Source organism: Bufo gargarizans, chromosome 6 (genome assembly GCF_014858855.1).
Source record: "Bufo gargarizans isolate SCDJY-AF-19 chromosome 6, ASM1485885v1, whole genome shotgun sequence".
Lineage (NCBI taxonomy): Eukaryota > Metazoa > Chordata > Amphibia > Anura > Bufonidae > Bufo > Bufo gargarizans.
The window spans coordinates 196,469,653-196,613,831 of NC_058085.1; the positions used below are offsets into that span (position 1 = coordinate 196,469,653).

Sequence of the window (144,179 nt, forward strand, 5' to 3'; positions counted from 1 at the left end):
GGATTGCCGTTGTCTGCGGACCGCAGGAGGAGGAATTGCTCCCCCGGTTATAGACACGCTACAGTGTCTGGGTTTGGAGCATTTTCACCCGTTTAGGCTTTTTTTAGTGAGTTTTTTTTACAGTTACTGTTCCCCTTCCCTCCTGTGTTCAGTGTGGCGTTTCCCCACAGACTGATTGTGACATTATCTACTGCCATATAAACCGTCATTTAGTTGAAGTCAGTGCAGCTATGGATCCTATGTCTGTACTGGTCAAACATCTGCAGGGACTGTCTTTGGAGGTAGCTGATCTCCGCGTGACAGTCTTATGGATTCAGAGACCACAGGCGGCTGGTTCCGATGGTGGGTACCAGGCCTGCCCTGAACCAAAGCTTGCCCTCCGGGAAAGATTTTCTGGGGGTAGTGACAATTTCATTCGGTTCAGGGAATCGTGTAAGTTGCACTTTAAGCTACGCACTTTAACCACTTCAGCCCCGCTAGGTGAAACCCCCTTCATGACCAGGCCACTTTTTACACTTCGGCACTACACTCCTTTCACCGTTTATCGCTCGGTCATGCAACTTACCACCCAAATGAATTTTACCTCCTTTTCTTCTCACTAATGGAGCTTTCATTTGGTGGTATTTTATTGCTGCTGACATTTTTACTTTTTTTGTTATTAATCAAAATGTAACGATTTTTTTGCAAAAAAATGACATTTTTCACTTTCAGCTGTGAAATTTTGCAAAAAAAACGACATCCATATATAAATTTTTCGCTAAATTTATAGTTCTACATGTCTTTGATAAAAAAAAAATGTTTGGGCAAAAAAAAAATGGTTTGGGTAAAAGTTATAGCATTTACAAACTATGGTACAAAAATGTGAATTTCCGCTTTTTGAAACGGCTCTGATTTTCTGAGCACCTGTCATGTTTCCTGAGGTTCTACAATGCCCAAACAGTAGAAAAACCCCACAAATGACCCCATTTCGGAAAGTAGACACCCTAAGGTATTCGCTGATGGGCATAGTGAGTTCATAGAACTTTTTATTTTTTGTCACAAGTTAGCGGAAAATGATGATGATTTTTATTTTTTTATTTTTTTCTTACAAAGTCTCATATTCCACTAACTTGCGACAAAAAATAAAAAATTCTAGGAACTCACCATGCCCCTCACAGAATACCTTGGGGTGTCTTCTTTCCAAAATGGGGTCACTTGTGGGGTAGTTATACTGCCCTGGCAATTTAGGGGCCCAAATGTGTGAGAAGAACTTTGCAATCAAAATGTGTAAGAAATGACCGGTGAAATCCGAAAGGTTCACTTTGGAATATGTGCCCCTTTGCCCACCTTGGCAGCAAAAAAGTGTCACACATGTGGTATCGCCGTACTCAGGAGAAGTTGGGGAATGTGTTTTGGGGTGTCATTTTACATATAACCATGCTGGGTGAGAGAAATATCTTGGCAAAAGACAACTTTTCCCATTTTTTTATACAAAGTTGGCATTTGACCAAGATATTTTTCTCACCCAGCATGGGTATATGTAAAATGACACCCCAAAACACATTCCCCAACTTCTCCTGAGTACGGCGATACCAGATGTGTCACACTTTTTTGCTGCCAAGGTGGGCAAAGGGGCACATATTCCAAAGTGCACCTTTCGGATTTTGCAGGGCATTTTTTACACATTTTGATTGCAAGGTACTTCTCACACATTTGGGCCCCTAAATTGCCAGGGCAGTATAACTACGCCACAAGTGACCCCATTTTGGAAAGAAGACACCCTAAGGTATTCCGTGAGGGGCACTGCGAGTTCCTAGAATTTTTTATTTTTTGTCACAAGTTAGCGGAAAATGATGATTTTTTTTTTTTTTCTCTTTTTTCCTTACAAAGTCTCATATTCCACTAACTTGCGACAAAAAAAAAAAATTCTAGGAACTCGCCATGCCCCTCACGGAATACCTTGGGGTGTCTTCTTTCCAAAATGGGGTCACTTGTGGCGTAGTTATACTGCCCTGGCAATTTAGGGGCCCATATGTGTGAGAAGTACTTTGCAATCAAAATCTGTAAAAAATGACCGGTGAAATCCGAAAGGTGCACTTTGGAATATGTGCCCCTTTGCCCACCTTGGCATCAAAAAAGTGTCACACATGTGGTATCGCCGTACTCAGGAGAAGTTGGGGAATGTGTTTTGGGGTGTCATTTTACATATAACCATGCTGGGTGAGAGAAATATCTTGGCAAAAGACAACTTTTCCCATTTTTTTATACAAAGTTGGCATTTGACCAAGATATTTTTCTCACCCAGCATGGGTATATGTAAAATGACACCCCAAAACACATTGCCCAACTTCTCCTGAGTACGGCGATACCAGATGTGTCACACTTTTTTGCTGCCAAGGTGGGCAAAGGGGCACATATTCCAAAGTGCACCTTTCGGATTTTGCAGGGCATTTTTTACACATTTTGATTGCAAAGTTCTTCTCACACATTTGGGCCCCTAAATTGCCAGGGCAGTATAACTACCCCACAAGTGACCCCATTTTGGAAAGAAGACACCCCAAGGTATTCCGTGAGGGGCATGGCGAGTTCCTAGAATTTTTTATTTTTTGTCGCAAGTTAGTGGAATATGAGACTTTGTAAGGAAAAAAGAAAAAAAAAGAAAAATCATCATTTTCCGCTAAATTGTGACAAAAAATAAAAAATTCTAGGAACTCGCCGTGCCCCCCACGGAATACCTTGGGGTGTCTTCTTTCCAAAATGGGGTCACTTGTGGCGTAGTTATACTGCCCTGGCAATTTAGGGGCCCAAATGTGTAAGAAGTACCTTGAAATCAAAATGTGTAAAAAATGGCCTGCGAAATCCGAAAGGTGCCCCTTTGCCCACCTTGGCTGCAAAAAAGTGTGACACATCTGGTATCGCCGTACTCAGGAGAAGTTGGGCAATGTGTTTTGGGGGGTCATTTTACATATACCCATGCTGGGTGAGAGAAATATCTTGGCAAAAGACAACTTTTCCCATTTTTTTATACAAAGTTGGCATTTGACCAAGATATTTTTCTCACCCAGCATGGGTATATGTAAAATGACACCCCAAAACACATTCCCCAACTTCTCCTGAGTACGGCGATACCAGATGTGTGACACTTTTTTGCAGCCTAGATGCGCAAAGGGGCCCAAATTCCTTTTAGGAGGGCATTTTTAGACATTTGGATCCCAGACTTCTTCTCACACTTTCGGGCCCCTAAAAAGCCAGGGCAGTATAAATACCCCACATGTGACCCCACTTTGGAAAGAAGACACCCCAAGGTATTCAATGAGGGGCATGGCGAGTTCCTAGAATTTTTTTTTTTTTTGCATTAGTTAGCGGATATTGATTTTTTTTTGTTTTTTTTCTCACAAAGTCTCACTTTCCGCTAACTTAGGACAAAAATTTCAATCTTTCATGGACTCAATATGCCCCTCACGGAATACCTTGGGGTGTCTTCTTTCCGAAATGGGGTCACATGTGGGGTATTTATACTGCCCTGGCTTTTTAGGGGCCCTAAAGCGTGAGAAGAAGTCTGGAATATAAATGTCTAAAAATGTTTACGCATTTGGATTCCGTGAGGGGTATGGCGAGTTCATGTGAGATTTTATTTTTTGGCACAAGTTAGTGGAATATGAGACTTAGTAAGAAAAAACAAAAACAAACAAAAAATGTCCGCTAACTTGTGCCCAAAAAAATGGCTGAATGGAGCCTTACCAGGGGGGGAGTGATCAATGACAGGGGGGTGATCAATGACAGGGGGGTGATCACCCATATAGACTCCCTGATCACCCCCCTGTCATTGATCACCCCCCCTGTAAGGCTCCATTCAGACATCCGCATGATTTTTTACGGATCCATGGATACATGGATCGGATCCACAGAACGCATGCGGACGTCTGAATGGAGCCTTACAGGGGGGGTGATCAGTGACAGGGGGGTGATCACCCTGATCACCCCCTGTCATTGATAACCCCCCTGTAAGGCTCCATTCAGACGTCCGCATGCGTTCTGTGGATCCGATCCATGTATCCATGGATCCGTAAAAAATCATGCGGATGTCTGAATGGAGCCTTACAGGGGGGAGTGATCAATGACAGGGGGGTGATCAATGACAGGGGGGTGATCACCCATATAGACTCCCTGATCACCCCCCTGTCATTGATCACCCCCCCTGTAAGGCTCCATTCAGACATCCGCATGATTTTTTACGGATCCATGGATCGGATCCACAGAACGCATGCGGACGTCTGAATGGAGCCTTACAGGGGGGTTATCAATGACAGGGGGTGATCAGGGTAATCAGGGTGATCACCCCCCTGTCACTGATCACCCCCCCTGTAAGGCTCCATTCAGACATCCGCATGATTTTTTACGGATCCATGGATCGGATCCACAGAACGCATGCGGACGTCTGAATGGAGCCTTACAGGGGGGTTATCAATGACAGGGGGTGATCAGGGTAATCAGGGTGATCACCCCCCTGTCACTGATCACCCCCCCTGTAAGGCTCCATTCAGACATCCGCATGATTTTTTACGGATCCATGGATACATGGATCGGATCCACAGAACGCATGCGGACGTCTGAATGGAGCCTTACAGGGGGGTTATCAATGACAGGGGGTGATCAGGGTAATCAGGGTGATCACCCCCCTGTCACTGATCACCCCCCCTGTAAGGCTCCATTCAGACATCCGCATGATTTTTTACGGATCCATGGATACATGGATCGGATCCACAGAACGCATGCGGACGTCTGAATGGAGCCTTACAGGGGGGTTATCAATGACAGGGGGTGATCAGGGTAATCAGGGTGATCACCCCCCTGTCACTGATCACCCCCCCTGTAAGGCTCCATTCAGACGTCCGCATGATTTTTACGGATCCATGGATCGGATCCGTAAAAATCATGCGGACGTCTGAATGGAGCCTGACAGGGGGGTGATCAATGACAGGGGGTGATCAGGGAGTGTATATGGGTGATCACCCGCCTGTCATTGATCACCCCCCTGTAAGGCTCCATTCAGACGTCCGCATGATTTTTACGGATCCATGGATACATGGATCGGATCCGTAAAAATCATGCGGACGTCTGAACGGAGCCTGACAGGGGGGTGATCAATGACAGGGCGGTGATCAATGACAGGGGGGTGATCAGGGAGTTTATATGGGGTGATCAGGGGTTTATAAGGGGTTAATAAGTGACGGGGGAGGGGGGGGGGTGTAGTGTAGTGTGGTGTTTGGTGGGACTGTACTGACCTACCCTGAGTCCTCTGGTGGTCGATCCTAACAAAAGGGACCACCAGAGGACCAGGTAGGAGGTATATTAGACGCTGTTATGAAAACAGCGTCTAATATACCTGTTAGGGGTTAAAAAATTCGGATCTCCAGCCTGCCAGCGAGCGATCGCCGCTGGCAGGCTGGAGATCCACTCGCTTACCTTCCGTTCCTGTGAGCGCGCGCGCCTGTGTGCGCGCGTTCACAGGAAATCTCGCGTCTCGCGAGATGACGCGCCGATGCGTCCAGGAGGAGAAAAGCAACCACCTTCCGGACGCATCGGCGCGTTAGGCGGTCCGGAGGTGGTTAAGCTACGTCCATACTCTTCTGGTTATGTGTCAACGTGTGGATATGATCATTTCTTTGCTTAAGCGTAGCTCACTACGTCACGCGCCTGCTCCGCCCACTTTATGAATGAAGCAGGCACCATTACAGAAACAGATGCCGGCCCCCATTCACTACACAGGGACACTGTTATGGGGGGGGGGGGGGGGGAATCTGTGGATGACACATAAGATAAAATGCTATATATGTGTCATCCATAGATGCCCCCACAATGATCCCCCATAACAGTGCCACCCACAGATGCCCCCATAACAGTGCCACCCACCAAAAGCACACCTTTTGGTTGAAAATATTTTTTTTATTATTTTTCTCCTCAAAAACCTATAGGAGCGAAAAATACGCCAATTAATTATAACTTTTTGTGAATTAGGACATTTAAACTTGCTTTTTTAAAAAATTTTATTCCAATTTAAATCTAGTAGGAGTCGGAGTCAGTTCATTTTTTGCCAACTCCGACTCCAGGTACCCAAAATTGCCTCCGACTCCACAGCCCTGCCTATGGGTCTATGAAAAATCACTGACAGTATAGATGGCGTCCATGTTTGGTCTATTTTTCACTGACCATTGGTAGGAGACGCTCTGGAAATTAATTTTCACCTGAGCAGTGTCTGTGGCAAAAAAACAGACACAAGGACCTAACACGGATTCTTCACAGATGAAACACTGATGTCAAAAAGACACAGAAATGTGAACGAGGCCTGAGGGAAGTTGCACATTTTTGTGTGGCAAATCGGTATTCTGTAGTGTAAAACAGTACGAGCCAAGTAGATGCAATTTTCAAATTATCTACAGTGTGAAATCTTTTGCAAATTAAATTGAAATTCACAGCAATTGATTTCACCCTATGTAATGCATGAAACAGGTGGATTTTAAACATGACTCTGTAATGGAAACAAAGCAAAATCCGCATAAAATACAGGTATGCCAAGGACTAGCTCAGGTCACTGTAATGTTGGTGCATTTTAGCATCTGTATTATAGCCAAGAATACCTGGCCCGACCACGATAAGTCTATTATCATAGAAGTGTATGGAGAGCACATCGCGCATGCATGCATCTCATTCGCTTTGAGGCCCTGCTCTGGAGATGAGAACGGGTCCCAGAAGTGCGGCCTGCACCTGTCTGATATTAGTGACATATACTACAACCCCTTTAAATGATGACCTTTAAAATGAGAGGTCAATAAGTATGAATCATATACCAGCATGTCTTTATTCTATGGATTCCATAGCAGAAAAGAGAAACATGAATACAGTGGAACAAGAGAAAGTTCTCCCTCATGGTACAAGTAGATCTCAACGGCTTTTTAAGATAATGACTGTCCATATTCCAACTATAATGGATCAATAAATGGACAATGTCAAGAGTCATTTAAGGTCCAAGTTTCTAATTTTGCTATGTACAAATCTGTTCCTAAATATCTTTAAACCATCTTTGGTTTAAAGAATACCTGTATTAAAAAACAAAAGTTAAATAAACTTGGCTTCAGGATGATACCAAGCATTAAAGACTTCAGAAAGAAGTCTAAAATAAAGTCTGCCATATTTACATAGATCTGTACACCTTGAGAGATCAAGGTTTTCAATTTGGCTCTGGGCCTTTGAGACTTGACTTTTGTTTCTTTTTATCTTTTTGGCCTATTGTACGGAAGAGCTTTTTCCTGGCCTCTTTCTGTTTCTTCAGCTTTTCTTCCTCCTCCTTACTCTTCTGATTCAGAAACCCCTTCCTCTGTTGCTTGTGCTTTGTCTTGGCCTTTTGTTTCTTATAATTATTCACTGTGCCCAGTGCAGTTAAAAGGGCCATTATCTAGGGGACACAACAATTTAAGTTTGTCAATCGATAACCAAATAAAGTATATTTCTCAATTAACAGACAAATGCAAAAAAAAATAATATTAAAATTAGGCCAGCACCTCCGAACAATATATAAAAGTGCACGTTCACACTACCATGGCTGATATGCAAGAACAAACAAACAGGATATGTAGCAGCATCCTTCTCCATGAGCAACTAAACATGTAATCACTGGAAACTAGAATCAGAATAAATTGCATTACTGCTATACTTACTGTATATGAAAATTAAGCTTTTTGTGCACACAAAAATTAATCAAAATTGTGTCGATCTACCAATGACAGGGTGGCTTCTACAGATGGGAACCCATCACAATCAGTATTTGCCTCTTCTGTGCTTTAAAAAAAAACTGTCACTTCAAAATGAAATGTAATCTGAACACAACATGTTATAGAGCAGGAAAAGCTGAGCGGATTGATATATTTTTATGGGAAAAGATTCAGTAAAACCTGTGTTTTATATATTTATATCTTTACTTTTCACACATCCTGTGAACAGCTATTGGTACAGGAAGGAGGTGTTATCAGTGATTAATGGTATTGTGTGTATAAGTGTGCATAAGAGATAGCTGTCACTGGAAACACCTCCTTCTGGCCATTAGAAAAAGCAAAAGATCTAAATGTACCATTTGCAAGTTTTACTAAATTGTTTTCCACAAAAATATATTTCAATCTGCTCAGCTTCTCCTGCACTAACATGCCTCCTGCAAATTACACTGCATTTTGTGGTGACAGGACCTCTTTAAGCCTAAAACATTCAGGACAGTGTAAGAACTAGCTATAGTATAATTTATTTAAAAGCCTTGGGCAGATGAGCGGAAATGCACAGTCCAGACTGAAGCAGCCTTTTCTCCAATTATACAACGCATAAATATGAGATAAAGAGGAGCGGATTTCCTGAATGAATCAGTTGGCAGATTAGATTTGGTTATGATTAAATGCAACTCAAATAGAAAATGCTCAGATTACCCTTGAAGCTGTGTATGACACTCTGGGGTCTCCTAGTAGAGTACCCAAACCCCTTTCAAGCTCTTTAAGGCAGAATTAATGGGGGCAGATGCCTGCCCATGTTTCTAAACATAATAGTATCGGAAAAACCAATGACTTGTTCTGAACAAGCAGTCTAAAAATTATCCCATTTACAGGAGCAGCAGCAGAGTATGCAACCTGACGTACAAGGCAGCTGTGTATGGGTAGTAAATGAAGCAGATTTAGTATGATATGGAACCTGACCGATAGGAGATGTGTAGCTGTGTACAGTAAGGAACGTGATAAACAAGCAGAAAGCAGCAGTGGCATCATTGTGCCAATGATAAGTAGCCAGATCTATTCACTGGCCAGAGATGTGTGAAAATCCTTATGGATCCATACACGATTCATTTTCTCAAATGTAATGTTATCCACTTCAGTGCAATGACATCATCTGCTGTACTGAATACCCTCTCTGACAGTACACTGGAGGCAACACATGCTCCCAAGTAATAATTTTGTAGAAAATAATTGGTCAACTGGCCAAAGTCCACTACAGTGACAGGAAAATAGGTCAGACGGGACACTAGTCAGCGCTAAATGGAATTCTTGTTATAAAAAGTTCAAAGATTTTCTAAAACAAAACTCGCAATTAGAGTTCACTACAATTTAACTGTAAATAACACACAATACAGAAGGTCAGATAAACTAGTCTGTGATAGACAGAATTACATTTTGTAACACTTAAAAAAATGCACAACTGGACAATCTGCAGCAAAAATATATGCTGACCACGACCCTGCAAAATTATGTCCAATCAGGTCTGGTAGACTTGACAGTGCAACTATGATGCTTAAAAAAAAATAAAAAATCAGCCAGTATATAGGATTGTTTTACATGTAAATTGGTCTGCTAGTTGGCTCCTGCACGTTAGAAAAAAAAGGAGTATATTAGCTTTAAATATAGATACACAATGCAAGTACAAGTATAGCCTCAATGGATGTGCATGGCTGGCTGCAGCAAAGTAACACTCAGTACGACATTACCAAAATGGACCCCTTTGCTTTGTCCGGGGCAGAGACATCCTGCCACATCAATGTACAAGCTGAGAACCGCTGCGTGGGACCATAGTGCCTATTGCATGTCTATATCATCCCTCCTCATTGGCTGAGGCTGACTACAAGGCACTATAAAGCAAGCACACTAGTCCCCTGCAGGGTCACGTGATCCTCCATTTTAATTTTTTGCCCTGCTTACTACTGTACTGATACATAAAATTGCACACGCCATTTTGAGCCACACTCACCAAATTTTTTTTTAACAAATTTGATTTGTTTTTAATCGATTCACTCATCTCTAGAAATAGAAATGACCACAATGTATGTCGGTTTGTAGGATTTTTTGCACCCCCCCATAAGGTCATGTAGAGAACACACCTGTTAGAGATTAACGGCTGGGTTCAGCAAAAACGCTTCCGTTACTGATAATACAACCATCTGCATCCTTTATGAACCGATGCGGTGGTATTATCTTTAACATTCCAAAGACTAATCCATCATGAACGCCACTGAAAGTCAATAGAGGACGGATCCGTTTTCTATTTTGGCAGATTGTGCCAGAGAAAACGGATCCTTCCCCATTGACTTGTATTGGGGGCCATGCTGGATCAGTCTTGCTCTGCATCCCAGGACGGAAAGCAAACTACAACATGTTGCGGTTTGCTCTCCGGTATGAGAACGCAACTAAACAAAACGGAAGGCATTTTAGAGCATTACATTCTGTTCAGTTCAGTTTTGTCCCCATTGACAATGAATGGGGACAAAACAGAAGCGTTTTTTTCCGGTATTGAGCCCCTATGACGGATCTCAATACTGGAAAACTAAAATGCTAGTGTTAAAGTAGCCTTATACAGGTGAATATAAGAAACTTTGTAATGTATCTCAACAAAGAAAGATTATTTTATTTTCTCTTATAAGACACTTGCCCACTTCTCCTCCTCTTCGATAACTCTCAATTAACAGGTCATATAGATCTTCATTGAAGACCTTGTCTGTTCACTGAAGGATCAGATTACATAGAAGTCTATGGATAGGGGAGGAGGAGAGAGGGGCTGCTGTAGACAGGCAGAGAGACTGACAAAGAGGCTGCTGCTGGTTTGTAAGTGATGTGCCACAGAGAGTTAGGAAGCAGGATCCTGTTTCATTGTGTTATGTATGGACAGACATGATTCCACAATTTAACCTACACCTACACCAAAATATGAGTTACAGACAGATTACAAAAGGAGAAAAGTGTACCAGATACAAGTTATATAATGATCAGTGTGTCTACATGAGCAATAACACTGCAGCTTGCTCTGAAAAAGTTCCTGAAACCACATTTTATTCTCTTCTGTATTCCTTCCATTTTCAGCTAGGAAATGGTTAAAAGTGGGGCATACCAAAGGGACAAGGTTTAACATTCTTGTCTTCTATACTAGACAGAGGAGCGGAGAAATGATTTCCAGGGACACATATAGAAGAATCTAGTTTTCATATTTGCTGTTTTTATTGCAGAGTGAGACAGCATAGGTTCAAAGCAGATTTCAGCTGCTGTAAATTAATTTAAAAAAAATTGCATTTCATGTTCTGTTCCTAGTTTGCTAGAAAAGTAGATTTAAAAGGAAAATAAATTATTAGGCACAAGGTATCTTAGATCATGTGCACTCACCTTTCTTTCATGGGGTTCCCGGATAACAGCAGGCCGCACCTTGTCCCTGGTCACCCCACTCTTCTTTTCCATCATCTTGGGCTTACTCTTAAATGGCAGTGCTTTCTGCAGAGCTTTAGGCACATGGAGTGGATTGAAGTGCCTTTCTTGCCTCACAATGGGCTATAAAGAATGAACATACAAGTTTACACAAAAATCAAATGAGATCAGTCACTAATTAGGACCATAACTCACTCTCGACCATAAACTCTAAACATCCAAGCGGTCCACATTTATCTTTTCAAGGATGATTCTGAAAGTTTTTGAAGAGATGGCAGCTTTGGGAGCAGGGAGTCGGCTGTCCGTGACATCTAGGCTCCCCATAGAGAAGGCAGAGACGGTGAGTTACCATTTCTGCTTTCTCCATCGCTCTGTATATAGATCAGGAAGCAGTCAATATGTCAGACCCAGTTACAGAAGAAATTAGCAAGGTCTTGTGTGACCTTTTTGGGGGGCACAAGGCGTAAAAAAAAATATATATATATATAATTTTTTAAAATTGTAACTTTTTCCCACTTACTGACTTGATAAAGGGGGCTATACCGCAAAATGCATTGTCTGCAAGATTGTAAACTAAGGACTATTGGTATATCTCAACCCCGTCAATTTTGGACTACATCATTCCTACTCAGAAGCAGACAGTGCTGCCCAAGATGTAATTCTTTTGGTGATTTTGTTGATTATGATCATAACATATATTCCCCTATATAAGAACAACCATAACAGACTTTTATTACATTTTCCTGTAATTAAAAAACGAAAAATATTAAAATAAAAATGACAAAAAAATTAAAGCTCTAAATAATCACTGAAAAAAACACTAATAATTTAAACAATAAAAAAAATTAAGCTTTTGAATCCATATGCAGTAAAAAATAAATAAATGTGTCTGGTCAGGAAGGGGGTACCTGGCCCGGTTTTGAACTGATAGTAGTACCTTGTAGAGGGAATCTTTACGTTGTTTCAGTTTGATTCCAAGGTCGTGCCGCAATTGCCCCACAGTTTTCATTCCAGTCCAGGACTCCTTCTGGCCCACAGGCTTTAACAGTGAGGTCACAGGATTATAGAAAGTGGGAACAGTAACCGGGTACCAGGTGCGCAGAAACACAATATCTAAAAAGGACAGTGAGGAGCGGTTCATTAATTATGACAGCAACTTCCTACTACAGTCATCTGCTATATTGATTTATAGGGGTTACCAATTTTATGTAAATAAAGCTGGTTATACAAGTTGTTTTTTTTTAATATACTTTGTGCTTGAATTCCTCACCATATGAAAGAGTCACAGTACTTCACAATAGGGATCGACCGATATTGATTTTTTAGGGCCGATAGCCGATAATTGATACCAATATTCAGTGAAATTTCATAAAAAAATAAAAAAAAAATCCTACACAAATCTGCTGAAAATGAATATTTTTATTGTTAATGTGTTTTTTTTTTTTTTTTTTGTAAGTCTTTCTTTTTCATTTATGGAGCTTACCATGGCAGCCAAAGCTTCAGTAGCGTTCTGGCTGCCATGGTAACCGATTAAAAACATTAATACTGGGGTGGGGGGTGCACTGCGCCACCAATCTTAATACTGGGGGACTTGGGGGGGCAGTGCGCCACCAATGATTAATACTGGGGGGCGCACTGTGCCACCAATGATTAATACTGGGGGGCTTGGGGGCACACTGCACCACCAATGAACATAAATCTCTCATTAATTATTATACAGGAGGCGGGAGCTGCAGAATCACATAGCCGGCTCCCGACCTCTATGAGCGGTAGCTGCGATCCGCGGCACCTGAGGGGTTAAACTACCGCAGATCGCAGCTACCGCCCATAGAGGTCGGGAGCCGGCTATGTGATTCTGTAGCCAGCTCCCGCCTCCTGTTCAATTTGAATGAATTAGTAAGTTAACATCATTGGTGGCGCAGTGGTCAAAGCCCCTCCCCTCCTCTTCTCATCTGTCGCCTCATTGGCGGCAGCAGCATCACAGGCGGGAGGGAGACACTGCTTTCTTTTCCCCCCTGTGCTGCTAAGGGAACACGGAGAGCGCTGTCAGCTGCGCTATCTGTGTTCCCCATACGTTATTGGAATATCGGCAAAATAGATGCAGATACCGATAATGGTCAAAATCCTGAATATCGGCCGATAATATCGGTAAAACCGATAATCGGTCGATCCCTACTTCACAAGATTTAATTTAATAGAGAATAGTGTACCTAGCAAATTTCTGAATCTCGCAGACCACTGCCTATTGTCAGACAACATCAGTCGCTAGTAACAGAGACACAGAAGGCTCCTAGGAGATGGGGCGTGTCAGAGCTAGCTGAGATCCTGAGCCTAATAAAAGAACTTCTTCTACACACTTTTGAAGATTAAATGAGCCTCCTGTGTGTTCGTAAGTGTAATTTCCCCCTCCTTACCTGTTCTGTGAAAAAAAAAAAAAAAAACTGTGGGAAGTAAGGGAAAGGATGTCACAGCAGGACAGTGCTGGCAGATTTCACATAAGGGACATGCACTTTGCTTTCAAGTTAAATGCATCTAGCTGTGCAGCTGAAACAGAATAATATGGCTGAACAAGACTAAGGAAGCCATTATGCAAACGTTCCCAGACATGCAACTGCCATTATGCAAACGTTGTTGAAAACTCAGGTACACCAAGTTTCTCTGCTTACAGGTTATAAAAGAAAACACGTTTACACTCATTTCTAGTCAAAGGCTGAAAGCACATCCTGATCCTGTGCAACAGGTGCACAGCTTTTTCATGAGAGTGCTCTGATATACGCAACAAAACATGCTGCATGAATAGGTCAAACTGGTTTCCAGTGTACACAAGAATGTATTCTGCTGACAGCACAAAAAGGACAGGGGCATGGATTTTCTCCACACTGCACGTGGTGGTGCAAACTTTCAATTAAAATTTCATTCAAGAAGAGGGAGAACACCTCCATAATACTGCGCTCAATGGAACATGAACATTTCCCTCTGCACACTTTAGAAGTAATCAGAAGCTAACCCAAATCAGGGAAAGTCACCTGCCATACTATCTCCCATAGTAATCTGACAGAGCACTCCTACATTGCTCTGCCTGATCATAGAGAATGGTGCAGCCACATAGTTACAGCCGCACAGCCCTCTCTATGCCCTCATGCTTATGGTTAGTGGAGGGAGGAAACCATCAGTGTCCAGCTTTCTATTATAGCCAGGGCGAGCCTGGAGTGGTAAGCACTGAACGCAAAGTATGCAGAATTAACCCTTACACCGACTTCTACCAGAAGTCTTAGAATACACGATCAGATTGCCCTAGATCACAAGGGATCCTTATATTAATATGAAACTGTAAGCTTAATCCAGTATAGTTAAAGCCTATGTACACCTTGGGGGGAAATTATTTTTAATTATTGAATTGTACTAAAAATAATTTTTTTTAATTGGTCTTTGTTAAAAATATGGAGCCCTTTTTTTTCTCTACAGGATTGAGATACAATAGTAGCAGGATATGAATTTTCTCTCTGCTCCGTCAGCCAGATCACTGGGATGACCTTATAAAAACTCATAGCTCAGTTCTTATCTTAGGCTACTTTCACACTAGCGGCAGACTTCTTCGGCAGGTGAACAGCCTGTCAGATCGGTGCTGCCGAAGGTCCATTCCGGCCCCATTCCGGAGTTCCCACGGCAGCATGGCAAACATGCCGAGAGGTGGCCGGAATAAAAACTACGACATGGCCGGCACTATAATAGAAATGCCTTTTCTTGTCCGTGGCTGCGGACAAGAATAGGACATGTTCTATTTTTTTGCGGGGCTGCGAAACGTAAGTGCGGATGCCGACAGCACACAGTGTGCTGTCCTCATCTTTTGCGGCCCCATTGAAAATAAATAGGATGTGGACTCATTATGCGGACATGTGAATGGACCCTTATTAGATGACTGGCACAAAGTAAAAGTAAATTCACACAGCTAGACAGTTAACTCTTTGTGACAGAACAGCTCAAAATTTTTAATAAAGACCAATTGAAAAAATAATAAAAATTTGGACCCAAAATGAGTAAAATGCAATAATGAAAAAAGACCTCCAAAAGGCGTCATAGCCTTTAATGAGTAATCCAAACTTTATTCCAAAATGAATAGCATTAAAATCTACTCCACATAGCTGCAAGACAGAAATGCTTACATCTTTTAGACACTTTCTGTATCCAAAATTTTGACGATTAACATGTAAGCATTCTGGCTTTGCAGCTAAGTGGGGGGGGGTTCCATAGCTGCAAAGCCAAAATGCTTACATGTTAATCGTCAAAATTTTGCGGCGGTTCCATCGGGTCCCTATGCAGCTGTGGGGGGGACCCGATGGCATGGAAAGCAGCGCGATGTCTAAGTGAAGAGCCTGTGAGATCCAGCCCCCTGGATCTCACACATCTCAGATGAACACTGTAAAAAATAAAAACTGTGCTAAATAAACCATTTGTCGCCACCTTACATCACAAAAAGTGTAATAGCAAGCGATCAAAAAGTCATATGCACCCCAAAATAGTGCCAAACTGTCATCTCATCCCGCAAAAAAATTAGACCCTACCTAAGATAATCGCCCAAAAACTGAAAAAACTATGGCTCTCAGACTATGGAAACACTAAAACATGATTTATTTATTTTTTGCTTCAAAAATGAAATCATTGTGTAAAACTTACATAAATAAAAATATATACATATTAGGCATCGCCGCATCCGTGACAACCTGGTCTATAAAAATATCACATGATCTAACCTGTCAGATTAATGTTGTAAATAACAAAAACATTTAAAAAAAGTGCCAAAACAGCTATTTCTTGTTATCTTGCCTCACAAAAAGTGTAATATAGAACAACCAAAAATCATATGTACCCTAAACTAGTACCAACAATACTGCCACCCTATCCCGTAGTTTCTAAAATGGGGCCACTTTTATGGAGTTTCTACTCTAGGGGTGCATCAGGGGGGCTTCAAATGGGACATGGTGTTAAAAAACAAAACAAAAAAACAGTCCAGCAAAACCTGCCTTCCAAAAACCATATGGCATTCCTTTCCTTCTGCGCCCGTACAGCGGTTTACGACCACATATGCAGTGTTTCTGTAAACTACAGAATCATGGTAAATCATAAATATTGAGTCTGGTTTGGCTGTTAACCCTTGCTTTGTAACTGGAAAAAAAGTGAAATTTTGAAATTGTATCTCTATTTTCCATTAATTTTGTGGAACTCCTAAAGGGTTGACAAAGTTTATAAAATCAGTTTTGAATACCTTGAGTAGTTTATAGAATGGGGTCATTTTTGGGTGGTCTCTATTATGTAAGCCTCGCAAAGTGACTTCAGACCTGAACTGGTCCCTAAAAATTTTGGTTTTTGAAAATTTCTGAAAAATTTCAAGATTTGCTTCTAAACTTCTAAGCCTTGTAACATCCCACAGTCTGACTAATCAGTGCTACAATTTTCAAACTGTGCAGGTACACCCCCCCCCCCCCCAACTTGTTACCACCCCATTGTACCCTTACTGCAGACTGCTAGCAATTCATTCATAACTTGCAGTTGAAATAATAAAGAGCCATAAGAATAGATGGTCCTGAAATGTTATTACCTGGAAAACGGGCATGTCAGGAGTGGTGAAAGGTCCTCTTTAACCTCAAAACTATCACATACAGGCATCAACCCCTTCACTGCCCTAGAGCACCAAGATTACACACAATAACCTATACTGTTATAGCCCTGGATGCTATGTGGCCTTGTACCTGTGGCTGCTTTAAGTTCATCATTAGGACGCTGTACATTTGAGTTTTGTATAGCCTGACTAAAAGGAAGCAGTGTCTGCACTACTCACTATCTACAAAGGCTTACAGCAGGGATGGCCAACCTGTTGTAAAACTACAACTCCCACCATCCCTGCTGTAGGCTGATAGCTGTAGGCAGTCAGGGCATGGTGGGATTAATAGTTTTGCAACAGCTGGAGAGTCGCAGGTTGGCCTTCCCTGGCTTAGAGGGGACACTAAAAATGCCAAATCATTTTACAGCGTGGTCTCACAGAACGGTGTGGGTACTCCATTATGTCTCAACAGAACTTGGCCATATGCATTGGTTTTTAATTCACTTGTGCGTTTCAGAGCTACAGATGCACTAAGAAGATTTACAAAACGAACCGCTCATTAAGAGTTTGTCCTCAAATGTTGCTCGAAATCCTCCTTCTGGCGTCCGTAACGCTTTCTTGATCTGCCCGCGGACACCACTAACTGTTCGTAATGATGCTCCTTCAAATTTTGCTACTTCCAAAGTAGAAGAAAACATTCCCTGCAAACAAAGATCAAGCGAAAAATTAAAATCAACAGGCATACCTACATAAAAAGGAAATCTGAAGATCACATTTATAAATTATTACAATTATACAAATCCAATAGGTTGTAAAGACATTGAGCCTGATTTATTAATATTTCTCGCCAGTTTTCTGGCACGAAAACCCCCCCAAAAAAACGCAATCCGTGTTTTTGTATTTAAAAAATATATATTTTTTCCACCATTCACTCAAAAAGAGGGGTATGGCGGGGAAAGGGAGGAGGCAGTAGTTAGCTGGCATAGAAGACAACGGAAATCTACTTCAGCCAGAGGCTCGAGTATATTTCAGTTCAGACGACGTGTATGCCTCATCAAAAAATAGGTGCAGCCTCTGGCAGCGCACAGAGTTATCGCCAGTCATTAATAAATTAGGCACATAGTTTAGAAGAAAATAAAGGGGGTAAACAATGCACACTAATAGCGTAAAAATGTGCACCTTAATAAAGGCAGTATTCTTGTAGATTTTGCAGGGGTAGCCGATCAGTTTTAGTTTTTTCACTACTGTGATAGATTTGTCCAGATCCAGAACCACACCTGTAGCAGCAATCCGAAAGTCTGCCTACAAGAGAACAGTAAGAATAGCTTGGTGAGTATATGTATATATAATATCCAAGATTCAAACAGACCTTTTAGAGTTACTAGCCCGCAGTGGAGATTACACTTACTTGGTTCCCACCACTGGATTCAGTGTCCGTCACTCCCAGGCCAGCTCTTCCTCTCCTTGCCTCGCTGAGATCAAAATCTGCTGACTGGGGTACACGTGACTACTGCAGCCAATCACAGGCTACAGATGTACCCTGCAACCCTTCTGTCTCAACAACTGGTCACGTGATGCAAGGGTTGTGGCGGCCACATGCCCGACCCTCACCCACACCTATGAATAAACGGATTTTGATCTCAGCGCGGCAAGGAGAGGAATAGCCGAGCCGAAAGCGTTTAGACACCAAACCCAGTGGCGATGACCAGGTAAGTATTATCTCCACTGTGGGTCGGCCACTCAGAGGTCTCTGACTCTTGGAGCCTTCATTCCTACATAAATAATATCACAGGTCTTAATAGTAACTGTCAGAAGGTACGGTAACAATAGTCGTGTCGGCTTAATAGGAATCACAGTACCACCACCATATAAGACGTACCTTTATTACATATATCAAATAAAATCAAATTCCACCATAGTTATTGTACATATGAAACAAGGACTGAAGTGCAGGCTTCATGATGACAAAAGGAAAAATCTGTCCCTAAATCTAATCCTAACACATTATGGCCCTGCCTAAAAAAAAACAGAGCAGTGCCCCAATGGGAGCGATCCAGTGTTAGGAACTTCCTAGGTGATCCTGGAGTTACCCCGACAAAGGGTAGATCATCAATATATGTGTAGGATTGATCCAGTCTCAGTCCATTTGTAGAGTAGGTCCCAAATACATAGATAAAACCAAAAGCAACCAACAACAACTGCTCCTAATTACCTATAAAACATCCTGAGTGATATCCAAATAAACGCGGGTACAAAAGCCACCTCACAAAATACATAGATACAAAGAATACAAAAAAACGAGATTTTTGTATTACTTACCAGTAAAATCTCTTTCTCGCTCTTTCCTTGGGGGACACAGAAGACCTTGGGTATAGCTCATCTCCATAGGAGGCGTGACACTAAGTGAAAACTGTTAAGCCCCTCCTCCACAGCTATACCCTCAGCCTGGAGAGAGAGACTGCCAGTTGCGTGTCCAAGCAGTGAGAAAAGGCAAAGTCCAAAAGTGGAACCAACAAGCCAACTACCCAACGGGTAAAACAAACTCTGAAACCGTGCAAAGAAAAAACAAGAATGGGTGGGTGCTGTGTCCCCCAAGGAAAGAGCGAGAAAGAGATTTTACTGGTAAGTAATACAAAAATCTCGTTTTCTCGCCCAGTTTCCTTGGGGGACACAGAAGACCTTGGGACGTTCAATAGCAGTCCAAGAGGGGAGGGACCACAGCACCAAGGCGAAGCACCCGAAGGCATCAAGAAAACACCGCCTGCAGACCAGGCGGCCCAAGGCAGCATACGCCGAAGCCCGAGTATGCCCCCAGTAGAACTCGGTAAGGTGTGCAAGGAAGAAGTGACCGCCCTGCACAAATGAATGGCCGAAACCTAACACCCCCGCCCCAGGAGGCACCGACTGCTCTGATGAAATGAACGGCGACACCGAAAGCAGAACCCTGCCATTGGTGCGATAACCACAGCAAAAAGCCACACTGAGAAAGCGGAGGAGGCCACCCTGGAGGCCATCAACCTTTGCACTGACCTCCTGGAAACACAAGAGACCGAACGCCGACCGGAGTCGGAGATCTCCAAGTAAACAACCGCAAGGTCCAACAACCTCCCAACGGCAAAGCGTCCGTACCCGGGGATGGGTGGAAAAGGACGAAAGCCTCGTTGATAAGAAGGCAGATAACACCTTCAGAAGGAAGGAAGGAAGAAAGGAACAGGACGGAGAACAGCCCTGTCCTGGAAAAGGACAGAAGGCACAGAACACGAAGGGCCATCAATCAGGCACCCGTCAGACATGATGGCAACAGAAACACAACCGTACAAGACAGAAGGAGTAGGAAGAACTCCTGCAACGGCTCCAAGGGAAAGACCGGAGCGCAGAGAGCTCAGTATGTAGTTCCCAGGGCGGAACCAGGAAACGATAAAGAGGAACCACAGAGCCACTCTGTGGCAGAAGGACATGACAAGGCCCAAGAGGGCCAGGAAACGCTGGAAGGGGAAGGACAGCGCAGACACTTGACACTTCAAGTAACAGAAGTCCCAGGGTCAGGCCGGACTAGCGAAAGACAGAACCAAGGGCGAGAAGGCAGAGTGGGGGAATGCCCCGCTTCCCACAAAACCCCAGGTAAGAACCCTAAGCCCGACAACCAAACCTGTACTAAACAGTCGGGAGCGAACACTAGCGTGCTCGCAGGAATCACCCAGTAAGCGGAAGAAAACCCAATGGGATCAGGCGCAGACCAGTAACACGGCCGAAGGATCGGAAACCACGGTCCTGTCGGCCCCCGAACAACATAGCCCCGTATCCGACCGGAGTGGGGGAGCAGAAGGACAGACGGAAGAAACCCGAAGGGTCTGCCCAGCATCCGACAGATGCCCAAACCAGACAGGCCAAGTCCAAGTCGATGTAGCCACCAAAGAAAGGAGTTCCACAGCCCTGTGTGGGAGATCCAAGGACAATCCTGACCGAAGGGCAGTCCTCCCAAGGCACTGAGAAAGTAAGTCCCACAGGACCATACACCCAGAACGGAAAGGCAACCTGCACCCAGTGGGAGGACAAAACGCGGTAGGCCCGGCAAACCGCTAGCACCGCCAGCGAGAACGAGGGAGATGGTACGAGACCGCAAGTAACACCGGAACCATCCAAGCGAACAACCATGCTCACCCCAGAGGAGGGGGGGGGGGGGCAACGACGGAACAGCCACTGAGGCCTGGCCGGGGCAGCAGCCACATTGGAACGACAAACCCAGAGCAGAAGCCAAAAAAACCGAGCCGGCGAGGAAAGGAAGAGCCGAATCCCCTCTACTCTGTGAGACTACCTGCACACCGTCGCAGCAGGCGAATACCCTGAAGAAACCAAGGTGGAGGTCCCCAGGACCTGGACAATCAAGCACCCAAGAAGAGTTGGGCGACCTACCCGAGAGGAGCAGTCTGAACCTGGCAGCAACAGACTGGAGCGCAAAGGGCGCCAATAGGAAGGACCCACACCACACTGCATCCGAGAAGAGGAAATGGTAGTAGGCGAGGGAACCGTAGTCCCGCCAGAGCCAACGTAGAGGTCGAGCGGCACTGTAGACAACACTCTCGACCCCGACCGGTTGCGTAGGGAAACAATGCCACTAAATGACGAATGGGTACGCATCAAGGAACCCCGAACACTCCCCAGGTGGAAAGGCCAACGAACATGGTGGGTGCCGACAACAACGGGACCCCACCGGAGAATGGGTACCACTCAGCTCAGTGCAGTAGCGAGCCAGCAGAGCCCGTCTACGTACATACAAGATATACAGCTGTGAATACATTGAGCATCCATTGTCGCGTGTCGGACAACAACACCTTAGGCTCACAAGTGGACAGAACGATCTCCTCAGAGAAAGTGCAAGCTTGCGACAAGCAAACACACCCCAGAGAGAAAAAAAAAGTATGTCGCAGGAAGAAGGGAGGCATACGTACTAGCAACCCTGCAGGTAGCGAGAAGGCCAACCCACCCAAGGGAGGAGAAGGCATACACGGCCCAAAACAACGCACAGAGCGCACAGCCACAGCGTCCCACAGTATCCACGGAAGTGTAAAGTGCAGCCCGAAAGGGAGTTATGCACAAGACCAGTACCGGCATGCGAAGGAACGCAAGTAGTCCGCCCGGAAAAAAAGGGGGGGAAGGTACCTGGCAACTCTGCCGATGGCAAGAGTGGAAAGGCCCTGAAAAGGGGGGGGCATGCACCGGAAATCCTAGCAATAAAAGATTGTGCAATAATCTACCCAACACCGAATTTCGCGAGAGTGCAACTACTCCGCCCATGAAAGGGGAACGTCCAGTACAGCATACACACGGACAGCCGTGAATCTCGTGAGCGTACAAATTTCCGCCCATGGAATGAAGCACAAGGCCAGCACCATTCCCAAAGGGGGTGCAAGCAGCGCACCCCTGCTAGAGCCATGCTCACGGCCCGCAACGCATTTGGTGAAAATGCAGTGACCCAAACAAAAAGGGGGGAGGGGGGGGTGCACAAGGCTACCATCGCATCCCAGGAGAGCGCGAGCATCCGCCATGGATGGGGGTCATGCACCTGGCCGGCAACGTGCTGGCACAATGACACCCAGTCAGTAAAAAAGGTGCATGAATGTCGCCTGAGGAGAAGAGGCATGGCCACGCCGGCAGCAATCCAGCGCGAGTGCGGAACACCGCCCACGGAAGGGGGCCATGCATATAGCCGGCAGCGGATCTGGTGAGAGTGCAAGCACTCAGGCACGTGGCCAGCAACCTACCGCGAGAAATGCAAACCAATAAGAGTGCAGCCGTCCGCTTACGAAAGGAAGTCATGCACATGGCCGGCAGTAAATCCAGTAAGAGAGCAGTGTTCCGCTTATGGAAGGGGGACGTGCACATGGCCAGCACCGCATCTGGCGAGAATTCGGAATTCCTCCTATAGAAGGGTTTCATACACATGGCCGACAGCGAACACAGCGGGAGTGCAGCGTTCCGCCGAAGGGGGTTACATACATGGCCGGCAGGGAATCCAGTGAGAGTGCCGCGTTCCCCTAAGGAGGGGGGGGGGGGGGTCGTACCCATGGCCAACACTGAATCCGGTGAGTGCAATTATTCCGCCCCAGAAGGGGGACATGCACCTGTCCAGCATTACAACCAGTGAGTGCAGCGTTCCCCTAAGGAAGGGGGGTGTCGTGCCATGGTCAGCACCGATCCGGTGAATGTAGTATTCCACCTATAGAAGGGGGTTATGCACATGGCTAGCCTGCGGCCAGAGAGCGCAGAATTCCACTCAGGAAGGGGTTCATGCCCATGGCCAGCACCATAACTGGAAAGGTGATGTCCTGCCATCCCAGGAGAGCGCGAGCATCCGCCATGGATGGGGGTCATGCACCTGGCCGGCAACGTGCTGGCACAATGACACCCAGTCAGTAAAAAAGGTGCATGAATGTCGCCTGAGGAGAAGAGGCATGGCCACGCCGGCAGCAATCCAGCGCGAGTGCGGAACACCGCCCACGGAAGGGGGCCATGCATATAGCCGGCAGCGGATCTGGTGAGAGTGCAAGCACTCAGGCACGTGGCCAGCAACCTACCGCGAGAAATGCAAACCAATAAGAGTGCAGCCGTCCGCTTACGAAAGGAAGTCATGCACATGGCCGGCAGTAAATCCAGTAAGAGAGCAGTGTTCAGCTTATGGAAGGGGGACGTGCACATGGCCAGCACCGCATCTGGCGAGAATTCGGAATTCCTCCTATAGAAGGGTTTCATACACATGGCCGACAGCGAACACAGCGGGAGTGCAGCGTTCCGCCGAAGGGGGTTACATACATGGCCGGCAGGGAATCCAGTGAGAGTGCCGCGTTCCCCTAAGGAGGGGGGGGGGGGGGGGGGTCGTACCCATGGCCAACACTGAATCCGGTGAGTGCAATTATTCCGCCCCAGAAGGGGGACATGCACCTGTCCAGCATTACAACCAGTGAGTGCAGCGTTCCCCTAAGGAAGGGGGGTGTCGTGCCATGGTCAGCACCGATCCGGTGAATGTAGTATTCCACCTATAGAAGGGGGTTATGCACATGGCTAGCCTGCGGCCAGAGAGCGCAGAATTCCACTCAGGAAGGGGTTCATGCCCATGGCCAGCACCATAACTGGAAAGGTGATGTCCTGCCATAGAACGGGCGGAAGAGGGGGCGCCTACACTTGGCTAGCGCCGTATCCCGGTAGATGGCAAGGGTCCGCCTAAAGAGGAGACTTGCAGCCGGTCAGCACCGCAGCCGGGGAGCGCGACATGCCGCCTACGGAAGGGAAGCATAGCATGCAGCCAGCACCACTGTATCATGCTGCAGCGTCCTGCGCAGCCATTCCGTTATTTAATAACTCCGCCATGGAAGCCCTTTTTTTTTTTTTTTTTTTTTTTTTAAAACATAGCCACTCTGAGGCAAGAAAGGGCCACCATACAGTCCTCCCAAGGCACTGAGAGACATAGCCTCGTATAGGCTTATTAGGAAGCCCACCAGGACATAGAGGGGGTCCTCCAGAAGAGAGCCGGCCCTTGGAGATAGCCGGCACCCAACAGGTTAACAAAGATCCGGCCTGGGGGGCGGCGCTGCGATCCTCTGGGGGGGCGGAGGACGTGCGGGCGGGAAGAATTCGCGCCGCGAGACGTTCCCGCCCCCTCCAACAGAGGCCGGGATGTTGCGGCCTAGTAGGACCCGAAGCCGGGGCCTAGATTTTTGCGGCGCCCGGCCGGCCAAGAGGCAACGACGGTGAGCCGGGACCTGGAGGGAGCCGGCTGTCGCATGTACCAAACGGCCGCGGGTGCCCAACCCGCGGGCCGGCAGAGACAGAGGTCCGGAGCAGCAGGCCAAAGCCTGGGTCAAAGTCTGCGGCACCCGGCCGATCGGAAGCATCAGCAGTCGGCCGGGGCCTGTTGGAGCATCGTGCAGGCCGCGAGGCCCTGCGTCTGGCAGCGCCTGGAGCGGCCCTTTGGCTCTAGCACACCGGTAAGGAGGGAGACCCCGGAAGCCAGCACTGCACCCCCTGCCCTAATGGACATCTGTAGTTCCCCTAAGGAGGGAGAGAGAGACAGGGGCAGCTAGCGTGGGCCCCCTACTGAACTGCGACCGGCAAGGGGGATGGACGGCATAACCCCTGTGTTAGGGGCAGCTAGGAGCAGGTCTCTGGCCCTATATTCCTCCACAGCAATGCCATGCTCACCCCTGTGCAATCCCCTATGGAGGGGCATTGTATTGTCGCCCTGCGGCCACCAGTATGGTGGTGGTGTGGGGCTATATAATTATTGGGCAACAGCTAGCCCAGGAGCCAGCGTAGGTCTGCCGGGACCAGCATGGGAGTCCAGCACGCAGGATGGCCAGGGAGGGGGACGTAGGGCTGGAGAAGCCTCTCTCTTACCACAGCCGTCTTCACCCTCGGTCCGTTCCAGCAGGGTCGCCCCTTCAGCTACTGGCACCGTAGTGGCAGGACGCTGGCGAGGGACTTGGCGTGCGGGCGACCCTTGCGCTGGCGGGATGCAGGGGAGCTGGGCTGCCCTGGTCCACCTTGCCTTCTGTGGGGGAGGCAGCAGTGCGGGAGCCCGGCACTGGCGCAGCTCAACCCCGGGAGAACAGAGAGGTCTAGTGCGACTCTGTTGTCCCTGATGATCTGGAACAAAAAGAAATAAAGTAAAAATCAAAAAATTAAACAAAGGAGAAAACAGCCCTGCAGTAGCAGGGAGTGTCTTGCCTCCTTGGACACTAAGCAAAAACTGGCAGTCTCTCTCTCCAGGCTGAGGGTATAGCTGTGGAGGAGGGGCTTAACAGTTTTCACTTAGTGTCACGCCTCCTATGGAGATGAGCTATACCCAAGGTCTTCTGTGTCCCCCCAAGGAAACTGGGCGAGAAATGTCCCAACGTATTTCCCTGTACGAATTGTCGTACAGTTCATCAGGGGACAAACATAATGAGCAGTATAATACAGTATCCAAGTAAATAATTGCAAGTGGTTACCAATAAAGGGGTTGTCCGGGTTCAGAGCTGAACCCGGACATACCCTTATTTTCACCCAGGCAGCCCCCTTGAGGCTAGCATCGGAGCATCTCATGCTCCAATGCGCTCCCTTGCCCTGCACTAGATTGCGCATGGCAAGGTCTCTTGTTTTCAATAACACACCCGGCAGTGTGTTCGGTGACGTCACTGGCTGATGGGTGGGCTTTAGCGCTGCCCTAGCCGTTTTACTGGCTAGGGCAGTGCTTAAGCCCGCCCATCAGTGCTGGTGACGTCACCAGGCTTCCTGGCAGCCCCATGGAGAGCCCGGTACGTCACTTGATCTACAAAAAATGCCTTTGCCCTGAGATCGAGCATGACCTGCTCTGGTGCTAAAGTCAGGGGAGCTGCCTGGGTGAAAATGGAGGGATGTCTGGGTTCAGCTCTGAACCTGGACAACCCCTTTAATAGCGCCAGCACAATATGGTAACCACACCGCTATTGTCCATATAATGTAGACTGAGGAATGCAAGACACAGGTGATAGCTGTACCAGTGTGACAATGTGACGGTGTGTTCCAGACCGATGGATAGGTTGAGATGTCAGGTGTTAAGAGCGCTGATATAGACGAGTATGGAGGGAGCAAGAGCCAGTGAGCGTCACATTACATTTGCTTCTTTTTCACACGTGTAACACCATTTCAGATGTGCACATACATTCTTTTTTTCGTGTGTAAACACAAAAAAAAACATGCGTCATTTTGAGGTGAAAAAAAAGTGCTTCGATTCAGTGCAGATTTTTTATTTATTTTTTCCACCCCACCCTTCAGCCTTTAATTCATATGTAATATAACCATTGTAGAATTTGATTTTATTTGATATAGCTAATAAAGATTACATCCTAGATAAAATACCATGGCCCAGATTAAATGTATCTAATGAATTTCCGTATAGAATCTGCCTAAAAAGTGCTGCAAATTGGTACAATTTTGGCAAAACTATGGTTTCTAAACGTGTTCTGACTTGCTTGAAAAGAAGATGGGGCTTGGACGCAGAGGCGGAGCTTCACTGGAAAGGGGTATGACCCAAATGCGCCACAAATCTGGCATAAAATTCTGTAAGCCAACCAGTAGTTAATACGGAGTTAGAGAAAAGTGTGTAGCAGGTTTATCATGCGGCTGTCATATCTAATGCAGGTCTGCACAGCCTACATTTAGGTCATCTACAGCAGTGGTAATTCTCAGCCACTGTGCTTTAATCTTTGCTTTCAGTTACAGCGCTCTTTTTTTACAATGGAGACGGATTTAGGTGTAATTGTTGTAAAACAAGCCTTCGGCACAAAAAGCCAAGATAGTGGTCTGTACTGGGAAAGGCATGGCATCTAGAGAAGTATGTTGTACCCTTGAAAAGGCTCTGGTATGATCGCATCTTCAGTATGCAAACCAGTTTTGGGCACCAGTCCAAAATAAAAAAAAAACACTGCAGAGAGCTGGAGAGTTCTCATAGAGGGGCAACCAAATTAAATATTTTGGTCCCCCACTTTTTGTATATAAGCAGCCAGCATGTGACCACTCCAGCCAGTCAGTAGCCTCAGCAGTCACATGCTGTACTACTGGCATCAAATCTCCCATCAGTAAGCAGTAATGCCAGCAGTATGGCACATAACCGCTGTGACCACCAACTGCCAGAAGCGGTCACATGCCTGCTGCTTGTTAAGATATCGTAATGTTAATTTTACATTTGTTGTTTTTCCTTTTTTTTTTCCATGACAGCTCTACTGTACTGCTGGAAGCCTTGATAAGGTACTGCGGCAACACTATATGCATCAGATAAGTCCTTGGATGTCTCTCCCTTGATTTCTGGGGTAGTGATCCTATATCACTTCCTGGAGACTGTGATAAACTTGTAAAGGGGTTTGAGATAAAATAATTCTCAATTTTACATGTATTTAACTACACAGTAACACCATAGACCATCAATAGTAGACACATTCACTTACTGTGGTGCTGCTAACAGACTGGACCGCTAGGAAGCCAGTACCCTGAGGAGTGATAGGTCCTATATAAGGGGAAAAAGAAAAGTGACACTTTTCATAAGCATTTGGTATAAAGACTGCAAATGTGAACTCCAGTAGCTATGCAAAAATTGGATTTTTTGTACTCACCGTAAAATCCTTTTCTCGTAGTAGGCATTGGGGGACACAGCACCATGGGGACACAGCACCATGGGTATATGTCCAACTACCACTAGGAGGCACTAGACACAAAAAGTGTTGGCTCCTCCCAGGTGGGCTATACCCTCTCCACAGGCACGAGGCTATTCAGTTTGTACCAAAAGCAGTAGGAGAGAGAAGAAAAGCAAGGAACCAACAACTCCCGTACCGGGAAAGATCAAAAGACCAGCCCGGAGAAGCGGAAGAAAAAACATAGGGTGGGATCTGTGTCCCCCAATGCCTACTACGAGAAAAGGATTTTACGGTGAGTACAAAAAATCCAATTTTCTCGTGCATGGCATTGGGGGAGACAGCACCATGGGACGTCCCAAAGCAGTCCCTGAGGGAGGGAAAAGAAGAGACGCGCCACCGGTTGGGCATACAGGTGCAGGAGAACCATGTGACCCAACGGGAAAAAACACGAGATGGGCAAGAGGTTCCATAACAAGGAAGAAACCTCAGAAGAAGCAGGCAAGACTGCCAGCACCCCAGGACAAATGACTGGAAGAAAATCCCAAATGCAAGAAGGTGGCAAAAGGAAACAGAGCGCAGCCAAGGGCTGGAGAAAAAATTAGGACAGCACCGCGTGGTGAAACTACCCAACGCTCTACATTGTCTCAGACCCAAAAAACCTGTGGCCATCCCCTGAAAGGCCAGGGGAGAAAAGAAACAGGGAAGCACTGAAAACCAAACGAGTGGGGGAAGCCATAGCAAGGCTCACATGTGAAGGGAGGGGACTCCCCTCACCGCAAGGCCAGGAAAGAAGCTAAGCGCCCCATGTAAAGGTGAACCCAAGGCTGCTAGAGGAAACCGCCAACCCTGGAGAAGGAGGGGGTTGTAGGTAAAAAACCAGGAAAAGAACGACAGCTCCTGCGTCCCCAAAAACAGGAGACGAGGCACAAGCCTCCGAAACAAGATATCACCGTGAAGCGTAAGACCAGAGGAAACTCTGGGCATGTGAAGTATCATGGAAAAAAGAAGCCAGATACAGGCCAGGCAACCTCGGCAGGACACACTGGACTGAGAGACATGGGAGTAGAAGGAGAGCACTCCAAAAAACCTAAAGAGGAAAGGTCCTACAACAGGAGGAGGTCCCTCCCGAAGGAGACCATACGGTGGAACTGCAAACCGCAGCACTAAACCACTCAATACCAGGTACTTGACGTGGGAGGATGGAAAAAAAGAGACACAAATCCAAAGAGGACCTCAAATGAACAGGGACTCCCGAAAGGAGTACCCAGTATGGGCTCACAAGGAACCAGGAGCTGAACCACCAGAAGACAACGCAAGCCAGAATATCCAGGAAAGGCGAAAAGAAACCACCATAGGGGAAGGGGCATTGGCCATGGACAACTAGCCGTACCAAGAATATTGACCAGCAAACCTTAAACATTGTCCCAGAGAGGGCAAGAACAGCAGCTCGGGATGTACCACAAAACGACAGACATCCATATGCATAAGGAATGCAGAAGTCGCCATGAAAAAACCGGGGTAGCCTACATAGAAATGTAGAAACCAGCTGCGACCGGCATACAGAAAACTTCCAGGGGGGAGAAAGTACCAGACAGGTGCAGACGACGGCAAGGTCCAAGAGGACTGCCCCTTCGCCATGTAGCACAACTAAGCAGAAAATACAAGGGAATACCGAAAACACCTGGACCCAGAAGGAACTACGGGGCCCTGTCCGATACCAGAGCAATCAGCTGAAAATTCAGACAGGTGTGTGTGGCGCTCAGAGGTCCTGTCCTTGACCCGTCAGGGAGGACGTCCAGCAATGATAAAAGCCGTGGACCCAGAAGGATTCCGTGTGGCGGACATCCAGCGATGACAGAAAACCGCAACCGCGGCCGATGCCACCAGCTACGTGTCCAAACAAGGTAGAAGATCCAGTGGAGATCCTTGTACTTCACCAGGAATGGGCCGCTCAGCAATTAGGAAACAACGCGAGTACTCCCCTATAACATGGGGTAACGCGGAGCACAGCATACCGTAGTACCGTAAAGAGAAGGCAAGAGCAACTACAGCACAAAGGCCAACAACCACCTGGCCACGGAGTAGGGAGCGTGGTTGAATGAGGACCACCCGCCGGATCAGACAGATCGGTCATATACTGGAGCTACCAGAAGTAGCAGTAGACCGACAAGGTGGGGGTTGGGCTGGCCCACACCTGCCAGACATGGTAACCATGCACATGCTGAACGAAGGGGGCCTGGTGCAGACAGTGCCTTGAGAGGTACAAGGAGACCAATGAGCGCGACAGTAAAGGAGTGGCAGATGTATGGAAGAACCAAATGGATGGAACCAACAACCGCAGCACAGATTAGAACTCGTGGGCAGAAAACACCCAGTAATACAGAAACTGTCTGAGCTACAGACCGCACCACAGGGCCCAGCGCTTGGGGTACTACAACCACACGCCTAAAATATGGGTAAAGTGGCTGCATGTTGCCAACTAAGGAGAGTGGAAACATAGCCACAGCATCTGGGAATGAGACAGCATTCGGAGGGTACAGGTACACAACCTGTAAAGTAGAAATATGGCTGTGTTAGAGGGACTACATTTAAGATCGAAGCAATGTGGCCGCATGGTGCACCCTAGACCCAGAGAGGTGCAACAGCAACCGCGTTAAGAATGGAACCCAGTAGGGCCGCACGGTACCACAAAGAACAAGACAGGTGCACACCACAATCAGGTAGGTGCAATGGCAACAGAAACAGGGCCGCATAGTACACCCTAGAAGCCAGACAGGTTGAACGGCTGCAGCATCGGAGACGGTTCAGGGACTCTACCCATGAAGGGAGTAAGATGGCCGTTTGGTGCACACTATGATGAGGTAGGTGCAATGGCCACGGCAATTGGAGGAGGCCTCAATATCTCGTCCTGTAAGGAAAGAAAATGCCACATGGAACACCATAAAGCCGGACAGGAGGAACGGCTACCGCATCCGGAGATGGCTCAGGTACTCCACCTGTTAAGGGATCAAGGCGGCAGGGAACAGACAGGTAACTGAACCGGACAGGGGCAATTCTAAAGCAATTGAAAGTGGCCTCTACATTCCGCCCGTAGGGAGAAATGTTGCCGCATGGAACACAACAGAGCCCGCCAGGGGTATCGGCTACAGCACCGGAGATGGCGTAGGTACTCTACCTGTGAAGGGAGCAAATTGGCTGGGAACAGACAGGCGCAATTGCAGCGGCAATTAAAGGCAGCCTGTATCTCTCGCCAGGAAGGGAGAAATAGTGTCGCATGGAACACCATAGCGCCAGCCAGGGGAATCGGCTACAGCATCAGGAGATGGTGTAGGTACTCCACCTATGACAGGAGCAAAGTGGCTGGGAACAGACAGGTGCAATTGCAACGGCAATTGAAGCGGCCTGTATATCTCACCCGGAAGGGAGAAATAGTGCTGTATGGAACACCATAGAGCCAGCCAGGAGTAATGGCTTCTGTAGGTACACTACCTAAGCAAAGGGGCAAGGCGGCTGTACAATTGCTCTGAACTCACCAACCTACAGGAGGCGATAGCCGAGCTAACCGCTTGCCCAGAACAGGAACTCCCTGTAATGAGGTAGAGTGGCGAACACCAACACCAGGATGGGGACCCCACGGAAACACTCTCAAATGTGTAGAGGATAACCCCTGGTATAGGGGAACCAGGAAGGCTTGTCAGGGACAGCCTATGGCAGTGGTGCAGGAACCACCCTGTTAAGGAGAAGGCGTACGTATCAGACACCGGGTAGGTGACTCAGTATGCTAAACACGAGGACGGCTGCCTTACCTGTGCGGTTGAATACCTGTGCGGTCAGGGGAGCACCATCCGAAAATCCACTAGAGGTGATACCAACCCTGTTTAGGTAGGAGAGGTTCCTCTGTGCACGTAGTCTTGACCTCCCAGAGGGCTTCTATATGGAGGAAGACCGCCTGATGCTCTGTTCCGAGGGAATCGGTGCAGAGGTGTCCCCAGAGGCAACGGATGGGGTGACAGGAAGGATTCGTCACCAGCCTCAGGCCTGTCCTGGGGGGGATCCGAGGATGCCGAGGAGGGGTGGGACCCCGTTGAGACCACCCGAGGGTGTACTGTGAGCTACCCCTCGCCGAACCCGGGTGCAGGTACCCCTAACTGAGCATGCCCCATCTGCAGGGAGGACCCTGGAGGGCAGAGGTGGCCGCAATATGGGTTGGTAGCGTGCCAGCGACACTGCTAGGGAGAGTCGGCCAAGGTTCCTATGGCATTGACACGGAGGGACCCATTCATGGGGAACCTACACAAAAAGATTGTTCAGGGAAAACAATGGGATCTGGGAAGAGGTACTGCACACCAGCAGGGACAGGCTGACCACATGGCAGCCATTGTAGACAGCGAACGCACGTGAAAACACGTGGCGACCGAGGAGCTGTTGGGAGAAGAGATGCTCAAAAAGCAGCCAGCAGAGGCTGTCTATCCTGACCCGGACGCAGTGTTCCCCCAAAGAGGTGCAGCAGCAGCTTGTTCCCTAAAAAGAGGTGGTCAGTAGGGCTGCAGGGGACATGAAGCAATCGAGGGGTTAACCACCCCCTCCAACAGAAAAAACACGTTAGCCCAGGAAAGGGAGAGGAGATAGCTCCTCCCGAGGGCCGGGCGGGGCTCAGAAAAGCCCGGGAAGCAAGGGGGAAGGGCCAGGAAGATTGCGGCCTAGCAGGCCCAAAAGCAGGGGCCTCGATTTATGAGGCGGCCGGGAATGGAGCAAGGGGGGCGGGGTGAACCGCGGCCGACAGAGGGCCCACCGGACCATAAAAATAGGTGAGTAGGGTAGGGGGGTTGAAGCGACACCTGGGGATAGGCAGATCAGGGCAAACGGAGCACCTGGGAGCCGGGGACAGGCCATAGAAGATGAGGCCTAGTCCCGGCAGAAGCCGGGGACTAAAGTAGCGGGGAAGCCAGGGAGAGACTGTGTGGCCAGGGAGGAGAGAAAAGACCAACCGAGGGGGAAAAGAAGGGAGGAAAAACCATGAATATAAACCCCCCCAGGAGGGGGAGAGGGGGGGGTTGGCTAGGAGGAAAGAAGAGGCTCCCCAGGACCCCCAGCTAAGGTGGAACCCATCCCCCTGGCCACAGAAGGGAACCTAACCCTGGGGCAGGGACACAGGGACAGGGGAGTATACTCACCATCCGATATACTCACCATCCGATGTCTTCGGGCGCAGCACGGTCACCCCTTCGGCAGACTCAACACGGGAACCGTGGGAATGCCGGCAAGCCACTGCGGATGCAGTCCGTGGGGACTGGGTGACCGGCGATGGTACCGAAGTACGCGCCCGCAGGGGGGGCAACTAAAGTGGAACACGATGGAGCCCCAGCCTGCAGCAGGTATAACGGTGGAAAAAAACCGACCTGCGGAAGAGAGAAAAAAAGAAAAAGAATAAAAATAAACAGCAGAACCTGCAAAAAAGCAGGACAGGTCTGCCTCCTACGGACACTAGACTAAAACTGAATAGCCTCGTGCCTGTGGAGAGGGTATAGCCCACCTGGGAGGAGCCAACACTTTTTGTGTCTAGTGCCTCCTAGTGGTAGTTGGACATATACCCATGGTGCTGTGTCCCCATGGTGCTGTGTCCCCCAATGCCATGCACGAGAAATAGCATTACATTTTTGCCGTTTTTACTGCATATAGTTCAGGAACTATTAACATTGCATTAATATTATCAAATCCAGTTTTTTCTACAAAAGTGATCAGCAACCTCCAGCACTCCAGCTGTTCTGAAACTACAACTCCCAGAATCCTTCTCTTACTGCTATGGGAGTTACATTAACAACCAAGCGTGCATGCTGGGAGTTGTAGTTTCACAACAGCTGAAGTGCTGAAGGTTGCTGATCCCTGTTCTACAATGTAGATAATAGTTCAGACACTCACCCCAAATAGTGGCACCGCAATGCATGTGTTCAGGGGTATACTTAAGAAGCCGGTGACGTCCATTATGATCCTCAATATAATACAAAGGAATAGTCTGGAATCGTCTCCAGCCCAGGGAAAAAATTAAGGGGTCTCTTGTCTTCAATATCCTCTTATGCCAACGGTGCTTCTTAAGCCGCATCTAGAGATATACACAAAACATGTTGATGTCTTCCAGGGCTTATTTAGAAGTTGAATTCATCATATGCTAGACTTATAGGCATGAGCTCGTCATACTCTTAACGACGATATTAAGATGACTGTTTTACGGATACCTGGATGTAACCAACATTTCCCTCGCTGTTGCCAAGTCCACCAAGGATCAGTGGGTAGTGAGGGTCAAAATTGAGAACAAACTCGCAGGGCACATTTTCAATCTCCATCCGGAGATACATGCCAGGCCGGAAGCCTTCGTACTGCACACGGATCTCATCATCTTGATCCTCAAATTCAGCACGATTCAGCTAAGAGAAGGAATTTGGTACATAAGTGAACTTTGTGGGCAGTACAAAACCAGCTTCATGCAAAGCTAACAAAATGAACACAACGCAAGAAAATACAAGCGGAGCTTATTTAGTGCTCAAGAAAAGTGCGTGCAAAATAAATGTATTTCTATCATAATGAGTCACTTTAAATCAGCACTAACTTCTGCTTGCTTCTGCATCTCTCCTTTTAAGTCATCAAAATATGTGGCATCAGCGTCTCCATCGTCATATTCCATGTCAAAGCGTTCCTTGAGATGCTTCTTCTTCTGCAGACGCTGCTTTGTATCTTCTTCCTCTGCTGGAGCAGCTTCATCTGCTACTTTTTCTTCATCTCCCTCCTCATCTTCCCCGTCAGACTGCAATACAAGATTTCAGGGTAAGACAAGTTAGACCAAGTGTGGCCAAATCTTACCATGGGCCCACTTCAAATGTTAGAGGCCAGCAACTACCACCACAACCCTTCTCAGAAGGACTCCCACCTATAACCTCCCCCCTAACATATTTATTCCCCACAAACTTCATTGGTGTGCTTTCCGTATGCAAGCAGCAAATTGCAGAAGCACACAGCAACTAAATGCACAATGGACCAGGATAAAAACTAGGTCACTAGGACCAATTTATTAGTGGTTAGAAAGACTGAGTTTGGTCCAGCATGGGTTAAATTAGTTAAACAAAGGCAAACACTCAATTACAGCAATACAACCTGTTATATATATATTACCTCCTTATCCTGGGACTTGGGTTTGCCCTTGTGCACTTCCCCTGTTTCCAGATCTTCAAAGTCACCATACAGCTCCTCTGAGAATAAATTAAGGCCCAACAGGCTCATATCTCAAGTCACACAAAAACTATAAACTCAGCACATAGCACAAATTAAGCTGTTAACAGGTAGAAACAGCGATTAAAAGGTTATCCCATCTTGATTTTATATAATATTGAAAGGCTATGCTACAAATGTCTGATAGGTGCAGGTCTCAAGAACGGAGCAACGTCTAGTAGCCACACATCCAGCATTCTCTCCTATGGCAAGCCACCTCTCCATTCACAGCAGCTATAAGATGAAATGGGTGCAGGTCCCAGTGGTGGGACCCACATCTATTGGAAATAAATGGCGTATCCCTTGGATAGCACATAAATGTTGAAATGGGAATACCACTTTCCAATGCATAAAACAGTTTTACCTTCTTCTTGTAGCAGCTTCTCGGCGTCTTTATCGGCTTCCCACTTTCCAGTGACAAAGCAATCACGAATGCAGTCCATAACCTGAATAAGAAAGTTGTTGAAAACAAGCTAGGAAAACTGTAATAAAGATACTAGACATCAAACATGGCTAGAACCAGATCAGATTAGTCATACCTTGCAGCAGTGATCTCATTTTGACGTGACCGCTGCAGCCAATCACTGGCCTCACCGATGCACTAAAGAGGCCATTGATTGGCTGTAGGGCTGAAACGATTATTCGAATAACTCGATTAAATCGAGTCAAAAAATTCATCGATGCAGTTTCCCTGCATCGAGGAATCGTTTAGATCACGTGATCACGGAGCGGGAGTGAAATTAAGCGTCTCACTCACCGCTTCCGTGTCCTCCGGAGGCCAGAGAGGCAGGACTGAGCCGGCCGGCACAGCGGAGGGAGGAGGAGGGAGTCTCTCCCTCCCCACTGTGCGCGGCTGCCGCTGAACACCAATGAGGACAGAGTAGGAGGAGGAGGGGAGGGACTGTGGCCACTGCGCTACCAATGACTGTGCCGGCCATATCCCACAGGGTCCCCCTCCTCCCCCCCATCATTGGTGGCAGTGTCAGTTCCGATCAGAGGCCCAGCAGTGTAATGCTGGGGCTCCGATCGGTTACCATGGCAGCCAGGACGCTACTGAAGTCCTGGCTGCCATGGTATGTTAGTGAGCAGAGAGCAGCGCATTATACTCACGTGCGCTGTGGCCGGCGGTCGCTCCTTCTCATAGGTCTGTGCGGCGCATTGCTAATGCTGTAAGCATTAGCAATCCGCCGCACAGACAGAAGAAGGAGCGACCGGCGGCCACAGCGCACGTGAGTATAATGCGCTGCTCTCTGCTCACTAACATACCATGGCAGCCAGGGCTTCAGTAGCGTGACTCCTGGCTGCCATGGTAACCGATCGGAGCCCCAGCATTACACTGCTGGGGCTCCGATCGGAACTGACACTGCCACCAATGATGGGGGGGAGGAGGGGGACCCTGTGGCCACTGCCACCAATGATTAATACTGGGGGGGTTGCGTTACCAGAGGGGGCAGGCAGATCAGAGGCTGGGGGGAGGGGGCAGGCAGATCAGAGGCTGGGGGGAGGGGGCAGGCAGATCAGAGGCTGGGGGGAGGCAGATCAGAGGCTGGGCTGGGGGGGGGGGGGGCAGATCAGAGGCTGGGCTGGGGGGGGGGGGGCAGATCAGAGGCTGGGCTGGGGGGGGAGGCAGATCAGAGGCTGGGCTGGGGGGGGGGGGCAGATCAGAGGCTGGGCTGGGGGGGGGAGGCAGATCAGAGGCTGGGCTGGGGGGGGGAGGCAGATCAGAGGCTGGGCTGGGGGGGGGAGGCAGATCAGAGGCTGGGCTGGGGGGGGAGGCAGATCAGAGGCTGGGCTGGGGGGGAGGCAGATCAGAGGCTGGGCTGGGGGGGAGGCAGATCAGAGGCTGGGCTGGGGGGGGAGGCAGATCAGAGGCTGGGCTGGGGGGGGAGGCAGATCAGAGGCTGGGGAGGGGGAGGCAGATCAGAGGGGCTGGGGGGAGGCAGATCAGAGGCTGGGCTGGGGGGAGGCAGATCAGAGGCTGGGCTGGGGGGGAGGCAGATCAGAGGCTGGGGGGGGGAGGCAGATCAGAGGCTGGCTGGGGGGAGGCAGATCAGAGGCTGGGGGGGGGGAGGCAGATCAGAGGCTGGGGGGGGAGGCAGATCAGAGGCTGGGGGGGGGGAGGCAGATCAGAGGCTGGGGGGGGGAGGCAGATCAGAGGCTGGGGGGGGGAGGCAGATCAGAGGCTGGGGGGGGAGGCAGATCAGAGGCTGGGGGGGGGAGGCAGATCAGAGGCTGGGGGGGGGAGGCAGATCAGAGGCTGGGGGGGGAGGCAGATCAGAGGCTGGGGGGGGGAGGCAGATCAGAGGCTGGGGGGGAGGCAGATCAGAGCTGGGGGGGGGGAGGCAGATCAGAGGCTGGGGGGGGAGGCAGATCAGAGGCTGGGGGGGGGAGGCAGATCAGAGGCTGGGGGGGGGAGGCAGATCAGAGGCTGGGGGGGGGGCAGATCAGAGGCTGGGGGGGGGGGGAGGCAGATCAGAGGCTGGGGGGGAGGCAGATCAGAGGCTGGGGGGGGAGGCAGATCAGAGGCTGGGGGGGAGGCAGATCAGAGGCTGGGGGGGGAGGCAGATCAGAGGCTGGGGGGGGAGGCAGATCAGAGGCTGGGGGGAGGCAGATGGAGAGAGAGTGGTTAATGGAGGCTGCAAGCACCACCTTGGCATGTATAAAGTTATTGGTTTAGAGAGGGGTTAATGAAGGCACCTCCAAGGTGCTTTCATTAACCTCTTCAAACCAATAACTTTATACATGCCTAATGCCAAGGTGCTTCCATTAACCCCTCCAAACCCAATGGGCATGTATAAAGTTATTGGTTTGGAGGGGTTAATGGAAGCACCTTGGCATTAGGCATGTATAAAGTTATTAACCCCTTCAAACCAATAACTTTATACATACCTAATTACGTACGTTATTTTAAGTAGCTTTTTCTTATTAGATTACTCGATGAATCGAAAAATATAATCGATAGAATACTCGATTACAAAAATATTCGTTTACTGCAGCCCTAATTGGCTGCAACGGTTACATGTTGTTAATTTGACATCATTGCTTGAGCCGGGTAAGTAGAGGGTGGGCAGAAGAACCTGTAAAGTGGTGAGAGATCTGCCGGGTAAGTACTTCCTGAAACCAGACAACCCCTTAAATTAGGTTTATTGTATTATGTTTCTTCTGCCACCAGGTGCCACCTTAATTCCTTTTATCTCAAGAGAACCTGCCACCACGGAATAAAATGCAATCTGCAGGCAGCATGTTATAGACCAGGAGGAGCGGAGCAGATTAATATACAGTTTTATGGGAAAAGATTCAGTAAAACGTGTGATTTATACATTCATATCTCTGCTATTTCTTCCCAGTATACAATGAGTCAGAAAAAGCAGATATAAATGTATAAATTACAAGTTTAAAGGGGTATTCCCATCACATACAATGGGGGCATACACTAGGATATGCCCCCATTGTCTGGGACCCGCACCTACAACGAAAACAGAGCGGGGTGAGCGGTGGCTGGAAGACCCCGGATTTCCCTGGGTCCGTCCACCACCAAGCGCTGCTCCCCGCCGCTCCCATAGAAGTGAATGGGAGCGCACGCGCACGTGCGTCCCTTGCTCCCATTCATTTCTATGAGGCAGACGGAAATAGCCGAGCCAGCGCTCAGCTATTTTCGGCGGCCCCATAGAAATAAATGGAGGGCGGCTGCGCATGCGCAGCGCATGCACAGCGCGCCCTACGTTCATTTCCCCGCTCCATTCTCATTGTAGATGCGGGTCCCAGAGGTGGGACCCGCACACATCAGACAATGGGGGAATATCCTAGCGATATGCCCCCATTGTGTGTGTGTGTGTTGGTAAAACCCCTTTAACTTCACCCACACCTATGCATCAATCTGCCCAGCTCCTCCTGCTCAGTCACAAGCTGTCTGCAGATTGCACTGTATTTTGTACTGACAGGTCCTCAAAGTATTGTGTGATTTTTTTTTATTTTTATTAATCTCACAATTTTTGTATTAATCTCACAATTTTTGTATAACAATTATTCAGTTTAAATTATTAATTAATAACATTATATATTAAAGTGGTATCTTTTTATATAATACTCTCTTCCTGCATAATTATGTGGTCTTTAGTTCTGTATTGCAGGTTGACCCTGGCGGTTGTCCGGTTTCTCCCTGAAACCTGACAATCCTTTTAAGGCTCAGTGGACAAAAATATATGCATAATACCATCCATGGGAAAAATATAATGTGACATCACAGAGCAAGAAAAAAGAATGTAAAGGCTCAAATGTCTCAAATAAAGTTAAGATAAATAGCTGGGTGCCTGCACCAAAAGGTGACCGATCACACCCAACAAAATTCCAGCAAATGATTCCTGTGAAGAAGTTGGTTACTAGCGGAATGATCATACACATTTTAGTCCATACTGACTGCTGCACTTGTTCAGACTGGTCATACATGTTCAATGACACGGAGTGAAGGGCAAACAATCTTTTTAAACAAAGTTCTTTTTAAGATGGTGGTGGTGTCCAGATGCCAGGTACAACCAATGACTGATTATTTTACTTTACATGGTCCATTTTGATCAACTTAAAAAGGTATTCCCATCTGAGACAACGGGGGCATATATTTCGCTAGTAGTGTGGAGCGGGGAATGTGGTTGCCGGAGGGCCACCACCAAGTGCTTTCCCCATAGTAGAGAAGGGGAGTGATGGAAATAGCCGAGCCAGCCCTCTGCTATTTTTGGTGGCCCCATAGGAATGAATGGAGGGCGGCTGCACATGCACCCTAGATAACTATAATGAGCAGTCATTAGATTGCTGTTGCATTACACTGCAATGGATTGCAATTTATTGTAGATTTGCTATGTTCTTATGTGAAACCCAGCAGCAAAGACGACCGATACGAGCGGGCACCATTTTCAAACCCCACACTTCTAACAAAGAATGGTGGCGGTGCTGAGGGGGTTAATAAATATCATCCACATGCCGCAATAAATAAATTGGCAGAGTAAATCGACTTGCGGTGAAAATGTAAAATCTACAGCATGCCAATTTATTCCATTGTGGATTTCAACATTTCCAATGCAGAGTGAAATAGGAAACAAATCCACAGTATTTCTGCTGTGGAAAATCCATGGTTCTGAATAGGAATTTATAGTGACTGTTTAACCACAAGAGGGTCCAGTATAATCAATGGAAGTCATTTAAATCATGTGCATGACCCCGCCTGATATGTCTTAAAGGGGTTGTGCCAGTACATTCTCAAGATATCCCATCAATATCTGACTGGTGGGTGTCCGATTCTGCAGTGTAATCCTGAAGGGGAAACAGTGCTCATATGGGCGCCACCTCCTCTTCAAACACTTACCGGTACTCAGGCCCCCACCATTCAGATATTGAGTAGGTGTACTTGCTACACAACCCCTTTAATACATCAGCACTAGGGTTGTCACGATACAAAATTTTTTATTCAATTTCAATACCACGCGGGGGAAAAAAAAAAATATACCAAAAAAGCTGCACGCATTTCCCTTTTTTGGAACGTTCGGTCCATAATAGAACAGTTCTATCTTATTTTTATATTTTTTGGGGGGGGGGGGGGCTGGGAAAGACAAGGTGAACAAAAAATATTGCAAATCGCGCCGTTTTAAAAAAAAAATGTATTTTCTGTTCTAGCGTTCATCGCATATTTTTATAAAATTTTATTAGTTTGGACTTTTCGGACATGGTGATATGTAATGTTTATTGTTTATATGTTTTATATGTAAAATTGGGAAAGGGGGTGATTTATACTTAATATTTTGGTGTGTTTTTTTTTTTTTTTTTTTTTTTACTTTTTATTTAACCATTTCCCCCCTTAGGGACTATAACCTGGGATCTTTTATTCCCTTGTCCTATTCACCCTAATAGATCTCTATTAGGGCGAATGGGACTTTAAACTCTCCCTGCTACCCTGTGCATAGCGCACACAGCAGCAGGGAGCTTACCATGGCAGCCAGGGCTTCAGTAGCATCCTGGCTGCCATGGTAACCGATCGGAGCCCCAGGATTACACTGCTGGGGATACGATCACAAGCTGCCACTGTACCATCAATGAGGAGGGGGGGATTCTGTGGCAACTGCCACCAATTATTTAATACTGAGGGAGTTGGGGGGGGTGCGCACTGCGCCCCCAATGTTTTTAAGCCATTAATACAAATACAGGAGCGGCACCTGAGGGGGTTAACTGCCGCTGATCGCAGCTTCCCATCATAGAGGTCGGGTGCCGGCTATGTGTTTCTGCTGCCGGCACCCGCCTCCTGTACCTGTATTAATAGGTTACATATGTTCATTGGTGGCGCAGTGGCCACAGTCCCTCCCCTCCTCATTGGTGGCGGCAGCACAGGGGGGAGGGACAGAGAGACTAATTCTCCCCTGTGCTGCTGAGGAACATGGCGCGCGCCGAGAGCCGCACACTCCATGTTCTCTGATACTAGGCTGCGCAGTAGCGCAGCCTAGTATCGGTAAATGGCAAATCCCGGAATCGAATCAAAACCGGTACAAAAGTATCGATTGGGTGGGGAACCTTCTGTATCAATCATCCATTATAAACAGAATATTATAAATGCATTGATATCAATGGTTGATTCTCACTGTGAGAACTGCAAGACTTCAGAAATTGATGGATTTACTAGCCTTCCTAAGTACCTCATCATCATGCCAATCTTGAGGACTTTCGACTGTAAACTTCGAGCAGTCTAGTGCATTTGATGCTCTCTTAGATTCCTTATCTGGACGACTGACATGGAACAGACCACCAAGTTCTCCTTCATGATCCTCTTCCTCTTCCTCATTCTCAACCACTGTCAGAATATAAACCAAATTACAATATTTTCTAAATAAAAATAATTTTAAATAAAATTGATTTTTGAAAAACAATACATGGATACAAGCAATTAGACAAGTTTTATAAATATTTCTGGGATAATCCCACCCTAGCATTTATTGTCATATTCACAGGGTATGTGACAAACGGAGGTCTCACTCTTAGGACCCATCCATATCTCCACAATAGTCATAAATATCTAAAATGGGAATACCCCTTTAAATAGCTATTTAGAAGTTGCTTGCAATCGCAGACAATTTTGGAGGGACGATTACAGAAAGGTATTTAATGCAGTTTCTGAAGCTAATACTAGGAGTGGAGTGAAAAATAAGAAGTAGAACCTTATATATCTCCCCTCCCTTTGTGATCCACCTCTGACATTGGAGTCAAAAACCACATTAAAGGGCACCCCAAGTGTGACAAACAGGTTCCCTGAGAGTACAATATTGACAAACTACCTTAAGGAGGGGCTATAAATATCATATAGGTGGGGGATATACTGCTAAGCCATGTGACCGATGAATATGAAGTCACTGGCCTAAATAAAAAGGCTGCAGTTCTCACAGAAGCGCCACTTCATCTTCAATAGCTGATCAGCAGGTCCCAGGTGTCCGACCAAAATCGTTCCGATACCGATGACCTATCCTAGGGATATTTGACTTCCTATCGCCTCTGCATATGTGGAGAGATTATTAGTGATTTCCTTCACATTGGTAGGATACGTGATATTTTTCTTACATAACTTTCTTCTATAAAAGGCTGAATTGGGTGGCTGGATGTCTTTTTTCAGCATTATAAACTATGTATGTTAGACATTCGGCCTCTATACTGATTTATAATTAGGTTGTGCTTATAAACAGCAGTCAATAAGAACAATCACGATCATAGGGCAATGCATGGAGAGACAGAAGTCTGATTTCTGATGACACTAAATGATGACACTATGAGGCTAGTCCTCTGTACCACTTTTGTGAAATGGTGCAAATTGATTGAAAGCAACAAGAAGCAAAATAAACTAATATATGAAATAACTAAATTAAATATATGAAACTCCTCCATGCTCGTTTCCATTAGCCTAGAGTAGAAGACCATAAAGTGTACGTCACCTGTTCCATAGACAAGTTTTCGGAGGTTAGGAACAGACTGCTGCTGTCGAAGGAAAACTTCAGCTGCTTTCTTCTTCAGGTCTTCTTTCCACTTCAAAGCTCCTTAGGTAAAAAAAACAAGGTATAAAGAATCCAATATTAATACACAAGATTGAACATATACATCAAATATAGGACTTCTGGAAGCTGGACTTACATAGAAGAATTTTAACCAATTAAAAGATGGCATGAAAATAGACAAACAATTGATGCTTGAAATGATACAACCAAAGTGTCAGTTTTCTGTTGAAATGACCCACCGGTATGTGGGTATACGATTTCATCATATGTTATGGTTTTTGACACTGACAAGTAAAAGTTACAACTGCATTTTATCAATGGAAAGGATTTCTTCTCTAAATGGTCAGTTACAGAGGATATTTTAGGGACACTGGGTAACTCACCAGCTGTGTCTTCAGAGACATCACTGTCTTCCATGAAGTCTTCATCTTCTCTTAATAAGTCTTCTTCATCACCACTGTCCTCTTCAGACGTGCTTTCAGATTCATTTACACCTTTAGGTGGCTCTTCATCAGTAGCCATGTCTTCTACTTCTTCAGAATCAGATGATTTGCCATCCTCGCCAGTGCAGTTCCCACTATCCAATGCGGCTGTTGATTTTCTACCTCCATCGCCCGTACACGTCCGTTTCGTCGAAGTCCTCTTTTTCTTTACCACAACATCATTCTCATCACTGTCCTCTTCTTCCTCAGCCGTTTCATCCTCACTGTGCTCCAGGTCATCATCGCTGTCTGCAAAAGCTGGCATCTCTGAACTATTTGGTTTAAGATGTTCCTCTGCTTTAACTTTATTTGCAACTCGTCGACTTGGATGTTGATCATCATCTTCACAATCATCTTCTTCCCCAGACAAATCAGCTTCATCATCATCCTCACCAATTTCATCATCATCATCCTTCTCTTCATTTTCAGATTCCTCATCGGCATCTTCCTCATCAAATTCCTCATTTTGGTCTCCTTTGAATACAGCTTTACGACGCACCCGACCAGTTTCAGCATCTATTACTTTTTCCTCTGTTGGCATTTCAAACCTAATAAATGACATTAATACCAGGCACCATGAAGACATTTTCTCGAGACTTACAAAACATACATTAGGCAATATTTCCTGCCAAATTTAATTCTAGGCTTCTGCAGTTAGTGAGCATGTCACTGGGGGTCTACGTCAGTGAGATCTTAATGTCTGCATTTCTGGTGGTCTAGGGCAGGTGGTTTTTAAAACGTATGTCAGAAAAGCTGCTGCTTAAGGTAGGGTTTGGACATAACGGCTTTTACACTGCAAATCTTCAGCAATTTACAGCACAATACAAGTAAATAGAATTGTCTAGACCCCATCCACACATACTGGACAATTCCGCACAACAGAGCATGCTCTTTGTCATGAATTTGCTGCACAATCTTCTGCACCCAGCCTACAGTAAACATTGCTTCTGGTCCACTCAGATTAGCAGCAGACCAGATACTGCAATAGCGCCATAGGGGCAAATCAACTAATCGACATGCTACAGCAAAGCAAAACATTGCAACCCATGGACACGGGTGATCAAATCAAAAAGAGTCTGTTAGACATATGTAGGGGCCGGCGACAAGAGGTAATTCATTCTTACCTGTTATTCACATACTTAAAAAATGAGCTTTGAATCCAGCAGGAACAGTTCCTGCAAGTGCACCGGAAGTGTATCGAGGGGCAAACCGCAGGTTCCAGTGCTTCAGGCTGAGAGTAGGAGCAGCTCCACAGCCCCTCCACTCTGCTGTGATTGACAGCTGTGGCCGTATCCTGGGTGGACACCACAGCTGTCACGCACAGTGGGTCTTGTCTCTGGGGCACTTTCAGAAGCTGTGTCCGCAGCTTAAAAAGTTCAATTTCTCAGCACTACCGTAATTAAAAGAGACAGAGGTATGCAACTTCCTGTAACCTCTGCCACTACCTATGTCTGTCAGTAGTTTGTCTGGCATTAGTGGCCTGACATGACTTCCCCTATGATAACCATTGATCACTGAAGGATTGGCTTCTCTAAAAATCTGATCAACAGGCCAGCTTTTTAATATTTGCCAAATCAAAATTACTAATTAAACTAAGCAGATAAACCAATTAACAGAACTTACTCTTTGCTCTCAACATCCTCCATTCCCAGAGGTTTTGAGTCAGTGAATAAAGACACTTTGCTGGTGGACATCTTGGAATCGATGGTGACATTGGTTGAAATGAGACTCTTGACCAGTTCATGTGAGGGTTTTGCAGCTCTCTGAAGGAAAATAAAATGAAATCATTCAGATCCATCAATGTAGTCACAATGCAATGAAGCATTACAGATCTCTTGTGGAAAAGTGCAGTCAATCATTTACACAAATTATATTAATCACACCGCATTCACATCCATTGATGACTTTAAAACAAGCTCACCAACTCTAAGTAACAGCTGAACCCCTTTGGTTCTTGCAATAGATTTTCAGAACAGAAAATCTACTGGCAACTTGTAAAATGTTTTTCAGGTAATTTACTCAACCCATTTAGAGAGCCTTATGTCCCCACAAGATAAACAGGCACCCGCTTGGATCTCATACCTGCTGTTCTTGTTGAGCATAGTTTGGTCCAAGGTCGATATAAACAGCATCTTTATCATAGACAACACCTCCAACACCCGAGAGCGGGGCGTAAATTGTCTTCTCCTTCTCATTCAGAGAACGCTTTTTCAGCTGGTCTGGCAGGGGGCACGGGTCAGGAAGGAAGCTTACCTCAGAGAAGGCAAAATCTCCAACACCTACAAAGAGAGAGCTCAATAAAACCTACAGATCTTATAATTTATCAAAGAACTAATAGATTAAAAGGCGACAAAAGAAAGAGGAAGCTAAATTACTTTCAATGCAAAGGTAAGCTTGACACATATAAGGTAAGGAATGGAGAAATAACCTGGTATGTGAACTTGGGTCTTATTTTTCAAATAGGCCCCCCGAAGGTAGCCATACAATGAGACTTTCCGGTCTATCTTTGGATTTAGCCTGACATCCTCTGGGTTAGTCAGATCTTCCATCCTAAGAGAAAACAGCAAACATTATTTTCCTTATGAAATATTGGCTTTAAAGCGTCACTGTTTTAGCTGCTTAAATTTTAGCAAAAATAACTGCACATTTGGAGCAGTCTAATCAAATGGACAATTTATAAGTAGAGATCAAGACCCTGAGGTTCCCATAATGGTATTTTCTCATGCTCGAGGCAATTACACCAAAAAAAATCCACAAAAAGTGTGTAACCAGTCCACTCAGCAGCTCAAAGACATTTAGTAACATATTTTCCCACCTCACACATTTGTGGCATACCCAGAAAATAAACCATGATTGTCTGAAGTGTGGGGTCTGTGTGAACATGTCTGGCAACCTATATGTTCAATCTGGTCTGGTTGTCTGAAACAATGAAGTCATGTCATAAGGGGACTGGTCATAATTTCTCAGTAGTGCATCCTCTGGCCTTGGACTTGTAATCTCTTGTAAGTTACATTAACACTGAAGCTATTTCAATAACACTACATAATAGGTGTAGTACGACACTGTTACAGGACAGCCTTCATTATTCCCTCATGACAGTTTGTAAACCCCAGGCTTGTCTGACAAATGAAGGAGGATCTGTCACTGCTTCTGACATGTCTGTTTTAGTACATGCCATTTAATAGAATAATTCTAAAATCTATTCTCAAAAAAATCCTGCAACATGCAATACGTCCTGCAAACGCAGGTTACCATTCCCCAGGTCAATAGAGTGCATCCCTCTACACTAACTGGATGGCCTGCGCGTGTGTATCCACTGCTCAGCTGTCAATTTATTCATACTTTTCCAGGATGAATAATGGAGGAACACCACGGTTTCAAGAAAAGATGCTCCAAAATGAATACTTTCAGGAAACCAACAGGTACTTTTTAAAAGCATTATCTTAACTGAACATTCAAACAACCTGAAGAGGCAATCATATGAAGTAGGTAAAGCATAAAACATAACTTTTAATACATATTATTAATATGAGATATCCCTGAAAATAAATAAAAATAATATATCACAGTACACTAAAAATGTAGTAGGAAAATGCAGGTGCACGGCGGCATCTAATATCTATAACCAAATGTCCTACCACAACCCGGGAGGTTCCAATGATCAACGATCTCAGGAAGGAAGCCAAAACTGAGGTAGAAGCTATCCCTGGGCTAGATGACGTAGTGACTATATATGACAGAGTGGGGAGAAAAATCCCTAATTGAGCCCTAAATGGGGGGTGCTGTTCTTGCCCTGATAGCTAAACAAAGGTAGATGACTAGCTAGATGGGCTAGATGACGTAGTGGTCACCATCGCACCACCGCGTCATCAAGGAGAGAGCGAAGCCTCGTTTCGAGATGGCACTCTGTTTAAAAGACCGGCGGCCTTCACATGTAAGTTAGGCTTTTCATCGCCTGCAAACACTAGGCCCCTAGTCAGGGAGGATTGAGGCCATTATCACATGCCATCAATATCGCTCCCTATTTTGCCTTTGAGCTGACTCCACATCCGGACTCAGCTCCAACGTTATATTGGAACCGACGGTCCGGGGACAATGCATTACGGCCCGTACCGCGGCTCCTTGACTCCAACCACATTTGTGCTCAGCTCCGCATGCTGAGTCTTCTTCTGAAGGCGAAACATGCATGTAGGGATAGATAGGAGAAGGGCTTACTAGGGATACTTATTTTAGGGCAAGGTTCCTGACAGGGTTGCCCTCATCAGGTCGGGTGCTCTGCTGTTAGCTAAACAAAGGTAGCACCCTATCAGGGCCAGAACAGCACCCCCATTTAGGGCTCAATTAGGGATTTTTGGTTATAGATATTAGGCACCTGCCTTTTCCTACCACATTTTTGTGTATTTTTTTTTTTTAGGGATATCTCATATTAATAATATGTATTACAAGTTATGTTTTATGCTTTACATACTTCATATGATTGCCTCTTCAGGTTGTTTGCATGATTAATAGGTGATCACACATGATTTTCATCAATATTCCTTGTTTATTTTCTAATACTTAACTGAACATTCCCTTTTCCAAAAAGAGCCACTCCTGGGGCATATGGACCGGTTGGCCCTGGTTGACCCAACCTTGTCATTCTTTATGAAAACCTACTAATAAACCCTGCAGTAGTCTGATACACAAGTATGAAGCAATCGCAATGACGCACTCTTTTACACAATAAACCTGTCAAAGAAGGCGTTATCCTCAGCATGCAATTTTCTTCCTATAAGCTGGATCAAGCTCACCTGTCTGCAAGTACATAAGGATGTGATGTCTGCCAAACCAGAGGGCGAAACTTCATCACAGAGATGAACCTCCCCAGATTACGTATTTCTTGCTTTTGATATTCTGAATAAACCATTCCAGACAGATAGAAAAGCTTTGCACCCTGAAAAGCAAATATAATCTTTTGTCATGCCAACAAAGCACATAATGTTACACCCTGCAAGTGTACCAGGGAGTGTGACTGAGAGTGAGAGCGAGCGAGAAAGAGAGAGCGCACCTGATAGACTTCTGTCCAAAACCTGTGCTTCAGCCTCTTCTTGACCTTGCGCAGCTGTTTGTTATTCTTGAAGGAGTCTAGGTGGGTCAAGACACCCATTATTTTGGGAAAGCCATGGACCTGGCAAATATTTAAGAACTCAAAGGTCTCCATTTCAAAACCAAAGCTAGCATCTATGAGCATGAGAACCTGAGTGAGAAGAAAACTGGTTAGTGTTGACACTTAGCAAGAGAGCAACTAACCACTGACACTGAGTAGAGACTGGACACTGTTGTATTAGGCTACTTTCACACTAGCGTTTTTGGCGGATCCGTCATGGATCTGCAAAAACGCTTCAGTTACAATAATACAATCGCATGCATCCGTCATGAACGGAGAGAAAACAGATCCGTCCTGGCACACAATGTAACTCAATGGGGATGGATAAGTTTCCTCTGACATAATCTGGCACAATAGAAAATGGATCCGTCCCCCATTGACTTTCAATGGATTTCAAGACGGATCCATCATGGATATAGAAAATATAATACAACCAGATCCGTTCATGACCGATGCACGCGGTTGTATTATTTTAACTGAAGCGTTTTTGCAGATCCATGACCGATCCGCAAAAAACGCTAGTGTGAAAGTAGCCTAATACAACAGGATCCGTTGTACAACGGATCTGGTTGTATTATGTTTTCTATATCTATGACGGATGCGTCTTGAAATCCATTGAAAGTCAATGGGGGACGGATCCATTTTCTATTGTGCCAGATTATGTCAGGCTCTGCTTCGAATTGGAAATAGCACAATCCTGGGGATGTAGAACTTTGGAGCGCTCCAATTTAATTAATTCAGTCTATCCAAAGATGTTACTCGATATTTCCAATAAGTAAAGATGCAGGGGTAAATCACGCCAAAATCATGGCGTAATTTACCCCTGCATCTTTACTTACTGGAAATATTGAGTAACATCTTTGGATAGACTGAATGAATTTAATTGGAGTGCTCCAAAGTTCTACATCTCCAGGATTGTGCTATTTCCAATTCGAAGACGGGAACTGAAAGTCTCTTCTCACGAGCCTTGGCCGAAACCACGTGACAGCTAGTGGTAAGCGAGGACGCCGGCGGGGTATCGTAGATACATACATTGTGGCGAGTAGCAGTTGGGGTACGGAATTAACAGTCACCGGCTTCGAGACGTCACTGCTAAGACATTTAGTACCACCTAAACTACCATCTCTACTTAACCACTAGTCATATTACTGACTAACACAGTCCTGATGATATAGCCTGTATTATGTTTGATGGATTAAGGCTAATCCCTGCACCAACACAACTTTACTGTGTGTTTCCATAGAGCCATTACCTTCCTTAGGTGAATACCTGGACATATCTCTAGGAACACATTGCTGTTTTTAACAATATATCCTCAGAAAATAGAGGACTTCTTTTTTACATTCTTCGGATTTCCCTTTGTACAGCGAATTTAGGGACTGTATATGCGACTCTAGAGAGATATGTCGTGATTCACATGTCCTCATTTTGTCCCCTTACAGATGTCTGTTTTTTAATATTTCTAGTATTAAGTCAGTATTCTTTATCACCATAGGCACAAACTGTGTAGCCTATGTATGACCTAATTGGATCCATTCAGAGTCACGCTGTGCCATACATAATTTTTTATTGTACATTTTATTGTATTTTTACTGTGTTTATTCTCAGGAGTATATACTGAATAAATTGAAATTTTCATGTGGTACACGTGGTTGGAGTGCCAGTCTTAAATACAATATGACTTAAATTTTTTGGAAACAAATATGTGCTCATTTAAAAACCCAGCTACGAACCGCTGGTTTTAAGCCTTAAAAGCATAAGGCTGGGTTCACACTTGAGCGTTGCGCAAACGCGCGTTTTTGACGCGCATTTTTATGCGCGTTTTTGTAATAGTAAACGAGCGTTTGACGCGCGTTTGTGTGATTCACTACAGTGTCCTATGGCCACAAACGCCCCAAAAGTCGCTCATGTACTTTTTGGAGCGTCGGGCGTTTTACAGCGCGATCGTACGCGCTGTAAAACGCCCAAGTGTGAACCATTCCCATAGGGAATCATTGGTTTCTCCTTGTTGAGCGTTTTACAGCGCGTAGGAACGCGCTGTAAAACGCTCAGGTGTGAACCCAGCCTTAGGGGAAACCTAGGCAACAATGGATGTGCACCTCCATGATTGCCCCCCTTGCACCTATTGGGATATTACAATATTAATAGCTGGCAGGGAATGTTTAGGAGATGTCATATTGCTTACCAGATCAGCAACTTTTGCCAAATCAATCATTGAGTTGATGTCACAGCCACATTCGATAATGGTAAGACGTCTTTTCTTTCCTAAAAAGAAAAATATTAGACAGAGTTCAAATAAGTGATTATAATGACATCCACGGAATCGGTAAGCCAAAGTCCTGAATCCGATTCCTGCATTTTATCACAATCTGACTTCTTCATGAATGGCTGATATTCCAGTAGTAACACATTTCCTGTAGTAAAATGGTAAAAGGGCTTTTTCTTACTATCATGTAAGTAATCAGGCTACTTAGAGGTCTATGAATTTGTCCTCAGAAAAAGTTAGAAAAGCCGTATGTGTAAGTCCTGGAAATGCAGAGAATCGTGTGGATGTCTAAATAGAAATAAAAGAAACCTGTAAAAAGTGGTGCTGCTATATCCAGTGCTGTCGCGAAAGGGTTGCCTGGGAATAAATAACTTTTCACAGAAGCCCACAGCCTGTCTCCACTATGGAAAGATTCATACTTACCTGGTATCTGCAGCTCCGGTCCTGAGTACTGGCTCTTGTGTGTCCATCTTCCAGTCCACGGTTTCTTTACTTCCTCCCTGGAATCACATGCTCTGCTGCAGCCAATGAGAGGCTTTAGAGTGACTTGTCCACAAAACACACATCACCACTGAAGCCAGTCATTGGCTGCAGTGGAACAGATGATCATGCCGAAGATGAATTAAACAAGCCCTGGACCGGAAGATGGACACATGAGAGCCGACATGCAGGACCACAGCAGTGGGGAGTAGGCAAGTATGAATCTTTCCATGGCAGAAGCAGGCTGCGGACTCCTGTGAAAAGACAACCCCTTTAATGCTGTCTGCCTGGTCTAGCAGTTCTGAGATGACTGCAGACATGTCCAGTAGTGAACTTCCTCCTCTGGTCTTCACTACTGAGCTTGTGCAGCACAGTTTCAGACATTGTAACTAAGGTCCTTGGAGCAGCATGAAGATACCAAGTATAAGGGAGAGGGGAGAACACAGGAGAGGTGAGAACTGATTTTCTAGCATTACTTAGAACACCTGCTTATCACTGATTTTGGTAACTATACAGTTCAGGTGGTATCCCATCTGTTTTTCTCAGGTTTTTTTACCCACTGACTTAAATGGGTAATAGCATAGAAGATACAAGGACTTACCCCTAAAAGCTTAGCTGTGCTCGAATAATGCATCAGATTAATATACAGTCCCTGGTTAGACTGACTGATAAACACATCCATCATTTGCAGTGGCCTATTACACCGGCTGATAAAAAGTGAATTGGGGAGGAACTACTGTGACCGCAGTTGTCCCTCACTCATTTAATTCTACGGATTATCGGCAGTACATCCCTGATCACACAGAAAGATGTGCAGATAACTGCATATTTCGAACAGATGAAAAATGCTAATCAGCCAACAAACGTGCATTTACTCATTTACCAGCTAAACAGCAGCATGATTCTATGAGCAAATCATTGGGAATGAGGGTTCCTATGAATGCTGGTTCCAAATAATTGGCCTGAAAATGGTTTGGTCTAATAAGGCCATAAGTCATACAAGATACACTCTGTAGACTTTAAAGCTGCGGGATATGCTGGGAGATTTCTACGTGAGCCCTTCAGAGTGATGAATGTGGCTCTGTACTGTAATGCAGGCTGTAAATCAGGATAGGTGCAAATTAAAGGGGGTGTCTCACAATCAACATTTATCACATATCCACAGGAGAGGTGGTGTGTCCCATCGCCCACTGGAACCATCAACAGTCACTACAACAAGGGGTCTGCATCCTCCACACATACGCAGTGTGGAGGAGCATTAGTGTATATGTGGTGTCACTTCATTCAAATGCTATGGAACAGATGGAAATGGGCAAGTACCGTTTATAAAGAAAAAAGTCTGTAAGTAATATTAGAAAGTCCTTTTAAAAGTATGTGCTGGGCTTCAGAAAGATTTGAAATAGAACACTGCCACCTAGTGGCCAAGATCAAAACACACTAAACTGAACCCCCTAAACCAGGGATGCTCAACCAGCGATGCTCCAGCTGTTGTAAAACTACAACGCCCATCATTCATCCTACAGAAGGGCATTGTGGGAGTTGTAGTTTTACAACAGCTGGAGGGCCGCAGGTTGAGCATCCCTGCCCTAAACAAACTGTCAATAGCGGTTTAGATATCAGAAATTTCTCATCACATCCTTCACTAAAAGATTCATTCTTACCAGAGACGATTGTAACAGGTCCGCGGATCTCAGAGAGTTTTTGCTTGGTAAAGTTTTTAATCAAGCAACGAATCAGTGTACTCTTTCCAACTTTTGGGGGCCCAACAACTACCACGACGACAGGAGGTGGCTCCAAGGGACTACGGTCCACTACTGGTATGTGGTGCTTCTTCATCTTAATATCTTGTGTCCTGTGAAGAGAAACTAATGTGAATCTTCAAAGCTACATAACGGAGGTGCCAAGAAATCGGAACCACAGGACAACATGGCTGCTAGAGGACCAGGGAACCCCACCTCTGCCCTTCATAAGCAAGTGCCCACACCCAATAGGGTCTCAGCTGTCGACTCGCCATCTGAAAATGACTGAATGGCATTCTGCTCAGCCTATTCATTTCTTTGGGCGTCAGCGCCGATTCTGACCCAACATAGCACACGCTGCTGCTTTTTTTCATGTGTAAAAAAATGGCAAGTGCTGTTTCCCATTGTAATGAACAGGAGGCTGTTTTGAGGTGTTTTTAGAGCTGATTTTGAAGTGGAAACTCTCCAAAAATCAGCGCCAAAACACTCCATGTGAACAGGCCCTTAAGGCGACACCCGAATCTGACAAATATTTAATATGGAATGCTTAGTCAAGTTACCACAAATCTGCCAACATCCTGGACCCTTCTTCCCTCCAAAATGGCCACAGCACATCCCACCATCAGTAGACACTATCCCCTGTTCTCATGTGAGCAGCGTCTCCGACTACCCAAGCACGGGTGTGCAATCATTTAGTCATGGTATCTGCGGACTCATCTATGCAGCATGGTGCTAGTAAGTGAGGGATTTCTCTTCACCAGTACCCACACAAGCCAGCCATTGGTGCTGTGGGAGCAGAATGGAGAGAGGGTGGATCCTGATCCTTCTCACAGCATCAATTCCTTTACCTGTGGAAGTTTCGGGCCATGCGCACAGCAGACTGCACGCCAAAGGCTTTGGGGTTTCTCTTCCTGGCATCTTCCTCAGTTTCACCCTCTGCTTGATGCCGCTTCCGCTTCTTGTTGGCTTTGGCCCCGCTGTTTTTCTTGCGATGTTTCTTTTGCTCCTTTTCCTCCATCTTTCAATCTTGATCTGTGAAATATAAAGCAGCTTAAAAATCTTTATGTCCAATATTCAGGAAGGGATTAAAGGGGCTCTCTGGCTTTAACATGCCTACCAATGGGAAAACAACATTTCTAATAAGCTTACCTTAAGAAAAGGACGTGTTCTATATTTTGGTGGATGCCACGGAATGGACATATGGACGCGGAGAGCACGCGGTGCTGTCCACATCTTTTGTGGCCTAATTGAAGTGAATGGATCCCCCAAAAATTTTTGTACACATTTCAGATGTGTACAAAAAATACATTTGTGTGCATGAGCCCTTAACCACTTCACATCCAGGCCATTTCCTCCTTCCTGACCAGGCCTAATTTTGCTAATCTGACATATCTCACTTTATGTGGTGTAACACTTACTTATCCAAGCTATTCACAGATTGTTTTCTCGTGACACATTTTCATGACAGTCATTAATTTGAGTCAATATATTTCACCTTTATTTATGAAAAAATAAAATTTACCAAAAATGTCTCTGCTTTTAAAACAGAAAGTGATACCTCATAAAATATTTATTACTTAACAATACCCATATGTCTACTTTATGTTGGCATCATTTTGGAAATGTCATTTTAGTTTTTTAGGACATTAGAAGGCTTAGAATTTTAAAAGTTTGTAAATAATAATAAAATTATTAAGTATAAATGAAAAAAAAAGATTTACAAAATTTTTATTAAAAAAAAACACATTAAAGGGAGTCTGTCACCAGATTGTGACCTTATAGACCGCTTACATAGCGCTCTAGCATAGCAGTCTATGATTCTAATGGTACCTTTGATGTGTGCTTCTGAAGTTCCCCCAAGGCAAAAACGGACTTTTATTCAAGGTATCGCAAGTGCCCAGGGCGGGGTTCACCTTGTTGGAGCCCAGGCTGTTCTGCCTCTTTTCGCCATATCCCCGCCCAGCCTCTTCCTCTGCCCGCCCCGCTCTTCCTTTGCGTCCTCCTTCTCTGCAGCCGAATCCCGCGCCTGCGCTATCCATTGCTTGGCCGGGGCATGCGCACTGCGATGCCCATTGTGGGTGTATCTGGTCCGCCTCCTCGCCGCTGTTGCTCGCCTTTGGCCGGCGCATGCGTAGTAGCTACTGCGATGCCGTGCCCACAATGGGCATCGCAGTGCGCATGCCCCGGCCAAGCAATGGATAGCGCAGGCGCGGGATCCGGCTGCAGAGAAAGAGGATGCAAAGGAAAAGCGGGGCGGGCAGAGGAAGAGGCTGGGGCGGGGATATGGCGAAAAGAGGCAGAACAGCCTGGGCTCCAACAAGGTGAACCCCGCCCTGGGCACTTGCGATCCCTTGAATAAAAGTCTGTTTTTGCCTTGGGGGAACTTCAGAAGCACACATCAAAGGTACCATTAGAATCATAGACTGCTATGCTAGAGCGCTATGTAAGCGGTCTATAAGGTCACAATCTGGTGACAGACTCCCTTTAACAATAAACATTCATTTTTAGCAGATTTGTGTAGGAATTTTTTTAGTTATTATTTTCAAAAATGAAAATTCACACAAAATCGGTATAAATTATCAGCTATCGGCCTGAAAGTTCACAGATTATCGGTATCTGCTTTAAAAAAAAAATCAATATCGGTCGATCCCTACTAATATGTATACTTTTTCTTATTTACTTACGTTTTACACAATAATAGCACTTTTGAATCAAAAAATTGGATTTTTTGTACTCACCGTAAAATCCTTTTCTCGTAGTAGGCATTGGGGGACACAGCACCATGGGTATATGTCCAACTACCACTAGGAGGCACTAGACACAAAAAGTGTTGGCTCCTCCCAGGTGGGCTATACCCTCTCCACAGGCACGAGGCTATTCAGTTTGTACCAAAAGCAGTAGGAGAGAGAAGAAAAGCAAGGAACCAACAACTCCCGTACCGGGAAAGATCAAGAGACCAGCCCGGAGAAGCGGAAGAAAAAACATAGGGAGGGATCTGTGTCCCCCAATGCCTACTACAAGAAAAGGATTTTACGGTGAGTACAAAAAATCCAATTTTCTCGTGCATGGCATTGGGGGACACAGCACCATGGGACGTCCCAAAGCAGTCCCTGAGGGAGGGAAAAGAAGAGACGCGCCACCGGTTGGGCATACAGGTGCAGGAGAACCATGTGACCCAACGGGAAAAAACACGAGATGGGCAAGAGGTTCCATAACAAGGAAGAAACCTCAGAAGAAGCAGGGAAGACTGCCAGCACCCCAGGACAAATGACTGGAAGAAAATCCCAAATGCAAGAAGGTGGCAAAAGGAAACAGAGCGCAGCCAAGGGCTGGAGAAAAAATTAGGACAGCACCGCGTGGTGAAACTACCCAACGCTCTACATTGTTCCAGACCCAAAAAAACCTGTGGCCATCCCCTGAAAGGCCAGGGGAGAAAAGAAACAGGGAAGCACTGAAAACCAAACGAGTGGGGGAGCCATAGCAAGGCTCACATGTGAAGGGAGGGGACTCCCCTCACCGCAAGGCCAGGAAAGAAGCTAAGCGCCCCATGTAAAGGTGAAAACCCAAGGCTGCTAGAGGAAACCGCCAACCCTGGAGAAGGAGGGGGTTGTAGGTAAAAAACCAGGAAAAGAACGATAGCTCCTGCGTCCCCAAAAACAGGAGACGAGGCGCAAGCCTCCGAAAACAAGATATCACCGTGAAGCGCAAGACCAGAGGAAACACTGGGCATGTGAAGTAGCATGGAAAAAAGAAGCCAGATACAGGCCAGGCAACCTCGGCAGGACACACTGGACTGAGAGACATGGGAGTAGAAGGAGAGCACTCCAAAAAACCTAAAGAGGAAAGGTCCTACAACAGGAGGAGGTCCCTCCCGAAGGAGACCATACGGTGGAACTGCAAACCGCAGCACTAAACCACTCAATACCAGGTACTTGACGTGGGAGGCTGGAAAAAGAGACACAAATCCCAAGAGGACCTCAAATGAACAGGGACAGGGACTCCAGAAAGGAGTACCCAGTATGGGCTCACAAGGAACCAGAAGCTGAACCACCAGAAGACAACGCAAGCCAGAATATCCAGGAAAGGCGAAAAGAAACCACCATAGGGGAAGGGGCATAGGCCATGGACAACTAGCCGTACCAAGAATATTGACCAGCAAACCTTAAACATTGTCCCAGAGAGGGCAAGTACAGCAGCTCGGGATGTACCACAAAACGACAGACATCCATATGCATAAGGAATGCAGAAGTCGCCATGAAAAAACCGGGGTAGCCTACATAGAAATGTAGAAACCAGCTGCGACCGGCATACAGAAAACTTCCAGGGGGGAGAAAGCACCAGACAGGTGCAGACGACGGCAAGGTCCAAGAGGACTGCCCCTCCGCCATGTAGCACAACTAAGCAGAAAATACAAGGGAATACCGAAAACACCTGGACCCAAAAGGAACTACGGGGCCCTGTCCGATACCAGAGCAAGCAGCTGAAAATTCAGACAGGTGTGTGTGGCGCTCAGAGGTCCTGTCCTTGACCCATCAGGGAGGACGTCCAGCAATGATAAAAGCCGTGGACCCAGAAGGATTCCGTGTGGCGGACATCCAGCGATGACAGAAAACCGCAGCCGCGGCCGATGCCACCAGCTACGTGTCCAAACAAGGTAGAAGATCCAGTGGAGATCCTTGTACTTCACCAGGAATGGGCCGCTCAGCAATTAGGAAACAACGCGAGTACTCCCCTATAACATGGGGTAACGCGGAGCACAGCATACCGTAGTACCGTAAAGAGAAGGCAAGAGCAACTACAGCACGAAGGCCAACAACCACCTGGCCACGGAGTAGGGAGCGTGGTTGAATGAGGACCACCCGCCGGATCAGACAGATCAGTCATATACTGGAGCTACCAGAAGTAGCAGTAGACCGACAAGGTGGGGGTTGGGCTGGCCCACACCTGCCAGACATGGAAACCATGCACACGCTGAACGAAGGGGGCCTGGTGCAGACAGTGCCTTGAGAGGTAGAAGGAGACCAATGAGCGCGACAGTAAAGGAGTGGCAGATGTATGGAAGAACCAAATGGATGGAACCAACATCCGCAGCACAGATTAGAACCCGTGGGCAGAAAACACCCAGTGATACAGAAACTGTCTGAGCTACAGACCGCACCACAGGGCCCAGCGCTTGGGGTACTACAAACACACGCCTAAAATATGGGGAAAGTGGCTGCATGTTGCCAACTAAGGAGAGTGGAAACATAGCCACAGCATCTGGGAATGAGACAGCATACGGAGGGTACAGGTACACAACCTGTAAAGTAGAAATATGGCTGTGTTAGAGGAACTACATTTAAGATCGAAGCAATGTGGCCGCATGGTGCACCCTAGACCCAGAGAGGTGCAACAGCAACCGCGTTAACAATGGAACCCAGTAGGGCCGCACGGTACCACAAAGAACAAGACAGGTGCACACCACAATCAGGTAGGTGCAATGGCAACAGAAACAGGGCCGCATAGCACACCCTAGAAGCCAGACAGGTTGAACGGCTGCAGCATCGGAGACGGTTCAGGGACTCTACCCATGAAGGGAGTAAGATGGCCGTTTGGTGCACACTATGATGAGGTAGGTGCAATGGCCACGGCAATAGGAGGAGGCCTCAATATCTCGTCCTGTAAGGAGAGAAAATGCCACATGGAACACCATAAAGCCGGACAGGAGGAACGGCTACCGCATCCGGAGATGGCTCAGGTACTCCACCTGTTAAGGGATCAAGGCGGCAGGGAACAGACAGGTAACTGAACCGGACAGGGGCAATTCTACGGCAATTGAAAGTGGCCTCTATATTCCGCCCGTAGGGAGAAATGTTGCCGCATGGAACACAACAGAGCCCGCCAGAGGTATCGGCTACAGCACCGGTGATGGCGTAGGTACTCTACCTGTGAAGGAAGCAAATTGGCTGGGAACAGACAGGCGCAATTGCAGCGGCAATTAAAGGCAGCCTGTATATCTCGCCAGGAAGGGAGAAATAGTGTCGCATGGAACACCATAGCGCCAAGCCAGGGGAATTGGCTACAGCATCAGGAGATGGTGTAGGTACTCCACCTATGACAGGAGCAAAGTGGCTGGGAACAGACAGGTGCAATTGCAACGGCAATTGAAGCGACCTGTATATCTCACCCGGAAGGGAGAAATAGTGCTGTATGGAACACCATAGAGCCAGCCAGGAGTAATGGCTCCTGTAGGTACACTACCTAAGAAAAGGGGCAAGGCGGCTGTACAATTGCTCTGAACTCACCAACCTACAGGAGGCGATAGCCGAGCTAACCGCTTGCCCAGAACAGGAACTCCCTGTAATGAGGTAGAGTGGCGAACACCAACACCAGGATGGGAACCCCACGGAAACACTCTCAAATGTGTAGAGGATAGCCCCTGGTATAGGGGAACCAGGAAGGCTTGTCAGGGACAGCCTATGGCAGTGGTGCAGGAACCCCCCTGTTAAGGAGAAGGCGTACGTATCAGACACCGGGTAGGTGACTCAGTATGCTAAACACGGGGACGGCTGCCTTACCTGTGCGGTTGAATACCTGTGCGGTCAGGGGAGCACCATCCGAAAATCCACTAGAGGGGATACCAACCCTGTTTAGGTAGGAGAGGTTCCTCCGTGCACGTAGTCTTGACCTCCCAGAGGGCTTCTATATGGAGGAAGACCGCCTGATGCTCTGTTCCGAGGGAATCGGTGCAGAGGTGTCCCCAGAGGCAACGGATGGGGTGACAGGAAGGATTCGTCACCAGCCTCAGGCCTGTCCTGGGGGGGATCCGAGGATGCCGAGGAGGGGTGGGACCCCGTTGAGACCACCCGAGGGTGTACTGTGAGCTACCCCTCGCCGAACCCGGGTGCAGGTACCCCTAACTGAGCATGCCCCATCTGCAGGGAGGACCCTGGGAGGGCAGAGGTGGCCGCAATTTGGGTTGGTAGCGTTCCAGCGACACTGCCAAGGAGAGTCGGCCAAGGTTCCCATGGCATTGACACGGAGGGACCCATTCATGGGGAACCTACACAAAAAGATTGTTCAGGGAAAACAATGGGATCTGGGAAGAGGTACTGCACACCAGCAGGGACAGGATGACCACATGGCAGCCATTGTAGACAGCGGACGCACGTGAAAACACGTGGCGACCGAGGAGCTGTTGGGAGAAGAGATGCTCAAAAAGCAGCCAGCAGAGGCTGTCTATCCTGACCCGGACGCAGTGTTCCCCCAAAGAGGTGCAGCAGCAGCTGTTCCCCAAAAAAGAGGTGGTCAGTAGGGCTGCAGGGGACATGAAGCAATCGAGGGGTTAACCACCCCCTCCAACAGAAAAAACATGTTAGCCCAGGAAAGGGTGAGGAGATAGCTCCTCCCGAGGGCCGGGCGGGGCTCAGAAAAGCCCGGGAAGCAAGGGGGAGGGGCCGGGAAGATTGCGGCCTAGCAGGCCCAAAAGCCGGGGCCTCGATTTATGAGGTGGCCGGGAATGGAGCAAGGGGGGCGGGGCGAACCGCGGCCGACAGAGGGCCCACCGAACCATAAAAATAGGTGAGTAGGGTAGGGGGGGAGAAGCGACACCTGGGGATAGGCAGATCAGGGCAAACAGAGCACCTGGGAGCCGGGGACAGGCCATAGAAGATGAGGCCTAGTCCCGGCAGAAGCCGGGGACTAAAGTAGCGGGGAAGCCAGGGAGAGACTGTGGCCAGGGAGGAGAGAAAAGACCAACCGAGGGGGAAAAGAAGGGAGGAAAAAAATGAATATAACCCCCCCAGGAGGGGGAGGGGGTTGGCTAGGAGGAACGAAGAGGCTCCCCAGGACCCCCAGCTAAGGTGGATCCCATCCCCCTGGCCACAGAAGGGAACCTAACCCTGGGGCAGGGACACAGGGACAGGGGAGTATACTCACCATCCGATATACTCACCATCCGATGTCTTCGGGCGCAGCACGGTCACCCCTTCGGCAGACTCAACACGGGAACCGTGGGAATGCCGGCAAGCCACTGCGGATGCAGTCCGTGGGGACTGGGTGACCGGCGATGGTACCGAAGTACGCGCCCGCAGGGGGGGCAACTAAAGTGGAACACGATGGAGCCCCAGCCTGCAGCAGGTATAACGGTGGAAAAAAACCGACCTGCGGAAGAGAGAAAAAAAGAATAAAAATAAACAGCAGAACCTGCAAAAAAGCAGGACAGGTCTGCCTCCTACGGACACTAGACTAAAACTGAATAGCCTCGTGCCTGTGGAGAGGGTATAGCCCACCTGGGAGGAGCCAACACTTTGTGTCTAGTGCCTCCTAGTGGTAGTTGGACATATACCCATGGTGCTGTGTCCCCCAATGCCATGCACGAGAAAAATATGTTTTAATGTGTCCATGTTCTGAGAGCTATAGTTTTTTTATTTTTTGAGCGATTTTCTTATGTAGGGGCTCATTTTTTGCAGAATGAGGTGACGGTTGTATTGGTACCATTTTGTGGGACATACACCTTTTTGATCACTTGGTGTTGCACTTTTTGTGATGTAAGGTGACAAAAATGGCTTTGTTTGACACTTTTTTTATGGTGTTTATCGGACTGGGTGGATCATGTGATATATTTATAGAGCCGACTGTCATGGACGAGGCAATACCAAATATGTCTATTTTATTTTTATTTTTTTCTATTTTTAACATTTTTTTATTCCTTACTTGGGGAATTTTTTATTTTTATTTTTTTTTACACTTTTCGTCCCCCATAAGGCCATACAAGACATCTGGGGGACATTTAACACCACTTTTTTTTTCCCTCACTATTGGTTTCTCTTGTAACTGGGGCTGACATAGTAGCCCCAGTTACAGGAGAAATACACCCCCCAGAGAGGCTGTACAGCCTCAGTGCAGGGGTGATCGAGATCTGTAGAAGACCTGACAGCTCCTGCACTCTCCTGGCCCCGGCGGTCACATGACCGCTGGGCCGGAACAGGAAGCGCATAGTGCTTCCTGCTCTGTATACATAGTGCTCGGTGAGCGCTGTGTATACAGCAATCTAGAAGGCAGGGACACCTGGGAACTGTCCCTGCCTTCCCTGTGGGTTGCCCTGCTGTCACTGACAGCAGGCCCCCCACTTGGCAGCTGCACGATTAGCGTGCAGCTGCAGTCTCTGAATGGAGATTCAGGAACGTCCATTCAGAGATAGAGAACCACCTCCCGGATGTTTTTATTTTATGGGCGGACGGGAGGTGGTTAAAGGGATTTGTCCACACTCTAGATCATGGATGTCAAACTCATGGCCCTCCAGATGTTGCAAAACTACAACTCCCATCATTCCCTGATAGCTGTAGTATGCCCAGGCATGATGGGAGTTGTAGTTTTGCAACAGCTGGAGGGCCGCGAGTTTGACATCCCTGCTCTAGATAGTGATGACCTATCCTCCTAAACGTCTGCTTCCAGCTACATCCACTGGCTAGTTTCTAGAACCCAGTGGTGCACCACCAATGAAGCCAGGTGAGGCAGCACCAGGCAGAGGCAAGATGGGGCAGCAGAAGGGCCATGGGCAATGAGCGCTTTCATTGTGGCAAAGGGGTTAGGTTAAGAAATTAGCATTGGGGGGGTAGCTGCGGTTTTAAATTTTGCCTCAGGCAGCAGAAAGGCTAGGTGCACCCCTGCTGGAACCCGCTGAACATAACTGTTCAGAGGGGGGTGTCGGGTGTTATACTGAAGCTGTAATGGCTGACAAAATTCTCAAAATGGATGACATAAAACACTAAACCGAATATTTCTCTAGGAAACTGCTTCATTGTTTCCCTCTGGTGAATAAAAACCTGTCCCCTCATGTGATGAGGTGCAAAGCTTCTTACAGTACAGAAAGCAAGGGTTCAAGACTTCCCTATTAACGATCAGTAGGTGTCAGCTATATGCTGATAAATGGCAGTTGAGGGAAACCCCCTCTGAAGGATTGCCCCTTTACAACTTATCCCCTATACACAGGAAAGGGGCTAGGTGTGTAACCGGCAGGGGTAAAACCCTGAGACGCCCCAACACCCCATGTAACTTTATATGTGGCTGCCAGAGAAAGCAGAGCGTCTGTAGTTGGCTACCCCTAGTAGTCCCATAGAACTGAAATATAGTGTCAGCACACACGTACTACCTGCCATTCCATCACGGAAACATGGAGCCTGCTCTAGTGATTAGACACTTAATGGGCAACCCCTTTAACACTCTGTGGGTACAGCTCACAACCATACATGTACAGTGCAACGGGCAGGCACTTAAAGGGGTTGTCTCACTTCAGTAAGTGGCAATTATAGTGTAGAGGAAGGGTAATACACGGCCCTTACTAATGTATTGCGATTGTCCATATTGTATTCTTTGCTGGCTGGCTTCATTTTTTCATCACATTACTCATTTCCAGGGGTTATAAACACCCTGTAATCCAGCAGTGGTGGTCGTGCTTGTACAGTGTAGGAAAAAGCCCCAGCCTCTCCGTTGATCCAGACCGCGGGAGCACATATACAGCTCAGCACTTATTCCTATAATGTGCAAGCCCGGACTACAGGGTGGTCATAACACCTGGCAATGTGCAGTGTAAGCAGGTCTATACGGACTCCAACAGTCCCAGCCACCAGAGAGGCTTGTGATTTTGTCTATAGTGTGCAACCACAACCACCACTGCTGGATTACAGGGTGGTCACAACACCTGGCAATGAGCAGTGTATGCAGGTCTATACGCACTCCAACAGTCCCAGCCACCAGAGAGGCCTGTGATTTTGTCTATAGTGTGCAACCACGACCACCACTGCTGGATTACAGGGTGGTCACAACACCTGGCAATGAGCAGTGTATGCAGGTCTATACGCACTCCAACAGTCCCAGCCACCAGAGAGGCCTGTGATTTTGTCTATAGTGTGCAACCACGACCACCACTGCTGGATTACAGGGTGGTCATAACACCTGGCAATGTGCAGTGTAAGCAGGTCTATACGGACTCCAACAGTCCCAGCCACCAGAGAGGCTTGTGATTTTGTCTATAGTGTGCAACCACGACCACCACTGCTGGATTACAGGGTGGTCATAACACCTGGCAATGTGCAGTGTAAGCAGGTCTATACGGACTCCAACAGTCCCAGCCACCAGAGAGGCCTGTGATTTTTCCTATAGTGTGCAACCACGACCACCACTGTCGGATTGCAGGGTGGTCATAACCCCTGGGTACCAGCAGTGTATAATGTTGATACCCTGGAAAGAGACAATATGGAGAATCACAATACATTAGTAAGTGACTTCCTCTCTACAGGATAAATGGCACTTGCTGAGGCGAGACAACCCTAACACTCAGCGCCGCAGCTGTACAGCGCAAGCTATGGACCATTACACATACTGCTCCATTAGAAAGCCACGCTGTGACTTGTAGTACACCAGTCTGATGTTTATATCTTACTTATATCACCCGTGCAGACTCCCGGCTGTGCTCCACACTTTCCTGCGCTCACACAGTCCACGTGGGCGCTACTTCCGCCGGAAGTGTTCATCGATCTTCTCACACGTCAGGTTACGTGTCCCCCGACGGAACCAAAGTGCAGAAGGGAGAAGGTGCAGTGTGAGGAGGTTCCGGGTGCTGCACTCTTACCACGATATGGGCCCCTGCTGTCCCCCTGGAATTCCATCAGTATTGTCCATAGTATGACAGAGCTGGGTGACAACTGGTGGAAGTCATGTAATGCTGGCGCATGGTTGTCATCCAGCTTTTCGCAAACAGATACAATGAGGGTGTAGACTGCACCAATGCCTGTCTTCACGGCCGAGGGCTTCCTAGTATTTGGATTTTTACACCAGACACGGCTAGTAATCCCCCGTGGTCCACCGGACAGACCCCTTGTGTAAAAAGCTTTCGGAGCAAGGGTGCTCCGATACGTTTTGTAGGGGTATGTTCACATGCGGCCTTTTTCCAATAGGAAATCCATGCTGTAGTTTATACCACACCGATATTTCCGCGCATAGTTTATTAAACAGTGCTGGACATGAAGATGGATCTCTGGACAGTAGTAATCAAACGTTTTAAATGCATGGACGCTGAACGCCTGAAGCTCGCTTCGCTCGCGATTACCGTAGTAGAGCGAACCTCTGTTTTCAAGTTCGGCGCACAAGGGTCAGGTTATCTGAGAATTACATTATGGATTCCGCTACCACGGAGCATACGTTATAGTCCGTGGTAGTGGAATCCATAACGGAATTTGTACGCCGAGGTTCGCTCATCTCTGTTCATGATAACTTTATTCTCTGGGTCAGTACTATTACAGCAATGCCAAATACATGCAGTTTTATTATGTTTTACCACGTTCACGCAATAAAAACTTTTTTTAAAAGAAGAAAAATTTATTTGCATCGCCGCATCTCAAGGCCCATAACTATTTTCTTTTTCTTTCCACGGAGCTGTGTGAGGGCTATATTTTTGCGGACACCTTGTGTTTTTCATTTATACATAGCACTTAGGCCTCTTGCACACAACCGTATGGCTTTTTCAGTATTTTGTGGTCCACAAAAAATGGATCCGAAAAAAATTACGGATCACTACTGTGTGCATTCAGTTTTTTTTGCGGAACGGAACAACTGGCCTCTGATAGAACAGTACTATCCTTGTCCGTTATACGGACAATAATAGGACATGTTCTACCTTGGAACGGAATTGGAAGGCACACGGAGTACCTTCCTTTTTTTTTTGCGGATCCATTGAAATGAATGGTTCCGTATACGGAATGGAAACGGGGTAAAAAAAATTGTGTGCAAGAGGCCTTAGGCTGGGTTCACATGACGTTTTATGCCTCCATTTGATGCATACATTACCAAAAAAAAGGATACAAAAACGCAGAACACCACGTTCTTCTATACTGCACAGTATACTTTTTTTTTACAATGGAACTCTATGGTGAGAATGCCACTATATGGCATCAGTCTGAGGCATCCTTTTAAAGTGCATTTTTTTTGTATATATTAAACGGATGGGAAAAACGTGATGTGAACCCACCTTTGATAGCTTTTTATTCAGGTTTTTTTTGTGGTGGTGATTAACCGCCTCCGGACCACCTAACGCAGGATCGCGGTCCGAGACGCGAGATTTCCTGTGAACACAGGCAGCTCAGTAATAAGTAGCACCAAACACCACTACACTACACCCCTTCCCCTGTCACTTATTAACCCCTGATCACCCCATATAGACTCCCTGATCACCCCCCTGTCATTGATCACCTTCTGTCATGCTCCATTCAGACGTCCGTATGTGTTTTACGGATCCGTGGATCGGATCCGCAAAACACATACGGACATCTGAATGGAGCCTTACAGGGGGGTGATCACCCCATATACACTCTCTGATCACCCCCCTGTCATTGATCACCCCCCTGTGAGGCTCCATTCAGACGTCCGTATGTGTTTTGTGGATCCGCAAAACACGAACACCGCGGATCCGCAAAACACATACGGACGTCTGAATGGAGCCTTACAGGGGGGTGATCAATGACAGGGTGGTGATCACCCCATATAGACTCCCTGATCACCCCCCTGTAAGGCTCCATTTAGACATTTTTTTGGCACAAGTTAGCGGAAATTGATATTTTTATTTTTTTTCTTACAAAGTCTCATATTCCACTAACTTGTGTCAAAAAATAAAATCTCACATGAACTCACCATACCCCTCACAGAATCCAAATGCGTAAAAATTTTTAGACATTTATATTCCAGACTTCTCACGCTTTAGGGCCCCTAAAATGCCAGAGCAGTATAAATACCCCACATGTGACCCCATTTCGGAAAGAAGACACCCCAAGGTATTCTGTGAAGGGCATATTGAGTCCATGAAAGATTGAAAGATTTTTGTCCCAAGTTAGCGGAAAGGGAGACTTTGTGAGAGAAAAAACAAAACAAAAAAATCAAATTTCCGCTAACTTGTGCCCCAAAAAATTAATTTCTATGAACTCGCCATGCCCCTCATTGAATACCTTGGGGGTGTCTTCTTTCCAAAATGGGGTCACATGTGGGGTATTTATACTGCCCTGGCATTTTAGGGGCCCTAAAGCGTGAGAAGAAGTCAGGGATCCAAATGTCTAAAAATGCCCTCCTAAAAGGAATTTGGGCCCCTTTGCGCATCTAGGCTGCAAAAAAGTGTCACACATGTGGTGTCGCCGTACTCAGGAGACGTCGGGCAATGTGTTTTGGTTTTCGGGTGTCTTTTTACATATACCCATGCTGGGTGAGATAAATATCTTGGTCAAATGCCAACTTTGTATAAAAAAAGAAAATGGGAAAAGTTGTCTTTTGCCGAGATATTTCTCTCACCCAGCATGGGTATATGTAAAATGACACCCCAAAACACATTGCCCAACTTCTCCCGAGTACGGCGATACCACATGTGTGACACTTTTTTGCAGCCTAGGTGGGCAAAGGGGCCCACATTCCAAAGAGCACCTTTAGGATTTCACAGGGCATTTTTTACACATTTTGATTTCAAACTACTTCTCACGCATTAGGGCCCCTAAAATGCCAGGGCAGTATAACTACCCCACAAGTGACCCCATTTTGGAAAGAAGACACCCCAAGGTATTCCGTGAGGGGTATGGCGAGTTCCTAGAATTTGTTTATCACAAGTTAGCGGAAAATGATGATTTTCCGCTAACTTGTGACAAAAAATAAAAAGTCCTATGAACTCACTATGCCCATCAGCAAATACCTTAGGGTGTCTACTTTCTGAAATGGGGTCATTTGTGGGGGGGGGGGTTACTGTCTGGGCATTGTAGAACCTCAGGAAACATGACAGGTGCTCAGAAAGTCAGAGCTGCTTCAAAAAGAGGAAATTCACATTTTTGTACCATAGTTTGTAAACGCTAGACCTTTAACCCAAACCATTTTTTTTTTTTTACCCAAACATTTTTTTTTTTTTATCAAAGACATGTAGAACAATAAATTTAGAGAAAAATGTATATATAGATGTCAGTTTAAAAAAAAAAGTTTTACAACTGAAAGTGAAAAATGTCATTTTCTGCAAAAATTTAGGTAAATTTCGATTAATAACAAAAAAAGTAAAAATGTCAGCAGCAATGAAATACCACCAAATGAAAGCTCTATTAGTGAGAAGAAAAGGAGGTAAAATTCATTTGGGTGGTAAGTTGTTTGACCGAGCAATAAACGGTGAAAGTAGTGTAGTGCAGAAGTGTAAAAAGTGGTCTGGTCATTAAGGGTGTTTAACCCCTTAAGGACCAGGCTCATTTTCACCTTAAGGACCAGGCCATTTTTTGCAAATCTGACCAGTGTCACTTTAAGTGCTCATAACTTTAAAACGCTTCGACTTACCCAGGCCGTTCTGAGATTGTTTTTTCGTCACATATTGTACTTCATGACACTGCTAAAATTGGGTCAAAAAAGTTAATTTTTTTGCATAAAAAAATACATTTTTTACCAAAAATTTTGAAAAATTAGCAAATTTCAAAGTTTCAGTTTCTCTACTTCTGTAATACATAGTAATACCCCCAAAAATTGTGATGACTTTACATTCCCCATATGTCTACTTCATGTTTGAATTGTTTTGGGAATGATATTTTATTTTTTGGGGATGTTACAATGCTTAGAAGTTTAGAAGCAAAATTTGAAATTTTTGAGAAATCTTCAAAATCCCACTTTTTATGGACCAGTTCAGGTTTGCAGTCATATTGTGAGGCTTAGATAATAGAAACCTCCCAAAAATGACCCCATTCTAGAAACTACACCCCTCAAGGTATTCAAAACTGTTTTTTCAAACTTTATTAACCCTTTAGGTCTTCCACAAGAGTTGATGGCAGATGGAGAAACAATTTTGAAATTTCTATTTTTTGGAAAATTTTCCAATATAATCAATTTTTTCCAGGAGTAAAACAAGGGTTAACTGCCAAACAACACTCAAAATGGGTTGCCCTGATTCTGTAGTTTGCAGAAACACCCCATATGTGGTCGTAAACTACTGTTTGGCCGAACGGTAGCACATAGAAGGAGGGGAACACCATATGGGTTTTGGAAGGCAGATTTTGCAGGACTGGTTTTGTTTATACCATGTCCCATTTGAAGCCCCCTGTTGCACCCCTAGAATAGAAATTTCAAAAAAGTGACTCCATCTAAGAAAGTACACCCCTCAAGGTATTCAAAACTGGGTTTACAAACTTTGTTAACCCTTTAGGTGTTCCACAAGAGTTAATGGCAGATGGAGAAACAATTTTGAAATTTCTATTTTTTGGAAAATTTTCCAATATAATCAATTTTTTCCAGGAGTAAAACAAGGGTTAACTGCCAAACAACACTCAAAATGGGTTGCCCTGATTCTGTAGTTTGCAGAAACACCCCATATGTGGTCGTAAACTACTGTTTGGCCGAACGGTAGCACATAGAAGGAGGGGAACACCATATGGGTTTTGGAAGGCAGATTTTGCAGGACTGGTTTTGTTTATACCATGTCCCATTTGAAGCCCCCTGTTGCACCCCTAGAATAGAAATTTCAAAAAAGTGACTCCATCTAAGAAAGTACACCCCTCAAGGTATTCAAAACTGGGTTTACAAACTTTGTTAACCCTTTAGGTGTTCCACAAGAGTTAATGGCAGATGGAGAAACAATTTTGAAATTTCTATTTTTTGGAAAATTTTCCAATATAATCAATTTTTTCCAGGAGTAAAACAAGGGTTAACTGCCAAACAACACTCAAAATGGGTTGCCCTGAATCTGTAGTTTGCAGAAACACCCCATATGTGGTCGTAAACTACTGTTTGGCCGAACGGTAGCACATAGAAGGAGGGGAACACCATATGGGTTTTGGAAGGCAGATTTTGCAGGACTGGTTTTGTTTATACCATGTCCCATTTGAAGCCCCCTGTTGCACCCCTAGAATAGAAATTTCAAAAAAGTGACTCCATCTAAGAAAGTACACCCCTCAAGGTATTCAAAACTGGGTTTACAAACTTTGTTAACCCTTTAGGTGTTCCACAAGAGTTAATGGCAGATGGAGAAACAATTTTGAAATTTCTATTTTTTGGAAAATTTTCCAATATAATCAATTTTTTCCAGGAGTAAAACAAGGGTTAACTGCCAAACAACACTCAAAATGGGTTGCCCTGATTCTGTAGTTTGCAAAAACACCCCATATGTGGTCGTAAACTACTGTTTGGCCGAACGGTAGCACATAGAAGGAGGGGAACACCATATGGGTTTTGGAAGGCAGATTTTGCAGGACTGGTTTTGTTTATACCATGTCCCATTTGAAGCCCCCTGTTGCACCCCTAGAATAGAAATTTCAAAAAAGTGACTCCATCTAAGAAAGTACACCCCTCAAGGTATTCAAAACTGGGTTTACAAACTTTGTTAACCCTTTAGGTGTTCCACAAGAGTTAATGGCAGATGGAGAAACAATTTAGAAATTTCTATTTTTTGGAAAATTTTCCAATATAATCAATTTTTTCCAGGAGTAAAACAAGGGTTAACTGCCAAACAACACTCAAAATGGGTTGCCCTGATTCTGTAGTTTGCAAAAACACCCCATATGTGGTCGTAAACTACTGTTTGGCTAAACGGCAGGACATAGAAGAAGGGGAACGCCATACGGTTTTTGGAAGGCAGATTTTGCTGGACTGGTTTATTTACACCATGTACCCTTTCAAGCCCCCTGATGCACCCCTAGAGTAGAAACTCCATAAAAGTGACCCCATCTAGGAAACTACGGGATAAGGTGGTTGTTGTTTTGGGACAATTTTTGGGGTAAATTAGATTTTTGGTTGCTCTATATTACTCTTTTTTGAGGCAATGTAACAAAAAAATGTAATACTAAAATTGTTTCTACATTCGCTATTTAGTTTTGTGGAACACCTAAAGGGTTAACATAGTTTGTAAAGTAATTTTTGAATACCTTGAGGGGTGTAGTTTCTTAGATGGGGTCACTTTTTTGGAGTTTCTAGTCTAGGCTACATCAGGGGGGGCTTCTAATGGGACATGGTGTAAAAAAAAAAACTGTCCATCAAAATCTGCCTTCCAGAAACCGTATGGAGTTCCCTTCGTTCTATGCCCTGCCGTGCGGCTATATAGCCATTTACGACCACATATGGGGTGTTTCTGCAAACTACAGAATTGGGGCAATAAATGTTTAGTTTTGTTTGGCTGTTAACCCTTGCTTTATTACCGGCAAAATGGATTTAAATTTAAATTTTGCCCAAAAATAGGTGTTTTGGCACCGTTTTTATTTTATATTTTTAACACCGTTCATCCGAGGCGTTTGGTAAAAAGTTATTTTTATAGCGACGACTTTTACGCACGCGACGATGCCCAATATGTATGGCTCTCAGACTTTGGAGACACTAAGCAGGCATCCTAAAACTGCGGCCCTCCAGATGTTGTAAAACTACAATTCCCACCATGCCCTGATGATGGCTGTAGGTTGTCTGGGCATGCTGGGAGTTATAGTTTTACAACATCTGGAGGGCCGCAGTTTGAGGATGCCTGCACTAAAACTAATATTTTTTGGGGAAAGAAAAATTGTTTTCGTGTCTCCAAAGTCTGAGAGCCATAGTGTTTTATGTTCTCTAGTGAACTGTTGGGGATTATAAAAATTTAGTACTCCATGGAAGTGTGATACTCCCTGAAGCAATCGATAATGCAGAGGCCCGGATGATCGGGGCACGTGTCACATTGAGTTGTGGTGTCCTTCCGTATCCCCCTCTTGTGACACACTCTGCACTTTTTTTGGGTTCGTCCCTTCTTTCCAGTATGGGGGACCACACCTGGAAAGTGTTGGCCAGGGACGATCCGGGCGCCTCCAGTTCCCGAGGTACTCCGGCCTGCTCTTTCCCGGTCCGAAAAGATCAGGTCTTTGAGGACTGCCTCATAGAATTGGAGGAATGTCCCTGTGCTGCCAGCGCTTCGGGATAGTACAAAAGAGTTGTACATGGCAACCTGCACCATGTAGACCGCAACTTTTTTGTACCATGCCCGGGTTTTGCGCATGGCGTTATATGGCGTGAGGACTTGATCAGAGAGATCAACTCCTCCCATATACCGATTGTAGTCGACGATACAATCGGGCTTGAGGACCGTTGCCGCGGTACCTCGCACAGGGACTGGGGTGGTGCTGTTACCGTGGATTGTGGACAGCATAAGGACATCCCTCTTGTCCTTATACCTGACCAGCAACAGGTTTCCACTGGTAAGTGCACGGGTCTCACCCCTGGGGATAGGTACCTGGAGGGGGTAGGCAGGGAGGCCGCGTTGATTTTTCCGCACGGTCCCACAAGCGAACGTGGATCTGGCGGCAAGGGACCTGAACAAGGGAATGCTGGTATAAAAGTTGTCCACGTACAAGTGGTAACCCTTATCCAGCAGTGGGTACATAAGGTCCCACACGAGTTTCCCGGTAACACCCAGAGTGGGGGGACATTCTGGTGGTTGAATCCGGGAATCTCGCCCCTCGTACACACGAAATTTGTAAGTGTACCCTGAGGTACTCTCACAAATTTTGTATAGCTTCACGCCATACCTCGCCCGCTTTGTGGGAATGTATTGGCGGAAACTGAGTCTCCCCTTGAACGCAACGAGAGACTCATCAACCGCGACCTCCCTTCCAGGTACGTAGGCCTGCTGAAATGTGGCCCCAAAGTGATCGATGACCGGCCGTATCTTGTACAGCCGGTCATAGGCAGGATCACCTCGGGGGGGACATGCTGCATTATCGGAATAATGCAGACATTTCCGGATGGCCTCAAACCGGTGACGTGTCATGACCATACTGTACAGTGGGGTCTGGTATAGGACGTCCCCACTCCAGTATTGCCTGACACTGGGTTTTTGGACTAGACCCATATGCAGCACGAGGCCCCAAAATGTCCTCATCTCGGCTGCACTGACCGGCGTCCAGCCACCGGGTCTAGCCAAAACTGAGCCTGGGTTTTGAGCGACGAACTGTTGGGCGTACAGATTCGTCTGCTCCACCATCAAATTCACCAGTGGGTTACTGAAAAAAAAACTAAAAAAGTCTATTTCAGTAAACCCCACTGTGGGAATCTGGATTCCAGGATTGCCAGCGAAATCCGGAATCTCAGGCTCAAAGTCCACTGGGGGACACCAGCTAAGTTCATCGGCAGGGGGCTCCGGTGAACTTATTTGGTGGGCCGGGAAACCAGTACGAACCCCAGGGCGGCTCGTACTAGGGTGGGCCACAGGATCCCTAGCATGTGTGGCCCCTGGCTCCGCCTGGCGGCGTCTCCGCTGCCTTGGTGGCTCATCGTCATCCGATGATGATGAGGAGGATGCGGATGACAAAAGGAACGTGGGGTCATCCTCATCCTCACTGGGGCTCTCAGAGTCGGAGGCAATCTGGGCATATGCCTCCTCGGCTGAGAACACCCGGCGGGCCATGGGTGTGTGTGTGTGCGTGTGTATGTGCGTGCGTGTAAACCTTTATTCTATGTGCGTGTGTGTGGGGGCACGGGTGTTCACGTACTAAAAAGTCCAGGCAAAAAAAATGTGTTAGGAAAAAAAAAAAAAAAAAAAAGTTCAAACTTGCTGATCTGCGGTTCAACGCTGATCAGCGGTCGGTGGGGTGGTGGGGCGGGCGATGCGCTAACAGTGGACGGACGCTAAAAAGTGCCGGCCAGTCAGCGCACGCAGAAAAAAAAAAATGTGGTGGTGGGGGAAGGGTCTGGTGGTGGGGGGAGGGGGTTGGTGGGTGGGGGGGGGGGGCTGGTGGTGGGGGGGGGGGCTGGTGGTGGGGGGGATGCGGGGGGGGCAAGTGGCGTGGGGTCTGGGTCTGGGGTCTGAAAGTTGTAAAAAAAAAAAGTTTGGAATAAATGTGTTTTTTTTTTTTTTTTTTTTCTAACTTTTCCCTTCTTTCCCTGCCTAACGGTGCCTCTCCCTCACTGACCCTAACCTACCTGGGTGGCGATGGGTGCAGGAGGGTGATGGATGCCGATTTAGGGGGACACAGGAGCTGGTGCTGGACGATGCTGCACGGTCAGGGTGCTGGACAGGAAGAGGAGGGGAGAGAGGAGCGCAGGAAGTTTGAATCTCGCGCCTCTCTCCCCTGCACCAATCAGCACCCTGGACAGCGGCGTTCAGCACCAGGGCCAGCTCCGCCTCTGCAAATCCTCGGACTGCGATTGGTGGTGTAAAATTACGCCACCGATCGCAGTCTTTTTCCGGTTCATCGGGTCACAGGACACCCGAATGGACCGGAAACGCAGAAAACCGCAGGTCTGAATTGACCTGCGGTTTTCTGCGATCGCCGATACGGGGGGGTCCAATGACCCCCCCCTGCGTTGTTACGGGATGCCGGCTGAATGATTTCAGCCGGCGTCCCGTTCCGATTAACCCCTGCGGCGCCGGAATGCAGATTTTAAGTCAGGACGTACCGGTACGTCCTCGGTCCTTAAGGACTCGGGAAATAGGGCGTACCGGTACGTCCTCGGTCCTTAAGGGGTTAAGCTAGGGGGCTGAGGTGGTTAAGTATGAAGCAGTAATTATGTTTTTTTTTTGTTTGTTTGTTTGTTTTTTTACACCATTTACCATATAGGATAATTTACATGATAATTGCGTATTGCAGGTCTTTACGGACGCAGCGCTGCCAAATATGTGGAGATTTTAATTTTGCAATTTTTTCCATTGAAAAGCCCAGACTGGCCTGTTAGAGCAGATGCTCAGTTCTCATGGAAGAGTCAAGTCCCAGGTCTCCGCTGTAGGGAAGATCAGTGCCTTAAAAAGGCACCCAACCTAAGACCCCTTGGTGACCACTGTAAAAATTCATATTGGTGGTCACTAAGGGGTTAGAGGGATTGTCCCATTACAACAACTTCTCTCTTTTCCACAGGATAGGAGATATGTGATTGGTGAAGGTCAGGCCTCACTAGCACAGTGGCCTGTGTTCCCCCATGTTAATGAAGTGGTGCACACTCACGCATGCTGCTGTTCCATTCAACTCTATGGGAGTACAAGCACTAGGTTATGTCTGGCAGCCCCATAGAGATGAATGGAGCTGCAGCGTGCCTACTTTTCTCAGCTCCATTTAAGGCCTCATGCACACCAACGTATTTTCTTTCTGTGTCCGTTCATTTTTTTTTGCTGGCCATAAGTCAGTATTTCCGTTCCACAAAAAAATAGAACATGTCCTATTATTGTCTGCATTACGGACAAGGATAGTATTGCTCTATTATGCGCCAGCTGTTCCGTTCCGCAAAATACGGAATGCACTCAGACGTCATCTGTATTTTTGCGGACCGCAAAATACATACGGCTGTGTGCATGAGGCCTAAACAGGAGAATACGGGCCCCTTTTTATTGATTATCAGGAACCCCAGTGGTTGGACACTGCCAATTAGACACTTATCCCCTATACTGTAGATAAGGGATAAGTTATTGAAATGTAACAGCCCGTAAAAGGGGATTTCTGGCACTAACATATTGATAACCTATCCATAGATGAGGTCATGAACATAAGATTGGTGGGGGCCAACACCCATCTCCCCACCAATCAACCATTAGTGAAAGCTGCAGGTTCCAGATGTAAAGGTAGTACAGAGCTGGAAAACCAAAGCTCTGTACACCATGTAGTGGCCGTTCCTGGGTACTGTACCTTATGATTCAGGTGAATGGGAGCTGCAGTACCTGAGAACATTCTCTGCACAGTGTATGGCACTGTGGTATTCCAACTCTGTACCCTATGGAATCTGTGGGTGTGAGATGGATAGGTCATCAGTATGTTAGTCCCAGAAAACCCCTTTAAGGTTCACATTCTTTTGTCGTCAGGAGAAGGTCTCATGTGAAGAGTAACAACTATTTAAAATGAGGTTCATGGGAGGTACATGGGGTTAATTACTATTCTCATCTCCCATCTAGAGGTGATTCTTCCTGAGCACTACATGAAAGTGGCAAACATCACTTTTAGGCCTCTTTCACACTTGCGTTGTCCGGATCCGGCGTGTACTCCACTTGCCGGAATTACACGCCGGATCCGGAAAAACGCAAGTGTACTGAAAGCATTTGAAGACGGATCCGTCTTCAAAATGCTTTCAGTGTTACTATGGCAGCCAGGACGCTATTAAAGTCCTGATTGCCATAGTAGGAGCGGGGGAGCGGTATACTCACAGTTCGCGCGGGTCCCAGGGCGCTCCAGAATGACGTCAGAGCGCCCCATGCGCATGGATGACGTGCCATGCGATCACGTCATCCATGTGCGTGGGGCGCCCTGACGTCACTCTGGAGCGCCCTGGGAGCCGCACGGACGGTAAGTATACTGCTCCCCCGCTCCCCACTACACTTTACCATGGCTGCCAGGACTTTAGCGTCCCGGCAGCCATGGTAACCACTCTAAAAAAGCTAAACGTCGGATTCGGCAATGCGCCGAAACGACGTTTAGCTTAAGGCCGGATCCGGATCAATGCCTTTCAATGGGCATTAATTCCGGCTCCGGCCTTGTGTCAAGTCTTCAGGATTTTTGGCCGGAGCAAAAAGCGCAGCATGCTGCAGTATTTTCTCCGGCCAAAAAACTTTCCGTTCCGGAACTGAAGACATCCTGATGCATCCTGAACGGATTTAACTCCATTCAGAATGCATTGGGATAATCCTGATCAGGATTCTTCCGGCATAGAGCCCCGACGACGGAACTCTATGCCGGAAGACAAGAACGCAAGTGTGAAAGAGCCCTTAGTATACCAATGTGCAATCTAAAATGAAGAAATGCATCAATCTTTACCTTGAAATGAAATCCTTTATCGGGCAACATTTCAATTACAGTATTGAACACACAACGTAGCAATTAATTCTGCACACATTTCCGTCCATATTTCTGTGTGTTCCTGCACCAAAGATTGTATGTGTTACTTGCAGTTTTTGGTGCAGATTTGCTGCAGATCTTATTTTGTAGTGAAAAGGGTGAAATCCGCACAGAAGAAGCGAAAAAAGAATTGACATTCTGCAGATTTCACAATCCGCACAACAGGTCAATTTCCACACAGAACGAAGAAGCAAAGTGTACATAATAATTGTCTAATGTCTGTAAGAAGGTAGAAGGAATCATCATAGATGATAGTGCACGTAGGTTCCTGGCCTCGGTGGAGTAAGATCCAGTTTTCACGTGTCAGCAGCAGTTACTGTTTGGCACCTTGCTATCTAGTATGGCTGTAAATAGCTGATCCGGGATGGCTCTTACTGGGAGTAGTCAAAGTGCTGGGTGGGTGAATACTCCCCACAGTCCAGGCCGGATTTTGACAGGCCTATAAAAAAACAGCCAGCATTGTCAGGGGGTGGATTACTCCTCTCTGACACTGGAGCTGTACGAAACTCTGCTGAAAGCCTAATACAGGGTGTCGGGCAAGCAAGCCGCCTAAAGCCTGCAGGTAGACTTTCTGAGGCTCAGCATTTAGCCGGGTGTGGATTAAACACCCAGGATCAAAGGTGAATGTTTTTTTTGTATGAACTGTTTTGGGTGTGAACTAACACCAATACTGTAAATGGACTGTCATACTGGGAACCTGCAATAAACACTGCAGTTTTTGAGTTACAAATGTGTCTTAGCCTCTATACTGCACTCGCTTGTCCTGTCTACCAGAGCTAATCCCCACATCTCCTACACTTTGCTGGTACTGTATTATGCTGCGGTTTTTCTACATGAGAATCCTCACGGAAAAACCGCACGTATTCCCCAATGTGTGCAGGTGGCCTTAAAGTCCAGTGTGGTTTCATAAGGATGCGTCCACACAGGACAGATATGCTGTGGATTTGAATGTAGCAAATCCACAGTATTTTGAAGTTCCAGCAGTGGATGCGGTTTTAACAATAGGAAAAAATCTGCGGCATAAATTTGGTGCAGATTTTAAATCAGTAGCATGTTAATTTATGCTGTGGATATCCACTTTGCAACACATAGGGTGAAAGCCACTGCACATCCACAAGTCTGGAAAAGCCAGAAAGATTGCAAAATCTGTTATGTGTGGGCATACCCTAAAAATGAACTACAAAAAATGGTGTGGTGTCAAAAGGCAGGAAGTGCTCAACCCCTTATGCAGATGTGCATCTATACCCAGGGGAGCTGATCCTGCAGTACTGGCCCGTTGTTTATGGCGATCCCCAGCAAAAATGCATACAATGGAGGATGCACGCAGTGGACCACAAGTACCACAAGAGACATCCTACACAAGATAGAAAAATGTGTGGATGTAAATAGCTATATGAAATAAACATTAATAAGGAAAGTGCACTACTGTGGATGCAAATAAACAAGTCTGACTAAACCTTCAAAATGGTGTTAAAAAATTGAGAATTTAGCCAATACATCCTTATAAGAAGGACATATCTGAGCCTGAGCACCGCGCCAAGGTATCTCAAGTAGCTCGGGACCTAACCCTAACCTACCTGTGCCATATGGGCAATACCAGGAGCCAGTAGGCGAATTACAGGAGCGTAAGGTCCAACTCACAGCACATTTCCTAGTTACCTCCTACATGCAGCCATGCTGGCAATGGGAGGAGGCTGTGAGTCCCACCCAAGACTGACTGATAAGGCCCAGGCCTCACAGGTGCACCTAAATGTTGCCTGTGGAGGAAAATCAGGCACATTTAAATATGAAGTTTATATACCTCCAAACATACACCAAACTACTAAAAATGGCATGGTGTCAAAAGGCAGAAAGTGCTCAACCACTTATGCAGTTGTGCATCTATACCCAGGGGAGCAGATCCTTCACTAATGGCGATCCCCAGCAAAACTGCATACAGTGGAGGATGCCTGCAGCGGACCACAAGTACCACAAAAAGACATCCTACACAAGATAGAAAAATGTGTTAATGTAAATAGCTATATATCTATCTTGTGTAGGATGTCTTTTTGTGGTCCGCTGTGGGTATCCTCCACTGTATGCATTTTTGCTGGGGCATCGGTACTTGAGCTGAACACTTTCAGCCTCGCTGGTGAAGCTGAATGTGTTCATGCTGCAGGCCAGAATAAGAAATTAGCATTTTAAAAATCCCTGATAGACCAAAATTAAAAAAACATAATTTATACGCTCATATATGAGCCACAAACTCATCACAAAAAGTTAAACTAAAATGTTAAAAAAATAAATACGTTTAAAGGGCTTCTGTCAGCCCACTAAACCGTTTTTTTTTTTGTTTACTAATAATCCCTATACTGCGAGCTGTGCATACATAAGTTAAATAATCATTTTGGTTCAGTAAAATTTAATAAAAAGCTATTTTTAAAATATGCAAATTACCTTGCTACCAGCAAGTAGGGCGGCTACTTGCTGGTAGCAGCCGCATCCTCCGATCCTAATGACGCCCCCTCCGCATTGTGATTGACAGGGCCAGGGAATGGAATCGTTCTCTGCTGGCCCTGCCTGTTTGCATTCAAAATCTGGCACCTGCGCCGCGGCCGTACCTATCTTCAATCTGCGCAGGCGCATTGAGGATGGAGCGGCCGAGCGGCCGTTCCCTGGCCCTGTCAATCACAATGTGGAGGGGGTGTCATTAGCATCGGAGGATGCGGCTGCTACCAGCAAGTAGCCGCCCTACTTGCTGGTAGCAAGGTAATTTGCATGTTTTAAAGATAGCTTTTTATCAAATTCTACTGAACCAAAATGATTATTTAACTTATGTATGCATAGCTCGCAGTATAGGGATTATTAGTAAACAAAAACAAAAAAAAACGGTTTAGTGGGCTGACAGAAGCCCTTTAAATCTCCCCCCTTTCTGTATAATTAAAAACTAAATACCTAAATAACAATAAATATAAACGTCATGGGTATCACCACAACCGAAAATGCCCATACTATTAAAATAGAAAAAAAAATTCCAATACAGTGAATGGCGTAACGGCAAAAAAGGTCAAAATGGGCGATTTGCAATTTTTTTTCATTGCTTCTCTTACCCAAATTTTTTAAATAAAATATGATCAAAAGTCAAGCAAACTCCAAAATTGTATTAATAAAAACTACAGATTGTTCCACAAAAAATGAGCCCCTAAACAGCTTAGTAGACATAAGTATAAAAAAGTTATGGGGGTCAGAATATGGTGATGTAAAGAAAGAAAAAAATTATCAAAGTTTAAATGTATTTTTACACTATTTAGACATAAGACCTATACATATGGGGTATCTTGTAATCGTACTGACCCAGAGAATGAAGGGCATGAGTCAGTTTTGCCGTAAACAAAACGGTGGAGGAATAGCTTTTTCTTCCCAATGCCACTCCATTTGAATTGTTTTACCGCTTCCCACTACATTTTATGCTATAATTAGTGGCATTAGAAAGTACATCTTGTCCCGCAAAAAATAAGCCCTCATACAGCTTTGTGACCGGAAATATAAAAAAGTTATAGCTCAAGGAAAATAGGGAAGAAAAATTAAAACGAAAAAAACTCTGGTATCCTAAGGGTTAAAACATAGTTGTTTTTTTTGCGGACCCATTGAAGTGAATGGTTCCGCATACGGTCAGCAAAACAAAATACGGAAGTTACTCACTCGTGTGCATGAGCCCTAAGTCAGCTGGGGTTCAGGAGATCCGGTAGGGAACAGCCTGCCAGGTCTCAATGGATCCAGCATTGCCGCAAGCTACATGAATACCGACCGGTCCTATTAACTATAATAGGGATTGGCGGAAATACGCTGAGAATCGGCTGAACAAATGTTCGGACAAAATAAATTGGATTCTGGATGCCTTCTATTTTTCACACAAGCTCCATTAATTTCTATATCAATAACACACAAACTCTCTCGTGTGAAAGAGGCCTAATGGAAAGATCTGTGTTTAGACCTGCAGCTGGTTTTGGCTGACAATCACTGGTCGAAATCACTGACGCTTGGGGAGATTTAGCAAACTGGTTTGAAGCAAAACTCACTTAGTTGCCTGTAGCAACCAATCAGATTTTGCCTTTTAGTTTCCAAAATAGCTGTGAAAAATGACAGGTGGAATCTGATTGGATGCTATGGGCATCTAAGCCAGTTTCCCTTTGCACTAGTTTTTATAACTCTCCTCCACTGACTGTAAATAAGGCCTAAGGCTCAGCTTCCAAGCGGTGGCCAGTGATCACACGTTATACCTTCATTAACTCACAAATGTGTGTGGCCACAGGCCACCAAGGATGGGTGGGATGAGTTATGGCTCCTTCATGGATACACAGTCTAATGTCAATGGCTGCCTTAGGCTGAGTTCACACGGGCGAGTTTTCCGCGCGGGTGCAATGCGGGAGGTGAACGCATTGCACCCGCACTGAATCCTGACTCATTCATTTCAATGTGTCTGTGTACATGAGCGTTGTTTTTCACGCATCAGTTCTGCGTTGCGTGAAAATCGCAGCATGTTCTATATTCTGCGTTTTTCACGCAGCCGTGGCCCCATAGAAGTGAATGGGGCTGCGTGAAAAAATGCATTGCATCCACAAGCAAGTGCGGGTGCGATGCATTTTTCACTGATGGTTGCTAAGAGATGTTGTTTGTAAACATTCAGTTTTTTATCACGCACGTGAAAAACGCATCAAAACGCATTGCACCCGCGCGGAAAAAACTGAACAACTAAACGCAATCGCAGACAAAACTGACTGAACTTGCTTGTAAAATAGTGCGAGTTTCACTGAACGCACCCTGAACGCATCCTGACCCAATCCGTCACGCCCGTGTGAACCCAGCCTAATGGTCCAGCAACAAGTCCTGACATGAGCAGATGCAAAGTGTTCTAGAAGAGACTAGAGGGCAGAGTAGATGTCATTTATCACACATCACATGGACAAGGGAGATACATGTCTCTACCTATTTATCTTGTCGGCTAATTCAATAAAACAAATGGTCGTCTACAATGTCCAGTCTGCTGATTGTCAGTATAATATAATCCCTCCTGTGCTTTATGTTGTGATGACATTTCTTACAGAAGCTGATGACATTAAGGCCCCATGCACACGGCCGTGTTTCACAGCCGTGTGTGGGCCGTGGAACCGCGGCCTGGATCCCTCCTGAGAGCAGGAGCGCACGGCGTCACTGGTTGCTATGACGCCGTGCGCTCCCTGCTGCCGCCGCAATACAGTAATACACTGGTATGATCTATACCAGTGTATTACTGTTCTGTGCCGGCAGCAGGGAGCGCACGGCGTCATAGCAACCAGTGACGCCGTGCGCTCCTGCTCTCAGGAGGGATCCAGGCCGCGGTTCCACGGCCCGCACACGGCTGTGAAACACGGCCGTGTGCATGGGGCCTAAAGGGGTTGTCTCCCTTCAGTAAATGGTATTTATCATGTAGAGGAAGTTAATAAAAGCCCCTTACTAATGTAATCTAATTGTCCATATTGCTTCCTTTGCTGGCAGGATTCCTGTTTCTACTGCATTAGATACACTGCTTGTATCCACGACAACCTAATCCACTAAAATGGGGCCGCAAAAGATGCGGACAGCACTCCGTGTGCTGTCCGCATCTGTTGCTCTGTTCCGTGGCCCCGCAAAAGAAATATAACATGTCCTATTCTTGTCCGTTTTGCGGACAAGAATAGGCATTTCTACAATGGGCCGCCCGTTCCGTTTCGCAAATTGTGGAAGGCACACAGGCGGCTTCCATTTTTTGCGGATCCACGATTTAAAAAAACGGAACGGTCGTGTGCATGAGGCCATACTGTATATAGAAGCGTATGTGCGCTACCACAGTCCGGTCCCAAGGTCCAGTTTTCTGGTCATATCCAACAGTGGTCCTAGCATTGAATTTACATGTACCACAGTGAATTTGTGTTCCCTCCCATCTAATTGCACACGCCATCCAGAAATACTGTAACCTGCTATTATTACTGCCCAAAAGCTCTGATTGGTAGATGCCTTGCATCTTCATAAAAAAAAAAAAAAAAAATGAAAGCTCCCTTCATTCTTCTGACCAGTGAGGTCCCAGGGGTCACACCAAAGGATAAGACAACAAAGCCTTGAAGACAATTCATAGTTTTCTTCTATGGACATCAGAACTAGGTGATGTCTTCCTCTACACCAGTGGTCCTCAGCTCCAGTCCTCAGGGCCCATCTGCCGGTCATGTTTTCAGGATTTCCTTAGTATTGAGCAGCTGATATAATTAGTGTCCATGCATCAGGACTTACCACAGGTATTCATTCTGTGGGATACTCCTGAGTCCTGACCGGCAAGTGGGCCCTGAGGACTGGAGTTGGGGAACCCTGCTCTACACAACTCCGTTCCAGCCAACCAATATTGGCTTTAAGACACTGTCAGCTACATTGTAACGTTACAATGACCACAAGCCCCAGTGGTTTTACTGAACTGATCTTAGGTAACCGTAAAGTCCTACACTCATCTAAGTCAAGGTTAGTAGAATGCAAAATGAATTATGCCTAGTGTTGAGTGAATGTAAGTACCCAAAGTGGATTTCGATCCGAATTTCAGGGAAAATGTAATTCTCTGTGAAACCAAATTTCCTTGTGCTTTGTGGTAACTAATCAATTTTCCCTGAAAAGGCATAAAAAAAACTTCCTCCATTGAGTGCGAAGAAGCTGCCGCGACTATTTTGATTGAAGATCTCACACGAAATCTCAAGCACCACCTCGCCCAGCGTGATGACGTCATCACGCACCGCCCGAGATTAAGATCTTCAATCAAGACGGCCTCTTCACACTCAAATGGATGTTATATTTTTTTGAATCCCTGAAAGGCCTCCATTTTTCAGATGCCACAATCAGCGATAAACGCTGCAAACGCCGTTCCCCATCATTGCACCCGCTACTTACAAAGAAATGTGCTTTGTGACAAAGTAATTTATCACAAGCCAAATTTCTTTGTGAAATTCAGCAAAGCAGCTGAATCAAAGTTTTCAGAACTTCGCTCAATACTAATTATGAGATATTTTATAGAGATAATTTCTGCCAGATTCCTTATAAATCCATCGGACCCAGTATTAACCCCTCAGGCCTCTTGCACACGAACGATACAGATTAGGTCTGGATGCGTTCAGGGTGTGTTCAGGAAAACTCGCACCATTTTGCAAGGAAGTTCATTCATGCGTTTTTCACACGCGGGATAAAAAACTGAAGATTTACAAACAACATCTGTTAGCAACCATCCATGAAGAAAGCATTGCACCCGCACTTGCTTGCAGATGCGATGTGTTTTTCACGCAGCCCCATTCACTTCTATTGGGCCAGAACTGCGTGAAAAACCCAGAATATAGAACATGCTGCGATTTTCACACAATGCACAAGTAATGCATGAAAAACAATGCTGGTGTACACAGACCCATTGAGATGAATGGGTCCGGATTCAGTCCGCCCGCGCGGAAAACTCCCTTGTGTAAAAGGGGCCTTAGTGACCACCAATATGCCTTTTTACTGACGTAAATAAAGGGGGCTTAAGACAGATAGCTGGTGTTAATCAATGATTACATGTACCCAAAAAAAGGCCTCATAAAGGTACATTGATAAAAAAAAAAAAAGTTATAGCTCTTGGAATGCAATTTAGAAAATTTTTAATGTGGTCACTAAGGGGTTAATAAACTATTTTCCACTGGAAAACTCCTCCCTATATGCGATAATCTTCTTAAATGCCTTCTTCATGGAAAAAAAATATATATATGCCAGTATGTCAGCATAAGGCCTCTTGCACACGAACGTATTTTCTTTCCGTTTCCGTTCCATTTTTTTTGCGGACCGTATGCGGAACCATTTCAATGGGTCTGCCCAAAAAAAGGAAGTTACTACGTGTGCATTCTGTTTCCGTATGTTCGTACTTCCGTTCCGCAAAAAAATAGAACATGTCCTATTATTGTTCGCATTATGGACAAGGATAGTACTGTTCTATTAGGGGCCAGCTGGTACCCTGCCATTTTTCACCTTCAGGACCAGGCCATTTTTTTGCAAATCTGACATGTGTCACTTTATGTGGTGATAACTTTAAAACGTTTTTACTTATCCAAGCCATTAAGAGATTGTTTTCTTGTCACATATTGTACTTCTTGATAGCTGTAAAATTGAGTTAAAAAAATTCATTTATTTATAAAAAAAATACCATATTTACAAAAAAATTAAAAATTAGCAAATTTCCAAATTTCTATTTCTCTACTTTTATAATAGATAATCACTCCAAAAATAGTAATTACTTTACATTCCCCATATGTCTGGATCATTTTGTAAATGCCATTTTATTTTTTGGGGATGTTAGAAGGCTTAGGCCTCTTTCACACGGGCGTCATGTTTTTTGCCCGGATAAGAGGCGGGTGCGTTGCGGGAAAATGCGCAATTTTCCAGCGCGAGTGCAAAACATTGTCATGCGTTTTGCACTCGCGTGAGAAAAATCGCGCATGTTTGATACCCAAACCCGAACTTCTTCACAGAAGTTCGGGCTTGGGATTGATGTTCTGAAGATTGTATTATTTTCCCTTATAACATGGTTATAAGGGAAAATAATAGCATTCTGACTACAGAATACATAGTATAATAGTGCTGGAAGGGTTAAAAAAATAAAAAAGTTAACTCACCTTATCCTCTTGTTCGCGTAGTTCGTTCCCGGTCTGTTCTTTGCTAGCTGTGTGCTTTGGCTGAATGACCTGTGGTGACGTCAGATCACATGCTCCAATCACATGGTCCATCGCCATGGTGATGGAGCATGTGATCTGACGTCATCAAAGGTCCTTTAGCCCAAGCCCACAGCTAGCAAAGAACAGACCGGGAACGAACTACGCGAACAAGAGGATAAGGTGAGTTAACTTTTTTATTTTTTTAACCCTTCCAGCACTATTATACTATGCATTCTGTAGTCAGAATGCTATTATTTTCCCTTATAACCATGTTATAAGGGAAAATAATACAGTGAATAGACTGTCACCTAGAACCCATGCGTGAAAAACGCACAAAATAGAGCATGCTGCGATTTTCACGCAACGCATAAGTGATGCGTGAAAATCACCGCTCATGTGAACAGCCCCATAGAAATGAATGGGTCAGGATTCCGTGCGGGTGCAATGCGTTCAACTCACGCATCGCACCCGCGCGGAATACTCGCTCGTGTGAAAGGGGCCTTAGAAGTTTAGAAGCAAATCTTGAGATTTTTCAGAAAATTTCCAAATCCCACTTTTTAAAGACCAGTTCAGGTCTGAAGTCACTTTGTGAGGTTTACATAATAGAAACCACCCAAAAGTGACCCAATTTTACAAACTACTCCCTCAAGGTATTCAAAACTGATTCTACAAACGTTGTTAACCCTTTAGGTGTTCCACAAGAATTAATGGAAAAGGAGATGAAATTTCAGAATTTCACTTTTTTGGCAGATTTTCCATTTTAATAATTTTTTTCCACTAACAAAGCAAGGAACGTGTGGGTGAAGTCTAACTGGAGATCTACTTTGACGCCTAATTTCCTGATATTAATGCAAATTAGAGATGTCTTTTTTCAAGCATCCACTGATTTTCTGCACACTCTTCCGGACAGTGTGAAACAAAGTGTATCTCCGTTATTGGCTATTTGCCCGGATAATGATATCCCTTCAGCATTAGACCTTTATAAACACCCGCTGATGAAAGATTGCTCCCCGTTCCATATCAACTATTGTATCAGATATTTAAAACAGTACCTAACGCGTCTACCTACGGTAATAGTCCACTCCTCATTTGAGAAGTTAGTTACACAGATTAAAGATCCCACAGGGAAAGTATCCAAACTATATGAGATTTTAATGTCCGCATCTAAAATAGACAGCCCAACTTTTCTTCAACAATGGGAGTTAGACTTACAAATCAAATTTTCAACAGCTGAGAAGAAACTTGCTTTGCTCTCCCCGGCTAGGGTGTCCAGGTGTGTCAAGGTACAAGAAAACAGTTATAAAGTCCTAACTAGGTGGTATTTTAAGACTCCACCGTATGTTTCCTGCTACTACAAGCCCATTGTGTTGGAGGTGTAATAGGGAAGTGGGTACTCATGCACACATTTGGTGGTCTTGTGACCAAATAGCGCCCTTTTGGGAAGCAGTATGTGGAGTTTTATCAAAAATGAGTGGGATGCATGTCCCTGTGACTCCAAAACTTTGCCTGTTTGGTTTGTATAATGATATAAAGGGTCCAAAGAATATAATAATTTTGTGTACGGCTTTGCTTGCCTCTGCTAGACTTCTCATTGCGACATGCTGGAAACAACAGGGAATACCTCCAATCCAGAAATGGTTTGTCAAATGTGATCAGATATGTAGACTTGAGCAGATAGTACATTGGGACTCTGGATCCCCACTTAAATTTGAGGCTATTTGGAACCCCTGGAGATCATATAGGCGCTTTACTCTAAATTGATTGCTTTGGATAGGATATTACTAAATATACTTGAATATCGGCCCTTGCATGAAGGTGAGCAATTCTAAGTTCATATGGATGAGACTTACAAGACACGAGTTTATACCATCTGACTGTCCTTAATATGGCGAGGTCCCAAGGTTATGGGGAATATCTCACGCACCAACTACTTGTTTTACCCCCCCCCCCCCCCCCGCTACTTTTCCCTTTATCTTACCTCAACCCGCTTACCTGTGTTTGTCCACTACTACTTGTTTTGTATGTGGATGTTCACTGAATGTTCTGAATTTACGTGATGACCTATTTCTTATACTTGGATATGTTACCGGAATGTGGAGAATGTCCATTATTTCTGATACGCATTACGACATCTTGTATCTGTGTCTCAGACTTATGTCATTTACATCCGAGTGTCAATGAGTATGTTTTTATTGCTGATAAAACAATAAAAAAAGTTTTAAAACACTAACAAAGCAAGGGTTAACAGCCAAACAAAACTCAATATTTATTGCAGTGATTCTGTAGTTTACATAAACACCTCATATGTGGTCATAAACTGTTGTACGGACACACGGCATTGCGCAGAAGGGAAGGAGCAATATATGGTTTTTGGAAAGCAGATTTTACTGGGATAATTTTAAGCTGCCATGTCACATTTGAAGACCCCTGATGCACCCCTAGAGTAGAAACTCCAAAAAAGTGACCCCATTTTGGAAACTATTGGATAAGGTGACAGTTTTGTTGGTACTATTTTAGGTTGCTATATAATACACTTTTTTGTGAGGCAAGGTAAAAAAAAAAAAGCTGTTTTGGCACAGTTTTTATTTTTTGTTATTTACAATGTTCATCTGACAGGTTAGATCATGTGGTATTTTTATAGAGCAGGTTGTTACGGATGTGACAATACCAAATATGACTACTTTTTTGGTTGCTTGTTTCAGTTTTACATTATAAGCATTTTTTTTTATGATAAAAAAAAAATGCATGTTTTAGTGTATCCATAGTCTGAGAGCCATAGTTTTTTCAGTTTTTTGGCGATTGTCTAAGGTAGGGTATAATTTTTGAGGGATGAGATGACGGTTTGATTGGCACTATTTTGGGGTGCATATGACTTTTTGATCTCTTGCTAGTATACTTTTTGTGATGTAAGGTGACAAGAAATGGCTTTTTTGACACCGTTTTTATTTTATAATAGTGTGAAAGAGGCCTTAGGCATCGGGCTGCCTTCCATGCCATCGGGTCCCTGTCACAGCAGCGCAGGGACCCGATGGCACCTCTGATCCTCGCATGCGCGTGCCGCGGTCAGTACGGACCGCGGCACATCAAGGGTTAAGTCACATGTACGGCGCAGGTCCTTTAAGGGTTAAAGGACATCTTTTATCAACACCTATAAAACTGGCTGACCTGTTACATGTGCACTTGGTAGCTGAAGTCATGTGTGTTGGTTCCATGTTCATATGTGCCCGCATTACTGAGAAATTCAGTCAAATTCAGTCCGGATTCAGTGCCGCTGCTAGGCATTCACGTCACGCATTGCACCCACGCAGAAAACTCGCTTGTGTGAAAGGGGCCTTACTCCTAGAGGCTCAGCTCTCTCTGCAACTGCCATGCCCTCTGCACCTTGATTGACAGGGTCAGGCATTATGTTTTCACTTCCGAAGGCCTCTTGCAGACGACCGAGTGTCCCCCGTGGCTGTATTGCGACCCACATACGCGGGTCCGCAATACACGGGACACCGACACCGGCCGTGTAGAATTCCGCATCACGGATGCAGACCTGTTTACTTGAATGGGTCCGCAAATCCGGCTGTGAGGAACGGAACCGCGGAACGGAAGCACTACGGAGTGCTTTTGTGGGGTTCCGTTCCGTGCTTCCGTTCTGCAAAAAGAGAGAACTTGTCCTATCTTTTTGTGGAATCGACGGATCGCGAACCCCATTCAAGTGAATTGGGTCGTGATCCGCATGTGGCTGGCCCACGGTCGGTGCCTGTGCATTGCGGAACATTCGTGTGTAAGAGGCCTAACCCTATGAATTAATGTACAGAGGGCGCAGCAGTTGTAGAGAAATCAAAACCTCTAGGTGTAATGTCAACTACCGTTACTGTTAGGCCCCTTTCACACGGGCGAGTTTTCCGTGCGGGTGCGATGCGTGCGGTGAACGCATTGCACCCGCACTGAATCCGGACCCATTCATTTCTATGGCACTGTGCACACGAGCGGTGATTTTCACGCATCACTTGTGCGTTGCGTGAAAATCGCAGCATGCTCCTCTTTGTGCGTTTTTCACGTAACGCAGGCCCTATAGAAATGAATGGGGTTGCGTGAAAATCGCATGCATCCGCAAGCAAGTGCGGATGCGGTGCGATTTTCACGCATGGGTTCTAGGTGACAGTCTATTCACTGTATTATTTTCCCTTATAACATGGTTATAAGGGAAAATAATAGCATTCTGAATACAGAATGCTTAGTATAATAGTGCTGGAAGGGTTAAAAATAATAAAAAAAAGTTAACTCACCTTCTCCTCTTGTTCGCGTAGATGCCGGTCTGTTCTTTAGCTGTGGGCTAAAGGACCTGTGGTGATGTCAGATCACATGCTCCATCACCACGGTGATGGACCATGTGATTGGAGCATGTGATCTGACATCACCTCAGGTCATTCAGCCCACAGCTAAAGAACAGACCGGCATCTATGCAAACAAGAGGAGAAGGTGAGTTAACTTTTTTTATTATTTTTAACCCTTCCAGCACTATTATACTAAGCATTCTGTATTCAGAATGCTATTATTTTCCCTTATAACCATGTTATAAGGGAAAATAATACAATCTTCAGAACATCAATCCCAAGCCCGAACTTCTGTGAACATGCGCGATTTTTCTCACGCGAGTGCAAAACGCATGACAATGTTTTGCACTCGCGCGGAAAAATCGCGCATTTTCCCGCAACGCACCCGCCTCTTATCCGGGCAAAAAACATGACGCCCGTGTGAAAGAGGCCTTAGGCTGGGTTCACACTTGAGCGTTGCGCAAACGCGCGTTTTCCGCGCGTTTTTGACGCGCATTTTTATGCGCGTTTTTGTAATAGTAAACGCGCGTTTGACGCGCGTTTGTGTGATTCACTACAGTGTCCTATGGCCACAAACGCCCCAAAAGTCGCTCATGTACTTTTTGGAGCGTCGGGTGTTTTACAGCGCGATCGTACGCGCTGTAAAACGCCCAAGTGTGAACCATTCCCATAGGGAATCATTGGTTTCTCCTTGTTGAGCGTTTTACAGCGCGCAGGAACGCGCTGTAAAACGCTCAGGTGTGAACCCAGCCTTACTGTTGCTCCTAGAGGCTCATTGCATATATTAAAAATCATTTTTCCCAGCAATGCAAGCACATATGGACATAGGACCGGAATATAGATGCCTTAATCTGCCAAGTGCACTTGTAACCGGTCAGCCAGTTTCTTGGGTACAAATGTGCTGACAGATCCCTTTTAATCAGCAACAGATAAAAGGTAGGTCATGGAAATCTCAGATAACCCCTTAAAATGTTTGAAAAAAAAGTCAAAATAACATCAAACGCCAAAGTAACACCAAGCACCAAAAACATATTGGTAGGGAATCTAGATTTTAAGCTCCAATGGGGACAGTGGCTGTAAAGTTCTGCAGAAAATGTTGGCGATATGTTTTCTTTCTTTTTTTTTTTTCTCTCTCTCTCTCTCTCTCTCTCTCTCTACTAAGTTCTTTAACACAATGACAGCAATGGTAAATAATGTCAGAATGACATGGGTAAACACATGGTTGACGGTTAACAAACAGCCTATTTACAAACACTGCGCAGCTGAAGTACTTGATGATGATGACACTGCGTTATCTTCTAATATATAAAGCTGAATATATGTATGTGTGTGTGTATGTATGGCCGCTAAAGGAATCCGCCCCGTCGCATTTACAATCACGAAATTTGACACACAGGTACATCAGGTGTCCAGGAAGGTGGTAGACTGGGTCTCAGCCCTCTAGCATGTACTGTTCCTGAGATATAAAAAAAATTACCTGCATTAGCCAATAGAAACTTGGTCAAATGTTCCTTATCAGCCTATAGAAGCTTGCAGGCCCTTAGGCCTCATGCACACGGCCGTTGTTTTGGTCCGCGTCCGAGCCGCAGTTTTGGCATCTTGCTTGTGGATGCTTTCAATTTTCATGCACCCCCATTCACTTCTATGGGGCCTGCGTTGCGTGAAAAACGCACAAAATAGAGCATGCTGCGATTTTCACGCAACGCACAAGTGATGCGTGAAAATTACTGTTCATGTGCACAGCCCCATAGAAATGAATGGGTCCGGATTCAGTGCGGGTGCAATGCGATCACCTCACACATTGCACCAGCATGGAAGACTGGCCCGTGTGAAAGGGGCCTTAGTGTATTACTCAGTGTAATACACTAACAGGCAATGCATTACAATACAGATATATTGTAATGCATTGCAGAGGGGATCAGACTCTCAAAAGTTGAAGTCCCAGAATGGGACAGAAATAAAGTTAAAAAAAAACAAAAAAATGTGTTTTTAATAAAAAAAACATAAAGATTCAAGTAAAAAAAGAAAAATGCGCCCCTTTCCCCTGATTTTATAATAAAAATAGAAACAAAAAGAAAAAACACACATATTAGGTATCGCCACATCCGTAACGACTGGCTCTATAAATATATCACATTATCCAGCCTGTACGATAAATACCGTAAAAGAAAAAAATTCTATTTTTGCCAGCTTACATAAAAAAAGTGCAACACCAAGTGATCAAAAAAGTGTATGTCCCAGAAAATGGTACCAATAAAACCAACACCTCATCCTGCAAAAAATAAGCCCCTACATAGGACAATCGCTCCAAAAAATTTAAAAACTATAGCTCTTAGAAAATGGAGAAATTAAAATATCATTTTCTTTGTTTCAAAAATGCTATTATTGTGTTAAAGTGAAAAAAAGACATATTAGTTATCGCTGCGTCCGTAACAACCAGCTCTATAAAAATATCACAGGACCTGACCCCTCAGCGGAACACAGTAAAAAAAAAAAGCAATTTTTTTGTCACCTTACATCACAAAAATCGAAACACTAAGCGATCAAAAAGGTGTATACCCCCCAAAATACTAACAATGAAACCAGCACCTCATCCCGCAAAAAATGAGATCCTACCTAAGGCAATCGGTCAAATAATTTAAAAACGATGACTCTCAGACAATGGAGAAACTAAAATATGATTTTCTTTTGCTTTAAAACTGCCATTATTGTGTTAAAGTGAAATAAATAAATAAAAAGTAGACATATTAGGTATTGCCACGTCCGTAACAACCTGCTCTATAAAAATATCACATGACAACCCCTCAGGTGAACACCGTAAAAAAAAACAGTGCAACACCAAGCGATCAAAAAGGTGTATGCCCCCCAAAATAGTACCAATAAAACCATCACCTCATCCCACAAAAAATGAAACTCTACCTAAGACAATCGGTCAAAAAATAAAAAGCTATGGCTCTCAGACTATGGAGACACTAAAACATATTTTTTGGGGTTTCAAAAATGCTATTATTGCTTAAAACTTAAATAAATAAGAAAAAGTATACATATTAGGTATTGCCACATCCGTAACAATCTGCTCTATTAAATGTTACATGACCTACCCCCTCAAGTGAACACTGTAAGAATAAATAAATAAATAAATAAAAACTGTGCTAAAACAACCAATTTTTTGGTCACCTTGCCCCATAAAGTGTCATATTCATATACATCTGGAAATAAGGTACTAAGTGCTATTAGGCTATGGCTTTACTTCAATGGCAATTATCCTGGTGACAGATATCTGTCGCTAAAATATAACTTTTATTAATATTGTTAAAATATAAGTATTTTCAACTCAATTATATAAATAGAATACGTGAGCCGTCCTAGATCACACTATCACTAGGTGTGAGTGTATTATCTACTCAGACCAGAAACTAGGACTATGTATACAAAAAGGGAGCGAACAGGTGTCAGGAGATCAGAGCGGTGGAAATAAGGCGATAAATGCTCAGCACACCCCCACATACAATCCCCCAACACTCAACAAATTATCAGGGTGCAGATGTCTATTTAGACACTTTTGCTGAACCCTAAATTTCTACCCTTCATATACAAACTAATACAATTGGCTACAGATTGGTCTTGCTTCCTATCATTGAGGCTCTCCCCTCGCTATCAAAGTAGGCATCAAAGCCATATTGCTCGCTTGAGATTATTTAACGCCTTCTACCCCGGGCCAGTTTTCACACTTTTGGTGATGTAGGCCGCAGTGATGGCTAATCTCCGGCACTCCAGCTGTGGTGAAACTACGACTCCCAGCATGCTCCATTCATTTCTATGGAGTTCTGAGAACAGCCAGGCTATTGTGCATCTTGGGAGTATGGAAGAAACTCCCGCTTGCTCGAGATTGCTTTAGTGAAAATTGTATCACTCCCTCAAGTCCTATATGTGTTGACCGCCTGCCCAATTTGGATAGAGGATTTATTCTTTAACCTGTTTAAAGTGAATTTAAAGGGACTTGGGAGTTCTGGAGGGGAAAAAAGTAGAATGTTACAGAATGTATGGAACAAAATTGGAAGGATATTTGGGCTGACTCATGCCCTTCATTACACTTCATTATGGCAGAATGTAAGTTTAGTGCAGTTTTTGTCTAAATTCTGGGAAATTAGGGGTATAGTAAAAGTGTCTCAGTTATTCACACAAGGGATAATAAAGCCACTTGAGGAGTTGCACTTAGCAGAAGGGGTTGATAGGGGTACGCACACATGCATATGATAGTACTAAGGATAAGAGTGGACATATTTCACGATTAGGGACCATGAGTTCACTGATTTTTTTTTTTGTTATAACTGTAAAGATATGGAGATGACAATGTCACAAATATATAAAAGAATCACAAGGGATTAAGCAAGATTCTTAAATTTAAGACTGGTAATAAATAAGAGGGATGTTGGGTATAGGGGTACGCTGCAATGGAAAAATGTATATAAAAATATAAATAGGGCTTCTATCTCAAGTATGTTTATATTAATACAATTTAATATAATTCACCGTTTATACTATACCTCTACATTGCTGTTTAAAATACAAACCGGATTCCAAAAAAGTTGGGACACTATACAAATCTTGAATAAAAACTGAATGCAATGATGTGGAGGTGCCAACTTCTAATATTTTATTCAGAATAGAACATAAATCGCGGAACAAAAGTTTAAACTGAGAAAATGTACCATTTTAAGGGAAAAATATGTTGAATCAGAATTTCATGGTGTCAACAAATCCCCAAAAAGTTGGGACAAGGCCATTTTCACCACTGTGTGGCATCTCCCCTTCTTCTTACAACACTCAACAGACGTCTGGGGACCGAGGAGACCAGTTTCTCAAGTTTAGAAATAGGAATGCTCTCCCATTCTTGTCTAATACAGGCCTCTAACTGTTCAATCGTCTTGGGCCTTCTTTGTTGCACATTCCTCTTTATGATGCGCCAAATGTTCTCTATTATAGGTGAAAGATCTGGACTGCAGACTGGCCATTTCAGTACCCGGATCCTTCTCCTACTCAGCCATGATGTTGTGATTGATGCAGAATGTGGTCTGGCATTATCTTGTTGAAAAATGCAGGGTCTTCCCTGAAAGAGATGACGTCTGGATGGGAGCATATGTTGTTCTAGAACCTGAATATATTTTTCTGCATTGATGGTGCCTTTCCAGACATGCAAGCTGCCCATGCCACACGCACTCATGCAACCCCATACCATCAGAGATGCAGGCTTCTGAACTGAGCGTTGATAACAACTTGGGTTGTCCTTGTCCTCTTTGGTCCGGATGACATGGCGTCCCAGATTTCCCAAAAGAACTTTGAATCGTGACTCGTCTGACCACAGAACAGTCTTCCATTTTGCCACACTCCATTTTAAATGATCCCCGGCCCAGTGAAAACGCCTGAGCTTGTGGATCTTGCTTAGAAATGGCTTCTTCTTTGCACTGTAGAGTTTCAGCTGGCAACGGCGAATGGCACGGTGGATTGTGTTCACTGACAATGGTTTCTGGAAGTATTCCTGAGCCCATTCTGTGATTTCCTTTACAGTAGCATTCTTGTTTGTGGTGCAGTGTCGTTTAAGGGCCCCGGAGATCACAGGCATCCAGTATGGTTTTACGGCCTTGACCCTTACGCACAGAGATTGTTCCAGATTCTCTGAATCTTTGGATGATATTATGCTCAGTTGATGATGATAGATGCAAAGTCTTTGCAATTTTTCGCTGGGTAACACCTTTCTGATATTGCTCCACTATCTTTCTGCGCAACATTGTGGGAATTGGTGATCCTCTACCCATCTTGGCTTCTGAGAGACACTGCCACTCTGAGAAGCTCTTTTTATACCCAATCATGTTGCCAATTGACCTAATTAGTGTTAATTGGTCTTCCAGCTCTTCGTTATGCTCAAATTTACTTTTTCCAGCCTCTTATTGCTACTTGTCCCAACTATTTTGGGATTTGTTGACACCGTGAAAATTTGAATCAACGTATTTTTCCTTTAAAATGATACATTTACTCGGATTAAACGTTTGATCTGTCATCTACGTTCTATTACAAATAAAATATTTACATTTGCCATCTCCACATCATTGCATTCAGTTTTTATTCACAATTTGTTTAGTGTCCCAACTTTTTTGGAATCCGGTTTGTAGATCAGAATATGGACCATAGATGTCCAAAACGTTAAACTGAACAGGCAGGTTTTACTCATCTGATATGGAGTTGCCCAATCATACAGGACTATTGGGGCAAGATATTTGAGAAGATGTGTAGAAGGACGGAGGTAAAACCATTGCTAAATATAGAACTAGCAGTATTAGGAGATTTCCCCAAGGATAAATGGTATAAGGATAAAAATATCATGTGGTTGAAAGGGCTATTAATTGCACGAGTAATAATAGTTAGAAAATGGGGATCGGAAAATCATCCCGAGATTGAGGAATGGAAACAACTAATGAATAGGATTAAGAACTATGAACATGTATTATTCTGAGAGAGAAAACAACTCTGATAATGGGAACAGATGGATATGATGGATATGATGTGTCTTGGATGGGGTGCTATAGGATTTGAGTGGATGGTTTCAAGTGTCTCCTGTGATAAGGATGGGGGGAGTTTGGGGGGGAGTGGGGTAATTGGGGTAGTCGGGGGAATTAATAATAAGTTAAGTGATCATCTGGAATATGGGTACTGGAGTGTATTTTTGTTAGTCAATGAATATATTATTGCTATTGGTATCTGGAGGATAACATACGTTAGTAGTTTGAATTAAGTAATTGTGATCTTTAATGATATGATGTACTTTGTATGAATTCATCATGTCTTTATGTAATGGGAATGTGTTCAGGTTGATAATGAGATTGGAAGGAATGTTAATTTTTTTAAAGTAAAAAAGGTAGGGTACATTAGTATTACTGGGAGCCTTATAACTACTGAAAGGTACTGTGGTGGACTATATTACTAATGGTGCACTATAGTTGGCAATTAGTACTACTGGGGGTACTATAGGTGGACATTATTATGGGGGAATTATAACTAATGTGAGCATTCTGGTGGGCTCTGCTACTACTAGGGACACTACAGAGGGAGTTATCATTAATAGAGACATTATAGTGGGCTTTATTATTACTGCGGGACATTATTACTTCTGGGGCACAATGGGGAGCATTATTATTATTGGGTGAACTGTAGGTACATTATTACTACTGAAGGCACTCTGGGAGAGAATTATTCACTATTGGTGAGACTTTTGGAAGCACTATAACTGTCGGGCACCCTAGCATAGTATCAGGGCACTGTGTGTCAATAATTATTGAAGGATGTGCTATGTGGTACTAGTATTTTCAGGGGAACTATTTCTGTAGAATAGCGTTGGGAGGCACAATGGGGACAGTATTGGGGGTGGCAGGATGGGGTGTTCAGAAGGTGGGAGAATTATGGAAAAGTAGGAGACTATGATGTCGACATCAGACATGGCTGAAAAAAGCCATCATGGTATTCTGGTCCAAATGAAGAAGAGGAGAAAAGAGAACATTTTTTTGAGAAGAGATGCCACTGAATGTAATAATATAATAATAATAATATTGCTGTATTCTCCTGTATGTTTGGTAGCACAAATCCATTATACGTCCTAATATGAAATTTTTCAGCTGTATGCTGCTCTATTCTTTCTGTCAAATCTGAAGGAACTGCTGACAGAAGTCTTGGAATAGAGCCTATGACAGCAGCATAACAATGGCCTTACTTTGTTAACATTTATCACTGTTCGCTTCCTTGTGGTTACTCAGTTCAAACTTGTTGTCACTAGGGGGTGCTTGTTGTGACAAGGTTCAGAACCACTGGTCTAAATTGTAGTGGCGGAGCAGTATAATTACAGCCATTCGTCCAAGTGAACAGGAGAGGATGCTGTTATTGCATCACCATTACAATGTAGACAGCATGCATGCAGGGGCAGATTAATGTATCATAGGCCTGGGGCTGTTTACTCATCATGTTCCTCCATTTGCCCAGACCATCCCCGCTTTTTCATTCCACCCCATATTATTTTTTTTAATGATAAATATAAAAGAAAGCTATTCCACATATATAGTATTATAACACCCTCAACCACTCATAGTGTATAGTGTACAACACTCCATCGTATGCAGTATACAATATAACACCCCACAGTATACTGTATATAATATAACACCCTGAGTCACTTATAGTAGACAATACCCCACAGTATACAGTATATACTATAACACCCCACAGTATAGTATACTGCAGTATACAGTATAGAACCCCACAGTATATAGTTCCCTACAGTATACAGCATAGCACACCAGAGTATACTGAAACCTGATGCCATTCCAACAATAAAATATAAAAGAAGGAGTAAGTATAATTGAAGAAAGTTTAAAGAAAGACCAACGTAAGAGAACTTAAGAGAGCTTTGGAAACACCATTGCTAACTACTGTTTTCAGTGCAAATTCACCTAATCCTGAAGAAACCTCAGTAGAATGGCCACCAGAGGAAGCTGCATATCACAGCATTTCAACTCAAACAATATACACTATTTATACACGCAATTCTATTATTTTTACAAAGGAATAAAACCAAAGTCAAGTTGGGAATTTCAACCAACAGTTTACACCAGGTACAGTGCATTCAGAAAGTCTTTAGACCCTTTCACTGTTTTCATATGTTGTCATCTTGGCACTGGGCTGCGGGATTCCTCCGGTGTTAGGACGATATAGGGTGCAAGGAGAGCACAATACGTGCTTCTCAGGATTTCTACCCACTCCACAGTCTCAGGCTCCTCAGGTTGTTAGTCATGGAGGTCAGTGAGCCTGAACTATTTAGCCATTAACCCTTTCACAACGGCGCTGGAACGATAGGCAAACATGGCGCCTGCTGGCACATGCAGCGGGCTTCATGGCCGGCTGTTTCAAACAGCAGAGACTCGCAATTAAATACCACAACAGGCAATAATGCCGATCGCGGTAATTAAAGTCTTTAGATGCCGTGATCAAGTGAGATCACAGCATCTAAAGTGTCAAAAACCCAGCCAATAAGGATTACGGCAATTGATTTAAATGCGCTCAAGAGCTAAAGAGGCTGAGGGCATTTATGCTGCAATTCTTATTTTGGCTACCAGAACTCGGTTTTGGTTCCAAGCGGTACCTTAGAACCGAACCCGAGTTCGGGAAAAGGTTTTCAACAGTAGAAATTAATTTTCAAAATTATTACCCAAGTCTCGCGAGACTTTGCAAAGTAATAACTTCGCCTAAACTGAGCCAATACATTCTAATACTGTACGGAGCGCTCGCTCTGTACAGTATTCAGACAAAGTTTTATGCAAATTGATTTCGGATGTTTAATCCGAAGTCGATTCGCTTATCCCTAATCATGGGTATCACTGAAAATGCCTGTATTATTAAAATATAAAAATAGTTTTCCAATACGGCGAATGGCGTAACGGAAAAAAGAATCAAAATGGCCAGTTTGCAATTTTTTCATTGCTTCACTTACCCAATTTTTTTTTATAAAATGCGATAAAAAATTCACACACACTCCAAAATGATATCAATAAAAACGACAGATTGTTCCACAAAAAATGAGGGTTCATTCAGATGTCCATAACTGTTTTGCGGCACTGGCTGTGTGCGTTCCACATTTTGCAGACCGCACATGGCTGGCTCTATGATAAAAATGCCTATTCTTGTCATGCTCATTGAAATGAAGAGGTCCGCTAAATTTCGGAACGGATGCGGACCCAGAACTATGGACGTGTGAATGGACCCTAAAATGGATTCTATACTATATGGGCAACCAGTACAATGATTGTCAAAAAGTGGAGGCATCAGAGTAGCGGTTAGACAGATAGGCTTTATTACAGTTGTTTTTTATTTAATTAACAGTATGGATGAAAGGGTGTGTAACTACTGAAAACTGAGTCACAAGGTGGGCATAAATACTGTGAAAGGGACACTGCTGAAAGGGGGGTATAACTATAGTGAGGGGGTACAATGTTGGCATAACTACTATGAGGGGGCACAATGTGGTCATTACTACTGGGATGGGGGCAGAATGTGGGCATTACTACTGTGAGGGGGCACAATGTGTTCATAACTACTGTGAGGGGGAACAACTTGGACATTACTACTGTGAGGGGGCACAATGTGGGAATTACTACTACCTGGGGGCACAGTGTGGCCATTACTACTGTGTGGGGCCAGGGCCGTCTTTAATATTGATTGGACCCTAGGCAAAAATTAACTTGGGCCCCCTGGATCCCGCCTTCCCATACCTTAGCAGGCAATCACACCCTCCACCACAACACACACAAAAAAAATATCCACACATCTGGTAGAGTACAGTGAATGACTGTAAATACTTCCAGTTCTGAAGACTCCCGCGGCTCAGGATCAGTGCTCTGGGCAGCTGGACTCAGGCTGAAAGTGGGCACCGTTCTGCAGGAAGGAGACCAGGGCTCGGCTCACCCTAGTGTTACAGTGCACCCCAGCACCCCACAGTATGCAGTATAGCACCCTATAGTATACAGCAACCCACAGTATGCAGCATAGCACCCTATAGTATACAGCACCATACAGTATGCAGTATAGCACCCCACACTATACAGTACCCCACAGTATATAGTAGAGCAGTATAGCACCCCACACTATACAGTACAGCAGTATAGCACTCCACAATATACAGCACCTACAGTATACAGCCCCCACAGTATACAGTACAGCAGTATAGTACTCCACAATATACAGTACCCACAGTATACAGCCCCCACAGTATACAGTACAGCAGTATAGCACTCCACAATATACAGCACCCACAGTATACAGCCCCCCACAGTATACAGTACAGCAGTATAGCACTCCACAATATACAGCACCCACAGTATACAGGCCCCCACAGTATAGCACTCCACAGTATACAGCCCCCCACAGTATACAGTACAGCAGTATAGCACTCCACAATATACAGCACCCACAGTATACAGGCCCCCACAGTATAGCACTCCACAGTATACAGCCCCCCACAGTATACAGTACAGCAGTATAGCACTCCACAATATATAGCACCCACAGTATACAGCCCCCCACAGTATACAGTACAGCAGTATAGCACTCCACAATATACAGCACCCACAGTATACAGCCCCCCACAGTATACAGTACAGCAGTATAGCACTTCACAATATACAGCACCCACAGTATACAGCCCCCCACACTATACAGTACAGCAGTATAGCACTCCACAATATACAGCACCCACAGTATACAGCCCCCCACACTATACAGTACAGCAGTATAGCACTCCACAATATACAGTATACAGCCCCCCACAGTATACAGCACCCAACTATACAGTAGTTTACAGTATATTAGCATAACAGCCTCTGTCATCTTTTGCTGATGTAATCTTCACAAAAAAAGCTCCACAGTTAAGGCAAACTTCTCCTGCAGCAACACTGCTGGTAGAAAGGACCTTGATGACCTCATAGCCATGTGACCAGTAATATTGCTAGGTTACTGGTCACATGGTGATGATGTCATCTAAGGTCCTAGAGAATCACAGCTCTCACAGTACACTGCCTGGAGTGCCAACAGGCATGGCATGGCAGCACCCCCTGTGTAGCTGACAGCCTGACACCCGGGGCAGTGGCTAGCAGGGCTCAAGAGGCAGCTGCCTTGGGCCCCCCAGGAGCAACTGGGCCCAGGGCAGCTGCCCCTTTTTGCCCCTTGTTAAAGACGGCCCTGTGTGGGGCACAATGTGGGCAAAACTACTGTGTGAGGGCACATTGTAGGTATAACTTCTGTGTGGGGCACTAAAGGGGAGTACTTACTGTATATGGGGCACAAAGGGGGAATAATTACAATGTGAGGGCACTAAGGGGACTGGGCATGAATGGGGCATAAATGAATTGAGCGAACTAAAGCTGTGGCTTATTTAGTATTAACAAATTTCCCATTGTGCGATACATGAGCCATTGCTATTGTCCCTATTTGTGATTTTCAAAAGTCGGGAGATATAATTTTGCCAGATCAGGTGGCAGATTACAATTGGAGGGAAAAAAATAGGAAATCCATGCAATGGACAGTACTACATTGTTTTCAGTAGAAGTGGGTGCTTGCATGCTATTAAGTTTGGTCCCACTGATCCAAAGCAATACAATCCAAAATTGAATTAATACTGGCATAGTGAGTGTATAGTGCCTTGCCCATGTTTGGCACGCTATGCTATTAACAAAACATATCTGTTTAAAGTTGTTATATCTGTAATTATTATACTGCAGATTTTATACAACATATCATTCTATAATGTTACCATAAAAGGTTTGTTTTTTTCTCTTCTATGTGTTCTCTACTTTACCTGCACACCCACCCTAGTGTGCGGGAAAAGGGGGGCGTCATTTCATGGTTTGCCTTGGGCAGCAGAAAGGCTAGGTACACCCTTGGCTTGGTACACCCTTGGGCGAGGGTGTTTTTTTTTTCTTTTATTTGTATTAGATTTTTTTTTATCATTATATACTGTATATGTGTGTGTGTGTATATTTATATATATATATATATATATATATATATATATATAGATATATAATTATATTTTTGTTGTTTTTTGTGACATAAAACGTTAAGACACTGACACTTTTTTGCGTTTATTATTTTTTATAATTTTATCTATTTATTTTTAATTTTTTTTAAATATTCTTTTGTCATATAATATGTCCTCCAAAAAGTAATTGAAAGACCTCTGGGGGACATTGACACTTTTTGATTGTACTTTGCACTCCACTGTAATTGAGGCATCCAAAAGAGGCAGCTCCAGTTAGAGGGGAAAATAACAAAGCAGAGCTGATCAGAATCTGCTTAGACCCTGCAGCTCTGCTGTGCTCTGCCACCGAGACACTCGACAATCACATGATTGCCAGGACTAATTAGAGGAGGCAGTAGAGTGCATGAGCAGGACATTTAACCCAGCGCAGTATGCCGATCCCGTCAGAAACACAGCTCTTACAGGGGATTCTTTACTGTAAGAGCAGTGAGACCATGGAACTCTCTGCCTGAGGAGGTGGTGATGGTAAACTTAGTAAACGAGTTCAAGAGGGGCCTGGATGTATATTATTACAGGTTAAAGTTACTAGAATTCTGGAGAAGGGTCGTCGATCCCGGGAGTTATTCTTAAGGCTATTTCACACGAGCGAATGCTGTGCGGGTAATCCGCTGCGTGAAAGAGTGCCAAGCCCCATTCCGGACAGCATAGATACTGAGCATTAACATGATTAATAATGCTCTGTTCCTCTCTGTGACCTTTTTACTACAAAAGTGAGATAAAGTCGTCACCGTGATTTTGTAGTAAAAAGGTCACAGAGATGCACGGAGTATTATCAATCATGTTAAAGGGGTTGTCCGGGTTCAGCTCACAACCCATTATTTCACCCAGGCAGCCCCTCTGATGTTAGCATCGGAGCATTTCATGATCCGATGCTCTTCTTTGCCTTGCGCTGGATTGTGCAGGGCAAGGGCTCTTTTGTTTACAATAACTCACTGCCAGGTGGAGGCTTCCACCCAGCAGTGTGTTTGGTGATGTCATCGGCTCTGATGGGCGGGCTTTAGCTCTAACCTAGCCATTTTACAGGCTAAGGTAGCGCTAAAGCCCACCTATCAGTGCCTGTGACATCACCGGGCTCACTGCTGGGCAAAAGTCTCCGCCTGGCAGCCTTATGGAGAGCCCGGCTCATCACTGTATCTCCAGAAAATGCCTTTGCCCTGCACGATTTAGCGCACGGCAAAGGAGAGCATCGGAGGATGAACTGCTTTGATGCTCAAGTCAGAGGGGCTTCCTGGGTGAAAATGGGGATATGTCCGGGTTCAGCTCTAAACCTGGACAACCCCTTTTAATGCTTCGTGTCTCTGCTGTCCGGAACGAGGCTTGGCTCTCTTTCACACAGTGGATTCCACACAAAGGATCCGCTTGTGTGAAAGAGCCCTTATTGCAGTCTGGAAGGATTAATAAAAAAAGAAAAAAAAGAAAACACGGGTACACCAATGATAAAGTAGATATAACTGACAAACTTAAGAAGCTAACTGAAAAAATAATAATAGAACCCTTAAAAAATATACTTTTATGGATATACTTTAAACGACCCTTATTGGTAAGTTTAACTAGATAATGAAAAAGAGCGACCCTTATTGGTCAGTTTAACTAGATAATGAAAAAGAGAAAAAAAAAATGCATTCAGATACACAATGGGTACAGAAGTAGGTATATACGAGGATACAACCTTAGGAGGCAAGGTACTTTCCCTACAAATGTCCTAATTAGTCCTCAGCCCGGAGGCATCCCCTTATACAGGGAGTGCAGAATTATTAGGCAAATGAGTATTTTGACCACATCATCCTCTTTATGCATGTTGTCTTACTCCAAGATTTAATCTCTGTAATGAGAAGGGGTGTGGTCTAATGACATCAACACCCTATATCAGGTGTGCATAATTATTAGGCAACTTCCTTTCCTTTGGCAAAATGGGTCAAAAGAAGGACTTGACAGGCTCAGAAAAGTCAAAAATAGTGAGCTATCTTGCAGAGGGATGCAGCACTCTTAAAATTGCAAAGCTTCTGAAGCGTGATCATCGAACAATCAAGCGTTTCATTCAAAATAGTCAACAGGGTCGCAAGAAGCGTGTGGAAAAACCAAGGCACAAAATAACTGAGAAAAGTCAAGCGTGCAGCTGCCAAGATGCCACTTGCCACCAGTTTGGCCATATTTCAGAGCTGCAACATCACTGGAGTGCCCAAAAGCACAAGGTGTGCAATACTCAGAGACATGGCCAAGGTAAGAAAGGCTGAAAGACGACCACCACTGAACAAGACACACAAGCTGAAACGTCAAGACTGGGCCAAGAAATATCTCAAGACTGATTTTTCTAAGGTTTTATGGACTGATGAAATGAGAGTGAGTCTTGATGGGCCAGATGGATGGGCCCGTGGCTGGATTGATAAAGGGCAGAGAGCTCCAGTCCGACTCAGACGCCAGCAAGGTGGAGGTGGAGTACTGGTTTGGGCTGGTATCATCAAAGATGAGCTTGTGGGGCCTTTTCGGGTTGAGGATGGAGTCAAGCTCAACTCCCAGTCCTACTGCCAGTTTCTGGAAGACACCTTCTTCAAGCAGTGGTACAGGAAGAAGTCTGCATCCTTCAAGAAAAACATGATTTTCATGCAGGACAATGCTCCATCACACGCGTCCAAGTACTCCACAGCGTGGCTGGTAAGAAGGGGCATAAAAGAAGAAAATCTAATGACATGGCCTCCTTGTTCACCTGATCTGAACCCCATTGAGAACCTGTGGTCCATCATCAAATGTGAGATTTACAAGGAGGGAAAACAGTACACCTCTCTGAACAGTGTCTGGGAGGCTGTGGTTGCTGCTGCACGCAATGTTGATGGTGAACAGATCAAAACACTGACAGAATCCATGGATGGCAGGCTTTTGAGTGTCCTTGCAAAGAAAGGTGGCTATATTGGTCACTGATTTGTTTTTGTTTTGTTTTTGAATATCAGAAATGTATATTTGTGAATGTTGAGATGTTATATTAGTTTCACTGGTAAAAATAAATAATTGAAATGGGTATATATTTGTTTTTTGTTAAGTTGCCTAATAATTATGCACAGTAATAGTCACCTGCACACACAGATATCCCCCTAAAATAGCTAAAACTAAAAACAAACTAAAAACTACTTCCAAAAATATTCAGCTTTGATATTAATGAGTTTTTTGGGTTCATTGAGAACATGGTTGTTGTTCAATAATAAAATTAATCCTCAAAAATACAACTTGCCTAATAATTCTGCACTCCCTGTAGTGGGAATCCTCCGTCCCCGTGCCTACCCTAGATTACCCTAAAAAAAACACAATAAGTACCCTGTTAACCCGATGCGTTTCCCCCCCAGGGGGTACATACACAGGGTAAAGAAAGAGCTAATAAAAGGCAGTAACTGTCTCACCCTCCACTTCTCCAAACCTGTGGGGGAAAGGAACAAGTAGCGCCTGAAGGTGGGGCTGGTTGATGCCTAGATATCCGATGTGGACATATGATCCAATGTAGAAATGACTGGGTTCCTCACTTATGTCCATGCTATCCTACGTCCAGCCCCACCAGAGGTGCCAAGATGAAGGGTTTTTTCTCTTTTTCATTATCTAGTTAAACTGACCAATAAGGGTCGTTTTAAGGATTTTTTTTCCCATAAGATGAGGAAAATTGGCTTCTACCTCATTAGTTTATTTGTGTCTTCTTCTGGATCAACTTTGCAGGTTAACAGGCTGAACTGGATGGACGGATGTCTTTATTCAGGTTTACAAACTATGCTATTATGTTACATTCAGACCTTTATAGCATATGTACATGTATGTAAGCAGATGTGAGTGCTGGGATCCTATAGTCCATGTTTGCCGAAGAGATGCAGCTATTCATGAACAGTCACACTTGACTTTAGTGAACAGAATTGGCTGAGCCTATTATGGATTCACTTTAACAGACAAAGGCAACATTTGATATATGTATTAGTAGAAATTCCCTGAAAATGTTTATCACATCACTTATTTTTATCCAGTAGGAGAATTATGATAATACAACAGGGAGGCAGAGGATGTTTAAATTCCATGTCCCAAAGGTCATAAGAAATTCTATACGTTATAGTCCATATTTTGTAAGGGCTGCCTGATCCAGCACAAAAGCCAACTGTCGACTGCAGTGGTTTTTGTCCTGATAATACTCGGCATTTATGCTGGAAAGGGGTTGGATACCATTATAGTCAATAGGGATCAGGCAGTGATCGTCTGAATCGGGCAATGCTAGATCCATTGAATTCGGGCAGGTTGGTCTCTGCTACAACAGCCTACTGGAAATGTTCACTGGCTTGTTTCACATTTGCGTTTGCCGATCCAGCAGGCTGTTTCGGCTAGGAGTGGTCTGTCGGATCCGGCTACTGGAATGCCATTTGGCACCATTAACTATAATTGGGTCTGGGGTGATCCAGGTGCGATCTGGCAAATATGACAAGAATCAGCAGGACAAACACCTCTGCACGCAGCAGTTTTTGTCCAGCCAATTTCATGCATTTTGTGCCAGAACAGCCTGATGGCAGTGTGAAACATGCCTAAGACTTCAGCTACTTTCACACTTGCGCTTTCCCTTTCCACTATTGAGATCCGTCATAGGATCTGAATAGCGGGGGAAAAACGCTTCAGTTTTGTCCCCATTCATTGTCAATGGGGACAAGACTGAACTGAACAAAACTAAGGCTCGGTCTATATGACAACATTATTGTCGCGCGACAGATAGGGCAGAACTACACTGCAACTTGTTGCGCGACATTTTGTTGCACGACAATTTTTATAATGATAGTCTATGGTGTCGCACTGCAACATGCGACATGCTGCGACTGCAACGCGACAGTCGCAGAAAAATCCATCTCGAATGGATTTTTTGCGACTGTCGCGTTGCAGTCGCAGCATGTCGCATGTTGCAGTGCGACACCACAGACTACCATTATAAAAATTGTCGCGCGACATTGGTGTTACAAAATGTCGTGCGACAAATGTTGTTGTGTAGACCTAGCCTAAATGCTCCAGAATGCTTTCCATTCCATTTGGTTGCGTCCCCATCGTGGACAGAATAATGCTGCAAGCAGGGTTTTTCTGCCCGCGATGTGGTGCGGAGCAAGACGGATCCGTCCTGACACACAATGTAAGTCAATGGGGACGGATCCGTTTTCTCTGACACAATAGAAAACGGATCCGTCCCCCATTGACTTTCAATGATGTTCATGACTGATCCGTCTTGACTATTTTAAAGATATTACAACTGGATCCATTCATAACGGATGCAGGCGGTTGTATTATCAGAACTGAAGCGTTTTTGCTGATCCGTGACAGATACAGCAAAAACGCAGATGTGAAATTGGCCTAAATGGAGGTTATTACTGAAGTTGCTTTTACTGGTGATCCTTGGTGTCACCTGAGCTGTCATACCTTCAGAACAGAATTTCACACTGTGCCAATGCACATGGATGTTTATTACCCTATTGTTATGTAGATCTAAGGACATAGTATAACAAAAGAAAGCCGTCTAGACTGGTTCACTCAGTGTGCTGCTAACTTAATTCATTGGCGACGTTATTGTACCTAATTGACAGTTTTTCACCTAATCCCTGTAATGAAGTGAGCTTTAGTACATCATTTGACAAAGTCAAGACATTAGAGAAAATACATGTATTTTTATCACTGCTGTAAATATACACAGAAGACCAACTCTGAGAGGCCGTGTTAGGCAGAGAAAAAAATTATACAGGAAAATAAGGAGATACAGAAGAAATTATTAGATATGGAAAACATATCAAGAAGAACAAATATCAGATGCATAGGTTTCCCGAAGAGGGATGAAGGTCAGGATGCCACCTCCTTTATTCAAAATTAGATGTTATCGAAATTGGGACAGGATGTCACCAAATTGGGGGATATGGTGGGACGGGCCCATAGGTTCCCCCCTAAAGAGGGTGGACTCTGGGGTAAAACCGAGACTAATTATGATTAAACTGCTCTCAGCGAGAGATAGGAATGAGATACTCTGTAGAGTGAGGAAAAAAGGGGGTGTGGACTATGAGGGGTCCCCGATACTAATGTTCCCAGATTACGCTAAAGAGACTCAACAAGATAGGAAAAGATACATGGAAGTGAAAAAAGATCTAAAAGTGACAGGGGTCCAATATTTGGTCCAATTCCCTGCCAGACTTCGGGTGGAGTGTCATGTTTTTTTTAACAAGAAGCCAAAGAGTGGGTGGAGAAAAATGTCAAGTGATTTATATTGTATTTGTAGCCACTAAATATATATTTTGTTGGGGGGGGGGGGGTATGCAGGTTGAGAGATCCAGTAAAGTTTTTTTTTTTTCTCCTTCCTCCTCCCATGCTCCCTCAGGTCCTCAGGCTTGGTCGCGTTTCTTTTCTTTATAGTATATACCGCGGTCTTCTGTATATTAAGTAGGCGAATAGATGCAAGTGGTCTCATGGAATGTTAGGGGCCTGAGCATGGTATAAAAAGAATTGCTGTTTTCGATGCCATATATAAGACTCTCCCAGCTATAGTGTGTCTTCAGGAAACCCATTTAATCAAAGAAAAATTTAATACATTAGAGAAATCTTGGGTTCAGTTCGCTTTCCACTCAGTGTTCTCAAATTATGCTAAGGGGATTCAATCTTAATACATAGAGATAAAAGAAAGAAAATAAGGGACACACGGATAGACAAGGAAGGAAGATATGTTATAATCGATTGTGAAATAAAATAAGTTGTGGATAATTGCAAGTATCTATATCCCCCCTCTGTTCACATTGGATGTACTGATAAAAATATACGAATATTATCAAGATAAAGAAGATAGGTCTCTTATGATAATTGGGGATTTTAACATGGTTATTGAAGATAGCGTTGATAGATGTAGGCCTGGAAAGTTGATAGTTAACTATAGAAAAACAAGGCTGGGTTGATATATGGCAGGTCAAATATCCTGATGTTAGGAAGTTCTCATGCTTCTCTAAGACACACAGTTTTTTCAAGAATAAACATGGCGGTGGGTAATAGAGGGGTTTTTACAAGATATAACTAGTATTAAATATACACAAAGAGGGGTCTCTGACCACTCCCCACTGTTGGTTAATATTAGGGAAGAGGGGTTAGTTAAAAATGGATGGATTAAAATTAAGTTGGGATGGATAGATATGATGGGAAATCGTGATAGGTTGTGGAATGAAATCATGGAATATTATAAGATAAATAAGGCCACTGCAGACACTAAGATAGTTTGGGAAGCAGGGAAGGCTTTCATGAGAGGGATCTTTGTCAAATATACTTCCATACACAAAAAAGAAAAAGAAATGGATGGGTTAGTAAGAGAGGTTAACCGCAGGGAATAGAAGTAAACAGAAAATGATGGAGAACCAGCAGAAATAGGAGGAGTCCCAAAAGAGATCAAGATGAACAATACTTCTTGAAGGAACAACAAAGAATTTACTACGTGAGAGAACAATATGTTCAGGCTCATACTTCGGGAAAATGACTTGCCTAGATAGTTAGAGCACAAAGGACAAGTAATTATATTCCTCACTTGGTAAATGGGAAAGGCAAACGGGTTGAAACGCTGTCCGAGAAGATAACATTAATAAGATCATACTTCCATGAAGTATATAAAACTAGAGCACACAAAGAAATTCGAGGTATAGAGAACTTCCTGGAGAGTTTAGAGGTCAAAGTGCTTACAAATGAGCAGAGGGCTACTCTTGAAAAGGACATTACGGTGGAAGAGGTACAATGAATACTCAACTTGACACAAAAAAATAGGTCCCCCGGTCTAGACGGTATTCCATTTGAGGTTTATGACAAATATAGGGATATATTGATACCAGAAATGATAGAAATGTGGACAGCTTCACTTGAAAGCCTAAATTACATTAATATTAAAACCAGATCAGGATCCCCAACTAATCGACTCGTACCGCCACATCTCTTTAATCAATACAGATAATAAACTACTGACTAAGGTATTGACTAATAGACAAAGGGGGTGGTAACATTTATAATACATGATGACCAAACTGTATTTATGGCCGGAAAATCAACTTCAATAAATATTAGAAGATGCTTTTTAAATATGCAGATTAGGTCAGATAATTGGGGTCAGAGACTAATGGTTATGATAGATGCGCCCAAGGCCTTTGATACAATGGAATGGCCTTTTATGTGGGCAACCCTAAAAAGATGGGTTTCGGTGCAAGATATATTTTATGGATAAAATTGTTGTACACAGGGCTTAAAGCCAGAGTAATAGTAAATGGAGAGATCTCCGAACCCTTTGATGTTCAAAGAGGGGTGAGACAGGGATGTCCCCTGTCTCCCCTTCTTATTGCCATTGCCACTGTGCTCTTAGCTGAATAGATACGTCAGGATAAGAACATAGTTGGGTACAAATTCGGGAACCATGAAGAGAAAATGTTGTTGTACGCGGACGACATGAGGTTGTTTGTAGGTGCACATGACTCCTTGAAATATATATTGGAGGTGTTTGAGAGGTATGGTAGGATGGCTGATTTGAAGATAAACTGGGAAAAATCCGCAAGTCTCCCTATTGATCCTTTGGGGGATTTTACCCCAAGGTAATTGGAGATTATAAAAGAAGGGCAAGGGATAAAGTACTTGGGTATTAAATTAACAAATGATCCCAGGGACTTCAATAAGCTAAATATAAAACCTCTTCTCTCTCGGGTAAATGATAAAATCAGGATTTGGAACAGACTCCCCCTCTCCGTGGCTGGAAGGCTTGCCTTGGTTAAAGGGAACCTGTCACCGGGATTTTGTGTATAGAACTGAGGACATGGGTTGCTAGATGGCCGCTAGCACATCCGTACTATCCATTCCCCATAGCTTTGTGTGCTTTTATTGTGTAAACAAAATGATTTGATACATATGCAAATTAACCTGAGAAGTCCTGTCCCTGAGATGAGTCAGGGACAGGACTCATCTCAGGTTAATTTGCATATGTATCAAAACGTTTTTTTTACACAATAAAAGCACACAGAGCTATAGGGAATGGATATTGCGGATGTGCTAGCGGCCATCTAGCAACCCATGTCCTCAGCTCTATACCCAAAATCCCGGGGACAGGTTCCCTTTAAGATGTGTTTACTCCCTATAATTAATTATATTGGAACTCACCTATTAATATACCGAAGGGGGTTTTCCGAGTTGTGGAGAGTCTGTTGCAAAAATTGATATGGAAAGGGAGAAAACCTAGAATGAAACTTTCTAACCTGCAACGGTTAGAAAAAGAAGGTGGCCTTTCGGTTTCGGACATAAAAATGCATTTTCTAGCTGGACAGTTCAAGAATATTTTAAACTGGAGGGAATCCAGGCTTTATAAATTTCTAGTGGGCAGTTTGGACAATAATCTGCTAAAATTTTAGATCTGTCAGATTCTAGAGGCTGGTATCCATAGGCCAGGGGGGCTAGTTAGCACGGTAACCACAGAATTTGTGTGTAGTATATGGAGTCATATTAGAGAAATGTGGGTGATAACCGAAATAAGTGAAGAAAGTTTGATCTGGAGGAATACTCACCTGCAGGAGTTTGCAAACATGGCATACTTTCCATGGACGAGACAAGGGAAATATAGGCTTGGCCAGATCCTTCTCAATAATCAGGTAATAGAATTCCAAGTTTTAAAAGAAACATACGGGTATCAGGATAAGGATTTTTTTCTACTACATATAAAAGGTAACTTGCCATAGATAAAATGCCTGAAGCCCTGAAACATATTTCTGTTTATAAAGGGGGAGAAGAAGAAGATATCACAAATTTATAATATGCTGTTCCTTCAAAAGGAAAAGGGGAAAGCTCCTATTCTTTCGGGAAACAATGGGAAGGTGTTGGGCTCCAGCTTCAGGAAGATGATTGGGGGATATATATATAAGGCTGCTAGAATAACCTCTTTAAACCCCTCCCACAGATTTATACAGTTCTTTGTGATACATAGGTTATACTACACACCGGAAAAACCGATGAAATTTTATAAGAACAAAGTTTGGGGTGAATGATATACATATCTTATGGGGTTGTCTCCGTATTCAAAAGTTTTGGCAAGAGGTTTTAACCCAAATTCGCGAAATCCATCAGATAACCATTGAGGCGATGATTCTTGGAAAGGTGGGAGAAAGGATGGCGGCACCTAAGAAGGAGGTAGTTGTCAAGTTTTTTTTTCAAGCTAGAATATGTATAGTTTTTCAACTGGATAGATAAGAGGGTCCCTACGATAGAAAGATGGGTGAGACTGGTCAAAAATTCAATGTGAAAAATATTAGAAAAAAAAACCCAGACGCAATTCCTTGACCTTTGGGCAGGATGGACGGTGTAGGAGATGGGGGGGTATGGAGTCGAGGATTGGAAGAGGACGGGGAAATGCGAGGAGGAGGGGGAAGGACTTTTTTTTATTATTTATTTTTGTTTGTGGGCGGGGGGTGAATAAAAAGGGGTTAAAAGTGTTAACGGTAGATATTGTCTTGTTTTTATCAATTGTATCTGTGATACGCTAAATAAAGAGATTTAAAAAACAAACCATAATTAATTGGCAACATTATTGTACCTAATTGACAGTTTTTCACGTAATCCCCTGTAATGAAGTGAGCTCTAGTACATCATTTGACAAAGTCAAGACATTAGAGAAAATACATTTATTTTTTTCACTGCTGTAAATATGCACAGAACATGCACTATGGACCCTGACGGGAAGACTTAGTGAATGGTCTCTATGTGTTTTCCATGAATTGTGTACCGTATGTTCTAATCCTTATAATCTAAACCTCATAAGTGCTTTATAATGTACCGGTACTCAAAAACAATCACAATTGTGTAATGATTGTTCCAGAACAGAAAGGTTTAATGTGAGACTTGTTACCGTAATTATACAATTAGAAAGTGTGCTTGTCATAGGGATTTGGGGGAAAGCCAAAAAAAGGGGGTAATATTACTAGAAATCTACTCCTGAAAAATATTTGACATAGCTTCAGTACAATTGAGCTGCCATGTCTTAGCAGCCATATACTGGTAGGTGCCCCACTGATGGGAGCACATCTTCCAGGGTTTAGACCCCAATATATTGCAGCACAGTGGGATTATTTCATTCTACAATAACAAATATAATACAGAATATTCGCCACAAGAGCATTTTAGTGTAATATTAAAATAAAGACAACAGATCATCAGGAATGTCGCTGAAATTATTGGCTACTTCTGCCCAGCATGGCTGAAATTCTTCCAGGATGTCTTGCAAAGAGGATTCTTGAGAGGCACCATGAACAGGCTCAGGTGTCTTCACCAAGGATAATGTGTATTCCAAATTATTGCTTTCCGTGGTGACACTGCCATGAGACAGGTGACTGTTGGAAACTGCCTGCGCATATGTGTGATACTGTTGTGCGGTGCTGTCCATCGGCGTCATCTGACCAGATTTGTTGCCATTTGTTGCCTGGCAAGGAAAGTTATAATTAAATTGCTGGGGGACAGCAAAACTGTTTGTATGTACGTGGCTGAGTGGATGCATTGGCCCCACACAGTGCTTGTAGATATGTCTATGTATTTCATGGAATTCCGTTCTGCCGAATTCTTTTTCAGACCATGGTGACTTGTTAAGTACAGGAGCTACTGGATTAAACTGAGGCCATTTCTCTTTTGGAGACAGATTCTCCCCTTCTTGAGGGAATGTCTTGTTGTTCTTTCTCGCTCTTCTATTCTGAAACCAGACCTAAAAATATATATATAAAAAAAAAAAACATTAAATATCTCTAGTAAAATGGGCTGGCATCCATCCCCAGTATCACCAACACCACAGAGCACATGCAGTGTTCAGATTACTTATGATAAACAGACAATACAGCTAAAGTCAAAAAGCTGTTTGTGACATAGGTAGACTATTAAAGGGGTTGTCCAGCCTTTTTTAAGTGATGGTCTATCCTCAGCACAGGCTATCACTAACTGAACATCAGGGGTCCGACACCCTGCACCCCCACTGATCAGCTGTTCTGTGTAGGTCCATCGCTGGAGCTACAGAGCACCATCAATATTGCAGCAGTGCTCCTATTCACTTCAAAGAGAGAGCAGCACTGCACACATTAGCGCTGTCCAATAAAATGTTGACAATGCACTGTAGTTCCGGTGAACAGCTGATCAGCAGGGCCCCGCCATTCATCTAGTAATAGCCTATCCTGAGGACAGGCCGTCACTTAATAAATGTTTGAGAATCCCTTTAACAATGGTACACCACACAAATAATGCGCCAGTCTCTTGTTCAGGAACCTACTCTGGTCCTCTCTGGTTTTACAATTGTTGCAGAATTACAACCCCCAGCTTACCCTGACAGCTGAAGGCATATCTACCATACATGTATACAGACTACATTACAACTATGCACATTTAAAAGTATTGCACAAAAGTGAGTACACCCCTCACAATTTTGTAAATATTTTATTATATCTTTCCAATGGACAACCCTAAAGATATGACACTTTATATATTGATATATACTGTATAAAGTAACAGTGTAAATTTGTTGTGCCCTCAAAATAAGTCAACACACAGCCATTAATGTCTAAACTGCTGGCAACAAAAGTGAGTACACCCCTAAGTGAAAATGGTCAAATTGCGCCTATTTAGCCATTTTCCCTCCCCGGTCATGTGACTCATTAGTGTTATAAGGTCTCAGGTGTGAATGGGGAGCAGGTGTGTTAAATACTGCTCACTAGAAGTCCAACATGGCACCTCATGGCAAAGAACTCTGAGGATCAGAAAAAAAGAATAGTTTCTCTACATAAAAATGGCCTAGGCTATAAGAACATTGCCAACACCCTGAAACTGAACTGCAGCACTGTGACCAAGACTATAAACTGTGACAAAGACAGGTTCCACTAAAAACAGGCCTCGCCATGGTCGACCAAAGAAGTGCTCAGCATCATATCCATATAAGTGCTGCCAGCATTGCTGCAGAGGTTAAAGGGTTGGGGGTTGGCCTGTCAGTGCTCAGACCATACACCGCAACGATGAATTAAATTGGTCTGAGAAGGAAGCCTCTTCTAAAAATGATACACAAGAAAGACGCAAATAGTTTGACGAAGACAAGCAGACTAAAGACATGGATTACTGGAACCATGTCCTGTGGTCTGATGAGACCAAGATTAACTTATTTGGTTCAGGTGGTACAAGGCGTGTGTGGCGGCAGCCAGGTGAGGAGTACAAAGACAAGTGTGTCTGGTCTACAGTCAAGCATGGTGGTGGGAGTGTCATGGTTTGGGGCTGCATTGAGGGAACCATGAACATCCAACATCTACTGTGACATACTGAAGCAGAGCATGATCCCCCTCCTTTTGGAAATTGGGCCGCAGGGAAGTATTTCAACATAATAAGGACCCCAAACACACCTCCAAGACGACCACTGCCTTGCTAAAGAAACTGAGGGTAAAGGTGCTAGACTGGCAAAAAACGTCTCCAGGCCTAAAACTTTTTGAGCATCTGTGGGGCATCCTCAAACAGAAAGTGGAGGATTGCAAAGTCTCAAAACATCCACCAGCTACGTGATGTCATCATGGAGTAGTGGAAGAGGATTTCAGTGGCAACCTGTGCAGCTCTAGTAAACTCCTTGCCCAAGAGAGCTAAGGCAGTGCTGGAAAATAATGGTGGCCACAAAAAATACTGACGCTTTGGGCACAATTTGGTCATTTTCACTTAGGGGCGTACTCTCTTATGTTGCCAGCAGTTTAGATATTAATGGCTATGAGTTTTTTTGAGGGCACACCAAATTTACAGTTATACAAGTTCTACACTGACTACATTGTATCAAAGTGTCATATCTTCAGTGAAGTACCATGAAAAGATATAATAAAATATTTACAAAAATGTGAGGGGTGTACTAAGTTTTGTGAGATACTGTATGTACAAAATGGTTCAGAATAAGTGCATCGGATGGTCATGATACTAACACAACATTAAGTAACATCATTCAATGTTATGCTGTTTACCTGGATTCTGGATTCATGTACTCCTGTGATTTGGGACAGTTTTTCCCTCACTGAGATGCCTGGATAAGGGTTTGTTTCAAATGTTTTAAGCAGCAGATCCAGATGTGTTCGACTATACACAGTTCGCCTTCTCCTAACCTTCCCACCTATGGGACTGGAGCCTGTAATGTTTTGCCCATCTGCAGGAAAGAAAATACACTATTAGCAAATGCAACCCTGAATCGCAAATGACTTTGGTTCTGCTCAGACTGGGGGGTTCTGTTGGGATTTCCATCAAGTTTTCATCCTCATTTTTGTCATCAAAAATACCATAACCTTCACATAACCCATTAGCCTAAGGGTACTTTCACACTAGCGTTATTATTTTCCGGCATTGAGCTCCGTCCTAGGGACTCAATACCGGAAAAGAACTGATCAGTTTTATCCTAATGGATTCTGAATGGAGAGCAATCAGTTCAGTCTTCAGTTCAGTCTTTTTGACTGTTCAGCACGGAGATAATACCGCAGCATGTATTAATGCCGGATCCGGCCCCTCCTGCGCATGCTCAGACCGCAAAAAATGTGAAAAAAATTAAATGCCGGATCAGTTTTTCTGGATGACACCGGAGAGACGGATCCGTCATTTCAATGCATTTGTCATATGGATCAGGATCCTTATCCGTCTGACAAATGCCATCAGTTTGCATGCGTTTTGACGGATCCGGCAGGGAGTTCCAGAGACTGAACTGCCTGCCAGAATCCTCTGATGCAAGTGTGAAAGTATCCTAAACCTACAGAGACCTTTTGTAATTTCGTTGACAGCTGCATTCCAAAAGGTTGCATACAACTCAGTGTATTTCATTGGACTGCAGCTATATCTTTTAATAGCATAGATCTGGCAATAAAATGAATGGCTCCATTATAAATGACACCATAAAAGCCCTCCTATACATCACAGAATCATTGACTGACAGTCTAGCTTGTATCGGGGCTCCTGACTCTTAATTTCAATACCTGATCCTTTTGTTCTCCCACTGCAGATAACTTTATAGATGTATGAGCACTTAAGGATAGGTTCGTATCTAAGCTAACCATTTCCACAGTTTTGCTCTTTTATAGGAACGAAGAATGACAGCAGTGCCATATCTATCACATGATGGACACCAACAGTGCCCAACCAACTCCATTGATTATAACATGGTCCACTGGATTTCTGTCGCGGTGAATCTGTGATGGAGGCCCCTAACAGAGCCTCCAGTGTAGATGTGAACTCATTCTAATGTTAACAGAGCTTACAAGAAGACTTCACAGTAAGGAAGCGTTCCTTCCTGGCAATCGCCTGCTCACTGGCGGAGGAGACCACTGCTATTACATGCAACAATCTCCTCCTCAGTAGGGGGAGGAGCTATTGCTAGTGCCATCGCTTGTCCCCATACTGATTACTGTTTGCCGGCAGCAGATCGTGATTACACAGCGCAGTCTGCCACCGGCAAACAATTTTTGAACCTGCCAAAAGATTCCAACTACCCAATGAGAATGAGCTTTATCTGCCAGTGTAATATAAGCTTAAAGGGACACTGACAGGGCCAATAAGCATATTGAGGTATATATATGGCACTACAGGTCTTATAATGGGTATTACAATCATATAAGTGTCCCCCCTGTCCACATTATACATACAGTAAACTTAAGTTTTATAACCTGCTCCAACGGTCTTCAATCTGCCCAAGGGGCGGCGTTTCACCTCTCTTGCGCCCAGCCAGCCTCCCCCAACTGCCGCTTTGAAGCGCCGCCCAGCTTATGAATATTCAGTTTGCTGGGCGGCTTCTGCGGTCCCCGCTCTGAAGCGCTGCGCTGAACAGTGCCCTGCGCATGATCCGGATCTTGTGAAGTCGGGGACAGTAAGCGCCGCCCAGCGAAGTGAATATTGATGAGCTGGGCGGCGCTTACTGTACCGGACTTCACAAGATCCGGCGCATGCGCCGGGCACTGTTAAGCGAAGCGCTTCAGAGCGGGGACCGCAGATTTGTTGCAAAAACACAGCATTCTTTAGCTACAATTTGCTGGATTTTTCATAGCATTTTTTTTATTCTGCAGCCAGATGTTACATGTTGGACAATAGTGAAATATCAAATACTATAAAAATGATGGTTGTAAAAACACCCTTTTCCTGCGCTATAAGGGTCCCACAAACATTAATTTGGCTCTCATATTTTTTTACCCATAAAAAAGCAGCAGAATAAGCACAACCATTTTTGTGATTTTTCTAGCATTTTTTTGCACACAGTCTGGGTCTTTGATGTACCCTCTGTGACAGAATCCAACACAAAAGAGGTAACAAATTAAGACTTTTAAACGACATTGCACCTAAATTTAGATGCAAATGATACTTCCACGTCATCCCAGTGCTTTCCGGATGGGGGAGTGGTGGGGGAGGGATGCAAGCACATTTATCATTATCATTTCCATAATAAATGGAATCCACAGCAGCTCCAAGCTGGTGTAGATTCCACGTGCCGTAGGAGGATGGGCCTCATTATAAATACAGCACATCCACCAGCGGCACAGGGGATATGAAGACTTGATAAATGAGTCCCAGTTTGTCTAACCACTGGCATTTTTGAAAAGAAGCCAGAAAGACAAAAAAAAAAAACCCTAATTAAGAAAAACTCCAATAGTAAAAAAAGGTTTTTAGTTTTTTTTTGCATCTGCTCTATTTCCTATAAACCTTCAGCTAACATAGTGTTTTAACCACAAAAAATATTGTAAAAAGCATTAGCAATTGCGGACAAGAATAGGACATAGTCTTTTTTTTGGCAGAAACGGAAGAACGGATGCAGAAGTGTGGATCTACAAATGCGGACAGCACATTCTGGCCCCATTGAAAATGAATGGGTCTGCACCTGTTCAGACCCAAAATTGTGGAACAGATGCAGACCCATTTTGCGGACGTGTGAATGGACCATAATCGTGTCAACATTGGTGATCACCTTGCTTTCTCAGATACAGATATCATTAAAAGGTGGTGAACAGAACCCAGTCTATGTTTGTAAGTGAGCTGTGAAATTACAGAGGGGAGATAGTATTAAATAGGAGTCGCACGCTGAGCAGAAATATCATATAAAACAATGGCGCATTTGTTCTTAGGGTACTTTTACACTTGCGGCAGAGGATTCCAGCAGGCAGTTATGGACGCAAACTGATGGCAATTGTCAAATGCATTGCAAATGCATTGCAATACCGGATCCGTCTCTCCGGTGTCATCCGGAAAAACAGATCCAGTATAATTTTTTTTTTTGCATTTTAAAAGGTCTACGCATGTGCAGACCGAAAAGCCAAATCCGTTTTGCCGGAACACTGAATGCCGGATCCGGCACTAGTACACTTCAATGTAAATTAATGCCGGATCCGGCATTCCGGCAAGTGTTCAGTAGTTTTGGCCGGAGATAAAACGTAAAAGGGGATGAACTGATGCATCCTGAACAGATTACTCTCCATTCAGAATGCATTAGTTCTTTTCCGGTATTGAGCCCCTGTGACGGAACTCAATACCGGAAAACAAAAACGCTAGTGTGAAAGTAGCCTTACACAAATCAGTTGTTTTATCCATCCAGCCAATTCCAGTCATTGTGTTACTCTACATATCTACATTTATAAGGTGAAGGCCCGTCATATATCAGCAGGCGGATGCCTGAGCTGGCTGCCGGCCCCTGGAGAAATCTGTCACGTACTGTACCTCTCATTTTGCTCCCCAGCTCTGTCATGTCCTCTGCAGATGTCCTTCTGACAGATGTGTGGCTTGATCTGACACAGAGTGGCCATCACAGCTTTTATATACGACCCCCTGAGCTGAAGACATGTAAATGTGAGGTGTGTCTGTCTGCGGCCCTGGCAGTGAAGGTGTCAGACACATGTGCCCTGCTACCTGCTCCTATGCTAACAGGGACAATACACAAGGTGACAGACTGTGCAATACACATCCCAGTCCTCTATTGTTACTATGCAGCAGGAATCGCCAGGACGCCACAGCTTATCGTGTGCATCCATCTGTAGATGATACTGTTCTAGAATACATGGGGGACATTTATCAATAATGGTATAAATTGCACCAAAAAATACTAACATTACAAATCAAAAGAGGTGATTTTGTTTCACCTCAAGTATCAAAAGGAGCACGCTACTTTTAAAATGTGACTTTTTAAAATATAAACCTGTTTTCCGCCCATTTCTCTTAATTTGCGGCATTTTAACACCAACAGCACAAAAATGCTACTTTTTAAAAGAAAAACAAAATGCGCCATTTCAGTCAACTCTGCCAGGCCGCACTTGCAACTTTTGAAGCATATTTGTGATATTTCCATGGTAAATTGTGACTTTTGTCTCAGACTCGGGATGTTTTGGATGAATGTCAATTTACTGACAGAACCCTGTTGTTTGGCTCATTTATATTAGATAAACGCATCCTGCTTTACTGCCTGTCACTTATTCCCACGACAAGTTGGTTTTCTTTTCACAAAAGTTGAATGAAGTCGAATCTTTCTGCCATAAATGCGACTTTTTTCACAAACCACCACCTCTTAATTGTCTGCAACAATTTGAGCCGTTTCTGCTCATAAGAGGATGATAAATAAGGCGTAATATGCGCAAATTTGATAGCCCCGCCCCCTTTGACATTTATAACTCATTTCTGGCATGATGCATTCTTTATGGTGAAAATTCTGGAGAAAACAGTTATTATATTTTATGGAAATCGAAACACCATTCTTTTTGCTGCAATTTACGCCATAATCCTGGCGCAACATGCTTAGTAAATGTCCCCAATATGTTTATGTGTGTGTCTGTATTTCTGATAGATTTGGATTTACCTCATTCCCACATCTATCTATCCACCCATTAATCTCTCTACGTATGTATTAAGCAGAAGTGGATGACTCTTTTGGGAACATTTATTCCACTGCTGCAGTTTTTTATATCATCACCAAAGTAGCCAAATACTAGAGAGCTGCTCCGATTGAGGGGACTTGGCATATATGAGAAGCTGTATTCATGAAGACGATACTTTCCCATTCATGCTCTGAAGTATGTCTCATGTGTAACCTTCAGGTATGTGCACACCCCTGAGGTAGCAGTGTGTTTGCATTGCTCAGTAATGCTGCCATTATGTGACCTGTGCCTAACAGACCATTAGTCATAATGAGATGTAATCACTAATTAGAGATGCTAATACTGAGGACCTTGCACAGGGACATGCCCCACAGACCTGTCTCTTGTCTCTTCTGGCAGCTTGTTTGGCTTTTAGGGTCCATTCACACGTCCGCATCCGTTCTGCAATTTTGCGGAACAGCTGCAAACCCATTCATTTTCAATGGGGCCGGAATGTACTGTCCGCATCCGCATTTGCGGATCCGCACTTCCGCATCCGTGCTTCCGTTTCTGCAAAAAAATAGAACATGTCCTATTCATGTCCGCAATTGAATTGACAAGATTAGGCATTTTCTATTATAGTATGAGGAGAAGACAGAAATAAAGTTGCGGCACTCACCGAAGTATGTAGCAAATTCTTTATTGAAGCTTCCTCAAGGGGTAGCTGGAGGATCCAGGGGCGGACACAAAGTTGCGAGCGGCGACGGCCGTTTCGCGCGCGAGACCGCGCTTCCTCAGGCCACTAATTGCGTCATTGCGCATACGTGCGCTTTATGCAGGTGGATAGGGGGACGGCCGACGCCGTCAGCAACTATCTCACTCCCACGGACATGACGTAGTTAAAATACATGCAACCAACAGGTAAGGTTGTAATACAAGCATACTGGAACAAAGACAAAATAAACATGAAAACCATGTAAGGAGAAAGCGGACATTAAAGGGTATACAAAAAGCGGCAGCACCACATATATATATTAAGGTTATGATGGTGAAATTACTTTCATAGATAAATAGACCAATGTGGGGAAGGGGGAGATCCGCTTCTGCATAGGACATATGTACCACAATAGGCTAATCCATATCGAGCGCATGTGGCTCACAGGAATACCAACATATCATTTCTGTCATTCATTCCCACCGCATGCATGGCCTCCGTTCGCATGATCCACCTTGCCTCCCTCTGCAGGAGCAGGCGGTGTCGGTCACCACCCCGGGGGATGGGGCAGACATGCTCTACGCCTGCAAAGGAGAGGCAACGCGGATACGCGTCGTGGGCCATGCGAATGTGTTCAATGAGGCGTGGACTGCCTCTACCTGATCGAATGGAGCCAATATGTTCGCGAATGCGCTCGAATAGAGGGCAAATAGTCTTTCCTATGTAGAAGCGCTTACAAGGACAGAAAACTACATATACTACATAGGGCGTACGGCAATTAATAAAGTCCCGTACTGTATGTTGTACCCCACCTATTTGTAGGTGTTTTGTGCAGACATTAAGTGCGCAAAAAGAACAATGGCCACATCTAAAATTGCCCACGGGTTTCCTCAACCAACTCTCATCTCTAGGTGAGGAGAATACACTCCTAACTAGTTTGTCTTTAATTGTTGGGCATCTTTTAAATGTGACCAGTGGTCTATTATCAGTGAAGCTACTAAGAGTGGGGTCTCCCTTGAGTAGGTCCCAATTGCGATTGATAACCTGCCGAACCGTTTCAGCAACCGGGCTGTACTGAAAAGAAAAAGCGAAGCGTGAAGGTTTGGCGCTATTGCTCCGTTCAATAAGCAAAGCATTGCGGTCAAGTAGGGATGCTTTTTGGAAAGCTGCCGAGACCTCTCGCAACGGATAACCCCTATTAATGAGCCTAGCCCTAAGTTCTCCAGCCTGACGATGGAAACCTTCATCTGTATCGTTGATCCTGCGCAGTCGGACGAACTGCCCATATGGGACTGCGCGTTTGACTGAAGGTGGGTGGAAACTGGTCTGGTGGAGGAGCGAGTTGGTCGCCGTCGGCTTACGATAGCCGCTGGTGTGTACCACCCCATCTTTCACCATAACATGTACGTCTAGAAAATCCAGAACTTCACCAAAGTTGATGGTGAACTTCATATTCATACGGTTACGTGCGTTCAAATAGTCAACAAATGCACGACACGACCCCTCGCTCCCCGACCAGACCAGAAAAATGTCGTCCACATATCTTAAGAGTAGGTTAATGTGGCTTACATAGGGGTTATCCATTGCGAAAATATAGGTCTCCTCAAATACCGCCAGGTACAGGTTGGCAAATGTGCACGAGACAGGCGTGCCCATAGCCGTACCTAGTACCTGGCGGTACCACTGTCCGTCAAATTGGAAGACATTGTTCCCAAGAACAAGGTCTAACGCCTTGTGGACGAAGTCAATGAAAACCGCACTCTTATTGCTTCGACTTAAGACAGTATTAATAGCCTGTAATCCGAGATCATGGGGGATTCGGGTATATAGGCTCTCGACATCCAAGGATACGAGACTGAATTCCTCCCGCCACTCCAGGCTTCGGAGTGCCCGGAGGAAGTCTCCCGCATCCTTAAGGTATGTCGGAGTGCTCCCCAGTAATGGTCTGAGGAGCCAATCAATGTAGCCCGATAGGGGTTCCAGCACTGAACCGATGCCTGCCACGATAGGGCGTCCCGGTGGTCGAGTCAGGGATTTATGGATCTTTGGTACGAAGTACCAAGTAGGGATTTTCGGGAAGGCTGGGATAAGTTTATCCCTCATGGTTCTAGGTAAGAACCCATTATAAATATGTTGGTCAATGAACCGACAAAGCTTGGAGGATATTTCAGGTATGGGGTTTCCCCTTAACTTAGTATACACTGTACTATCTCCTAGCTGTCTATGAGCCTCCTCCGTATAATACTCCCTAGGCATCAGGACCACGTTCCCTCCCTTGTCGGCCGGCTTAATGACCATATTCTTTTGCTTCCTTAACCACAAGAGAGCGTGAGATTCTTCCACCGTGAGGTTGGAAGGTGCTGCAGGATACACCAGCGCACGTATTTCTTTCAGAACTTGCTTGTGGAAAAGGTCAATTGGTGAGCCGGTCGGCATGGGAGGAAGGAAGGTGGACCCGATGCCTCCTGTATATCTGCTGAATTGCTGTATTGCATCTATGGATTCATCAGGTTCAGTGCTGGAAAGGAAGTGGATGCAGTATATTTCCTCATCACTGAATTTGCCAAACAGGTGAAAATCAGTGAGAGACATGGTGGCAGGGACCTCCCCCTGTAGGGGGTCGAGGACCTGAGAAGTGGTCTCAGAGAATAATCTCTTAAGATATAGTTTACGGATAGACAAAAACAGATCGATCTCAAAATCAACTAGGTTGAACTGTCCAGGTAGGCTGTATCCCAGCCCTCGGTTGAGGAGTGCGATACAGCCCGGGGGCAGTTCAGAGCCCGTGAGATTGACAACCACATCTTCAGTGGGTGCGTGCGTGCAGAGTTCATCAGAAACTACTGTCGCCAGGAGACCTGACGTCTCCTTCTTGTCGATTTCCTGGTCACTCTTGCTTTTTCTTCTGCGTCTGCCACGCCCCCTTCTCGTGCCTTTTCTAAAGGGGTTGTTGTTTCTTCAGCTGAATTGGCTCCATTTCCCTCAGATGCGCTTGATTCGGAATCGGTCGCCCAGAAATTATGGCGTCCTCTCCGTGGGGCGCGTTTAGGGCGGTTCCGCTTCTTACCCCAATCGAAGACACGGTCTAACTCGTAATCGTTTTTGTCTCTGATAAATTTGTCCCTCTTGCGATCCTTAATGTCCGCCTGTGTAGCTAGTAGTTTCTTGTTAAGCCTTTTCTCAAATCCATGGAATTGCGACTCCATGAGTTGCTTTTGAAGCTCCTCCCTCGCTTTGGTCAATTCCTCTGTGACTATAGTGTATTCCTGCTGGTCACGTGTTAGTACGAGTTCCATGATTTCCAGAGAGAATCTCTGGTGCGCTGCTTTCCATTCCCCCGTGAATAGGGGATCATCCTCGTATTGTACAATCTCTTTGAAAAGGCGTAAGCCTCTAGGGACTCGTCCGCTTTCCTTATAGGATTTCAACGACTCAATAGTCCAAAATAATCGGACTTCTTTATCAGCCAGTTGGAATATTTTTGTTTCCAGGCTTTTCGTGCTAGTGGTGTGCACATAGTCCTGTTGGTTGCAGGTAACAATGGGGCAATTTTAGATGTGGCCATTGTTCTTTTTGCGCACTTAATGTCTGCACAAAACACCTACAAATAGGTGGGGTACAACATACAGTACGGGACTTTATTAATTGCCGTATGCCCTATGTAGTATATGTAGTTTTCTGTCCTTGTAAGCGCTTCTACATAGGAAAGACTATTCGCCCTCTATTCGAGCGCATTCGCGAACATATTGGCTCCATTCGATCAGGTAGAGGCAGTCCACGCCTCATTGAACACATTCGCATGGCCCACGACGCGTATCCGCGTTGCCTCTCCTTTGCAGGCGTAGAGCATGTCCGCCCCATCCCCCGGGGTGGTGACTGACACCGTCTGCTCCTGCAGAGGGAGGCAAGGTGGATCATGCGAACGGAGGCCATGCATGCGGTGGGAATGAATGACAGAAATGATATGTCGGTATTCCTGTGAGCCACATGCGCTCGATATGGATTAGCCTATTGTGGTACATATGTCCTATGCAGAAGCGGATCTCCCCCTTCCCCACATTGGTCTATTTATCTATGAAAGTAATTTCACCATCATAACCTTAATATATATATGTGGTGCTGCCGCTTTTTGTATACCCTTTAATGTCCGCTTTCTCCTTACATGGTTTTCATGTTTATTTTGTCTTTGTTCCAGTATGCTTGTATTACAACCTTACCTGTTGGTTGCATGTATTTTAACTACGTCATGTCCGTGGGAGTGAGATAGTTGCTGACGGCGTCGGCCGTCCCCCTATCCACCTGCATAAAGCGCACGTATGCGCAATGACGCAATTAGTGGCCTGAGGAAGCGCGGTCTCGCGTGCGAAACGGCCGTCGCCGCTCACAACTTTGTGTCCGCCCCTGGATCCTCCAGCTACCCCTTGAGGAAGCTTCAATAAAGAATTTGCTACATACTTCGGTGAGTGCCGCAACTTTATTTCTGTCTTCTCCTCATGTTGCAACCTCCTGCTTACAGTATCCTCCTTGCTGAGCACCACATTAAGAAGTATTTTTTGAACTGCATTACGGTTTGGTTTATTACGGCATTATCAGTGCAAGCAGTGCCGCCCAACCACCTTTCTCTCCTCCCTTTGCATCAGCATTTTCTATTATAGTGCTGGCGATGTGCGGTCCGCAAATTGCGGAATGCACATTGCCAGTGTCTGTGTTTTGCGGACCCGCAATTTGCGGATCGGCAGAACATTTACGGACGTGTGAATGGACCCTAAGACTACTTTCACACTGGTGTTTTGGCTTTCCATTTCTGAGATCCGTCATGGGCTCTCACAAGCGGTCCAAAACGGATCAGTTTTGCCCTAATGCATTCTGAATGGAAAAGGATCCGCTCAGAATGCATCAGTTTGCCTCCGTTCAGTCACCATTCCGCTCTGGAAACTGATGCTGATGAAACTGAGCCAAATGGATTCGTTCTGACACACAATGTTAGTCAATGGGGATGGATCAGTTTTCTATGACACAATCTGGCACAATAGAAAACAGATCCGTCCTTCATTGACTTCCAGTGGTGTTCAAGACGGATCCGTCTTGGCTATGTTAAAGATAATACAAACAGATCCATTCTGAACAGATGCAGACGATTGTATTATCTGAACGTATCCGTCTGTGCAGATTCGTGACGGATCTGCACCAAAAGCGAGTGTGAAAGTAGCCGAAAAATATATGAGAATTATGAGAAAAATACACGTGTGTAATACTGTCCCACAGTCACAAGATAAAACAGAATGGCCCCCTCCCCACCAATCATAAGAATCATTCTTTCTGGTCAGCAGATCACTTTTTAGAGCGCACGATCTGCTGCCCAGAAACAATTATTTATGTGCCTACAGGAACAAAAAGGATCACTTGATGAACCAGCATTTTACCACATTTAGGCCTCTTGCACACAAACTTATTTTCTTTCCGTGTCCGTTCCGTTTTTGGTACTCTGTGTGCATTCTGTTTCTATATTCCCGTTCTGCAAACAAATAGAACAGGACTTTGTTTTCCATCTTGCATAACGGAACCAGACGGATCCGTTTTGATTCCCATAGACTTCTATTAGGATGGAAAGCAAACGGAATGCCTCTTAAAGGCTTCCGTTTTGCATTCCGTCATAATACAAGTTTATGGGCAGCAAAGCGGATCCGTCCTTCCGTCTTATGGATTCTGTTATAACCCTGTTATAACGGAAAGCCATAACCGACTCCATAACACTAGTGTGAACCCACCCTGACTTCGGTATTCCTATCTGCATGTTTAAAAACAATTTAAAATAGGAATCCGAAGTCAGCTTTGGTACCAAGGTACCAGCCAGTACCAAAGCCCACTTTGGTTAACACTATCTATTGTTAAACTAGAAGAGGCTGGATCCCCGCAAGGATGGGGCCGCAGTGCTGTGAGTACAGGCAGGAGTGCATATTCAGAGATGACATGTAGCTTAGTGGAGCAGGCAGAAGCAGGAGCCCGCTCCGCTCAGCTAATCCTGGCATAGTACATTGGTACAGAGTACCCATGGGCCATGCCAGGAGTTAGTAATCTTCCGGGGAGCACAGGCAGGAGCAGCAATATGCGCTCCTGCCCGTACTCACTCGCTGCGCTGTCAGTGGTGTACAGAGAACTGATTTTAAAGCGCATTGTAAATTGTGCACTTTAGGTAGGGAAAAGACTAAGAAAAATACATAATTAATTAATAATATATATTAGAAAAAGTTTTATTAGGGCATTAGGGACAACATATTAAAATGTCATACAAAGGTTTAGTTACTCTTTAAGTCACCGTACATTATCCGGCAGTCATGAGCTTGCTCCACAGGCAGGACACTGGAGTGCAGCAGTTAGTTCCTCACATCCACAATAGTAGTCCTGCAACACCACTGCTTATTTAATATTAAATCCAAGTAGTCATGGGCTTGCTGAGCAAAGTAATTCCACAGCCAGCAGACTGCCTAGATTGCTAGCCTGTGGAACTATATAACTCAGCAAGTTCATACAATGTATAATGTACAGTGAGTTAACGCCGCTTTGCTGGCGTTTGCTGCACAGCAACATTACGTACAGATTTTACCACGTCTGCACAGTGATTTCAGGGAGACGCTGAGGATATCTGTGCTCGCGAACATCACTAGTGAGTAGTATCAGAAATAATATTACATTACATTTTTGGACTCCTAATACAATGGGGGTCATTTACAAAGTGCACCACGCCAGTTTTAGGCATAAATAAAGTCACAAGTCCCCACTTTGTCGCACAGGTGTTTTGATTGCTACTTGGGACTGGCGAGGAAGTGGCAGGGGCCTGGAAAAGGGGTAAAAGAGGAGTAAAAACCACTCCAGTTAGGGGCTGGAGTCATTTTTATCCCAGGAGCATGTTCTGCCGGAGGTGCACCTAATTTATCGTGAGTGTCTGTGTTTTCTCCACCAGGGAAGCAAAGACTGGTGTAAACCTTTTTTATTCTATTGGTATTGTCATCTATGTATTTTTATTTTTTAAGTAATCCGGATAACATATTATTGCTACTTGAAACTATTAAAGGGGTATTCCGGTAGGTAAAAGTTATCCCCTATCCACAGGGACCCCCACAGATCACAAGAAAAAGGCCCCCATACCCCCTGCATGCTTCTTGCTGCTCCCCTAAAATAACCGTAGCAGATGGTCGCACGTGCACATGGCCACTCCATTAATTTCTATGGGAGTTCTGGAGATAGCCGAGCGTGTACTCCCATAAATGAATGGAGTGGGCGCTCACACGTGCGATCGGCCACTCTGGTCATTTAAGGGGATCCCCTCCTGAACTTTTACCTACTAGAATACCCCGTTAATTTGCTCAAAAAAGTAGTGCAAAATGCACCAAAATTACAAGTCATCTTGTTTCTGTCTAAATTTATCACATACTACGTCAGTATTCACTCCATAATAAAGGATTCGCACCAAAATAGAAATCCGCTGAGAAAAGTGAGCGTGGTTAATAAAGCCGCATTAGGACCATCACATTTATGAATGTGTTATCAGAGAGAAGACGCAAATATAGGCGATGTTGTAAGCATACCCCAGACAAGCGTAAACACCTAAAAAGTCGCACACTGTACGCAAAATTGTGACTTTATGTTAAAAAGTCGCAGGTTCTTGAAGAGCTGCCCAAATTCAGCCCTTCCTGCTCTTCTCACCAAGACTGGCGTAAAAATGTTGCAATTGCTGGAAATGTCGCAATTTCCATAAAAATGAATCAAATCTGCACCATGTCTCATTTACTATGCTCTGTACTACATTTGATAAATTTGGTCTAAACTTTCACCACTTTCATATCAAGCTCTAAAGATTCGGCATGAATTACGCCAACATTGGTAAACCTCCCACAGTGTTGCTGACCAGGACTATAGAAAACGGATGTCTGCAGCCATAAGTGTATGGCCAGGGAACAGAATCCCACAAACTAGTGAGCGGTTCTGCTGGTTCTGTGTCTATATGCCACTTTCCACATGTCCATACATGTCCAGTAGGTCTCCTGTGGGAACAGTCCACTAATTACATGATTATTCCCCTCTAATGAGTTCTCATTGTAAATCAGACAGCGGCAGACTGACTATAAAAGTCTAGCTGTGTTTTTATCTTTGTGCCATGTCAATCGGATAACATTAGGGACACCAAATAAGCATCTGCTGTCTGATCGCCATAAGACAGTTCTGCTATATACTGAATAGACATAATAAACTAGTAGATGTGGTATGAGTGTTGATCTGACCGCACACATAAGATAACTGCATCCAATAGTGAGGGCAGCAGCCGTCAAATATTTCTCGTCTCAGCTAGCCACATACTTGGGATAAAAGTTGTCAGAACCTACTGATTTTGGTTTTTGAATTTCTGGCACACGGACTGCCTAGAGATGTGCCAATGCGCAGCTCGGATTCGGACCCAATCACTTGAATGGGGCCACAAAAGGAACGTTGCTCCATTCCGTGGCCCCGCCCTAAAAATAGAACATGTCCTATTCTTTTCAGTTTTTCGGACAAGAATAGGCATTTCTAGAATGGGCCGTCCGTTCCGTAAATTGCGGAAGGCACATGGGCGGCTTCCGTTTTTTGTGGATCCGCGGCTTGCGGACCGCAAAAAACGGAACGGTTGTGTGCATGAGGCCTTATGGAGATATTCTCTTAAGAAGCAAGTGTACAGAGCCCAACGGACATATAATTCTCTGACTGATACAATGAGGGGTCCAGTAGCAAATCTGTAATTTCTACAACATACAGTAATGCAGAATTCTTGACATATGAAAAGTTTATGAAACTTGTGCTTTTTATTTTTATTTGATACATTTGTGGTGGTTTATTAGAGAAAAGATTCACCCCTTTTGTCAGCATGTAAAACTGAAGCAATAAACAAGGAATAATAATAAAAATACATTGGTTGCAATGTTGTAACTTTTCAGGAAAAACCGAATTATAATAATGGATTGCAAGGGCTCCCTACTACAGAGCCGCACTATCACTCCTGCACATGGCTCAGTCACTGTGAATGAGCCCTAGGTACAAATGTTATCTGCTGTATACATGATTGTTCAGAGACAGGCACTACAGCCATTAATGTACCCAGTCACCCCTGCGTTATGTGTGCAGAAGGAATACCAGCAAAGTCCAAGCAGACATGGCGTGGCCGACACAATCCACTGATACGGGCGATAACTGTGTGCACTTCATCCTATCATAAGGAGCAAAGCCACACAAGTGCCATATCACATAACACACCCCAATGAATATTACAGGTTTCTGTCATTTTACCAGACATAACAGTGCTGCATGCTGTGCTAGTTTGTCCAGCATTTCTGACAGAATCTGTGGCAGATGTGAACTCGGCCTAGTAAAGTGTATGTACAATCTAAAACTGACCACATGTGTTTACTGCACATGTATTAAGCTGTTGAGGCACGTCTCATGATTTCCAAATGTAAATACACAAAACTGTCAATAATAATATGTAAAAATCATTTTTAAATGTTGATCATCAGATTTTTCCTATACAGTCAAATTTGGTAAATGCTGTAAATGTGCACTGATGTAAATGCGCCTTTAGCTGAATAAGATTGTTCTGTCTAGACATGTGACTTGTCCTTTGTCACCTCACTGATATTTTTATGATCCCAGTGATGTCACACACAGCTCTTGACATTAGGAAAGGTCTCCAGGCCATTGTGTAGTGACAGGATTATCACACCTCTGTTTTCTGCAGCAGATAACCTGTTTCTGAGGAATATCAAGTAGACCATATACTCTTCTGAAGTTTCTAATGCTTTACATTATGACTCACATGAGCGCCATACATTTGAGCCTTATGTTTGGGGTATACACCGGGAGAATCCATTGGCGTTTTATTCATAGGGCTCCATTCACTTTACAGAGGCCAACAGAGTGTCGACTTCAATGCAGAAACACAGAAACCTTTTTCTTGCAGTATTTATGTGCTTCCCATAGTAGCAGTTCTACAAGCTATAGGTGACACGATAGAAAAACTTAATTTAACGCCATCCATGACAACCGCCATGTAATGTCATGACTGTCACACCACATGTGACATACTGCGATAATAGAAAAAACAGCATTGTGACTGAGGCAACATTTTGTGCGTTTCTTCATGTGTGTGGGCCTGTGAAGCCAGGCTAACAAGTCGTTTTTCAGGTGTTGTGTTTCTTAGACAATGCGTAAGTTCACACTGCTCTCATGGTCTTCTTCACACTACTGTCATGGCTCCCTTTGTCAACATGACTGGCATGAGAGGGCCAATTCTCTTTGGTGTCCTAGACTTTTTGGAGAAAAGAATAACCCAGTAGCCAACACTTTTCTTCAAAAACACCAGAACCCGAAGGAATGGAAAATACTTGCAGGTCTCCAGTGCTGGATAAGGGTGAACAATTATTTTTTACCTATTGGTGCAGTTTAAAACCGAAAACAAGAGATATCCCAATGGTAGCCTTATGCAAGGTCTAGATGTGGCAGAATTGCCACAGATTTTCAGTGCCAATTCTGTTTATGTGGAGGATGAGAATTTCAAAATCCCATCTTCAGACGAGCATGTCCAGTACGGAAAACACGCTCCGTGTGAGACCGTGATTTCCCGATATGGACATTGCCCCTTTCACAGGATAATGATTTATAATGCAGTGTGTCTCTGTGCAACCTTGCATCTACTGAATGACACTTCATCCATTACTGAATTATACTTACGCCAATTTCATTGCACCAGTATAATTCAGTAGATGCAAGGTCAAGCAGAGACACACAGCATGAATCATTATAATGCAGTGCGATTATGTGAAAGGAGCAGTATCCATAACAGGAAACCACGATCACACATGGAATGCGTTTTCCACACTGGACACGCTTGTCTGAAGTTGACCTTAAATCCATGGTAAATCCACTATTTGACTGTAGATTCTGCCACAGTTTCATTTCCGATTAGCCATGGATTTGGATCAAAATCTGCTGAAGAAATTCTGTGGTGTCTGGACCCAGCTTAAGGTTAGATCCATACACAGTATTTTGCAGTGTTTTGTAAGTTTTAACACAGCAACTAAATTTATGTCTACACCATTTTTTGTGGTGGCTATGGGATTTATGGCCTTTTTTTTCTCCAAAAAAGCCACGTGACCTGAGTATGGATTTAATTCTGTTTTTTTTCCTGCAGGATTCTCTACAGGACTTCAAAAATTCAAAACGAATGTTACAAAAGTTACATTGAAACACACCACCAAAAATGCTATGCAAAATACTTGAAATTGATTAAATATTTTTTTTTGCAATGGCAATGGTGCAGGCTCAGGAGCTGAGCCTCCGCCATCATTGCAGGTTCAGGTTGTATTATATAGCAAGCACCCAGCTCTCACTGAATGCAGAATGGTAGATAACTCTGATCCAAGGATATTAACTCCCCAGATGTCGTGGTCAGTAATGACCACCCTCTCTGTGCAACCAGACAAAGGGAGGTCCTCTGATTGGCACCCTGAAAACACAATTTTGGGGAGTCGAGTACATGGACTGGCAGCAGGGGGTCCCTGGCCATCCATGTCCTTGCCGCTATTACATCCTGCCAGAAGCTTGCCTGTCAGAAGGACTGTGCACTGTAATACATAAGTATTACAGTGTATAATACAAGTGATGTAAGGATCGTAGGTTCAAGTCTCCTTAAGGAACAAAAAAAAATCAATTTTAAAAAATGCCTCATATTTGTATATGTTTATTTAACTTTCCTAAACAAAATTCTCCAATGCCAGAATTCTTTTTTTTTGGTCAACTTGCTTCCCCTAAAAAATTAGCCCTGACTCTGTTAGGGGTGTCAGAATATGGTGATACAAAGCAATTCTTTTTAAGCAATTTTTTATTTTTTTGTAAAACTTAACAAAAACCTATAAAGTTGTTATTTCCACAACTGTATTAACCTGCAAAATAAAGTTACAATTTTATTATTACTGCACAATGGCTGAATTGCGTTATTTTTTGATTGCTCTCTGATCTAAATTTTTTTGCGGACCGATTCATTTCAATTGTTGTTCAATTACTTTTATTAATAAGATCAGAGAAATGATGTGATACAACATAAACAGACCTCGATTGCAGGTCGAGGCTGTGTACAAAAATGAACATACAATCATAAAGACTACATATATGAGAGATGATGAACACTGTCGAGTCATATGACAAGCAGAGAGATTACAGCATCAGATATATATGTGCAATGAAACCCCGACAGGGAACAACGATACAAAAATACAAGATGGGAGACACGTAAAGAGGAAGGAGGAGGAGGGGGATAAGGATGATTCCTAACAAGCAATGTAGTGAAAGACGGTACCATTAAATACTGACAAGAATCCTGCTCAACCGTGGTTAGAATTCCCTGGAGCTCTCAAATAAACTCCCAGGAGTCCTAAAAAATAATGTAGTGAAAAATGATTCCCTTAAAGGGATTCTGTCACCAGGTTTCACCCCTGTCAGCTAAACATATGCTGATGTTCAGGGCCTCATCACGATTCCTAATGTGGGCTTTTAAATGTGATCCGTAGCCTTATTTTGCTAAAAAACAGCGTTTACTAACCTGTCACTCAAAGAAATAAGGTGCCCAAGGGGATGTCAAGGGATCCAAGCTGCCTCCTAATCCTCTGTGCCGCCTCTCGCTCTCCCTCCCTCCCCCCTCCTCCTTCTGTAAGATCTCGCGCATACAGGGGTTGAGCGAAGTGCCGGCGCATGCGCACTTCGCTGTAAGAAGCCAAATGGAGAAGTCCGCACGGGCGCATCAGGCAGAGCCCTGTGCGTACGCGCGAGATCTTACAGCAGGAGGAGGGGGGAGGGAGGGAGAGCGAGAGGCGGCACAGAGGATTAGGAGGCGGCGCAGAAGTCTGGAAAGGCGGCCGGCAGCTTGGATCCCTTGACATCCCCTTGGGCACCTTATTTCTTTGAGTGACAGGTTAGTAAAAGCTGTTTTTTAGCAAAATAAGGCTACAGATCACATTTAGAAGCCCACATTAGGAATCCTGATGAGTCCCTGAACATCAGCATATGTTTAGCTGACAGGGGTGAAACCTGGTGACAGAAGTACTGGCATCAACCCTGCTCAACCAATATTGAAATTCACTGGAACCCTTGAACAAAATCCAAGGGGTCCACATTTTTTAGTATTTGTTAGTATTGCCTGTATCTTCTGCTAAAAGCTCCTCCATTCTATGGATTTTCTCAAAGGTGTTGAGCCAGTCTTTAAACTGAGGGGCAATAGTGGATTTCCAATATCTAGGTATGACCAGGCGAGCGGCTTGCACAAAGAATCTTAGGAGGCCCTTCTTCAAAGTGGAGATAGAACCAGGAAACATAGAAAACAACGCTCCCTCCAGAGTCCACCTGGTTGTACGACCGCTGACCTGGTCATAAAGGTCATTCAGGGACTTCCAGAAGGGTGTTAATCTACTACAGTACCACCAGATGTGTGTCATATTGCCTACCTCCTGACTACAGCGCCAAGGAGTGTAACAGGTCTCGTGTCCTGTACCATCTGGACAAGATCTAAAAATTATTTTCCTGGAGTCCGCAGTTTACGGACGACTTATGTGATAACACAAATGCCTTCTCCCATTGGTCAGAAGAGAATGACTTCCCCAATTCCCTCTCCCATGCCTTTACAAAAGGCAGGAAACTGAGTCGTCCTCCCTCTGGAGCAGCCCGTAAACCAGAGACACTAAATGTGTGGGGGGGAGATGATTGGAGGCAGAGCACTTCGAAGGCAGTGAAGTCTTCTAGAGAGACTATCCTTGGGGCCTAAAAAGGTTAAAAAAGTTTTCAGACTGCCGTAACAGAGCCATGCCCCCATTAATTTCAATTGGGCCACAAAAAATTGCAGACAGCACTCTGTGTGCTATCCACATCTGTATGTTTATTCTGCAGCCCCTCAAAAAAAGAACATATCCTATTATCTGTTTTGCCGACACCTGTATTTTTTGCAGATCTGCGTTTTCTGGACCGCATCATACATATGGTCATGTGAATGCACCCTAAGGGTCCATTCACACGTCCACAAGTGTTTTGCGGTCCGCAAAACACGGACCACACATGGCCGGCACTTTAATAGAAATGCCTTTTCTTGTCCGTGTCTGTGGACAAGAATAGGACATGTTCTATTTTTTGCAGAACGGAAGTGCGGATGCAGACAGCACACTGTGTGCTGTCCGCATCTTTTCCGGCCCCATTGAAAATGAATGGGTCCGGATCTATTTTGCGGACGTCTGAATGGACCCTTACCCTGGGTTCACACCTGAGCATTTTACAACGCGTTCCTACGCGCTGTAAAACGCTCAACAAGGAGAAACCAATGCTTCCCTATGGGAATGGTTCTCACCTGGGCGTTTTACAGCGCATACGATCGCGCTGTAAAACGCCCGACGCTCAAAAAAGTTCTTGAGCTTCTTTGGGGCGTTTTGTCGCGCGTTCCCGTACATAGACTTTCGGGAACACGTGACAATGGGCGTTCGATTGTCTCTGTATGCGCGATTGTAAACGCCGGTACAATCGCGCATACAGAGCGCTCCATCGCAAACGCTCAGGTGTGAACCCAGCGTAAGAGGAGAATCAGGTTGTAGCCATGTACATTACATTGCTGGTACACTTTATTAAATGTCATACACAGATCCCAATTATAGTGTCCACATAGCACCTGCATATGGGGAGGGGGGGGGGGGGGGTACAATTCTTAAATAAGTTTTCTGGGGAGATAAAAGGGCCAGAAAGGCTAATAATCGAAAAATCATTAGTCAACCTCACCAATCCACCACCATTGTTGTTTCAGTTCCTGATGCTCTCCACTTTCTGGTCTCGACGCGGGAAATAGAGGGTCACCGCTGCAAACAGTGATTGGCTGAGTACGCCATTTGGGAACAGGATGTGGAGGGCAGCAGGTACCAGAGCAGCTGCGAAACAGCTTTGAATGGCGATATGTGAAATTATATTTTATTTTTATCCCTTTCTGTCCCCTTTAAAGAAAAAAAAATCCTCCCTGGAAAACCCCTTTAATTCACTCGCAGCAAAAATAATCCATGCAGAATTTACCTGCAACATGCCATTTTCTACCATGGATCTTTTCCAGGTTTTGCATATAGATTTCTATTGGGTCTCACTAGCTATTTAGTAAAAATTTAAAGGTCAGCTCAAGTTAGTTAAATAATGAGATTTGGCCAAACAATGTGGTGAAACCACTTTACCATACACTAGATATGTATGTAAATGCACCAAGGCCTTGCATTGCAACCATGTTCTACTGACAGTTATTATGCAGTGGAAACTATTGTTCTGATTTATCAGTCCCATCATGGTGGGCTAATGTGCCTACTGATGGGATAACTGGATGAATGAACAGAAAAATATCATTCAACTAAATATGTTTTGCTGTTTGCTTGTTATTGCAATCATTGTTTATTCTCCCCTACAGCTTTTACACTGCTAACGAATGGAAGATTTCTGATTAGATGACGGGATGTAGCAGCGAGTAAAAGGTGGATTTAGGTCCCTTTCACACGAGCGAGTTTTCCGCTCGGGTGCAATGCGTGACGTGAAGGTATAGCACCCGCACTGAATCCTGACCCATTCATTTCAATGGGTCTGTGTTTTTTTTACGCATCAGATCTGCGTTGCGTGAAAAACGCAGCATGGTCTAAAGGCCTCATGCACACGACCGTTGTTGTGTCCCGTGTCCGTGGTTCCATTTTCCGTGATTTTCTGCGGACCCATTGACTTTCAACGGGTCAGTGGAAAATTCGGAAAATGCACCGTTTGTCATCCGTGTCCATAATCCGTGTTTCCAGTCCGTGAAAAAAATAGGACCTGTCCTATTTTTTTCACGGACAACGGTTCACGGACCCATTCAAGTCAATGGGTCCGTGAAAAGACACGGAGGCACACAAGATTGTTATCCACGTCCGTGAGCCGTGTACGTTTTTTCCCCTATCCTTTGCAAGGCAAACTTGACTTAGATTTTTTATCTATTTCCTTCATGTCTGGTGATCCTCCAAAAATCAAGGAAGACACACGGAAACAAAAACGGACAAGGATCACGGAACAACGGAACCCCGTTTTGCGGACCGTGAAAAAATACTGTCGTGTGCATGAGGCCATAGTCTGCGTTTTTCACGCAGCCCTGGCCCCATAGAAGTGAATGAGTATTCAGTGACAAAACGCATTGCATCCGCAGGCAGGTGCGGATGCAATGCGTTTTTCACTGATGGTTGCTAAGAGATGTTGTTTGTAAAGCTTTAGTTTTTTGTATCATGCGCTTGAAAAACGCATTAAAAAACATTGCACCTGTGCGGAAAAAACTGAACTGAACGCAATCGCAGACAAAACTGACTCAACATGCTTGCAAAATGGTGCGAGTTTCACTGAACGCGCCCTGAAGGCTTCCGGCCCTAATCCGTATCGTTCGCGTGAAAGAGGCCTTAGACGGGACGATTCTGCAGCCGATTGTCGGGAAGTAGGCGTTCCTTCCCGACAGTCGGCTGCTCGTTCAGTGAAGGAGATTTACATGCAGGGATCTCCTTCACAGTGTGAGGACGAGGGGTCGCTAGTTAGACCACACGATCTGCTACCCAGGAACTATGATCGGTGGTGCCTGCATGAACGACAGGATCACCCAATGAACGAGTGTTTCGTTCCCAGAAATCTGGACGGTTATTGGCTTATGTAAATCCAGATTAATGATTATCCGAGGGAAAGACTGCCCCATAAGTGAAATGTTACAATTAGTCTGGAATAAGATTAAAAAGGTGTTAGGGATTACACAAGGTTTAAGTTTCACTCCACTTTGGAATCATTTTAACTTAAAGGAACTTATGAAAAGAGAAGGGGAATAGTACTTGTTTCACACGTCACTGAAGCTGGGAATATCCGAACTGTCAAAGAAATTCTTTACGCTTCTCAAATAGATAATATGGCCTGGTTCAGGTATACACAATTACAACACCTCCTTTTCAATATTAAGAATAAGCACCTCTTAAACGTAGTAGATAATAGCTTCACGGATTTCTGTTTCTATCGGAAAGATGTAGAAACCTCTATAACACAGATTTATAAACAAATAAAAGATGGATTAAATAATATGACACAATTTAATAGCCAAAAGAAATGGGAATGGGAGATTGGAGGAGATAGGAACATTCACTGGGTAAGGGTATATAAAAACATAAATTGGGTTATCACCTCTGCTAACTTTAGACTTATACAAATTAAAATAGTACACCTATTATATCTATCTCCTCAACAGACCGCGAACATGTATGGGAAAACGGAAGCTAAGTGCCCAAAATGTTGTCCTGGTCAGGCTGATTTTTTACACATGATTTGGAGCTGTCCAATGATCCAGCAATACTGCGCAGAAATATATGAACTGCTAACCAACAAACTGGGCATGGGTCCAGGAATGGGGGTTGAGCTTGCTATTTTGGGAACATTGGGACCTGATAACCCTAATAGGCAGGACTTTAAAGCTTGGCTTAAGAGCATACTACTAGCTAGAGTAATAATTGCAAGAAAGTGGGGATCAGCTGACCCCCACCCCCCTCTCTTGCAGAATGGAAAAACTTGATTGATAAGGTGAAACAATATGAAAAAAATAGCATGGAGATCGAAAAAACTGTTGGTACAATGGGAAAGGTTGTGGGCTAAATGGTCATAGATTGCGTGCCGGACCCGGGCAGACACTCGCCTCCTGAGTGACGTTTTTCTTTTTCCGAAGTTACTCGCTTGACGGGATTGCTCCTGTTCCTCCTGGGCTCCGGAGGCGGCAGGCTGAGGAAGGGGAAGAGGGAAGGTTTACTGGGTTGGGTAGGGGAAAAATTAATATCCTGTCCTCTTTTTGTAAATAGAAACAGGGTGTGGGAGTATTGCCGTCTCTAGAGATGTTGATATGATCTTTATCATATAAATATATATATATATATATATATATATAAAGTGATTAAATGTACTAATGTTGAATCTGATAATTAAATTACTCTCCCCTCACTTTTTTGCATTGTATGGAAAAATAAAGAATGTTTAAAGAAAAAAAAAAAAAGATAAAAAAAAAAAACGCAGCATGTTCTACAGTCTGCGTTGTTCACGCAGCCCTGGCCCCATAGAAGTGAATTCTGTGAAAAAATGTATTCAGTGAAAAAACGCATTGCATCCGCAGGCAGGTGCGGATGCAATGCTTTTTTCACTGATGGTAGCTAGGAGATGTTGTTTGTAAACCTTCAGTTTTTTTTATCATGCGCTTGAAAAACGCATCAAAACGCATTGCACCTGTGCGGAAAAAAACTGACTCAACTTGCCTGCAAAATGGTGCGCGTTTCACTGAACGCACCCTGAAGGCTTCCGGACCTAATCCGTATCGTTCGTGTGAAAGAGGCCTTAGACGGGACGATTCTGCAGCCGATTGTTGCGAAGGAAGCGTTCCTTCCCGACAGTCGGCTGCTCGTTCAGCGAAGGAGATTTACATGCAGGGATCTCCTTCACAGTATGAGGACGAGGGGTCGCTATTTAAACCACACGATCTGCTGCCCAGGATCTAAGATCGGTGGTGCCTGCATGAACGACAGGATCACCCAATGAACGAGTGTTCCGTTCCCAGTAATCTGGATGGTTATTGGCTTATGTAAATTCAGCTTAATGATTATCTTTTAGTTTCAGATTCATCCAATTCACAGTAAATTAACAATTTATCACTTGACGTTCGTTTGCTGCACTATATTACATACGATAAATTCTGAAATAATTAAAACATTATGCAAGAATTATAATTATAATTGCTCTGTCTACTAGGTCCTTTATTTAGTTGTGAAAGGACATGACAATTATCCTTAACACATAATTCCAATTATAAAACTTGTTTAAATTTTTTTATAGTACATGTGAATATAAGAAACTTTGTAATATATCTCATTAAAGAAAAAGATTTCTATCTGCTTTTATCAGGTTGCTTTGCTCTTTCCTGAGGGGTGGCAGCTGGATGAGACACACAAACATTAGTTTAGCTCTGTTAAACCTAACACTTTTGACTCTACTATATTTACTAAGGTCCTCTTACACCTCCAGATTCTGCAGGAGATTGTAAGGATGGAAGCGTTCCTTCTCGGTAGCGGAGGAGACCACTGCTATTACATGCAGCGATCTCCTCCTCAGTATGGGGACGAGTGATTGCTAATGCCATTACTTGTGCCCATACTGGATCATTGTGTGCCGGCCGCAGAGTGCTGATTACACATCACAATCTGCTGCTGGCAAACGTTTATTTCTAAACATGTTGAAAAACTACAATTACACTGCCAGATCATCGTTAACAAGCGTTCATATGAACGCTTGTTTGCAATGATCTTAGCGATTATCTGCAGATGTAATAGGGAAGAAAGAAAGCAGCCTTAGAAGTCTATGGCGTAGCATAATTCCTTAATAAGATATATTACAAAAATTCTTATATTCACCTGTACATTTATAAAAAAAAGTGTAAAACTGGAGGTACTTTAAGGGAGAAATCAATCAATGGCATATTCTGAGTGTCTGCATGCCCATAGAACTCTATTGGAGTTCTTATACCCCAATACTCACAATAGTACTCAGAAACTCTCATCACTAGAAATTTCTGACACTAGAGCTGTTCATATCAATGACCATTTTCATAACACGCATAAGACATGTACTTGGTTACATGATTCCTTTGCAGCCACCAAACCAATAATATAACATGACTCAAATACTTGGAAACAAATACTTGGCATTGGCCACCACTTATTAATCCAACTGCATTATGGACTATTGTGGACTGGAAGATAACATTATCTCAATCCTGAGCCAAGGAAGGTGTGGTGGGAGGGGGGTGGCGTGGCATGCCTGCTTATTTAACTCTGTTGTCTTTATCTTCTTCATGGCTCCTTTTTTACCCTCTCATGTTCTTACTAGCATTTATTTCACTTTTCTTCTCCTTCCTATCTCTCCCCACAGACACCATGCAGTCAACATAAATATGTACAGTACATTTGTAGTAGAAGTACCCAGTTTTTCAGGAGCTGAAGAAACCAGCAAGGAAAGTCCAAGTCCGCACAGCGATATTTGTCCGGTAGATTCTCAGCATATTTGCCGCGTTGTAGCTGGATCTCCACCAGTCCCCATTAAGTATAACCATTTGGCATTCCCGGCCTGAACAGCTTGCTGGATCTCTGAACACTAGTGTGAAACTAGCCCAAAGCTTATATTACATTGGCCGACGGTTGGCGAGATTATTGTTAATGAGCGTTCGTAGGAACGTTCAATAGCGATTATCTGGCTGTGTAATACTGTCACTGATTACCCAATGAACGAGCAAACAGTAGTTCATCAGACAATCGGAATGCCTAAAAATCATCATTTGCCGGGGGCAAATGTGCCGTCTAATCATGGTCTGCTGTTGGCAACCAATGATTCAGTATGGGGAAGAGCGAAGCGATGGCATTAGCGATCGCTCCTCCCCATACTGTGGAGAAGATCACTGCAGAATAGGACCACTTTGATATTTAGATTATATATGGATGAGGCCTCAGTATGAATACATTGATATCTCACCATTTGCGACACATATAAAGTATAGTAGTCATGTATCCATCTTTTTGACATACTTATACTTTATCAGATTGATGTTCTCCTTGCCTGCTGTGAATGTGTCAATGGATCCCCCTTGATAAGGTGTTGACACACACACACCACACTATAGTTCTTCTGACCATGTCAATGATTGACATCTTTACTTTCCCTGCATATATCTGTGGTGCTCGTACTCGGTATCCACAGGAGTATTGGTCAGCTGCTACTGTATTATGAGTTGGATATATGAAAAGAGCTCCCTGGAAATTCTCCAGCTGCTTTGAGGGGGGGATGGGTGGCGCATCGCCACTGAACTAAGTATAAGACGCTTTTAGTCACTTCAATTACTTACCTACCCTCTGACACTCTAGCGATGAAGAGGCGGGGTGGGGGAGTGCCGAACATGACACTCCCCCACGCTCATAGGATCCCACAATGCTGGCACAGCCCAGAGGGGGCGGGGATTGGTCTTCATAAACAGGCACATATGTACCTCATATGTAGTCATAAACTGCTGTACGGGAGCAGAATGAAAGTAACGCCATATGGTTTTTGAAAGGCAGAAAACCGCTGATGCACCCCTAGAGTATAAACTCCAAAAAGGTGACCCCATTTTAGAAACAACACCATTCAAGGTATTCAAAACTGATTTTACAAACTTTGTTAACCCTTTAGGTGTTCCACAAGAATTAATAAAATATGGAGATTACATTTCAGAATTTTACTTTTTCGGCAGATTTTCCATTTTAATCCACTTTTTCCAGTAACAAAGCAAGGGTTAAGAGCCAAACAAAACTCAATATTTATTGCCCTGATTCTGTAGTTTACAGAAACACCCCATATGTGGTTGTAAACTGCTGTACGGGCACACGGCAGGGAGCAGAAGTAAAGGAACGCCATATGGTTTTTGGAAATCAGATTTCACTGGGATAATTTTAAGAAGCCATGTCACATTTTAAGACCCCCTGATGCACCCCGTAGAAACGCCCCCCCCCCCCCCAAAAAAAAAACATTTTGGAAACTACGGGATAAAGTGGCAGTTTTGTTGGTACTATTTTAGGGTACGTATGATTTTTGGTTGCTCTATATTATTGCGAGGCAAGGTAACAAAAGATAGCTGTTTTGACACCGTTTCTATTTTTTATTATTTACAATGTTCATCTGACAGGTTAGATCATGTGC

General features: G+C 44.6%; 1 protein-coding gene and 1 long non-coding RNA gene across 3 annotated transcripts; one reads left to right on the top strand and one right to left on the bottom strand.

Annotated features, from left to right (window-relative positions):
- Positions 1-6,797: 6,797 nt before the first annotated feature.
- Positions 6,798-64,881, bottom strand: BMS1 (BMS1 ribosome biogenesis factor). 2 transcript variants are annotated; one of them, XM_044296487.1, is made up of 23 exons: positions 64,747-64,829; positions 54,178-54,361; positions 53,252-53,442; positions 51,030-51,109; positions 48,746-48,934; positions 48,489-48,631; positions 46,127-46,248; positions 45,781-45,977; positions 45,322-45,461; positions 43,600-44,246; positions 43,157-43,258; positions 41,873-42,027; positions 35,563-35,644; positions 35,103-35,179; positions 34,543-34,737; positions 34,172-34,360; positions 33,858-34,038; positions 27,753-27,811; positions 17,974-18,096; positions 17,348-17,495; positions 12,133-12,308; positions 11,157-11,318; positions 6,798-7,432 (listed from the first exon to the last, which is right to left on the bottom strand). In XM_044296487.1, exons 2-23 carry the CDS (start codon positions 54,345-54,347, stop codon positions 7,208-7,210), a joined length of 3,753 nt encoding a protein of 1,250 aa, XP_044152422.1. In that variant the 5' UTR covers positions 54,348-54,361; positions 64,747-64,829; the 3' UTR covers positions 6,798-7,207. The 2 variants fall into 2 exon arrangements, with proteins under 2 accessions (XP_044152422.1, XP_044152421.1); XM_044296486.1 differs by having other exon boundaries at positions 6,799-7,432; positions 64,752-64,881.
- On the top strand, positions 22,853-24,182 carry LOC122940112. Its single transcript, XR_006390242.1, has 2 exons — positions 22,853-23,112; positions 23,930-24,182. It is a non-coding gene; the product is annotated as an uncharacterized LOC122940112 (long non-coding RNA).
- Positions 64,882-144,179: the final 79,298 nt, after the last annotated feature.

What these genes read in the sequence shown, in the direction of transcription:
- BMS1 (XM_044296487.1), bottom strand. Translation starts at nt 54,347, where the DNA reads ATGGAGGAAAAGGAGCAAAAGAAACATCGCAAGAAAAACAGCGGGGCC. An exon ending in ATGGCCCGAAACTTCCACAG is followed by an intron (nt 53,443 to 54,177) that starts GTAAAGGAATTG and finishes TTCTCTTCACAG; the next exon opens with GACACAAGATATTAAGATGA. An exon ending in ACCTGTTACAATCGTCTCTG is followed by an intron (nt 51,110 to 53,251) that starts GTAAGAATGAAT and finishes TTTTCTTTTTAG; the next exon opens with GAAAGAAAAGACGTCTTACC.